Below are 112,340 nucleotides of genomic sequence, written 5' to 3'. Positions count from 1 at the left end.
AATCTATAGTAGAGTAATCTAAACCCTAGACAAATAGGATTACAAGACTTGCTAGGATTTTTTCTGCTTGCACATTAATTAGGATTATAGTTGAGTTTGACTAAGATTGGAGCTTGTTATCTTGTGTGGCATACTTTGATAACATGATAATTATCAATTGTTCCAAATATATAAGATATTTGGAAAGAATGAACCCCAAGGGTTGGTCTAGTAGTTCCCAAAGCCTTATGAGGTTTGGGTTCAAAACCCCTAGGCATTATCTTGGGTTACACTCAAGGGATTCATCCCTATGATTACTTGATATATATGGAATAGGAGAATTACATACACCCAAGAGAATAATTAGATGTTCAAAAAATTCTAGACACCCACATTTAGTCAAAAAGAAGTATTAAGAAATAGAGAATTGAATCATTTATAATAGTACTAAAAGGTTAAATCAAGTTTTTGAAAATAAGGTGAAGGTGGGACTCACTCTCAACCAATTAGGCGACAGGTATTTCTGTGGGTGTGAGGGGAAAACAAAGATTCTGGTAACACAAAGTTTTTGTCACAATTGTTTATGTGACAAACTGTGAGTAGTTGAGAAAATGTTGTGGATTTATGTGAATTTGATAGACAACTAATTATAGTTTGCCATGTATGATATTTATGGAAAAAATTATTACTTTTTATGTGGTATTAGAATTACTTAGAGAACAAAGAAAAGAAAAATAGAATTAGAGCAAACATTGCCTCTAATTTAGTGTTCAAGGTCTCTCTAGTGAAGTAATTAGCAGCCACCATGATGACGTCTGATTATTGAGGAATTTTGATTCTTTCACCCATGATTCATGATTCATGATTCATGATTCATGATTCATGATTCATGATTCATGAATTCAAAATTTCCAAATATTTTTGAGTCCTTAACCAATTTCAACATCACTATGTGCATGCTGTCGGTACCAAATCAAAACGCACTATCTAAACTATTTAACAGCACATAATTTACTCCACCACCTTTTTCCAAGGTATCTGAATTTTACATTCATATGCATACTGCATATATACGAGTACTAAGTTACTAAGGTCTATGTTCATAAAAAAAAAGCTACTAAGTCTATAGAAATTTTTAGGAGAAAAGAGACACGTTTATATTTTTGGTATAAAAACCATATTAAGAAAATAAAATTAATAATAAGATTTTTCTAATAATCTAATTTATAAATTAGGTTAAGTTGAATTTTTTTTTTTTGGCAATAATTCATGGTTACATGCAATGGAAGAGAGAGGATTTAAAACTGGAATCTCTTGAAAACAACAAAAGGTACAAATCAATTGAACTTGACATCTCCTAACCAAGTTCAAATACTTTAGTATGTAAAGCACATCGTTTTCAAAACATAGCGCGTTTAAAAATTTGACTTCAAACTCACCTCTTACGGTGATATTCATTTACTTTTCTTTAAAACAATCCGAGATCTTTAAACTAAAAAAAAAAATAAAAATAATGCCATTCCCCTTACAATTAGGGTTAGGTCGAGTTGAAAATCCCATTAAATCTAACCCACTTTAATCCGGTTTGTGTTTGGATTTGGAAATTAGCTAGCTTATTTTTTAAGTCACTTTTTTTCTCATAAATTAGCTAAGAATTTTTTTTTTTTTTTTTTAATAGAGCAAATAAGTTCCTAGCCCACCTTGAAATATAAGAGTAAAATATTTTATGTATGCTTTTTTTTTTCCCCTTTTCTTCTTTAGCTTTAAGTACACATTAGAACCTTTAATAGTACTATCTATTCCCACCACCACACACCTTTGGCGCGATGGTCACTCCACAAGTATAAGTGGTCGTGGGGTGTGAGGGGTAAAGGCTAGGATTCAAATCTTCGTGAGGGAGTTTCACACACATATACACTTAGATTAAACTAGAGTAGAATTTTTATCTAATATAAAAAAAGTACCATGTGTCCCCATAAAAAAAATTATATCTATTAATTGTTTAACACATAGACATCATGGATCCACCTCTTACCATATAAATCAAATTAATTATTAAATAATGTCAAAGTTGTTAGCAAATGGATCTATAATTATTTAAATTTTATAATATGTTAGCAAATGGATCTATAATTATTTAAATTTTATAATATATATATATATATATATATATAATTGTTTGACTTTTAGCAGACATTCTAATATTTTTCCACACCATCTATTTAGATCTCACAATTTTACATGTCATTATTTTTATATCCCTTTTTAATTTATTATAAATTATATTATATATTTAAACCCTCTATTAAAATCTTGTCACTACTTTTTTATTTTATTTAAATGGTATAATAAATAATTTCATATACAAACATAGTCATAGTAAATGTAAGGACGCGATTCGTGACGGACCGTAACAGTGTCGGGTTCGCACGTGAAAAGGCCCCTAACAATATCATTTGTAGAGCGTGGGTTTGGAAGGCTAGGCCTAAAACTTTTTCCTACACCCCTGGAGTCTTTCTCCTGGAGGTGGGCTGGGAGGCCCTGGTTTCTGGCCATTTCCAACCCCCTCTATAGATTACTTACTCTTCCTTTTATACTAGCTCGCGTCCACTGTCCTTCGTCCAAGTGAAACTTGTCCCAAAAATCATATTATGTCTAAATTTTTCAGTGCATCCTGAACGGGTTATTAACTAATGATAATACACTTTCATAAAATAAAAAACTAATAATTATTAAATTTCATGTAAAAAAAAAAAATGAAAGTGAAAAAAAATCATATTATGTTAAATTTTTCAGTGATTGAACGGGTTTTAAACTTTTGTTGGCTTCTTCTTATATTGCCACATAATCTTTGAAAACCCATATTTCTCATTGAGCTTGAAATTGAATTCTATATATATCTCCAAAAAAGGTTTTTATCAAATTGTCTTTCTTTGTCTTTACAGCAGCCTTATAATGTAAAGCGCCTCAACAACTACCTTCACAGAGTTATTTGTTTTCTAAGAAGAAAAAATAGATTTGAATTCTTTGACATATAGCCAATATTTTGAAGTTTTAGATTTTCAACTACCAAACCAGTCAAAACCTTTTAAGTCTTCTATATGTTTTCTAGCTAGATATATACTCTCGTGTATGCATATGTGTCCATATAAGAATTGGTTATTTTCGATAGCTTATGTGTATGATATAAAATAAAAAGCTAAAAATTAGCAAATTTTTTAAAATTGAAATATAAATTATTTAAAATAAAACTGAAAGGTAGTATGAGATTCATAAACAGTATATAAAATAAGCAAAAAAAAAAAAAAAAAAAAAAAAAAAAAAAAAAAAAAAAAAACTAACTTATAATCACCTTCCAAAGTCACGTAATTTGCTTTCTTAGATAAAGTTATGGAATATTGTAGCACTCTATATATCATATGAGATCTTTGTTGCCTCTGAGCTGCGCAGAATTTGTACAGTACCGTCAACAATTAGAGTATCTGTTTCTGTGTTCTACACTTCTACATACCGAGTTGAATTTTTTTTCCCCTATGTTCGGTTGCTGAGAAAATATAGGAAAGAAAGTACAGTCAAATATTTGCGTCTCATTTGTTTCATTTTCCTCTTTTGTTTGTTGAGAAACTAATAAGGATACGAAAATGATTTTATGTGCTGTTTTCTGAATTTTGGCATGTTTTCAACCAACTTTGTACATTTTTGAATCTGATGGTTATTTATTAGAGAAATGTTATGTCTATAATGTTTTCACAATATTTTTCACAACAAATTCTAAGTAGTGGATTGTTATTGATGAGGCAAAAAAAAGTAATTTTAATGATTGATTCAAATTATAACCAATAATAACAAATCATTTATGATTTGTTGTAAAAATGTTGTGAACGTAACACTTTTTAATTTATTATGCTAATCTATCTGTAATATTTCGGATTATGCTTGTCAACTATATCAAGCCTACCATGCACCCAGGTTCGACTGGACTCATCTACACCTCTCAAACATTGGTTGCACGGTATTCCACACACCTTATGGGTCTGTCTACACTCTACACCCTTATGCATTGATTCCTCATTGGATTGTTTACTAGTTTCATTTTCAATTTTTTCTTGAATGGGTTCAGAATAGCCTCACTTAAGAGCACTTGGTATATAAAAATATAAAAACAGACAAGTATAGATTTCATACCAAAGAGTAGGGCTGTCCAGCTAAGACCCTCACCAGAAGGTACCATCTGAATCAAAGGAAACCGAACCGAAATTTGTCCGATCTAATCACTAGGTCAAATGACTGCAAGTCTCATCTTCTAGAATCCAATTTTTTGGTATACACGTGTGAGTGAATTCCCAAATTGAATAATGATGAGAATAATGAGTAGTTAATAGAACATAATTGAGCACATACCTATTAAATTTAAGCCTTTTGGGTTAAGGTGTGACGAAGTGTTCATGGTCCCTACCTAGCTAGCGGAGACAGAGCAACTCTAAACGGTCCACACATAAAGATCCTGATGAAAAAAAAACCCAACAAAGAAATGTTGCTAATGGTGCTAAAAAAACAGTGTGGTGCAACGTGGTTCCCATAGATGATGTGTTGACGAAGAAAAAAGCCCATAGGCAAGAGAGAGTGAGTAGGACTTGTTCATGACCCACGAAGAAGTCTTGGAGCCCACAAAGAGGAAGAGACTCACACGTGAGTGAGAGATTGTTGTGTACATACATGTGAGTGAAGTCCCACATTGAATAATGATGAGAAAAATGAGTGGTTAATATAATATAATTGAGCACATACTTATTAGGTTTAAGCCTTTTAGGTCAAAGTGTGTCTCTATATGTTATATTAATTTTGGATTAAATTGTGTTTCTATATGTTATATTATTCAAGGAAACTTCACAGGGTGTTTATCTCTCCAATATAATATTGGGTTGAGTGACAAGTCTCCTCTTTCAAAATCAACTATGATTGACTATAATGGATCCAACAGAAAGCTATCATTCTCCACCTTCAAAACCATCATTCTTCAATGTGTGTAATTGTTCTCTGCAAATTTGGCAAGAACTATGCTAGATCTAGAAAGATCATTGCCAAATTTGGGAACATCACAGCTAGATCTAGAGAGTCTCCACTAGATATAGTAACTCTACCACCATGTGTTTTTACCACCAAACCTGAGGCAATTTTGATCAATCGGACCACCAGAACAAAGGAGCCTTGGAGGTCGATAACTCGTATTTTCACGGTCGGCAACAGGGTATGTAATTTCAAACTTGTCGTCATCAGGTCAGTTGTTGGTTTGATCTCAAAATCAACTTCAACCGACCTATGCACAGCCCTACCAAAAACAATGTAAAACTTATTTGCATTAATTTTATTCAATCAAAACAACAATTAGCGAGCATTTTCACTCAATCTTTGCTAAAGTACATTAGCGATTACCACCCATCTACATCACACCCCCTTAAATTAATTCTAATGAAGTGATAAATTTGTTTATCTATTTGGGGATCTTTTCTCAATGCTTCTCTTTGGATATTTAGGCTTAGGATGAAAGTTACTCTTCATATGAACCCTTAGATTTAGTTGGGTATAGGTTCGACCTGGTCATCTTCATGTTTTTTTATAGTAAGTATAGTGTAAAGAAAACTGTTCTATGATCACAACAATATCTCACAATATTTTCACAAAAGTTGAGGTGTTAACCCGTCATAAGTCAAAAATAAAATAAATTATATGTGGGCTCACCACAGCTCAAAATAAGATTTTTGTTAAAATGTGGTGAGATTTTGTCTTGCCCACACACTTTCTCTTTTTAAAAATAAATAAATAAAAGCCTTCAAGTCTTCACCAAAACCCAAAGTTACAAGGATTTTCATTTTTCCATTGATAGCATCATCCGTTTTTTTAGATGCACTTTTTAGTGACCCCCCTTTGATCACAACCAAAGTGTATCTCATCAGAAGTTTAAGAATCACAAATGGAGAAATTTGAGGATTGCTAATCTTATAAGATTTGATTGTGTAAAGACTCTAAACTTTAAATATTAGCCTCTCTCTCTCTCTCTCTCTCTCTCTCTCTCTCTCTCTCTCTCTCTCTCTCTCTCTCTCTCTCTCTCTCTGAGACACAAGGAACACTACAAAAGATGCTATTACCGTTAGGCTATCACTTGAATCTTGAATCTAATTTTTAAAAAAGTAGTATTTAAATTGGAAAAATCACAGTTCATCGTGTTGTATTAAATTTTGCATTTTATTTTCAAATTTAATTAATTAGCTCAATTGGTAAACTCTCTGATGATTGAATAAGAAATTTGGAGTTCAATCCCTGGCTACACTAAAAAGCCAAGTGATATCTTAGTTTAATGATAAAGAGTTATCATTATAAGCAGACGTCATAAATTTGTCCTATAAACATTTCATTTGTTACAATCTGACCCATAAAATTTAGAATAAAATGAAATCTTTAATGAGTTGTTGGATTGAATCCTAACACTTTCACTTTAGTCTAAATCTTATAGTTTCAAATGAAACACTAAAAAGTTTGTGGAATTGAACTTAATAAAACCGAAACAATAGAGGCTATTTTTGCATATTGCAAATTACCCGTTTAAATTTTTGAAGCTTCTTTGCAGGGATAAAAAGATTCTTCGATAATGTTCCCTAAGTACTGCTTTGTTGGCATATGATATATCGACAAGTACATAATGTTATTTTCTGGCGTTATGGTACCGTGCTCTACTGCTCTCACAATGTCTGGGTGCATTTAGCAAATATAAAAGAAAATGCCTGGAGTGCGTGAATAAACAGCCGCTGCAAAATATGTCACTATCACTTCTAAGCTGTAAATTGGGCTAATTGCACCAGCAAATATGATTTATTTATCGTTATTTGAAAAGTAATATTTTAAGCTGCATAGAAAAATTATATATTTACGATCAATTCTTACATAGTCCACGAGCACTACTCCAAGCTCTCATAAAGGGGATGAGCCCCATGTAGATCCCATGTGTGGATATATTGGGAGGTTCAACTATCTAAATTTTTTATGTCTACATAGAAGAGAGAATCATCAATTGAGAGGTTCAACGGTGGCTTTATAAATTCTTTGTAGAGTAGTTGTTAAGAAATTTAAATTATAGGAAAATCTAAAAAGTTAGAATTTGAATATATTAGCATTACAAAAAAATAAAACACGCTAATACCTTAAGTTTTACAATTCTCTTTCACTAACAAAATGAAAAACAAAAAACAAAAAAACAAAAAAACAAAAAAACAAAACAAAAATGATTGATGAAAGAAAAAGTGAGAACTAAGAATGCTAAGATGGGGTAATAAAGTGAGAGAATGTTTGAAATGATGAGAGAGAGAGAGAGAGCGCAACGAATGATACTTGTTGCGACTGCGAGCTTGACTGTTAAGGAGAGCACTACTTGTGCCATCAAGGAGAACTCATGATCTCAATATATCTTTTTGCTCCGTTTTTTAGGAAAAATGAAATTATGGATTATTTTTATAAAATGAGTTGAATGAGTTACAAATATGAATGATTATGATTTTTCATTATTTTTTGTTTTTGAATGGACTTTTTGTTGAATATTTTGGTCATTTATTGTTATTTGAACTATCTTTACTATTTGTAAGGACTCAATTCGTGACGGCCCCAAAATAGTATTGGGTTCGCACATTGAGGACCCAAACAATATAATTTGTAGAACGTGGGCTTGAAAAGCTAGGCTTTGGTCACCGGACAGTAGTTAATCAGGGTTTCCATGGCGATTTGCACAAGGATGAACCTGATATGTATAACAATAATCTATTCCGGTACATTATGAGTGGTTCCGGTCCTTAAACCTTGTCCAAAGAGCTTCATGTCCTTATTATTCTCCCATTTTTAGGACTCCCTCGTCTGGAAGCCCCCCTTTTTGGCGCACAAGTCTTTACATTATATAGCCCTTCTCGGTTGATCCTAACCCTCCACCTGTTTATCCGACAGGTTCCTATTCGAATACCTGTCCCATCAGCCGCCTCCCCCTACTTTTTGTTAGTTGCACTAACCGAAACCACACTGTTCAGGCGTCTTTTCTCATTAATATGGCTAGAACGTTTGTGGACGCATTCAATGCGGGGGTGACGTATTTACCTTGAACCACCCCCACTCCGTACCCCCATGTGGGTCCCATTCTACTCGCCTCTTCTTCTGGGGGCATTTCGGAGGCAGCCTTCGACGAGATGTCGCTCTTCCCTTTGAAGTCTTGGGATGCCGAGGACAGGGTCATCCTCGGCTGCGTCTCTAGGCTATTTGGTCTTTCACCATTTGTCCTCGGCAAATACTCTCCTCGGCACGGGCCCTAGGCCCTAGTGGAAAGTGGGCCGGGTCATAAGTTCTCTGGCCCCACACTATTATTTGGGATTTTATTTATCTATTTATTATTTGAGAGATTAAGGATTATGTTTGAGGGGTCAAAATTATTTTTGTTTAATCCAAATTCATGGAATTGTCAAGTCAAGGTGTTTAATTTTTTTTTTAAAGGTAGACAAAACGCGTTAGTTAATATATATATATATATATATATATATATATATATATATATTTCATATGAATACCCTAGGGCCTAAGCTCAATGTAGTGACGTTCAGCCACCTAAGGACAACACTTTACCCAAAAACTGAAGGAGTTTGAGCACAGTTATATTATATTAATCACTAATTCCTATTATCATTTATCAGGATACTTACTCATATGAATGTTCCAACAATTAATATAAAACAGTAATAGATGATTTCGGGAGGTGGAATAGACTCAGTAAAGTCGACAGAGGGATAATGTTATAGCTTACGAAACTCACGAACACTACAATGTCTCACTCACATAAGTCATAACCTGCTTAGAATAATAGAATGATAATTGATAAATCACACCGTGAGTTGGAAGGGCTTAATTATGGATTTCCATTTCTCCCTTCATCAAAGTTTTATGAAGATGATCTAAAAAACAAACAAAAAAAAATTATCAAGATGCTTAGATGCACCTTGAAATATTTAATTGGGGTCAAGAGGATCTTAGAGTTCATCTTTTATTGGGATAAGATCCCCCTCTATTTTTTTAACAAATATGAAATAAGTTGTAACTTGTATTTATTAAATTTTGTAAAGTTTATATGAGTTTTTTAAAAAACTATTGCATTTCTTAAATCTTATATATCTTATATCTGAATTAAAATTATAAGGGACTGGAGGATTTAAATAGGAGTGAATCATTTCCCATATTTTTTTTAAGTCACCACACATTCTTAAAGATAAGATAATCAAATAAGAGAAGTAGAATTTATATGAAGAATTTGATAAGATGTGGAATGAAATGACTTATTGTACTTAAATGGTGGCTAAAAATGTACTTAGAGAATCGAACGAATATAGGTAACCAACTAAGAGCATTCTCATCAGCTTTCTTATAAAAAATGTCATTTTGACACATCAAAAACTTACTTTATTATTTTAACACACCATTTTACAATTCACCATTTATCACATCTTCTGTTCTTTGATTCTAAACATTAAATTAATATATACAAATATTAAAATAATATATTTGTAACACAAAACTCTGCCAATATACCAAACACAAACAGTGGCAGTGGCCACCACCCAACAACCAACAACGACTGCCACAACCAATAGCCACCAACCAACAACCACCGCATCCTTTACAACCCAAAACACAACTCAAAACAAACCAAATAAATTCCAACCAAATACCCACAACAAATCCACAACCATAACCACCACAAATCAAATTAAAAACAAAAACAAATAGGTAAGAAAGGTAGAGAGATCCGACAGTGGTGGCTTTCTTTGTCGGCGGTAGTGGCTAAGATCGGCTTCACACCGTGGCTGAGATGCGCATCAGACAAGCGATGTTGCAGCTTCAAGCCGTGGATAAGATGGGTTCAGATTAAGGCGGCATGGCAGCTTCAAACCGAGGTGGCAATGGAGGCTTTAGACCGGGGACGATGGCGTCTTCAAATTGGCTGCAATGGAGTCTTCAAACGAGAAGCGATGGCGGTGGCTTGATCCACAATCCACAATGCCACCGTATCGTTGATTTGAGGGTGAGGGAATCTGATCTGAAGAAGAAAGAGAGAGAGAACATGGGTTGGAGAGAGACAAATAAGTGAGAAGAGAGAGGAAACATTGAATAAAATATTGAGAGGAGAGTAAAAAGGTTGAATAAAAAATTAGTTGTTTGGTTTGACATTTGTGTCTATACCGTCTCACATTTGAGACGGTAGCGGTCTGCTAAAATTTTTGGCATTTGAAACACCTCATGAGGCTCATATTTTGGTGTTTGATGTGTCAAATGCCAAATATTTGGCATTTGACACACCTGATGAGAATGCTCTAAGGAGACTTAATGGTAGAATAAGGAGGTCCAAGCAACAATTAGTTAAAGAGAAAGCCATAGAAACTTACCTAAATGTAAAGACAATGTTGCTTATGAAAATTATAAAGTATCAAAGAGGAATGCAAAAATATAAATATAAATATAATTGACCAATACGCTAAATGTAAGGCTTATGATAAATTATGTAGCAAATTGGAGACAAGAAATGAAATTAAGAAACTTAAATGGTGTCCAATGCATTAAAGATGAAGATGAAAGAGTGTTAGTAAAAGAGATATGGAAAATTTATTTTTATAAACTTTTTAATGGAAGTGATACAAAATATTGGAGCGAATTGAGTAATCTGGTGGAGGATAGAAAGTGTAGGTTTATTTGAAGAATTAGGTTGACTGAGGTAAAAGATGCATTGAAGAGGACCAATATGGAAAAAGTTGTGGGACCGCAAGCAATCCCATTTGATGTCTAGAAGTGCTTTGATAATGTGAGTGTATTTTGTTTGACTAACCTTATCAATAAGATCTTAAGTGGAGGAAAAGTACTTTAATATCTATTCAAAAGAATAAGGAGGATAATCAAAATTATACAAATTACTATAGAATTCAATTTATGAGTCTCACTATGAAATTTTGGGAGAAACCGAGAAAGTGATTGAATATAACTTATATAAGTTCAGACTTAGGATACAAACAAATATATATATATATATATATATATATTGGAGAATCAATTTTGTATTATGCTAGGATGATCTACCATGGAAGTCATTTTCTTATTTTGAATATATTATATTATATTTCTCTACTGATCATTTTCTTAATTAATTAAGCATTTGTTTACTTATATTAATTGATGTTTTTGAAATTAATAACCTTTTTTTAATCTTCCTCCTTAGACTAAAATCTTGACTTTACCTATTTTCAAAAAGAAATCTTGACTTCACCACTAAATTTAGAATCTCTTGCTTGACAAGGTTTCCAACCAATAGTCCTTCCAAGTGCTATTCGTCACCGTCAACACCCCAAACTCAACATCATGGTCATCTCATATTTCATCATCTCCTTGCTACCGCCATCTCTTGAGGACCATATATGGCATCGCACTTGCTATATATCATTGACAATAAACGTCTCTTTTTGCCCAAGATTCTCTCACCACCACCACTATTCTCTTCGAGCTTGACGATAATATGTTTGATCAAGTATTTTCAGACCATAGCCTAATGCACCTTCAACTTTGTTAGCTCGGTCCTCCTCACCAACATATTTGGTGGCTTGATCGCCCTCACCCCAGCTATCACTTTATGGTTGTTGTTGGTGCAAACATAATAATAATGGAAATAACACAACGAGAAACTGAATAATACTTCTGAATATTATTAATTTAAAGAGAAAAATTACACAACACCTCCACCCTTCACCTCCCCCCTACGCACGTATCTTGCCCAATATCTGAGACAATTCATATTAGCCCATTAATCACCACAATTAAAAAGAACAAAATGGTTTCTCTCATTTTCAATGTGGGATTAAACATTTTCACTAACTCCTCATCTTCCATATTAAATCCCACATCTTTACATTTATGTTGTAATATTTATTCATTTTAATTAATTAATATGAAAATGCTCCAACAATCCCCTACTCATTTTAATATATATATATATATATATATATATTTAATTATATAGAGATTACCAGGCAAAGATGGGTCACTATGCATCATGAAGGTGTGCTCTGCATTGAACTTTCACTTAGTAAAACAACAATTTTAACTCCAAAGTCATAGTGGTCTCTGACTTAAACTAGGACTACTTTAGAAAAATTAAGCGTCACTGCTTACACATAACAACCCAGGTGTTGACATGAACTTTTATAACTATCATTTTACGGCTGTGTGCTGATCTCAGTTTCATGAGTGTATTTGAGATAAAGTCCAAATCTCATAGGGAGGGGCCCCACCCCCACACTCACATAGGTGAAATTTTGTCAAAAGTGCTGCTATACTCTAACACCCCACTTATCCGAGCTACTAATTTCATTAAGAGTTTTTTACTCAACCCTTCCACATTACAGGATAAATGCACTTACATCATAGGGATGAGCAATTAAAAAATTATTTACAAAATAATTAATTAAAATAAATAAATACTGCATTTCTTACGACCATCGTATGATTCGTTTTTCCCATTGAACCCAATTCTCAGGATCTCTGGTCCTTGGGTTGGGTATTCTCATACATGGCTCATGATTCTATGGACTTTAGTCCCATCCCCCTCAATGTATTCCAGACTATCTTTTGCCAAGGCCTTGGTAAATAGATCTGTAAGATTATCATTAGATTTAATATAATCCATAGTTATGATGCCACTACTCAAATAAGATCGCACGGTATTGTGCTTTCTTCTTATAAGTTTGGATTTACCATTGTAATAACGGTTTTTAACTCTACCAATTGCGGCAGTGCTATCACAATGAATTAATATAGGTGGAATTGGCTTTTCCCAAAGTGGAATTTCATATAACAAATCTCTAAGCCAATTTGTCTCTTCACTAGCTGAAGCTAATGCAATTAATTTGGCTTCCATTGTTGAATTAACAATTATTGTTTGCTTTTTAGATTTCCAACAAATAGCACCACTACCTAAGGTAAAAATATAAGCAGTGGTACAGAGAGAATCACCTAACAAAGTATTTCAATCGGCATCACTAAAAGCTTTAATTATAGCAGGATACTTTTTATAAAATAAGCCATAACTTTTGGTACCAATTAAATATCTCATGACTCGCTCAATAGCTAGCCAATGATCTTTATTAGGCTTGCTAATAAATCTACTTAGCACTCCTACTACATATGCAATGTTAGGTCTAGTACAATTAGTAGCATAACACAAACTACAAATGATACTAGCATAATCCTTTTGATTAAAAATCCCATCATCATTATTCACAGGAAATAAATGAACACTAGAATCAAAAGGAGTAACTACATTTTTGTGAACGTGAAAATTATATTTTCTCAATATATTCTCAACATAATGTGATTGATCAAGAAATATTCCATCACATGTTTTTGTAATTTTCATGCCCAAAATAAAACTAGACTCGCCAAGATTTTTTATATCAAAATGGCTTTTAAGCATATTTTTTGTCTCATTTATAACATGCGTATTTGAGCAAAAAATTAACATATCATCCACATAAAGGCTAATAATAACATGTAAATTATTCCATGATTTATAATAAATACATTTATCATATTCATTTGATTTATAACCATTCTTAATTATGTAGGAATCAAACTTTTCATGCCACTACTTAGGTGCTTGTTTTAAGTAAGGTTTTCAGACCCGAACCGTTCATTGAACTGTAAAAGGGAGAGGTTCAAAGTTTTTGAAGTCGAACCGGGGTCGAACCGTGATAACATCATAATTAATTTAATTATTAATTAAAGCATAAATATATATATATATATATATATTAAATTTATAAAACTAGCGAAATTGACAATATATCTATATATATGTGAGGGAAATTTAATGATTTTCAAGCATATATTTAATAATTAAATATGAAAGTTAATAAAATAAAATAATAACCATGAAAATATTAAAATTTATGATTAATTTTTGAAGTAAAGTTGAATATCTTTGAAAGATTTTAATTATAATTTTTTTTATTCCTTGTAAAAGATGGATAATTTAATTAAGTAGAATAAACTTGTGTTAAATTGTTTTTATATATAAAAAATAAATAAATAAATAAAAGTGCTAAGGGATTCACAGTTCTTGCCACCGGTTTGTGTGGTCTAACTCCGGTTTTAGGGGTTCATGGAATTAACAAAAAATCCGGTTCTTTATGCTTAAAAAACCGGATTTCATCCCGATTCCCGATTTTCACGGTCCGACCTCCCGGTTCGGTTCGAGTCTGAAAATCTTGGTTTTAAGCCATATAGGGATTTAATTAGCTTACATACCTTGCTTTCTTGTCCAGGCTCTACAAAGCCTTCGGGTTGATCTATATAAATCTCTTTCTCTAGGTCCCTATTTAGAAAAGTACTTTTTACATCCATTTGATGAATTTTCAAATAAAAAATTGCAGCAATAGTAATTAACAATCTAATAGATGTAATTCTTGTTACTGGAGAAAATGTATCAAAGAAATCAAGATCAGCTTTTTGTTTAAAGCCTTTTGCAACAAGTTTAGCTTTAAACTTATCTATTGATTCACCTAATTTCAACTTTTTTCTAAGGACTCATTTACAACCTATGGTCTTACAACCCGGTGGAAGATCTACTACTTTACAAGTTCTATTAGAAATTAGAGATTCCATCTCATCATTTATAGCCTCTTTCCAAAATATAGTATCAGGTGATGTTAAAGCCTCTTTTAAATTTTGGGGATTTTCCTCAATGTTAAAAACATAATAATCAGGACCAAAATCTTTTTCAACTGTAACTCTTTTACTCCTTCTAGGTTCCATTTCAAAATTTTCTTGATTTTGTAAATGAGAGGTAGAAAAACTAGGTTGTGACAAAATATTTTCTTCACCCCCACTATTTTTCAATTTTAAAGGAAATTTTTCTTCATGAAAATTTGCGTCACCAGATTCAAAAATTATGTTCTTTTCAAGATCAAAAAATCTATAGGCTGCACTATTAATCGCATAACCAAGAAAAACACAAGTAGTAGCTCTTATACCTAATTTAGGTATTTTAGGGCCAGTAAACCTTACATAAGCAAGACAACCCCATACTCTCAGATATCCCAAATTTGGCTTATGTCCTTTCCACATCTCAAAAGGTGTGGTATGTGACTTTTTATGTGGCACCCTATTCAAAACATGACATGCAGTTAAAATATATTCACCCCAAAAATGTAAAGGTGCACCAGATTCAATTAACATGGTATTTGTTAACTCAATTAGAGTTCTATTTTTTCTTTCAGCCACACCATTAGAAGCTGGTGAATATGGTGCAGTAGTTTCCTGGATAATTTCCAACGACTGAACAAATGAGTTAAATGCACTTGATTCGTACTCATGGCCTCTATCACTTCTTATTCTTTTTATTTTTCTACCGAATTGATTTTCAACTTCTTTTAAAAAATCTTGAAATTTTTCAAAAGCATCACTTTTATTTTTCATCAAATAAACAATTGTATATTTTGAGAAATCATCAATAAAAGTGATATTATATCTATTTCCCCCATGAGTTAAAATTCCCTCAAATTCACATAAATCAAAGCGAATTAACTCCAGCAATTCGGTATGTCTTACAACACTTTTATGAGACCTTTTTGTAATCTTAGCTTGACTACAAGTTTCACATTTTTCAAAATCTTTTGATAGTCTTGGAATTAATTCTAAACTACTCATGATTCCCACATATCTACTATTTATATGACACAAACGAGCATGCCAAAAATTAATAGAAGAAAGCATATAAACTGAACTGGTAGATGTTTTATTATTCTCAACATTCAATTTAAACATTCCATCACAAGCATAACCCTTGCTCACAAATAATCTCTTTTTAGTGATTACATAGTTATCAGATTCTATAGTTTGTTTGAAGTTAGCCTTGTTAAGCAAAAAACTTGACATCAAATTTTTTCTCATGGATAGAGTGTAAAGTACATCTTTCAATGTTAGCACACATCCAGAAGTAAATTTCAATTCAACCTCACCACTTCCAAGAATCTTGGTTTTGCTAGAGTCACCAAGCATGACAATTTTTTCTTCTTCAAAAGGATTGTACAATTTGAACCAATTTTTGTCATAGTAGACATGCCTATTAGCACTAGAATTTGCCCACCACCCTTCAACATATTGCACTATATTGATGTCTGTAATTATAGCCACTAAAGACTCTTCGGTTACGTTAGCCTGTGGGACAGATTCACATTTTTGAAATTTGCAAAATCGAGAAATATGCCCACTCTTGCCACAGACAAAATATGATCTATTAAATTGATCTTGTGAAGGGTTCATTGGTTTTTATTGTAGTTTTATTCAGATTTCCCCTTCCTTGAGGTCTATTGTTATTTTTGAAGGCTCTCTTTTTAGGCTTCAATTGACTATTTCTAGGAAAATGATTTTTGGGCATATTATTATTGGCTGAAATAAGGTTTACCTTTGTGGTGGAATTACTATTGCTCTCTTGTGTCATTAGTGCATCTTGTTCTCTAATCTCCTCCTCCACACGGATGCGTGTGATCAAAATCTCCAAGGATGTTTCCTTTTGTTTGTGCCGCAAAGTCTTTTGGAACTCCCTTCAAGATAGTGGTAGTTTATCAATTATGCCAACTAACACCAAATTGTCTCCAATCTTTATGCCTTCAGATCTCAATTCTGCTACAATCATTTAGAAGTCTTGTGCTTGATCCATCACCGATTTTCCATCCACCATTTGGTAACGGAAAAATCTACTAGCAGCATACTTCTTTGCACCAGCCTCCTTGGTATCATACTTGCTTTGTAAAGCTTTCCAGACCTTTCATTTCCGCCTCTTAAAGTGGGCTCCCTTAAAGCGAAAGGGCTTGTTGAGATCTCCAACAAGCTCATTTGGTTTCTCTTGTGTAGGCTTCGTGTATTGAATCTCCTTAAAATTGTTGGTGCAAACACAATAATAAAGGAAATAACACAACGAGAAATTGAATAATACCTCTGAAAATTATTAATTTAAAGAGAAAAATTACACAATACTATTTGGACTAAGACACGACACTCGCTCTCTTTAAGGAGATTCAAGCCTTTGGTTGGCTAAACTTTGTAACCGGTGAAGAGCTTCTCTGACTTGTCTCCCCCATAATACAACAACCAAACAAGTGTCATATGGCTAGAACAACCTCTGCACAAAGTATTCAAGTCCAAAGCTCCACCAGAAAGAACACCCTTCTTTGCCAAAAACCTCTCTATTTTTTTTTTTTTTTTTTGTATGTTGCAGTAACTTGGATTGGGTTTGATTGAGTCTTTTTATAAACTCAATAGACCTCACGAAATTACTACCCAAATTAATCTAATTAATTATGTCCATTATTCTGATGTAGTGGGTGTTACATGATTACCTCCACCCTTCACCTCCCCCTTGCACACGTATCTAGCCCAATATTTGAGACAATACATATTAGTCCATTAATCATCACAATTAAAAAGAACAAAATAGTCTCTCTCCTTTTCATGTGGGATTAAACATTTTTATTAACTTCTGATCTTCCATATTCACTCTCACATCTTTACATTTATGTTATAATATTTATTCATTTTAATTAATTAATATTAAAATGCTCCAACAGTTGTGCTCAAGTCTAAGAAAGGAGAGAGATCAATGAGGGATAAAGAGGAGAGATCGGTGAAAGAGAGAAAAAAAAAAAAGGGTAGCTATCATGCATTCTTACAATTTCGGCAATAAGAGACTTTACCAGTTAAACTAACTATAACCCACTTAAAGTTGTGTAAGTTTGAGTTTACATGAAATTTGATAGAAATGAGGTTAGCAAAATTGCATTGGGGACTAAATTGACAATGATATAAAATCGTGAAACTCTTAGTTTTATAATATAAAAGTAAGGCCTAGATTGTGAACTGAAGGATAATACATGCCGACCGAAACAAACAAGTGAAACTAAGTCCTTCAAATCGTTCATTTGAAAAAGTTGAATTAACATTGAAAATAACATAACTTTGAAGGTTAAATTGACATGCGACAACAACATTTCAGTTTTTTTTTTTTTTTTTTTAAACATAGAGAGACTAAAATGTTTAGTCACAATTAAATGCTCATCTTTAAAAATTATGAAAATAATTATGAAGATTCATGCCAACATTCAGTTAAAGAATTATAATTTTAAAACGTGGCCAAAAAAAAATTATAATTTTAAAGAGGAGGAATATTACACATAGTAATACTATATACAAAAGAATAAAAATATAGCGAAATATTTACTATATAAAATACACACATTAGAAATAGAAATTTAAGAATAATGATTTGTAAGAAAAATGTTACTGTCTTTTACATAAAATTCTCATTTGTATCTATGCTGATTGGCTAGAAATAATTGGGTAATGAAAGATTGGGCGGTGAAAGGGCCTAAACTGCATGTGAGGGTCCTATAATCTCATAAAATTCTAAACATAGAATCCAAATTTCTGGAATTAGATTTGAGATTTCCGTACTCTGCATTTGATTCGAAAGTTGCATTCTTGTAAAAATCCCAAAAATGTAAACATTATTGCATTTCACTAGTCCATAGAACAAAGTTTGCTAGGCCGTGGCTACAAATATTTTATTAAATATGAATTTTGACAAATCAGTTATCAAATTACTTTTTTTATTCTTCTCAAAAAAAAAAAAAAAAAGCTAAGTTATCAATAAATCATTTAAATTTTAAGTTTTTGTAGTCTTAAATTATAGATATTAAAAAATATTAAGTTTATAGTTCAAATAGTAAATAACATCTAATCTAAAATAAATTTGACATGCATAATTAGAATAATAATAACATATAATTTAATGGTCAGATTTTTAGTATAAGTAACTATAATCATAACATTCTCACTAATTATCGTAGAGATAAGTCAAAAAATAAAAAAAGATTTCCACCAATAGTGAAGCTCTTAAGGCTAGATGTAACATTATAAGTTAATAAGAACTTTATATTCATAAATAAATAAATAAATAATTATTTTTATAGAATTTCAAACAAGAGTATCTCTTATTCAACCAACTAAAACTTTACCAATCAAGTTAAGTTATTAAGCTAACAGGAATCAATTGAATAAAAAACAATTTTATAAGAAACTTTACCAATTAAGCTAATTATAATTCATCAAATAAAAACTAACTTTGTACAAAATTGAAGCCCATAAGAATGTTACTATTGTTCACATGGAATTTAGAATTCAAACTGAGAAATCAAACATCCAAATCCCAAACAGATTCATAATGGAATCCCCTGTCGGGGGATTTCATGAAGCCCCTGAAAGGCAAAAAACTGAAAGCGAGGAGAGTCAAGTTAATGAAGACGCTACGATACGGCAATTTCACGGGCCGTTGGTTTAAATTAATGTGGGCCATATTGCTGCCTTTGGACTTTGGAGTCTGGCGTAGCATTGCCTTTTAGGTTTTAGTGCTTAAGTGAAAAAATAGAATATAGGAGGTGACATGGACCCACATGTCACGTGGACACTGGCCTAGTGGCCACGTAAGAGACAAATAAGGGCTGCTTATAAAATCTCCTCTAATCCCCTCTCCACCAATCGTCTTCCTTCTCCCACGTGGGACTTTGGACCCACCAGTTGCCCATTACATCATACACCCCTGTGCCCTTTTTTTATTATTATATAATAATCTATTTTAACCTACCATTTTGAAACCATACTCTCTTTATAAATTCAACCATTTTCCCTTCTAGATCATTAAAAAATTGCTCTCTTTCTCTCTCTCTCTTCTAGCTTCCTCTTTTCTTTGATGTCTTATCAACCTAACTTTCCAGATCGTTCTTTTTCTTCTACCTTTTAATTCTTTTGCAAGAAATCATCTAGAATTTGCTTCCATTTCTCTTGGTCTCATATATTTATAGAAGTATATCAGAGATATACCATAAGATCATGGGAGACTCAGCTTCATATATACGCATGGTAAGTTTCTATTAACCCTTTACTGTATCTCTGATTCAAAAATTAGAGCTAAGAGTCTTGTAGTTCTAATTATATTCATGGAGATTATTAATACTTTGAGTTGACGCAGGTGCACCACCTGATCGAAGAGTGTATCATATTTAACATGAGCAAGGAAGAGTGCATGGAAGCCCTCTCTAAGCATGCAAATATCAAACCAGTCATTACCTCCACAGGTCAATCACCTTTTTTATACATGTACACATATATAGTACCCCTTGCATATATATATATATATATATATATTTGTTGAAATCTAAAAAAAAATGTTTTTATCTTTTTGATTGTGTACAAAAAAGTGTGGAAGGAATTGGAGAAGGAGAACAAGGAATTCTTCGAGGCCTACACAAAGAGGAGGGAAGATAGATCAGCATCTGAAATGGAGACAAAGCAAAGGATTCAAAATATGGTTTCTGAATCTTCCAAAAGAGATACCCAAGACTAGTCGTATTATGATAGTGAGTATAGTGACAAACCAAGGTTGGGCCAGTGAAGGTGCCAGCTCGTTACTATTACCGTAATTGCATTGGCAACGTTTTTGGTATCGACTGTGGACCGAAAGCTAAATAGAATAAAGGAGAAGAAAAAAAAAATAGTAGCAATCGAAGTTGAAGAAGCAGACATCATAAACGTCGTCGTTATATGTCTTATTTGTTGTCATATATATATTTTTTTTTGAGAAGTTATTCGTTGTCATATTAGGTGTGTGTAACAGGTCAAACAGTGGGTTGGGAAGCGTGAGCACAGTGCGTGACCGGGGGTTGCTTGGAATCACTACACGTGGCCTACACGTGTCGAGGTCCCGCTGTACTATTGTTATCGTATGTGTTTGCGTGCCTCCAGCACTAAACTGTAAATCTGTCATCTTTGTTAGACTTTTTTTTTTTTTTTTTTAATATTTTGTTACCATGTTAGTAATTTTTGTTTTTGTTTTTGTCAAATAAATTTGTGTACACTGAGGATTATTTGAAGGGTCCGATGTCCCCATTATGCTCTTTTTGTTAGGTGATTTTAGATCCATTTGAGAAGGTGACACTGACACAAACGGTGTTTGTTAATTATTCCATGAGGAATGCGTGGCCTGCGTGGCATTAGGGCATGCTTATTAATTTTCCTCTTTGGTTTGATTGTTTCCTTAAAATGAGAAGAAGAAAAAAAGAAGTAAAAACAGAGGGCATGCTTATTGTTTAGCCCAAAATCATCTCAATTATGTGCATTCATTATGTGCATTCAAATCAAATACAAGAGAATGCATGCTTGTTGTTTAGCCCAAAATCATTTCAATTATTTGCATTCTTTATGTGCGTTCAAATCAAATACAGGAGAGTGTATCTGAAGCATCTGATGCATAAAGATAATTATGGAATAAAAAAAGAGATAACCCTTTATCAAAACAGACTATCTTCAATGTATCTAATTTATGAGATAATTACGGAAGGAGAAAAGAGATAACCCCACTAGAATAGGCTTTCTTCTTAAGAAAATTTGCTTTATAGTGGTATTCATCTTCCTACTAACAAATAAGCCCTCTTTATTCAATGGTCCATTCCACTATTGAAAATCTACTCTCTCTTTTTTTCCCTGTAATTAGTCAAGAGGAGGTAAAAAAAAAAAAAATATATATATATATATAGCAATAAAATATTTTAAAAAAGGGTATACTATACTCCCTAATAAACTGAATCTTAGATTTTCGAGTTAGGGAGATAAAATCTAATTTTCTCAAACTAGAATACCCTTTTAATAGATATTCCATACTACAAGTCCACAACATCCTTTTTAAGATTTTCTTTCTTTGGTCATAAACTTGAATTTAACAACTAGAAATGAAAATTAATGGGGACATGATGAAAATTTATATGCTATTAATTTCTTATAAAAGAAGGTAGGACATAAATACTTTTTAGGGTAAAATATTATTTTGGTCCCTAAACTTTATCAAAAATTTGTTTTTCATCCCTAAATTTTAAGAAGTTCATTTTTCATCCCTAAATTATTGAAAAGTTCATAGTTCTTCTCTAAACTATTGAAAATGTTTTATTTATGTTCTTAAACGTTACTAAAAGTTTGTTTTTCATTCTTAAACTATTGAAAAAGTTCTTTTTTTCATCCTTATTTTTGTCTCTATACTATTCAAAAAACTCTTTAAAAAGTGTAAGGATGAAAAAAGAACTTTTTAAAGTTTAGGGACGAAAAACAAATCTTTAATAAAGCTTAGGGACCAAAATTATATTTTACCCTACTTTTTAAAAGCTTTGGAAATATTTTTAATACTTTTAAGATAATAAATTAGTTTTTTTAACTGTTAAATGATCAAATTTTTGTTTAAATTTTTTATATTTAGATTTGAAAAAGATCATATGTTTTGAATCTTTAATTTATTAGGGGGCAAATAAAGTAAGTTAAGCCAATTAGGAATTAACCAATTATGAAACAAACAATATTCTCACCACAAGTTAATCACCACAGGCCAGCATATCACCAGACGTAAAGTAATAAATAATAAAGTAAAAAAAAGAAAGAAAAAAGATATAGTGATGAAGTGGAAACTGATGGAGAAGCTCCAAAAGGAAAAATCATTACAGGATTTCCACAATTCCAAAAGGAATTCAATAAATAAATAAAATTAAAGTTCACGATTTGAAATAGACCCTTATCCCTAATCTCTATATCTAGTAGATGACTTTCTGATACGACCACAATTAAGTGAATTAACTCCCAGCTGCTTGGACTCTTTTATTTTGAATACCTTTCAAGAACTATATCCGTGACTCCAATGATCACCTTTAAAATTTTATTTCCGCAGCAAGACACTGGGAGTTTGGGATGACTTTGCAGCTTCAACTACTATTGATCTGCACTATGACATCAACAACACCTTAGATGATAATTTTATTTACTCTATGGACTCACGAGTTGATTTTTAGGTTTAGATTTTCTCTTTTGTATTACACAAAACAAGCTCTCTAGACCTCTAATATAGTAATACATTAAAGCGTCTTATATGTATTTGCATGTATGACACACAAACCAAGGAAAAATCAACTTTTTAAAACATATTAGATTTCAAGTTTCACAATTCTTGATAAATTGAGTTGTTGTCAATGGATTATTGAGAGGCTAGCGATGACACTTGTTCGATCAATTGAAGAGCTATTGAAATCATCAATTTTTGCCTTCTTTGAGTTGCCTCTTGGAATTGATAACACATTACGTACTTAAACAAGATTAATCTTTTAAGTTAATCTATTCTTGACTATATCTTAACTATTTTTATTTATATATTTTACCAGTATAAATTGTATACCGATAGTTATCTGAGATTATATTCAGCAAAATAAAAGTAATCTGAGAGTATAGTGTAGCTGGGTTTTTTTTTTTCTTTTTAGCTATTGTTTTTGACCTCCAGGTAAAAGCCCCGCAAAAAAAATAGCAGCTTATTTGATTTTCATGTTTCACGTTTGAGCCTTTGAGGTAGTGTCTTGTCCCAAAATTTCATTAGTTGCGGGTCCCAACTCCCATGTGACCCTCCGGCCTCCATGAATAGTAGCTACTTTTTACTCTCTTTTTTCCTTTAATTTTTTATAAAGAAATTTTGGGCCTGTTTGGTACATGTGTTTAAAAACTGAAAATTGTTATTTGAAAATATTTGTGAAAATACGTGTGGGTGAAAAAATGCGTGAAATGTTGTTTAAAAACTGAAAATGGTTGTTTAAAAACACAAACCAAACACCCCCTTTATTGCTTTAACAATTGTATGAATTTTTCTTTAAAACAAAAAAAAGAAAAAAGAAAAGAAAACAACTATATGAGTAGTTTTCAATAATATATTGCTTATTACTAAAAATTAAAAATTGAAAACTGAATATACTATAGTAAAATAATTTTTAAATGTGTTAATAGTGCCGTGAAATCCAGTTTTAAAATTATTTTTGTTAAAAAAATACTTGTAGGTCTCATAAATAGTATACGGGACCCACTAAATTAGACACTGCTTATTACTAAAAATTGAAAACTGAAAATACTGTAGTAAAATAATTTTTAAATATATTAATAATGTCGTGGAATCTAGTTTTAAAATTATTTTTGCTAAAAAAATACTTGTAGGTTTTTTAAATAATGTACAGGACCCACTAAAAATAATGAACGGTGAAAACTTTTAGTTTTCAGCATTATCCAAACGTGCACTTGCTGAGTTGGTGAACACTTACAACCAAAGTACAAGAAGTAAAACACAGTAGAGACACGTATACAACATGAAAATTTTCTAATAATCATCGTACATGACAAAAAAATATTGACCAAATTAAATTCCCTTCACACCATATAATTTTGAATGATTGTCATTTTCACCCACTAAATTTAAAAATGGTCACTTTGATAATGTATCACTTTAGTTTCCATCCATTACCATAAAAAAAAATTTCCGTCAACTCTCTTAAAATGTCATTTCTATTTTCAACATTAAAAAATCATTATAAAGATTATTTGTATGCTATTATTATTATTATCAAGCAAGCTCGCCTTCCTTTTATTTTTTATATATTGTTCTTAAATTTTTATGCTTCAATATTTGATTTTTTTTTTTCTTATTTGTAAGCCATTTACCAAGTATTAAAATATAACTAAGGGTTTATTTGAATACCGCTTATTTCTAAAAACTGAAAATACTGTAGCAAAATAATTTTTAAATATGTGAATAGTATAGTGAGACCTAGTTTAAAGTTTGTTTTTTTTGCTGAATAAAGTACTTATGGGTCTCGTAAACAGTGCATAAAACCCATTGAAAAACGCCCAACACAGCTGAAAACACTTTTCTCTTCCTACACTGTAGCCGTGGTCCCACATCTGAAAATGTAAAACGCAAACGCAAAAGATTTTCATCGCAATCCAAACGGATACTAAATTATGTCTACTCATCACTTCATTTTGTCATTGAGAGGACTTTTGGTGTTTGGAAAAATAGATGTTGAATATTGAGACATATGCCAAGTTATATTGGGAATGATTTAATTTGTAGATACGACACAAATTAAATGAGATGTATGAAAATAGAAAAAGAGGTTATTACTGACACATGATTTTTTCTTCAGATAAACTTGAGATAAAAGTAATTCATAACAAAGTCATAGAATCGATATTTAGAACTAGCACATTATACATTTATACTACTTGGTTTGTTAATATTATTGTAATTACTTTCAATATCTTTTTTTTTTTTTTTGTTGGTGAATCTAGTTGATGAACCTGTTGAAATATTTATCTTCTTGATGTATGGTATAAAACAAATAGATAGCAAATTAAGTTCAAAACAAATTTTTGTTTTTTGGTGTTATTATTATTATTCAATATTGTTAGTTTCTCATTTGTAAGCCAATTTGCATATCAAAGTTTTTTTTTTGGGGGGGGGGGGGGGGGAGCTTTCAGCAAAAAAAAATATCAACTTATTTTGCTTTTCATCTATCTTTTTTTACAGAAATTTCAACAAAATATAAAACTCAGAAAGATAAATAAGCGACTCCCAAACATATATCATAAAAAAAATATTTTTTTAGTTCATAGAATGGAATTGTCCGTGGAGGAAATGTCCATGCAATTCTTTTTTTTTTTTTCTTTTTTATACAAGATAAAATTTCTACTCTAATATAATCTAAGTGTATATGAAACTCCCTTTGGAAACTTGAACTCCGGCCCTTACTTCCCACACCCCACAAGCCATTTATACTTGTGGAGCAACCAAATATCCATGCAATTTTAGTTATGGGGTAATATATAAAAAAGCTCTACTGCTTTTGTATCATCGTTACGCAATGGGCATGCAATGCTTTCAACTTTGAAAATTTCTTCCAACAGGGCTAATCTCATTGTTAGTTAGTGGACCTACATCACAGAAACGATTTTGCTAATTAATCAGTCCAGCAGTGAAAATTTGTAGAGAAGTTGCCTGAGGTTCTTATAATCTTGTTTTCTTTATGGGTTTAGGGCTTTATGGTAGGTGAATTCTGACTATTTTCTTCGTTGTCTCTTTGTTAAATCATTTGATCACTTTTTTCTCTATTACATTGAGAAAAATCCATGGTCCATATACCTAACATCTAAGCCAACCTTATCCCCCACTCTCCAACAAGGCCGTTTAATTAAAAAGTCTCTAGTATATTATTTAATATATTTCTCTCAAAAAGAATTATATTATTTTTACAATCCTTTGTGATGCGGCAAACGACAAACAAATTAGCCGGGCCAAATCGGGCTAAAATGTTGTCAACAACAGTTTTTTTTTAAGAAGATTGTCAACAATAGTTGGGTCAGGTGATGCTGGAGTATTGGACTTTTTTATTTTTTTGAGAATCTGGAGTCTTGTACTTTGTTAAAATTGGATTGGCTGAAGCAACTTTGAACCCCATCCAAAACGTCTTCTGATCAAAGCCAAAGGCCGCAATTTAGACAATATATGAAAATGTGTAATTATTTGGTACTCTGAAAGCTTCTGTTAATTAAATTAAGTAATTAATGATTCTTCTCAACAAAAAAAAAAAAAGACATTAATGATAAAGACTTACTGTATCATTTATGTGAAATGAGAGTATTGTTTCATGAATAACTTTTCTATGAAAATGACCTAATTTTAGTAGCAGTTATTTTCTAGAAATGCAACTATTTTCAAATTATTTAAGCGAGTTTCAATTAATTCCGTTAATAAAATTGGTTTACTTTGCCACCTTAGAATAACGTGATCACTTTTTAAATAAAAAGGAGGAAATTATATTTTAAAATCTATAATTATTAAACTTTATAGTTTTTGTGGAGATAAAAAATTCAAAGAAAACTAAAGCTCTAGATCAATACAATTAATTTATAAGGAAGGGTAAAAGAAATCCATAATAGGAAGATTAAACAAACAATTGAAGGACAGAGATGGAAGATTAAGACTATTTGATTTATAAGTACTGATTCCCGGGTACAATGTGTATCAAAGACAAACTACAAGCTCTTTCTCTCTCTAACTTTCCTTTTCTTATTTTCATGATCCCCATTCTTGTTGGCTATCCCCTCCTTTTATCTTCTCCTCCTTCTTCTTCTCCAGCTGTGTATCTCTTAATTGGATTTAAGGAGATACTTATCCCATCAAACACCCCTCTCGCCGTTTTTTATTATGAAGAGAAACTTTTAGGGTGTCTTTACTGTTCAAGCCAATCATTCAACATTTAATGCAGTTGACATTAAGCAAGAACACCTAATTAATGCAGATGTGATTGTTATGTTGGGTTTTGCGTCATCTTTTTCGCATTCCTCAAGAACAGGAACCGAAGTTACGTCCTTGGTGAATCCATTGATTTCTTCTTGGTTAGTTTGTCAAATCTCAGGATGAATTTGTTCCTCGGATTACCTCGGCAGTTGATCCAGATGAGTTATCTTCTCTTGGGCCTGGGCTTTTCTATGTTGGGTTCTAGGCCGAGTTCTTATTTCAGGAGTGTCTCTTTGGTCTTCTTTCTTTGGCCCTAAGTCCACAAGATGGTCACATTCCAACCCTCCATAGTTTATAAGTTACAAGTTACATATTTTTTTAATTTTTCCAAAAAAGAAAAAGAACAAAAAGGTGAAAATGCAAAAAATCAAAATACTTACAAATTTTAAGGATTTGTTTGGGAGTTTATGAAATAATGGAATGGAATGATTATAAAGGAATGAAAATAATGGAATGGAACTAAGTAGTTGTAAGGACACAATTTGTAACGACCCATAATAATGTTGGGTTCGCACGTAATAAAGGCCCAAACAATATCATTTGTAGAGCATGGGTTTGAAAGGCTAGGCCTTGGTCACCAGACGGTGGTTTGTCGTGGTGTTCATATAGAATCAAATCGTGTTCGCTCGAGGAGTCTTTCTCTTGGAGGCGGATTGGGAGGCTCTGGTTCTTGGCCTTTTTTCCCAGTCCCTTCTCCCGGATTGTTTGTTCCTCCTTTTATATTAGCCTGTATTCCTTATCCTTCGTCCACGTGTAGGATCGACTTTTCCAAAACTGATACTTGTCCCATCAGCCCATACCCAAAGTGGTTGAGAGTGGTTGTAAAAGTTGAAGAGCATGGCTCTGTCAGGTGCAGAATGCTTTATTGCAGTTCTGGCAGCCTTTTACTTGTGCTGTTCCCGCACTGTGATCACTTTTCCTTTTAGGGGCATTTATAGCATGCCGAGCAGGAGCTCGTCCTCGGCCATTTCCTAAGGCCGCCCATGACTCTCATGATGCGTACTCGGCCCTGTATCTCCTCGGCGCAGGCCTTGTGCCTTAACATGAAATGGGCTGGGGTTACCAACTCTCTGGCCCCACAGTAGTCATGTTTGAATGTTTTAAAATAAATTAATAGAAAGTAAGTAACATTGTTTGAGGATAACATAGAGGAAAATGAATGAACTCATTTTATGATAATGTTACTACATTAATAGCATTGGCTATGTTAAATGCTAACATTTTGCACACCAAACACCAAAAAGGCAAAAACCATAGCTCATCAAATGTGCCAAAACCAATTAGGCAAAAACCATAGCTCATCAAATGTGCCAAAACCAATTTTTTTTTACAACATGTTGTTGTCTCTCTCTCTCTCTCTCTCTCTCTCTCTCTCTCTCTCTCTCCCACCATGTGCAATGCTTTAGCCTCCATGGTTAGAACTGTCACAGCCACCACTCACCACCATTAGCCAACACTATCACACTGACTTCTTGAAATCGGCCTCTCTTTGAACTCCTCTACTCCTCCATGGCCAAAGCTTTATCTATTTCTTTCTCTTCTCTACTTTCCTTTTTAACTTTCTCTTTTTCTATTTGTTTTATATTTTTTTGGTGGATTTGGCTAATGGTGGTTGGGTTGATTTTGAGTGGTGATTGGCAGGAGTGAATTTGTGGATTTAGAGGGTTTCAATCTAGTGGCGGGTGGCAGGTTGCGTTGTAGCTTGTGATTTGTTGGGATTTTGTTTGCTGCTTGTGGTCTGGTTATTTATTTATTTATTTATTATTATTATTAATTTTTTCTCTGTGTGTATGCATAAAACACAGTGGTTGGCGGTCACAGTGGATTTTGGTTGTTGTCATGGAGGTGGTTGTGAATGAGTTCTAGGTTTAGATTAGAGAAAAGAGAGTCAGGTTTTGGGTTTAGAGAAATTATATAATTTTTTATTAATTGTTGTAAGGGTAGGTTTTGGCTTCTAAGCCCAAGTAGGTAAAAGGATTAAGAACCAAAGAGCCCAACACAATGAATTTGTAGAGAGTGGGCTTGAAACTAGACTTCAATGAGTTGGATAACAATCATAATGGGTTAAAGATGACAAGAAAACAAAGATAAATAATTTTGTGCATAGAAAATCTTCCTTGGCAAACTCCGAGGAAAGTAGCTCTTGTATATATTTCTCTCAGACTTGATTACAATTACAGTTCTTATTGCTACAATGTTCTTTCTACAGATTCTCAGATGATTCTCCTTGTAATGGGGTCTAATTCTTTATATTACCCTATTTTGCTTTATCTCAGTTTTCCACGTGTAGATCAAGCTGCTAGCTTTGATCCTTATCCCATCACCACCTTCTTGAAGTCTTTGGGAGTAGCTATAAGACTGAATATTACTATTCAAGTATCACCTCCACATTAATGTGGCCAGGGAGTTAGTTGCAGAGTATTTAATGCGGTGGTAGCAACTTTCTCTTAGATATTTCTCAGCTTCCCTTTGTCTTATTCCCTCTTAATGTTTGTCTTTACCAGTAGAATCGTCCGAAGTATTGCTCTCGATGACAGATCAACCTTTCTGACCTCTACTTTGTTAAGCCTAGGAGGCATTTCTCCTTGGACTACCTTCCCAAACCCTTATGACCAAAATCCTTCCATAATTCACTAATTTGTACTTCTTCGCTAACGTCTACTTGTCCTCGGACAAGGCCCATGGCACAATATACACTCTTGGGCCTTTCATCACTATAATTGTTTATATTATTTTAATATGTTATTATGTTAAAATAGAACATTTGATAATAGTGTGTTGTCAAATGCTATATTAAATTAGCAAAAGTACAACTGATGGTAAAATAGAACATTTTTTGTGTTATAACTTATATTAGAGCATTCTCATTATGTGTGCCAAATGCCAAAACTATTCAAGTTTCATGAGGTGTTCTAAATGTTCTATAATTTTAGAACATGCTACAGTACCGTCTCAAATATGAGACGGTACGGACACAAATGCCATTTCAGAATACTAATTTTTTATTCAACTTTTTCTCTCTCCTCTCAATATTTAATTCAACGTTTTCTCTCTCTTGTCACTAATTTCTCTCTCCAACCCATGTTCTCTCTCTCTTTCTTCTTCAGATCACCCTCCCTCACCCTCAAATCAATGGTACGACGGCCTCACCGATCAAGCCACCGACCTCACCGATCAAGCCGCCGCCATTGCTTCTCGTTTGAAGACTCCATCGCCGCTAATTTGAAGACACCATCGTTCTACGTCTCTATATGGCATTCTCATTGCCCTCTCGCCACGCCGATTTCGCAATCGTCGATCTCGCCACGCTGATCTCGGGTTTGTGGGTTTGTGCCGGTGGTGGGTTTAGAATGTGGGTTTGTTTGGTTTGGTGGATGTGGGTTTGTGTCGATCTCTCTGGTTGTGTTTTTTTTTTTTTTTTTTTTTTTTTTTGAGGTGGCGTTGGTGGATGTGGGTTTGTGCCGGTGGTAGCTGTCGGTGTTGTTGCGGCAGTGGTTGTTAGTGGCCATTGTTGCGGCAATGGTGGTTATGCCATTGTTGTTGTTGTTGTTGTTGACGATGAGGATGAGGATGACAGGGAGTAATTAATATATTATTTTAATGTGTAGTAAATATTATTTTAATGTATAGAATGAAGTATAGAACATCTGATAAATGGTATGTTGTAAAATGATGTGCTAAAATGATAAAGTAGGTTTTTTGTGTGTCAAAATAACATTTTTTATGAGAGAGCTGACGAGAATGCTCTTAGCATTTGGCATAGCACAATGGTTGATGCTAGTGCTCTTTGACCCTTATTTTAAAACAAAAGATTGTATATATAAGGGTTTTTTTTTTTTTTTTGGAGTTTTAGTAAAAAATTCATTAAATCTAATTCTATTTCCTCCAATTCTTCTTAGATTTGGAAAAATGAAAATTTAAAATTTTAAGAAAATTGAGTAAAATGAGTGTCCCTTATTACCTATTTCATTCACTCTCATTTTAAATTTTAAACTCTAAGAGCATTCACATCAGCAATGTGTAAAATACACATTTGGACCATTTTTACACATTTTGAAGCAAAAAATGCACTGCATCAGTCTTTGTAAAATCAGCTAAACTCGTGTATAATTTTGGACGAGCTACAGTACCCGTGTAAATTTACACGGGCACTGTAGCTCGTTTATAACTTAAAATAATATTTTATGTACAGTATTATATGTACAGAAACTCATTTTTGCTCTTTTTTTCTCTCTCATCTCACTGAGCACACCAACGCCTCTCTCACTCTCAGCTTCCCTCTCCCTCTTGAGTTCTTCCTCTCATATTCTTTTGCTCATTCTCATCACCGAATTCTTTTGCTCATTCTCATCACCATGGGAAATAAAATGTGATCGGTTGAGGAGTTTTACAGTTCCGGTGAGGAGGGTGGATCATTGGGTTGACGGAATCTTCTCTATTGACAGACGTTGGGGCTGATTTCTCTAAAAAAGGTATGGGTTTTTCTCATTGAGATTTTAGAGTTTTTTGGTTTCAATCAAGATTCTTGGGAGTTTCTCTAAACTAATTTTTTTGGGGGTTTCTTGTTTCAAATTTTTTCTGGTTTGGGGTTTTTTTCTATGGATTCTTCGGAGCACACCCGAAGTTATTTTTGAGAGTTGGTGTGCTGTTTTAGTACCTCCATGGGATAGTTCTACATAAACGAGTTTTAATTTATGAACTTTGTTCTTGATAGGTCAAAAACGTTTCAATCTATGTTTTAATTTATGAACTTTGCTCTGTTTGATGTTCATAGTTACAGAGTTCTAGCTGATTTACTATGTGGATATTTGGTTGTTAGCTTTATTGCCGTGATTACCTTGTATTTGGTTAGTTAGCTGCTGAGATTTTGTGCCTGGTCAGTGTGTATGTATAATTGGACTTGGCTGTGTAGTTTAGCTGGTTTTGTCAAGTTGTTGTTTGGGGTAGCTTGCCCTGTATTGTAGCCTTTGGCTGGTTTGAGAATAGAAAGAGATGAGGGCTTCTTTGTCCAAGTTCTTTAGTAGTTTTTCTTTTACTACGTTTTCAGATTATGTATATATCACATGCTTATAGTCATAAATAGAGATAATTCCAAGACATGCCAGTTCTCGTTGGTTTAGGTGGTAGTGGAACTTTAATTGAGATATGCAACAAAAAGTCTCTGGTTGTTCTTCTTGAATGAACACTCTGATGACTTGAGAGACTTTCAAAAAAAGACAAGTGAATACTAAACAGTGATTGTTAACTGATTTATTAATTTTGGGACCCCCTTTGTGGGGTGGTTATGGTGATAGATTGAATGAAATTCTCAACCCCTAAAGTTTGAAATAATCAAATCTTTAAGTTAGGTAACTGAATTTGAAAGCTCTTTCAAAAGGGTCAACCTCAACCTCAACTGCAAAAGTCTTAGTAACAACTACTTCCATGCCAGTAAACATTTGTCTCTCTCAAAATTCCTAGAACTGCAGATCATAAGGAATTTAGTACATAAGGTAGTCTAGAGATGTCTGCTGTGTTAAGCTATATGATATTAATTTCAATTTACAAATATTGGAGACACATTATTTATTCCCTTGGTGATTTTTTCTGTTTATTACTGTTCTCCATTTATAAGGATCAATGTTCTCTGTGGATTACTGGTTCAAAACCTAGGCCTAAGGCACGGAAAAATGAAATTCAGACAAATGAAATTCCTAGATGGCATAAGCAAAATGGCTTAGCAAGGCTAAGCTAAAGCACAGAGAAAGACAGCAACTTAGATAGACAGAGCTGCCCCTTTCTCTTTCTCTTCATTTCTCAAACTTTGTCTTCTCTTCTTCTTCTTCTATATTTCTATCTCTCCACTTCACAAAAGCTCCCACCAACAATTAGTCAACTTTTCAACCTCCCAAAAGGTAACGATCTCTCTTACTCTCTCAAACTTTTGTTTCAAGTTTGAAGCTTTTTTTTTGATCTGATGATTATGTTCAATTTCAAGCCCAAGTAACACATGCACATGCATCTACTTCTTACTCTTATGAGTTTTATTTTGCTAAAAAACTGTGATTTGTTTTCAACAATGTGTACATAACCTTAATGTTGGTGTTGGTACTGTTTGTTCACAGAAGTTGCAGCTTTTAGGCTCAGACTTCTATGCTAATATGAAATAGAGAGTTGGGTGTTCTTTAGATTTTGGAGAAGTGGGGGGTATTTACTATTTTTGTGAGGGTATATAGTGTTGTTTGGTTAAAAGGGGTTGTAATGGAAGGGGTTGTAATGGAATCAGTATTAGCACTAAGTAGCTGCAGCTAGAAGCACCCACCAACACGGAGATGGTGATTACGAGCTCCCTACAGTGTCCAATCTTCAATTGATTTAACCAAAAATAGATCACTGGAAGTATTTTTTAATTTTTTAATTTTATAGTAAATAGTTGTTTCTCTAATTGGTTGCTTGTATGGAAAATAAAAGGAATTTAAGTTTGGAAGAGAAGAAAGTTTGGAATAAAAAGAAAAATATTCATAAAGAAAAGATGTAATATGTACATTTCAATATAGGAAGGAATTTAGCATTTTTGTCTGTGAATTTAGCATTTGATATAAACATTTTAGTACCATGCGTTCTTTATTGTATTATATTAAATTTCATTCTTACACATGGATTTTGCTAAAATTTATTTGCAATATGGCGGCTGCCCAAGTACTTATTAAAAAAAAAAAAAAATGATGCCTAGCAAGTTAGAATTCCATGTGGGTTTTATCTTGTGTTTGAGGTTTGAGGTTTGAGGTTGAATACTTATTATTTCTATGGTTGAATTCCATGCTCTCAATTCTGTTGCTTTGAGGTTTGATTTTCTTGTGTTTGTACATGAATTGGTCAATGAATTAGACCATAAGGGTGCTTGGTTATGAATTAGACCATAAGGGTGCTTCATCTATGCTTGGTTGTGATTGCTTGGTTGTGGTTGAATTCCATGCTCTCAATGCCTTTTCTTTTTTGTTTTCAATTTTGTTGCTTATTAGTGCTGCTTCTAAATTACTTTGGTGTTTGTTAGGTGATGGACTCACAAAATCAAAATCCCTTCTTCCTTGACATTTTACAAGACAATGAACAAGGTTTTGAGTCTTTTGACAGTAGTAATTTGATGTCCACTCCGCATTCAGACGTCAATGTCCATCAATCTCCACCCGAAGTTGAAATGGGACAATCTATACCCCCTATTGCAAAAAAATCAACTACTAAGAGAGGTCAACGGAGAATCAACTTCACCATAGATGAAGACATTAAGCTAGTGTCGGCGTGGCTTAATGTTAGCTTAGACGACATTTTGGGAGAGAATTTGGTCTACCTTCCACAATGACAAGAAATTTAACCGCACTAAGGATTCTTTAAATAGTCGGTGGTCAACAATTCAAAGGGAGACCAACAAGTTCTGTGGATGCTTGGCTCAAATTGAGAACCGGAATGAAAGCGGTAAAACTGAGCATGACAAAGTATTTAAACTCAACATTTAATATGTATTGTACATCAAAACACTTTTAGTTTTATGATTCTTATGTTTTTTTAATTTTTTACTTTTGTAGATTGAAGATGCAAAAACTATATATCAAGTTAATTGCAAAAATGCATTTCAATTGGAGCATTGTTGGAGAATTTTGAGGAACGAAGCTAAGTGGTTGGTTCTAAGAGATAGTTTGAAGGCCCGCACAAGACAACCAGCCACACGACCAGCCACACAACCAGCCACACAACCAGCCACACAATCCTTTGCAAGCTCAATAAATGTAGATGAAGATAATAAAGAGATGAACTCCAGCGAAACCTTGGAGAGACCTATAGGCAAGAAAGCTGAAAAGGAGAAATTAAAGAAAAGAAAGAATTATGATGACGTGATCCCAACACTTTCCTCCCAATTGGACGAAATCAAGGAAGAAAAGAGAAGAATGCATGAGGAGAAAAAGGAAAGTATGCGCATTGCATTAGAAGAACGAAGAGAGGCAATGCGCATTGCATCCGAAGAACGAAGAGAGTTGATTCGTATCAAGGAAGAGAAGAATGAAGTAAAAAAGAGGAAAATGGAAGATGAACTTATGATGAAAGATACAAGAACTATGGATCCTGAGCAAAAAGAATACATTCGTCTACGTCGTTTGGAAATCTTGGAGAGATTAAGGTCTAAAAATGTATCATAATGGAATATTATTATTGACAACCAATTTTTTGTATATTGCAAAGATACTAGCACATAATTTTTTGTAGTCTTTACTTGTGCAAGGAAATAGATGCAATGTTGTAAATTTTGTATTGTGCTTATTGTACTTGCTGATTTTATTGGTTGTAAATGTTATTTGAATGTAAATATGCTATTTTATTGGTTGCTGATTTTATTAGTTGTATATGCTATTTTTCTGCACTTTCTCAACAGGTGTACTTGCATTGTGTTATTTTTCTGCTGTGTATATACTTATTGGTTCTGCTGTGTTATTTTTCTGCATACTATCATTTTTCTGCATAATGTGATTTTTCTGCATAATTATTTTTCTGCATAGTGTTATTTTTTTGCATAGTGTCATTTTTCTGCATACTGTGATTTTTCTACATAATGTGATTTTTCTGCATAATTATTTTTCTGCATAGTGTTATTTTTCTGCATACTATGATTTTTCTGCATAATGTGATTTTTCTGCATAGTGTCATTTTTCTGCATAGTGTTATTGTTCTGCTGTGTTATTTTTCTGCATACTATCATTTTTCTGCATAATGTGATTTTTCTGCATAATGTGATTTTTCTGCATAGTGTTATTTTTCTGCATAGTGTCATTTTTTTGCATAATATGATTTTCTGCATAATGTGATTTTTCTGCATAATTATTTTTCTGCATAGTGTTATTTTTCTGCATAGTGTCATTTTTCTGCATAATGTGATTTTTCTACATAATTATTTTTCTGCATAGTGTTATTTTCTGCATAGTGTCATTTTTCTGCATACTGTGATTTTTCTGCATAATGTGATTTTCTGCATAATGTGATTTTTCTGCATAATTATTTTTCTGCATAGTGTTATTTTTCTGCATACTGTGATTTTTCTGCATAATGTGATTTTTCTGCATAGTGTTATTGTTCTGCTGTGTTATTTTTCTGCATTCTATCATTTTTCTGCATAATGTGATTTTTCTGCATAATTATTTTTCTGCATAGTGTCATTTTTCTGCATACTGTGATTTTTCTGCATAATGTGATTTTTCTGCATAATTATTTTTCTGCATAGTATCATTGTTCTGCATACTGTTATTTTTCTGCATAATGTGATTTTTCTGCATAGTGTTATTTTTCTGCATAGTGTTATTGTTCTGCAATGTTATTTTTCTGCATAATGTGATTTTTCTGCATAATTATTTTTCTGCATAGTGTTATTTTTCTGCAGTGTTAAAAATGACCAATGAGCAGGATAGTATCTAGTGTAAGTTTACAACTAAACTTGAGTTGACAAACTTACCTAAGGGTTTGTCAACTTATATAGGGCTTTTTGTTGTCTCAATTTTTTGGAAACTTAGTAATATTAAACTTAGAAAATTTCAAATTCCAACAAAGGTTCGCATTAAATAAAAGTAGTAATGCTTAGAAATTTAGAATTACAAATTCCTACGACTGGCCTTGTAGTTGCCATAGATGCTCAACGAGATCTACTTGAAGTTGAGAATGAATTCCTCTATCTCTAATAGAATTATGACGTTCAATGAACTGCATAAGATTACAAGTGGGATTATGTGACACCGGTTAGGGTCCATTATCGTTGATTTGATCATAATCAAAGTCATTTGCTCCAAGGTAAGTATGTCGTTCATCTTCAACGATCATATTATGCAATATTATACATGCCATCATAATGTCCTTAAGCATTTCAAGATGGAAAAAACGTGCAGGCCCACGCACAATTGCAAATCACGCTTGAAGTACTCCAAATGCACATTCGACATCCTTCCTGACCGCCTCTTGTGCGGAAGCAAAATGTTGTCTTTTACGGTCTTATGGTGCTGGAATTGTTTTGACAAATGTTGCCCATGATGGATATATACCATCTGCAAGATAGTACCCCATCGAATAGTTATTACCATTTATCGAGTAATTAACCGCAGGAGCACGCCCTTCAGCAAGCTCAGAAAATACAGAAGACCGCTCTAGGACATTGATATCATTGTGAGACCCCGGTAACCCAAAAAATGCATGCCATATCCAAAGGTCATACGACGCCACGATTTCCAAAATTATCGTTGGATCACGTGTATGACCAATATATTGACCTTTCCACTTACTTGGACAATTCTTCCATTTCCAATGCATGCAGTTGATGCTCCCTAGCATTCTTGGAAATCCATGATGTTGGCCAACTCCTTACAACTTTGCAATGTCATTGTTGTTTGGTGACCTCAAGTACTCTTCAGAAAAGATTGAAACTACCGCTTTAACAAATTTTTTTAAGCTTTTTATTGCAGTGGTTTCTCCAATCCTTATGTATTCATCCATGAAATCAGCCGACACTCCATAAGCAAGCATTCTGATTGCAGCGGTCATCTTTTGAAGGGAAGACAACCCGAGTGTGTTAGCCGCATTTCTTTTTTGAACAAAGTATGGTTCAGTAGCTTCAACTCTTGAATGGATACGTAGAAAAAGAGAACAACTCATTCGAAACCTCCTTCGAAATACATTAGGAGGATACACTGGTGTTTCAGCAAAATAATCATGGAAAAGCCTATCATGACCTTGCAAAGGATTACGCCAGATAAACCTGCGAGGTTGAACCGAACGACGACGTGATGTTGATGCTCCTTCATTCTTTAATTCTTCTATGGCAATGGCTAGAGTAAGTTCCGTCTCATCATCATCAGAAGATGAGTCAAATGGAGGCTCATCATTTGGAAAAATAAAATCAATGTCATAATGGAAATCCATTAAGAGAGAACAAAAACCGAATGGAATAGATAATTTTGTAGAAGTGGGTGGAAATTAAAGAGAAAATGAATTTATAGAGCAAGAATGTGACTTGAGTTTGAATTTCAAAAATTTGACCTTTAGGTTTGAATTTACCATTGGGTTTAAAGTTAAAAAATATGACATTTAGGTTTGAATTTACAATTGGGTTTTAAAGTTAAAAAAAATATGACCTTTAGGTTTGAATATATCATTTGGTTTAAAGTTAAAAAAAAAAATGACCTTTAGGTTTGAATATATCATTGGGTTTAAAGTTAAAAAAATAAAATATGATCTTTAGATTTGAATTTATCATTGGGTTTAAAGTTAAAAAATATGACTTTTAGGTTTGAATTTACCATTGGGTTTAAAGTTAAAAAATATGACCTTTAGCTTTGAATTTACAATTTGGTTTAAAGTTAAAAAAAATATGACCTTTAGGTTTGAATATATCATTTGGTTTAAAGTTAAAAAAAAAAAAAAATGACCTTTAGGTTTGAATATATCATTGGGTTTAAAGTTAAAAAAAAAAAATATGATCTTTAGGTTTGAATTTACCATTGGATTTAAAATTAAAAAAATATGACATTTATGTTTGAATTTACCATTGGGTTTAAAGTTAGGTTTGAATTTACCGTTTGAATTTCAAAATTATGACCGATGGATATAACAATAAAAATTATGACCGTTGGGTCAAAAAAAAAAATGACCGTTGATCGGAGACATTGATTCAACAGCATCAATTCGGTCACCGATTCTAGTAATACGGTGGTCGGAGACATCGATTCGGCGGTGGTCGTCAGAGACATCAATTCGGCGGCGGTCGTCGGAGACATCGATTCGGCGACGGTCGTCGTAGACATCGATTCGGCGGCGGTCATCGGAGACATCGATTTGACAGCGGTCATCGGAGACATCGATTCGACGGCATCAATTCGGTCACCGATTCTAGTAATACGGTGGTCGGAGACATCGATTCGGCGGCGGTCGTCGGAGACATCAATTCGGCGGCGGTCGTCAGAGACATTGATTCGGCGACGGTCGTCGTAGACATCTATTTGGTGGCAGTCGTCGGAGACATCGATTCGACAGCGGTCATCAGAGACATCGATTCGACGACGGTCGTCGGAGACACTATTACAACAATCGGCCCACCGGTGATGGCGGTACAATGGTCGAAGACACCAATTCGGTGGGCCATCGGACCTCCACCACAAGCGGCTCTATTGGCCAAGCCACCGGTGTTGGTAGTTTACTTAAAATATAAGTTTAAATTAAAAAAATATAACCATTAGGGAAAATAATAAAAAATTGATGAATAATGAATATTTTATTGAATAGTCTTGTAAAATAGATAAACTGATGTGGGTGTTTTGTAAAAGTAATGGTGTAAAATAAAAAAAAGTAGGTTTTTTTTGTATAAAATAGATGAAATCTTTTTCACGAACTGATGTGAATGCTCTAAATAAAGAAATGTTCTAATTTAGTACTAAACTCTCAGAGAATAAATATTTTAAAATTATTTTTTCATTTATTTTCATTTGATTTCTCTCCCTCTTCCCAACAAGTTAAAAAACGACCCGTCGTCGGTAGGTTGGAATCAAAGAAACCCAGATATTGCAGCGAAGTACAAACTCAGGGTTTTGAACTTTTCTCATACCCACTCATACCCAAATTCCCTCACAGTATCAGGGTTTTATACACTCTCCCAAGTCCCACTACTCTCTCTCAAAAATGGAGTCTCTCTCTAAACTGAACTACCGTCACCAACCCATTCACCTCTCAGTCAATCACCACCGTCCATCATTCCAAAGGCCCATTTCTTCCCTCTCTTTCAGGACCCCACCATCATCATCATCATCATCATCTCAATCTTCACCGTTCAAATCATTCTCTATCAAAGCCTCATCCTCCTCCTCCTCCTCCGCTTTTCCCCAAAACCCTAAACCCCAGCTCTCCAAAACCCTAGCCCCTCTCCTCAAAACCACATGCGTCACCGTCGCCGCCGCCGCCGCATTATTCTTTATTCGGTTCCAACACAAACCCGCCTTCGCCGCCACCGCCACAGCGCCACCGCCCACGGTGGAGGAGTCGATTAACACCGAAGAAACGGAGCGCAGCATTGAAGACCGGTTGAGCCAAGACCCAGAAGACGTCGAAGCTCTAAAGTCCCTCATGGAGGTCAGAATCAAAGCTCGGAAGTTGAAAGAAGCTATCCAAGTCATTGACCGTCTCATCGAGCTCGAACCAGAAGAGTTCGAGTGGCCATTGTTGAAAGCAAACATTTTTAGCTACATGGGGGAGCAAGAATTGGCCAAAAGTAAGTTCGAGGAGATCTTAGAGAAAGACCCATTACGCGTCGAGGCCTATCATGGCCTTGTTATGGTTTCTTCTGAACTATCTGATGAGAATATGTTGAAGGAACTTGCGAAAAGGGTTGAGGAGGCAACGGAGAAGTGCGATAAGCTTGGAAAGAAGTCAGACGCGAGGGATTTCAAGCTCTTGGTGGCGCAGATTAATGTTGTGAAAGGGCTCTATAACGAGGCATTGAGGATTTATGAGCAGCTTGCGAAAGAGGAACCGAGAGATTTTAGGCCTTATTTGTGTCAGGGAATTTTGTATACTCTGCTGAGTAAGAAAGATGAGGCTGAGAAACAGTTTGACAAGTTTCGAAGGCTTGTGCCCAAGAATCACCCTTACAAGGAGTATTTTGATGATAATATGTTTGCAACAAAGATTTTTGCTCAGAGAGTAGAAAGGGAGAGAAAGAGTTCGAGGCGTTGAGAGAATGGCTGATTGGCAATGGGAATAATTCATAGGCGATGACTGCCTTGTTTTACAGTGAGTTTTTCTTTTATTTTATTTATTTTTGGTCTTTTCTTTTAGAAGGTTGGGGGAGGCTAAATGGCTGATGCTTTGGGTAGTGGTTTTGTTTGGATAGTAGGAAGGTAGGGTGATATTATGAAAATTAATGAAAGGTTCGGTGGGGTTTAAAGTTTAGTTGAATTGTTATTTGTGTCTAAACTTTTGGTAGATAGTGAGGAGTTTAACATAGTAATGATTCTGATGCGGAAATTGTTGTTGTTTCATTATGGTTTTCTTCTTATGGCATTATGTTATTGGTATGGTTTAATGTAGCAGCTAATTGGAGCATTTTGGATGTTCCATGGAATATGAATTTGGCACTATTGTCTTATTATTTAGCTATTTTGCGTGAGTGATGCATGAATCATTTTTTACTTCCGATGCTTTTGTTGTAGAACATGGCTGTGATAGTCACAATGATAGTGATTTTTGTACTTAAAATTGGTCTTATATCATCATTTCTTTGATACTTTACATTTTTTTTTCAAGCATTGGAGGCCTCCTTTATTGGTATTGACAAACAATAATTGAATAAAGGAGCCATGGTTAGTTAGCTTTGCACATAGATTGTGTAAATTCACTTAACAAACTGGAAACCCCTGTTGGGTTGACCATTACTAAGAGCCTTTTGAAGATATATTGGATATGTTGAATGACCTGAGAAAAGTCTCTGCTTGGAACATTTTTTGATTGGTGAATGGTAAGCTAAACAGCTCCCTGTGGGTCTTGAACCCATGGCGTTATCCTCCATCCTATTATTGAGGGAGGAGGAAGTACCATTTGAGCTAGAGTGTATTAGCTGGTTTTTGCATCGAATATGGTTTTTTAGTAAATGGCAAAGATGGGAACTATATTACTGCAGCTAAAGAATGACAGTCAGAGGAACTTTTATAATTTGTGTATATTTCAGGATTTTGACAGGAATTTGTATGATCAAGAGCTTGCAGCTGAGGGTTTTCTGCTATAGGGATGGAAATGATGTAGTAGAGATGGATTAGTTCTTTGGTCACCTGTATTCTGAATAGTTTTATGGTAGCATGCTTTACACTATTTTCAAAAAAAAAAAAGAATGCTTTCACTTGAGGATTTCTACATAGGTCTGGGAGATACAATTCTACTTTCTTCTTCCGTTTATTTGTTTTTAAAAATTAGATAAGCAGTGTAATATTCAGGCATGGTAAGGATAGGTCTAGTGTCTCTTGTTGGCAGATATTATTATTTTTCCTATAAAATTGCTTTTTTTTTTTGGGTGTAGTGAAGGATACAAGTTGGAGCTAATATTGTAGCTGCTTGCACTGTTACTTAAATACCACATTATTCTATCAAATTTATGAACAGAAAGCAGCAAACAGAATTCATGATTTGGAACTTATCATCCGGTCTGTAGGAAAGGGTTTAAATTATTGCTTAAAAATTGAATCAAGCAAACCATAAGAAAGTAGAGTTATAGTCTTATAGGTGTTTGCAGTTGTTCTACCAATGAGCGCTCCTCCCCTTAAGTCCTAGATGAGGGGTTATTGCCATGAAATATGGGGAGGGGAAAAGGGGGTGGAGCACTAGAGTTTGTAGGAGGCTTCATGGGTGTGGATTATGGCGAAGTATTAGTGAAGGGTGGGAGAGCTTTTCTAAGCATTTCACTTTTGTGGTGAGAGATGGTTCTCCTATTCTTTTTTGGCAGTGGATTGGGGATAACTCTTTAAGAACTCTTTATCCTCAATTATTTTTGTGTTCAGCCAATAAGGAAGTTTTTATTTCTGATGTTTTGAGTCCTCCAATGGGTGGAAATGACAGAGTGTGGAACTTAAACATTTTATAGGGAATTCAATGACTAGGAGTTAGTAGCTTCTTTCTCCTTTCTTCACTTGATCCAATCTTAGGTTCCTAGGGGTGGTGGAAGTGACAGTCTTTGTTGGAGCCTCAATGGAAGTGGGAAGTTTGACACTCGGTCTTTTTATCATAAGATTCAAGATGTTATTCCTAATTTCCCTTGGAAAGGCATTAGGAAAGTAAAGGTTCCTAAAAGGGTGGCATTTTTTATGTGGATAGCAGCTCATGGCCAAATTCTCACTTTGGATACTTTTATGCTTCCTGGTTGCCCCTTCGCAAATCGTTGTTGAATGTGCTGTTGTAATGAGAAATCTGTGGATCACCTTCTTATTTTTTGTTCGTTAGCTCATTCAATGTGGATGCATATGCTTTTGCTGTATGTGATTGATTTGGTCATGCCAAATTTGGTTTCAAAACTATACTATGCTCTGCGACGTTGGCACCATTGGCTTGGGAAATATAATTCCGATATTTGGAATTTGGTATCAGGATGTTTGATGTGGACTATTTTGACTGAACATAATCGGCATTCTTTTGAGGATATAAAGAAATCATTGGCCCAGTAGTTAGATTTGTGCCAGCGAACTCTCGATTGGTCTCGGTGTTGGGGTCTTTCGGATTGTTTTACTATTAGTGATTTTCTTTTGTCTCTTAGAATAGGTTTTTTATTCCTTTATTTCTTTTCATTTTCTATGTTGTTCTTTGTTCACTATCTTGAACTCTGTGCATCTTTTCTTCTTTTCTATTAATAATATCACTTTCTTACCCATAAAAAAAAATGTGTCCTAGGTGAGAGTGAGGTTGTGTAACTTAGAAATAAAAAGTTGTTTACGATAGTTCTGGTGCATGATGAGTTGCTGTAACCAGTCTTGCTCTAGACATAGTAACTAGTCCTGTTGCTGGAAATCCTTTTACTCTCCTCATCCTCGGTGGGATACCAAGAGGAACCATTACTTAAATATTTTGTTATTAAATTTGTAACTTTTGGGATCATGTCAAAATCATTGGTCCATCAACTGATATTTAGTCTTTGTCATACTTTTCTCACTATCCACAATGCATCATTGTTTTATTAAGGACGTTGAAGGCACATGAGGGTTTAGTATGTTCATGTTGCACTGAAAATCAAATGTAGTAGCTTTAGTCATGATTCATCTACACCCATAAGTTTTCTGTTGCAAGATATGAAATCACCAGAACCTTAGTAAAAATCAATTAGATTAGATTGCTAAAGTTATTTTTAGTTTAAAGATTTACGGGATGAGAGTGAATTCTCCTCTGGTCTGATGTTTCAGATTGGCTAAAGCATAAGTTTTTATCGATTCCATATCTTAATTTGTTTGTGTGCTACAAAGGTCTGTGCATGTGTATGTTTGTAAGATGATGATGGCATTGATTTAAATATGTTGTTGCGGTTAATAAAGAATTGATTTTTTTTTGGTAAAGGGCATATCTATTATAACATGCAAAGACATGTGTGCGTGGGTGTGACAGATACCTGCACAGATACATTTGGACTAAGGACAAACACAAGCAAAAACTAGGGGTCGCCGATGTCCCTTATACAGTTGAAAAGTTCCTTATTTCTACATACAAGCAAAGGCTAGAGGGCACCATCTGCCCCTTGTTGACTTTGCTAATGCAGCAATGCTCCTTGGGTCCATGACTAAAGGACCTTTAGTTTGATGCTAAAATTTTCTGATGGTAAGTAGTCTCTGCTGTTTGCAATGTCTGTTTTGGTAGCAATCATGGCATGGGTGGAGAAATATGCTCAAAATCTTTTTCTTGGTTTAAATGGTTCCATTGGCAGTTATCACTTATCAGCTCTGTAAATTTTATATAATATGTACATTCATAATTATCACTAAGTTTTTCAATAATTTATGCCGGGCTTTTGAGTAAACCAAGGTATTGTAGAAATGGCCCGTTGAGGGTTCTTACTTTGTTCTGGATTACCACTTAAGCTGTCTGACTGGCCAGCTCTTTCTGGTTCCTAAGTAGTCCTGCAAGAATTTAATATTTAAATATGTGCATACACATATTTAACATATGATTATGCAGATAGATGTGTAAAACTCTATTGATGTAGATTTGTGATATCTATTCCTACATATATGCATATAGACTGGACGCGTTTTGGACATTTTCAAAATTTTCTTTTATGGTAGCTTTGTTCTTCCTTTTTTCATTCTTATCCTTGCTGTATGAGGCTGTTTGGTTAAAAATAGTTTATTTCTTTAGTTCCATTGTGATGCTCACACTATGGGTCTGCTGTATTACAACCCTAATTTGACTGGATATATGTGGTTATTTCATTATGTTTTTGCGCCCCCCCCCCCCCCCCCTTTTTTTTTTCTTGTATTCTTATGGGAAAAGTTTAGTGGTGTTTCTTAGGCAAAGAAAGCTGGTGAAGCTCGTGGGACGAGTTCAAACCAAGTCCTTCGTATTATATAATGTTTGAACCTTACCACCTGAATGGTGGCATGTTAAGATAGTTTTTCTCCTTATACTCAATATCATTCGATCATCACCTTTTTCCATTATTGTATAATATATTGGCTTGAAGCTCAGAATTCCTTACAAGAAGAGCAACGCTAGCACTCGTTAACATGTTATAAAGTTTATCATGTGTATATCTCTCTTTTACATGTTATCATTTTTTTTTAAAAGCATTTGATCTTGTTTCATGTTTCAAAATCTACATATTTTGTATACTGGATCTCTATAAAGTTGAAAAGAAAGCAAAAATCTTAATATGGCCCAACCAGGGCTTGAGCATTTTGCAATGAGATAGTGTCAGCACCAAAGTTGGAACTTTTTTGGGGGTTTTTAATTGTTTCTAGGCTCTGCTTTGTGTATTACTGCGGCTGTGGGTATTTTTGGGTGCTTAAATTTGCTACGATTTTTGTTATTGTCAATGTTGATACATAATTCACAGGTTCAGTTCTCATGAGATAGTGATTCATATCCATGTGTGCGCCTCTTAAGGAATGATATTACTAATGCAAATTTCTTCTGATTGATGTTTTTCTTGGAAAATTTTTAGTTAGGGTTTGTTTAGATACTGCTTATTTTGCTGAAACTGAAAACTTATTACTGAAAGTACTATAGATAAAGGTAAAAGTTAATTGAAATAGTATAATGGTATTCATGAATAGTATCAAAAAGTGTAGTAGGGTCTATGAATAATAGCAAAAATAAGTTGAATAGTGAAATAATTTATAATTTTAATTGCAATCCAAATGCATGCTTAGCACCAGTTACCATATAGTAGGCCAAATGGCACCTACCCCCCCCCCCCCCCCCCCCCCCCAATCAAAGATTCCAATGTAGTGTGTTCGACTTACCTCTCCTCTCCCCTCATTATGGGTATTTGTATTGGAAGATTGGTTGAACTTGTGACATAGGAACTGGGGGAAGTAGGGTGTTGATTGGACTTGAAACCTGTTGGCCTGGGTGAACAGTCAAAGTAATTGCTTTTTGGGGTATGCTTGGATGGAGGGTCCCTCTACTCTCCCTCCATCCAAATGTAGGGTTATTGAACTTTGATAGAGGTTATCTCTTAACAGACTGTTTGCATGGGATCCATGGAAGAGATGGGAGAGGATAGGAAACAAGAGAGAAGTGAAGGGTCTCTTTCTCTAACATTAGCCCTTTATTACAAAGATAAGATGACAAGACACTAGGGGTGTTTGGTTTGAGCATAACTCATAACTTAGTTTCTATATCTTATATCTCATATCTCATACCTCTAAGTAAGTTCTCATAACTCGTATCTCTATTTCTACTTTTTTCTTCACTCCAACAGATTTTTGTTTGGTTTCATGTTGTGGGTGCATATCTCAGTTCTTAAACTCAAATTTGTGTATAAAGTGGTGGAGCTAGCACACTGTGCTAGGATAGAACAGTAACACCTTACTTGCGTGTGACATTCTCTCTCTTCCTTCACTTTCATTTCATTTGTCTAGCCTTTTTCACTTCCTTTGAAACAAGCCAATTCTCTTCCTATACTCGGCCTCTCCCTCCTCTTGAGTTGGATTGTCTAATTAGGTGAGAGAGCGGTTTGATCTTCGATGTCTCTAGGCATAGAGATGGAACCATGGACATATGAGAGAGAGAGAGAGAGAGAGAGAGAGAGAGAGAGAGAGAGAGAGAGAGAGATGGTGGTCACCTAGGCTAAGATCTCCAAAACTGAAGCAGGTGAGTGACAGACCAAAAGATCAATTGGGTTTTAGAACTATTTCTTTGTGAAACTTGGGCTTTAGCTGGGCTTCTGATCTTCAATTAGGCTGGAGGTGTTCTTCGGATGCACAAAATATTTCAAAGGAAAAAGGAAAGGAGGAAGGAGATAAGGTTTAGGAAAAGAGAAGACATTTATGAAATGAGAAGATGGGTGGGTGTGCTGTATTAAGGTTGGAGTGAATTTGTAAATGAGGAGTAAAGAGAAAAAGAGCAACGGTCATACATTGAAATGAGGTGACAACTCATTGACGTGGGCCCCACTAGGATGTATTTATTTACAATACTACTACTGAAACTCTAAACTTAAAACTTGGAAACATTTAAAACTTGTTCTCAAATTCCGTAACTAAACCAAACAACCATGTTTTAGGTGTGACCTGTGATTTTTGAGTTTTGGGTGACGGAAATTGAGCTTTGAGTTACAAAACTCAGCAAACCAAACACTATTTAGTTGTTGTTGTTGTTGTTATTGTTATTTTTTATTTATTTATTTTTAAATAAGAGATTATTAGGAAGGTTGTTAAATTTGCATTGATTGATTTTAGGCTTACATATGCTTGTTTTTCTCTTAATTTTTGGGTTTTACTTTTGTTCTCGACCATGTTTTTGGTACCCATTTAGTCGTTACTACTTTTAAACGCATGTCTATGCCACACTATAGGCTCTAATTTTTATAGAAAGAAAAACAAAAAAGGCATTAATAAGCCAATTTGAAAAACAAATCAACATTTTTCATTAGCATTCATGTCATCTAAAACATTCACACAAATTGTACCTCTTCTCTTTTCCTTCACTTTCTTGGTAATATCTTATCCTCCATATTTACTAAGTTTATGGGCCTTTACAAATCATTATTATTTTCCCCTCTTTTCTATCACCTATCATATTTTTTCTCCAACTTTCAAACATATGCCTAAGAATTTTGTAGTAGTTACATTGCCAGGGCTTTTTTCAGCTATGCCATTGGTCCATGAGTCTAACCCAACTCATGGACGACCCAAAGTCTTCAATTCTGTTCGTAAGGCTAAGGCCATGCATGTTCAGGAGGCAACTTGTCCAATTTAAAAACTCCATTCTAGGTGCAAGTGCAACCTATGATTCAAGCTCAAAGAAATATATAATTTTGTAGCAGGGGAGAAGCGATTTGGCAAGTAGAGAGTAAGATTTGGAGTGGTTGGCATGAATTAAGTCTTTGGATACTTGTCTTTGGATACCCTGCTAGGGATGGAAAAATTATTGACTTCATAGACCTCTCATGGTAGTGGTATTAATTATGGCAGTTCACAGCAATCCCTCATCCTTTGTTTGTTTTTTATTTATTTATTAAAATCTGGGATAAAATTTTATTATAGTATATTCTAAGTATATATGTGTGTGAAACTTTTTTCTGGAGATTTATTTTGATTCTTACTCCTCTTATCTCATAAGAACTTGTATTTGTGGAGTGACCATCGCGTCAAGGATACATTGTGATACTTAACCTTTGTTAGTAGTTAAGAATATTCACTATATTTATTCTTAATTTAAAAGTATTTATTTTACATATATTGATAGGTTTAAAACAGAGCATCTCATTTATTAACAAATATGCCTTGAAGAGGAGGGTGTTTCATTGGGTTGTCCTTTTCTTGTCTCATTTGTTTGAACAATTGTATATTGGTTTCTGACTTTTGTTAACAAGCATCAAAGCATACCTATTAAAGAGGAATTAAACGAGTCTTATTATATTGAAAAATAACAAAAGTTAATAAATAAAGAGTCTTGTTAATTAGTGCTTTTAGGTTATATATTAACTGACCATTTTAGGAAAATTTTAATACCACTTTAATAAGAAATTTAAAAAATTGTTAAAAAAGTTATTTATTTTTTTTCCATAAAAAATTTTATAAAAATATTTCCTAAAATAATACTTTTAGGGCATTTATTAATTTTCTCCATAAATAAATACCCCTTTAATTGCATGTTGGGATGGACTCTAGTTTACCAATTATAATTAGAAAAAAAAACTCAATCTATAATCAATATACACTACACATTAATTAAGTCTTTTATATATATATATATATATATATATATATTTATTTATTTATTTTTAGATAGTTTCAACCTATAACATCTGCTTTTGATGATAGTTATTTATCATTACCAATTGGTTTTTAGTATAAGCAAAAATTGAATTCCAAATTTCTTATTCAATTGTTAAAGATTTTACTAGTTAAGTGAAGTGTAACACACAACTTTTTGTTCTTTACCTAATAAAATGTATCCCTTCATTATAATTGGAATAAAAAAAAGCGCTCTCCTCATGCCACAGATATAAAACAAGATCATCAAATGGAGTCACGGATAAGGAATCATGAATTCAAATATTATAGCACCATGTCTCCTACTTTGATAGCATAGTCCGCAATACTGGTTGTTTTTACCTTCGCTTTTTTACATAGATTCTTTTTTCTTGGGCTCTGGAACTAAAAAGTCTAAAATGAGTCACCCCCACCCCCCCGCGCTCTTGACGGAGATTCTCAGACCATTAGATTTTTTTCTTTTTTTTACCCAGACAGAAGACCATTAAAATTTATTAGAACCAGGAAACTTCGGTCGGAAAAAACAGTTGAAGATTTGGATTGTCCTGGTTAACTGGTTAGGTCCACTAGGTCTCTAGAGACCACGTAGGTCGTATAATTTTTGTGTGTGTGTGTTTTTTTCCCGGGAAAATATTCCATTGAAACTTGAAACTTCCAAGAATCAAGATATACAAAAGGGTTTCCTTTACCTTGGGATGAACTTACAGATATATAAACAAGTAAATTTTATTAAAGAAATTATAAACTGTACAATGCAAAGACAAGCTGCTAAAAATAAAAATGCTGCAAATACTTCAACTTTTAGTGCACCTAAACAAGCAGCCTATGCACTTTATTAATAATTAAACTACTAGCATCATCCTTATAATATGGGTGGCAATAGATGATACAAACCCATTAATTAACATGTCCTAATCCAAAAATATGAACCCAGAAATGATATACTTACTACCCCTTTAGTATTTTGAATTGATTTTGTTCTTTTAATATATTTTTTTTCACCAAATAATTCAATCCGAGAACATGTAGATTTTCGCTAAAACTGTGGAAATTACGGAGTAAAAAGAAACTTGGCGTCCATGATGAGACAAGCTAATTCACCTTCAAATCGGTACTCGTCAATCTGTGTTCAATGAACCTGCCAGATTCCAGCCATATTAAAAATTGAATTCCCAGTTGCACTTGCATCTGATGTTTAGGGAGGTTAATGTAATTGCTCTTTTAAGCATGTAGAGTGTAGACTCTATATTTTCCTTAGTCCTACATGCAGTACTCATCATCTTTTAATATTATGGTACGTAAAATTTTAAAAATTAAAAATTAAAAATTGATAAACTTGTGTCTGTAGTGAAAAGATGAAGTGAACAACAATTGCTGCCTTTCAAATTCAAATGCTCAAGCCTACATATAGGTTATTTTTTGGTATAATATGCCACAGCTGCTGAATTTTTAACTCCAAAGTTTCAAAAAGCAATGCATGCTATAGGATAGCAGAGAAAAGCAGGTCATGAAAGTCGTCTAAACATATACCAAAGCATATGCTATTTTATAACTCTAATTTGAGTAATGTCATATCTGACTGTACTGGGTTTGACTAGTTGATCCAAGTGTTCTTCTTGTGCCATCGGTTGACGGGTTTTTAAAGTACTGCCTTTCAATGGGGTTGGGTTACTTTCCAATCTCAAAGGAGATTTATATCTTTACTTTTTCCTTATTATACTAAAAGCATGTAAATTTGTATTGTAACGATTGCTCAGAAATTACACGTATTAATTAAGAATCTTATAACAGTTAAAGCCTAGAGTTCTCCTGAGTGGACTTTTAGCAAACCATTCTATAATTTATTTCTAGCATGGCCAATTTTTAAATGTTTTTTTTGGATGAGAGAAAATGATGGTTAACAGAACCTAAATCTTAATCAGTGGTTTCTTCTAATTTTGTCTGTTCTAAATGTCTTTGAGTTAGCCAGTCAAAATTATGGTGTTTAACCAGAGCCAATATCTGTCAAAAGTTCACATATAAAAAATTTCGGCCATTCCAAAGCCATGATTGTTGATTTCGACCTACACTACATAGAACACTTTATTTAAGGCAATTCGCTTTAGCTTTTTCTTTAATCATGGATCTTTTTTCTCGAATTCTCTCCAGCATCTCCATCCCCAGATGTAGTAGGAGCATCTTTTTTCATTATGTTTTAAAAATATTCTTGTAAGTAAAACATCTATGACACAATTGGTTCACATTCATGCACATAATCTAGTCCTATAACTATTCTGTCCTCTCCAAACCTATATCTTACAAAATTATTGGTGCTGGTTTGTAAAAGAAAACCTATGAATTTCACTGACATGATCAAGTGAAATTTGTTCATATCTCTGAGGATAATTAGGCTCTAGAGAGTCCTTGCTTGTACCTTTTTTGAAGGATGGATTGATTTTGCAACCAAACTCTAGCTCACTAGCTCAACTTTTAAGTTTTGAAGTTCTAAATAATTAGACAACATGCTTATATATTCACTCATGTTGTAGAAAGTGCTCAAAAACCAAACAAAAGAAAGAAAGTTATAGAAATTGCCGAAAGATGCAAATATTGTGATGAACACAGACAAATTTATTTCAAATTATTGACATAAGACAACGTACATAATAAGGTTTAGAAAGGAAAAAACGTCATTTCTATCAGGTTTTATGTGATAAAATGGGTGACCAGACATGATTATTCATGAACATACTGCATTATATGGGTGGTGGGGCTCTCAGACCTCTTACTTTCACATGCTTCTATGAACAGTCGGTCCCTCTATGAAAAAGTAAAAAGAAACAAAACATACATAGAAGCGCCTGCATCATTGTGATGAATTGGAAGAACGAACTAGCTAGCTTTATCTTAGAGATTGGAGACAACAATGATCTCATTGTTATGATGCTTTTTTGCTTTGATTCCATGTCACGGAAACAAAGGTGCCAGGCTAAAATCATTCACAATATGTGAAGAGAAAAATTAGAAGGTGGGTGTAAGTCATATCATGTTTGTTTTTGTTTGTTTCAATAGAAAGTATTATTAGCAAAAAAGAAAAAGAAAAAAAAAAGGTGGCATTATAACATATTTCATTCATTCTGCACACTAACAAAACTAGCTAATTATATATGAGGCAGATGGTAAAACCCGAAAGAAAATAAATGAACATGCAGATATAATACACAATGTTTTTTGTTTGACCTCTTTAACCTTTTATTTTGGGTCAGGTAAGTTTTTCATTTTTTTTTTTTTTTTGGGTGGATGATTAAGGCAAGGTTGACCTCTTTTCTTGATTGTTGCTTGTAAAATTGAAATAATCTAAGCTGAAAGTAAGGGAATAACTATGCAAACGAAAGGAAAGGTAACCTATCCAATTTCATTATGCATGTTAGATGGCATGTCTGTCAACATCATTTGCCCAATTATGAATATAGAGCTTGCTTCTATCACAAATTTCAACGTAATTAAGTGCAAAATCAATTTGTGGTTGCGCATGTTAGAAGGTTTTCCTTCAATACAGAAATCTTGGGATCAGCTATCTCATTTGTTTTGTACACTGTAACCATATGCAACTTGAACATAATGCAAAGTTAGCTTTACTCAGCCCAAAAAAAAAAAAAACAAGGTTAGCTTTAACTTGAAGTAAAAAAAACCTTCCTGATAGACTGTCCTCACATTTACACACGAACCAATAAAATGAACAATGGTCTTGGTTCGAGGCAGGAGACTTTGTAGCTTAGTGTTACCAAAATCATATATGGCTTTCTAAAATGAACAATGGTCTTGGTTCGAGGCAGGTGACTTTTCGTAGCCAAGTGTTACCAAAATCATATATGGCTTTCTTTACACGAATTAATTTATCCATGTCTCAAGGAATCCCAGGTAAATTTGACCCATTTTCATGCCCTAACCATGATATACTAGCGTACGTTATAGACACAAATCCCTATAGAGTAGCAGTTGTATATTTGTATCATTCAGGGAAAAACATGGTTGTATATATATTTGATTATTTTGTATCTTCCTTCTCCCCAGAAGCCCAGTACAAAACAAAAGAGTTAGTCAACCTCACAAACAAAACAAATTGCAAAACACAGAAGAATTTAACAACACGTACGTACTCTTTTGGCTAACTGGGCTCCTTTAGTTGATTCATTTCAAAATTAGATTCGTTACTTTGTTTGGTCTGTGTCATTGTCTGATCTTACTGATGGGGGATGGTAGTTTTAGACACATCAATCCAAAAGTCTTACACTAAAATCTATACAATATATGTTGTTCACTTTTGTTTTTTTAGAAAGATGTTGTCCACTATGTAAAATTTTTTAATCCCATGTATGGCAATTAATAATACAGTGATTATTGTTGCACACAACACAACTAGTTGCACACAGCCTTTAAAATTGTGTTTTGAAAACATGATTTCAATAATAACCGTGAAGTGGTTTCATAATTAGAACTAAAAAAATATGCACAACATTTTTACAATACTTGCACAACAAATTTTAAATGATAAGTTATAATCAACAGTTACTGATGGTAAAAAAAAAAAAAAACAAAAATTAATAGTAAGTTTAAATTAGAACTAGTAATAACTTCTTACTTAGAATTTGTTGTGAAAATGTTGTAGATGTGATATTTCTTCAACTAAAATTGTGTTTTGAAAACATGATTTTAGGTGTGTATCTCGTCCACATAGTGTGTAATTATCACTACTCTTAATTATATATAATAATGTTGATTATAACCCTAATAGTCCAAATTAATTCAATAAATAAAAAATGAACTGATGTGTCAGCACCTAAGACGCAACCTTTCGCAATACCGCGAAAATTAATCCTATCCTTTGACATACACATCAAGTAAATAAAGGTTTTAGATTAAGTCATTAATCGTGTTGACAGATTAGGAATATATTTGTATAATATTGTGTGTGTTAGGGAATGAATTGATAATTAGAAATGCCAGTGTCAAATTGTCAATCACCTCAATAATCAGTTGCATGTTTCGGGGCTCTATAATTGTGGACCATCTTAGATATTTAGGCAGAGAAAAAAAAAATAAAAGAGTAAAAAAAAATCAAGAGTGATGTTCATGATTTTACAAACATGTATCTTAATATTTAAATGTAAAAAAATAATAATCAAGAAATTTATTAATACTAATTACGTTGTTTTTTTTTTTTTTTGGTTGAGGAAAGAGGTATCCAGATTTCTTTGAGTATTTGACTATTTTCTTGAATATATATAGTTTCTTTGTCCTATATATAATGGATTGTTATAGGAAAGAATCCCTTGAGGGTGGCTCTAAGATACTTGCAAGAGGTTTTGAATCTAAAATCTCATGAATATCATAAAATCTTAAGAACTACTAAGCCAGATTCTTTCATATTTATATTCATAATGTTAGTTTGTGAAAATTTTGTACAAAAATTCATTTTAGCATTTTTTTTTTAATAAAAACAATGAATCATGAACCAATTCATTGGACAATAATCATGAATGTGTGTTGCCCAACTAATGACCTAGTAGCCCCATTCGAATTTGCCTATGCACCTATTTGGTAACACTTTATATAGACTTTCCTTACGTTCTGGCTTGAAAGAGACGTTGGGATGAGTCACTGCATGTGAACCAAACATTTGTACTAAATTTGGGATAATTAATGGAAAAATTTAAGGTGAACTTAATGAAATTCTAGAATAGGGAAGATGTTAATTAGCTAGATTCTCTAATATAATCTTTTAAATTTGATTACTTTCTTGGCTTGAAAGAGACGTTAAGGAAGGTGTAATAATCTAACACTTGTACCAAATTTGAGATAATTTAGTAGGAAAAAAAAAACTAATGTGGATTCAATGAACTTCTAGACTAGGGAAGAAGCTAGCTAATTAACTTGTTTAGTGTAACCTATTAATATTTTAATAAACAAAATTGATGCTACTTTATCCCCAACCCAAGAGTTGTAGTAGAATTATCAGCTCCTTTCAACTTTCTTAGTTGGCTTCTCATTTTTTTTCTTATTGGGCATGGGGTGAGAATTTCGTATTCACCACCAACCAAATCCATACGCCGAGCAGGGGGGAAACGCAAAGCAACTCAATAATTTTCATAAGAACAAAACTTATTAGTGTTTGTGTTAAGTAGCCACGTTGCTCAATTTTAGAAAGAGAACGTAAGATACAGGACATAAAATATTGTGTTTAAGTTTTCCTCTCTTCACAGTGTCGCCAGAGTTAAATGGTAAGTTTTTACAAGGTAAGAAAATATATTACAAAGTCGTTAATTTAAACACCATATATGCCATGTTCATAATTTAACACATAATGTCCACATTTTTTAAGCATGTTCAAATTTAACAAATAAAATAGGTGATAAGTACAAATAATGTACATTAACATTTTTTATGGTTGAATAAGAAATTTGGAATTGAATCTATGTCTACACCAAAAATCAATTGGTATCTTTGTTTGATGATAAAAATCATAATTATCATAAATGAATGTCATAAGTTGAAACTCTATAAATAAATAATACAAAAACAAGTGGGGCAAAAAAAAAAAAAAAATCAATATATATATTGATAAACACAATATTTTTTACAACAATTAAGTTGATAAGCTTTTATGATTTTTCACAATATCATAAGTTGAAACTCTATTTTTTTTTTAATTACTATTAATAATCTAACGCATTAGCAACCGGATATGAATCTAAAAGGGTTGGCTTGGTGGTTCCTAAAGTCTCATAATATTCATGAGATTCGGATTCAAAATCTTTTGCCAGAATCTTGAAGCCACCCCTATTAAATTTTTCTCTATAATAACTTGGTGCGTGTAGGACTGCATATACTTAAGAAAATAATCAAATACTCCAAGAATTCTGGACATTCTCATTTATTAAAAAAAACCAATAGATATGAAATTTTTTTTGCAAATATAGGACCCGTTTGGTAATGTTATTCTAATAATACTGTTTGTATTTTTTAAAAATACATATAAATGAAAAAAATATATAAAAATACATATAAGTTTATTTATATACTAAAAACAGTTGTTTAAATAACAGTAACAAATGCTTATCCACTTTTTCATGCTAGCTTTCGGTAATCAATACATTCCAATAAAAATTAGACACGTTGAAAAAAAAGCAAAGAAACCCTACGTGGCATTGTAATAACAGGACACGTTGAGTGGGGATGGCACGGTCACATGAGAATAGAAATAGAGATAGCAGTAAACAGTAACACAGGCCACTTGCCCGCCCAGAGACTCCAGGTCCCTCTGTCACTCTATCGGTATTTGAAAGTTCAAAAACGTAACTTACTAGACCCACTCACTCTCTCTCTCTCTCTCTCTCACTCTCCTCACCCACCCCGCTCTTCATCCACGGTTTCTAACGGACCCCTCATTAATACTCGCCGTCCTCTCTCTCTCTCTAGTTTCCCTCGCGACTATGCAAACCTAATTTGACTCTCTTTCTCTCTCTCTATCTCTCTCTCTCTCTCTCGCTCTATAAGATCTGGATTTTGGCTTTTATAGCTGTTTTTTGAATGAATATGAGCTAGAACTAATGAAAAGCTCTTTCTTAGGGTTTTGAATTCTTTCTACTTTTTCTCAATTCCTTTTTGTCTCCTTTGCTTTCTCGCGAGCTTCTTTCCGTGATTTCGGATCTAGATTACTGTGTGCTTGGTTTTTTCTCCTTAGTCTGATAGGAAATGTGCTTTCGATGAGTGTGGAGAATGGAGAAATTTCGGCAAAAGAGGTCCAAGATTACTAGCATTGCTGATCGGAGCTCCTCCGATAGGTTTTTCTTCACGGAACGAGCTCATCGGGAAGGTCAGATTGTCTTTTTGTTTTGTTCTGTTTTTTTTTTACTTTCACTTCTTATGTTTTTCACTCTGTTTGGTTACCGAGAAATCCAAAAAACATATTTTGAAAATGAAAAATTTTATATTCATTTTCTGTTTGAAAGCAGAGCCGTACATTTAAAAAGTAGGCTCAGATGATTAAAAAAAATGTATGATTTTTTAATTTTTTTTTTAAATCAATGTGTTATTATTTTGTATTTTTTGCATTTTCTTAGCTACCAGTTTGAGCCTGTCCAGCCGTTTGGTCGCTGAGAAAAAACTCAAGAAAATTAGGGAAAAAAGAAGAAGGAAATCGAAATTCTCCGTGTTTTATATTCCTTTAGCTTTCCGAAAATGCGATAATTAAAATTAAATAAAACAGCTGAAATTGGTAAAGATGTGAAATTTTAATTTCTGATTGAATTTTTTTCTTAAAAAAGCTCATTTTCTTTTTGATTTGATAGTACCATTTGTGCAACGTAGAGATCATGAGCTAGGTTTATTTTAGTCTTGGCTATGCTCGCGCTTTTGATAAAGCAATTTTCCGAGTAGCAAGTGTGACTTTTTTCTGTAGTGGAATCAGCATGATTTTGTTTTTGCTTCCATAATGAAAATTCTAGAGATATGATGAGATATCATTGCATCGCCAGCTTGACTACTGAGTGCTCTTCAAAAGCATTCTCTTTCATATAATTATTATTATTTTTTAAAGTTGTGAATAAGAACCTTCCCCACTTTTACTACTCTTGGATGGTCTTGCTAATATTATATGGATTCATTTTCAGGAAGCAGGCAAGTTCTGATGCAGAGAAACTTTCCAAAATTGGCTTCCGATTCTAGCTCTTGCAGTAGTGGTTTTACTGACGAAGATTCGGTGCGCACCTTTTCTTGTTTGTGTTCATTGTGCTTTATGAGTTGAGTTTTTTTTGGTCATATTAGTAGAGAAACAAACTTATCAAAGATATAAAGAAAGTGGAGAAGCAAGCTTGCTGAGTTAATCATTAGGAAAAGACAAAGTCTCCTGAGCCTCTGAAATGAAAAAAGTAATTTAGTATCAAATGATATGACGTTAGCTGTATCAAAATCCAACAATTGAAAAACATGTATGCAAAATAACCACATCAGCATTTCACTACTACTCTCAGGGGTGGTTGTGGGTAGTTATTTTTTACGCACGTGTCTCTCATTTAATTGGATTTTTATACGGTTGATGATACCAAATACTTTCTCCTTGGAAAGGGCTATGGGGTAGTAACATACCATGTATGCTGGCTTTCTTTGTATCAACAGCAGCCTACTTACCTTAAATAAACCTTATTAAAAGGAATGTGATGGTTGTTAATAGATGTATAATGTAGTAGTTCCATTGTTGATTTTTTGGATCAGGAGTCTCCGTTTGTAAATCTTTGAAGACGCTCCTTTTTTGAGCGATTCTCAATTTTCCTCTTTAATATCTTCTCTGTTTTTCTTTTTAATTATGTATTGAATAATAAAATACTGACCTGACAGTTATGTTCAAACACATTTGACCTTTGCAGTTTACGTTTGAATTGGGGAGGAGATCTTCAAAACAAGCTGTTGTAACTCCTATGAAAAAGTTATTGGCAGAAGAGATGTCGAGAGAAACCGAATCCAAAAGAAGGTCTCCAAGTGTTATTGCGAAATTGATGGGTCTAGATGGGTTGCCACCTCAGCAGCTTGATCATAAACAACAAAAAATGTCCTCAGATATCTCTATAAAAAGAGCAACATCAGTAGAGAAAGCTCCAAAGAGTGGAACATTTTATGACTGTCAATCGTCTAGGAGTAACTCAAAGGAGCAGCAAGAATTTAAGGATGTATTTGAGGTTTTGGAAACATCAAATATAACGAGTAGTGGTTGCTTATCGCAAGGGATGACGAACTCGAATCTTACTGATGCTGAGATGGCATTTATTCAGCAGAAGTTCATGGATGCTAAACGCCTTTCAACTGATCAGAAGTTACAGGATTCAAAGGAGTTCCATGATGCACTTGAGGTGCTAGACTCCAACAAGGATCTTCTGCTGAAATTTTTTCATCAACCGGATTCGTTGTTCACAAAGCATTTGCATGATATGCAGGGCGCTCCTCCCCAAACCCATTGTGGTCGCATATCTGCTATGAAGTCAGATGCTCAGCATTATGAAAGCAGTGACCTTGGGAAATCAGATAGACAGACTCCATGGAAGAATTACAGTAGATCTCAGAAGCATCGTGATGGTCAACTCAGCCACTCTAACAGCAGGCATGCTACTTGTTCTTCTCCCAATTCATCAAAAATTCGATTTGAAGGCAATGATGAGTTGGCCACTCTACCTACCAGGATAGTTGTTCTAAAACCAAACCTTGGGAAGGCCCAGAATTGTGCAAAATCTGCTTCATCACCTAGGTCTTCACATGCTTATCTTTCAGATTGTAGGGTGCACTTGGAATTTCCGAATATTAAAAATAGGGAGGGAGACACACATGGAACGAAGAAATTTTCTGATAATGTTGGGCTTTCAAGGCATAACTCCAGAGAATCTAGAGAAATTGCTAGAGAAATAACTAGGCAAATGAGAAATAGCTTTTGCAGTGGTTCTATGAATTTTTCATCTGCTGGGCTTAGAGGATATGCTGGGGATGAGAGTTCATGTGACATGTCTGGAAATGAATCAGAGGTGATTATGGTGACCTCCAGGAATTCTTTTGACTTGAGTAACCAATACAAGCCTTCATCTTCCCGTTCGACTGAATCCTCCGTCAGTAGAGAGGCCAAGAAGAGACTCTCAGAGAGGTGGAAAATGACTCACAGGTCTCAAGAGTTGGGAGAGCTTGGTAGGGGCAGCACACTGGCTGAAATGCTTTCTATCCCCGAAAAGGAATTGATACCAGCAAATTTGGATGGCATGATTGGTGAGGATGGAAACAGTGGAAAATTTTCTAGTGATGATGGGTCTACTAGGTGGGTTGAACCCTTGGGAATTAGCAGCAGGGATGGATGGAAGAATGGGTGTGTCAGAAAGTTATCAAGATCAAGGTCTCTTCCTGCTTCTTCTACTGCCTTTGGAAGTCCTAAGAGAAGCATGCGCCGTGAAACTCTTTGTGATGACAGGTATCTAATGCCAAAAGAGGCTTTGAAGAAAGAAAGGAGCAGGAGAATAAAGGGTAATTCTGATTGGAGAGATATGTCAGTTCCTAGAAACTCAAAATCCAGTACTAAGAAATCTCATTCTTCTAGCTGCATGGTTAGGGACAGCAATGCGTTTCCAGCAGAGATTCATACAAATCAGAATCAAATGAAGAGCACCCTTGAAAAGAAGGATCCATATGAAGGAGATGCGTTGATCTTTGAGACATTAGTTAGTAATGTCAATGATATGAGTCCAGTTCCTGAAAATGTGGTCAATGTGGGATGTGACAATATGACCATGGCTTCTAAATCTCCTGAGGGGTTGCTATCAAACGTATCAGCTGGTGTTGTTAAAGATATATCTACTGGTGGCCAAGATATCTTAATTCCACAGGTTTGGTTTATAACATTTTCCTGCTGGTGTTTAGATTCTTCACTGCATATCACTAATGCAATAATGACAGTAAAATTTTTTTGCAATAAATTCCTTCCAATATATCATAGCTAATGATAGCTGAATCAGCCCATTAAATCACTTCTTCTTTTTCCCTTTTGTAATTACCTCTTTTTTCAGAAAATTAAACAGTTGCATATGGGTTGTTGCTAATCTGTGATAAGCCTTTAGCTGTGTGTTTGTCTCTTTGTGTTCAACTGGACTTTAGTATCACTTTAATGGATGTTAAATAGTTTTGTACGTTAAGTTTGACTCTCTTTTTTTCCTCTTTCAATTAAATTTTCAATCTCTATGCTGGTTATACTTTCCTTTTGCTTTGATTCTTCTTTCAGAGCTGTTATGTATGATTTGATCTACCCAGAACTTCAATTTGTAAAATGCTGTTATGGAGCACATATATTTCAAGTTAGATTGATTTAATATTAAAGAATTCAAATATATGTATATATATGGGTGTGTGTGTGTGTGATCCAAATGCCTAGATAATCTGATTAACATAGCCCTTTAAAAAAAAAAAATCCACATCATTACCTATGAGGTCAGGGACGTTTTATGCATTGCAGTAGTCTTTTGGTATACATGGAGCATTTTTTTGAAAACTGTGTCTACATGTGTTGGGCATATATACTAGTCATTCATGTGAGATAAGGATTCAAAATTTGTACTTTTGATTTTAAAGTTGCAATCTTTAACTACTGTATTGTGTGATTTTAGAATAATAAGCATTCCATGAGGACCATGACAACTTATATCCTAGTCTAGGATAGATTCAAGGAATACCAATAATCATGCCACCATGGATAGAGGCCTCTGGTCTGCACACTTGTGTTATCTTCAAAACTCTTCATACCCTAAAAATAATTACTAAGTAATACTAGAATCATACTGTTCTATGTAAAAGTGGTTTCTGTAATAGAAAATTATAATGAATTAGTGAATGATTTACAGCTTAACTGGAGATCTCATTTGCATTAGCTATACATGTATGTAGATGCATGTTAGATATTCCCTCCAAATTTTGTGTTGTGTTTTATTTCTGCCGATGAGTTTTAGTTCAAATGCCATATCCTTCCTTCATAATAACATGATTGAGAGTGAGGTCATGGGTCTACCCTTGTGGTGATGCATTACTTATTAATAAAAAAATAAAAAGTATGTGTTACTTATGCACCTTCAATTTTGCATCAAGGATATTAAGGTTTCTCAATATTTCATGATATTTCAGGAACCACCCATTGGGCCATCCGAGGAAGGTTCAGTCCCCTTGCTCCACCCTTCCCCTGGACTAGAATCTCCAGTAAGCTCTAAGGAAGCTGATCAGCCCAGTCCAGTTTCAGTCTTGGAAGCTCCTTTTACAGATGATCTTTCATCATGTTCTGAATGCTTTGAGAGTCTCAATGCTGATCTCCATGGTAACTTCAAATACCATTTATTTTCGAATTCTTAGTTTGTGTTTAGATCCCTCTAGTAATCAACATAATGGCATTCCATTTTTCATAGAATATCTATGTGCTCATTTTTCATTTAGAATGCCGTGAAAGCAAGTATTTTGCATAAAATTGAGTAAAATATTGTATTTAAAATTCTAAAATTTCAAAGATGATACAAAATTTGAAGTTAATTAGTCGTTTTATATAGTGTGATGCACAAGGGGACAAAAATTGTTATTTTCTGCTGCTTGTTGTGGCCTCACTGCTGAGTGAATTATACAGTTCTGATCATAAGTGTGGGTCATGTGCAATTCAAAGTTAGTGCAAATGCTGCTAAACCTTAACTAAAAGACCTAGCTCATCTATTATGGATCACATATGCAAGTTCCTTTTCACTGTTTTGCTCTATGAGCCTATTTTCATTTAAACTCTCTCCACTTTTGAGCTTAGACTGGTTCTTGTAGCACCTGCAAATTACATTATCTCGCTCCTGTTGCACCTCACAACTGCAGTCAAGAGTGCATTTGGGATCCTCTTTTTTTAGCCTGCTTATTTACTTAATTCACTTTTTGTCTCACCTATCGTCAAATAAGCAAATAAATTAGCCTTTTTTTTTAAAAAAAAAAAAAAGCCAACTTATTTGTCTCATCTATCAACAAATAAGCTAGGGGAAAATACAGGATGCCACAGCCAGATGACCTTAGCTGATTTGCACTAAATTTTGTCTCAAGGGGTGCTGTCCTCATCTCCTCCCCCCCACCCGCCCTGGCGGTTTAAATGATAATCTCAAGAGGTGTTGTCTTCTACTCATATTTACTATAATTACTGGATTCGTCCCCTAAATTCTGTAATTATAACTCTTAATAGAATAACAGGCTTTTAGTGCAATTACAAGTCTCTAATGGGATTTGGATACAACTTAACAACTTGTTGCCAAGATTGAAACAATGGTTATGTACTTTTTTTTGCCACTTTCACTTTTGTTTTTTAAATGTCATCCTTTCATAAATGTTCATTTTACTAGCTCAGTTGAATTGCTTTGTTGTTCAAAAATGAATAACTCATTATTGTTTGGAGCGTACTATCGGCATATGTTTGCAAGTTCTTTCTTGTAAGTCTCACCCACTCAAGCTCCATTGCCTCGTCTGTTTCTAGGGCTTCGGATGCAACTTCATCTACTCAAGTTGGAGTCAGAAGCATATGCAGAGGGACCCATGCATGTCTCAAGTGATGAAGAAGTTGGGGAAGGATCCATTGGGCATCCGAATGAGAAGGGACTTGGTGAAACTGAAGAGAGCTGGGAGCGTTCCTACATTGCTGATGTCTTAATTGCCTCTGGTTTTAACGATGCTGAACCTGATGTTGTCATGGCAACATGGCACTCTCCAGAATGCCCTGTGGATCCCGTCATTTTTGAAAAAATTGAGAAGTACAATAGTCAAGCTTCTCGTCCAAGGTCTGAACGAAGGTTACTGTTTGACCGAATAAATTCAGCACTACTGGAGATCTTCCAGCAATTCATGGATCCACACCCGTGGGTGAGGCCCGCAACAACAGTCAGTTCTAAGGATGGGCTCCAAGATCGCCTCAATGTGATGTTGGGATGCCAAGAGAAGAAATCTAATAAAGACACTCTGGGGAAGGTGCTGACAAGGGAGTCACAGTGGTTGGATTTGGGAGACGAGATTGATGTAATAGGTAGGGAAATTGAGAAATTAATTATAGATGAGCTAGTAGCAGAGGTAGTAGCCATGTAGCGTAGAGATTTGGAACCAAAGGCTATATTTGGTCTAGGAAGTTACATGTACGTAAATGAAGTGATGAAATGATCATTTCATGAGAATCATTAGAAGGATCAAAATCTTTATACAAAAACGAAGAATCAGATTCTAGATCAAATGTAAATAAGTGGGAAGGAAGTCAAAGGAAGGTGAGAAAGAGGCCTATATTAGCTCTCCTTGTTCATCCAAAAGAAATATTATTCTTCCAAACAACATATTGTCCTGTAAAATTGATTTCTTTGAGCATGGCTCCCTCCCCGCTCTATATTAGTTGTCTTGTTCATCCGAAAGAATAATATTGTTCTTCCAAGCAAGATACAGTTGTCATCAAAAATAGATTATTTTGGTTTGTATTTGATCAATTAATCCGGGCATACTTTGCTTAGGCAAAGCTACAAACTTCTCTGAAAACTAACAAACTAGTCCCTTTGCAAGAATCGGTGTTGGAGGCTGTTGGAAAGGCCAATTGGACATTTAGACCTCAATGCCTTTTTCATATCCATCTCTACCGCTTGAACCTTTGTAAGAATCGGTGCCGGATTCTGGAGTGTAGTTCCCAAAGACTTCGAGCTTATACAAGCGACATTGGATTCAAGGGTGGCCTTGAATGTTCTTGGGGTTTTGAATATGAGTACAACTCATTCTTCCTATAAGCTTGAGATGTGGCTAATTTGATTTCTTAATTTGAATCAGGTCTTAGATTGGATGTAGGATGGGGAGATACCTCCTTCGGTGGATCTATGGCTTTTCCTTGGTTTGGATTTTAGATGGGCGGTTTTTCCTTAAATTGACTTGGCATGACAGCACCTCTTTTCTTCGAGGTTTCTTCAACAGAGAAATTATTAGGTCTATCAAGAGAGCTGTTGAAGTGATCTCTTAGTACTTTCAACCAATAGAACGCTGTCAGTTATACAAGTATGACATCACTTTTTTTTTTTTTTTTTGGCTGAGTAAGAAGCTGACTCACCTATAGCATTTCACTAAATAAGAGAACCATTTCAACTGTACTCCAGTGGACTTAAATAATTTTTCCAGTTTTCGTGCTCTTCAAACTTTTCGAAGATTTTGGTAGAATAACAGTACATATTCAAATTTTCTTAGAATTCTTCAAAGAGAGTAACATCCAAAGGGCTTCCTTTAAGTGGCTTATTACTGAGGAAGCTTTGAATTGACAAAAATAATCAGCAATTACCTTAGTGTCTTTGAGAAATGGGGTTTCAAGTTTCAAAGTTTTCAGAAAGAGTAGCGGGACAAGAAAAGGAATGGAGATTTTGGGTGTGGCTTGATATGGGTCTTTGATGATTTTGTTAGGTTTAAGAAAATGGGGGCTTTGGGATTTATGAATTTGTATTTCAGCTAAATTTTTTGGGTTTTTGTGTGTGTGTGTGTGTTGTGTGTGTGTGTGTGTTTGTTTCTAAAGAAAATATAGGTTTATGGGTTGGTTGGAGATTGGTTTGTTTACTGGGTTTATGAGTTTGATTTGCTGGAGAATTCGGTGTTGTATGGCTGATTAGTTATTAAATTATGGATTTTGTGAAAATCATGTGGATTAGTTATTTGTTGGAGAATTTGGTGTTTAATTTTTTTTTTTTTTTTTTTTTTTTTTTTTTTTTTTTTTAATTTTTGGGTTTGTGTTCTTGTTCAAGACACACTTAGATCTCAATTCATGTGATTTTTTATTTTTTTTATTTAGTTAAAATTAATAAATTAATTTTTTTTTTAATTTAGATGCTGACGTGACATTTTTTAATGTAAAAATAAAATTTTTTATTATTATTTTAATAGTTACTTCTACCATTAGGACTTTGCTGTTAGGGCACTGACGAAAATGACTAAAATGGATTGCGTTTTTCTAAATAGAGACTAAAAACGGTAAAAATAAAATCTATGAATCAAAGTGGGAATCGCTTGAAAATGTAAGGACGAAAATGTGATTTTCGCCTTAAGGATTTTTTTTTTAAAATATAAAAAATAAATAACAACTCCATGCCACTTAAAAAAAGAAAAAAGAGAGGGAATTTTTAAAGCACCCAAAAATCTCTGTTTATTTTAGTGGCACTTTTGCGGTCTCTCACACCACCACCATCGAGCATCCTAATCACACCACCCACCACCAAAGCCACATATTCAAACCCAATACCCAATACACATACATAACCAGTACAAACCTCAAACCCACGGCCAAACCAAAACATACAGACACCACCACAATCATACCCACACCACCACAATCATACCCACTTCTCAAATCTCAAACCAAATACCAATCCCAAGGACAAAAAAAAAAAAGGAGGGATCTTTGAGCAGAAAAATAGAAGAAAATAAGGCGGCTATGGTGGTTAGATTGGGTCTAAGGGTGGAAGAGGGGGAGCTCAAGGTGTTCTATACTTCAATTCTATACATTAAAATAATATTTCTACACATTAAAATAATATATTAATTACTCTCTATCATCCTCATCCTCAACAACAACAGCACAACCACCACTGCCGCAACAACACCGACAACCACCACCGGCACAAACCCACATCCACCAACGACACCTCAATTAAAAAAAAAAAAAAAAAAACACACAACCAAAGAGATTGACACGGCAAAAAACACAACCAAATCAAACAAACCCAAAGGCAAAACCCACCACTGCAGGCTGATTAAGAGAAATCTGATGGTGGGAGGTTCCGATGACGTGGTGGATGGCACGACAAGCTCGGCGGCGTGGCGTGGCGTGCTGATCAGGCCATGGGTTGTTGTGGATGTGGTGGATCGGGTTTGTGTGGCTGTGTTGGTGGACGGCGATCTGAGAGTGTAGATCGGGTTTGTGTGGCTGTGTTGGTGGATAGCGATCTGAGAGTGTAGATCGGGTTCGTGTGGCGTGGCGTGGCGTGGCTTGATGCTCCGGCTTGAGTTTCGTCGGGTTGTGTGGCTGTGTTGGTGGACGGCGATCTGAGAGTGTAGATCGGGTTCATGTGACGTGGCGTGGCGTGGCTTGATGCTCCGGCTTGAGTTTCGTCTGAGAGGGAGGCAGTGACGTGGAGTAGAGAGAGAGAGAGAGAGAGAGAGAGTAAAGAAATGAAGTGAGAGAGAGAGCTGATACATTTCGGTGAAGGAGATGAGGAGACAGAGGCAGTGGGTCCAACAAGAATAAAAAAGTAATATAAATTATAGTAAATGTGAACAGTACGCTCTCAAATTTGAGAGTGTACTGTAGCATGTTCCAAAAAAATGGCATATATAAAACACCTGATGAAGCTCATATTTTGGAGTTTGATGTGCCAAATGCCAAATATTATAGCATTTAGCACATTTAGCACACCTGATGAGAGTGCTTTTATAAACACCAATTGACCATTCACAGTTGCCAACATTTTTTAGAAATACCAACTTGAATGAAGTGTCATTTTGGCTTATCAATAATGAGGATGTAAAATAGCAATTGGGAGGGCAACCCCCAATGCTAGTGCTCTCAAAACCAATCCAACAAGGTCGCCTTCCCTTCAATTTTACCTTTTCTTTTGTTGTCTTTTTGCATGTGATGTCAAAATTAAACTTGTGTTGCTTTTAAAGGAGTGAGGTAAGCCCATTTAAAATTATAGTACACAATGTCTTCTTTTTTTTCCAATAAATATGTGGTTAAAGTATGTATACTTGTGCCTTTAAGTGACCATTTATATAAGACTTTTTAGAGTCCAATTGCCAGAAAAAAACTTGAGTTACTTTTCAAATGGTAGAAATTAGGAATAAATTTAACCCAATGCACTATCTTACGAAAGTGGTGTGAGATACCTAACACATTCCCTACATGTAACCAAATTTCTAAGTCCATGTTTTTTATTCAATACATTTCCCTTCATTTTTAGTTTAGGAACCCTTAGGAAATCCTTTAGTTAATTAAGAGATAAAATGGATTCGACATAAGTGAGTAATCACACCAAGAAAATCCATGGTTAGTGGCAACTCTTAAAAATTGAAAAGATAAGTAAAAGTGACTCACTAATGCACACATATGACCCCAAGTGTCTACACAAGTCACACACTTTACACATGTTTCAAGAGTGGGGGTCGAGTGACAAAATCCGATGTTGATAGCTTGTATAGATTTATTTCTTACTTTATTTGAAAATTAACTTTATGAAATTTCATTATTGTGAAACTTGTGTACAACAATATGTGAGCGACCGCAACTCTGACCCGCTGATTTTTTCTCAAACTGGGCCTAACCTACGCGAACGGGTGAGATCGTGATGCTCAAAATGTTGAATTCACTGTAAAATGTACTCCCCCTAGATCGAGGGTCTTACATGGAGTCACCACTTATTTAATTTAAATGGAAAAATAAGAAAACCTTCTCTATAAAAAAATGCTTCTTTTGTATTATTATATATGAAAATTTACATCAATTTTGTAACAAAAATTTACAATACTTTTTTAGTCCTAGATACAATCTAAGAAAGTAAATTACATTGCTTTGTTTCATAGTTACATTCTAAAAAATGTAAAATTGCATATACAAAAGCCTAGTCTAGAACTCTTAGGGTACGTTTGGTAGAGTGTAATAGAAATTGTAATGTAATAACTATTCCTATGATTTAGTTTTACAGTTGTTTGGTTATGTTTTTATTACCTGTAATAATCATTCCATATGAATCTCCATTCCTTAAAACAAGGAATAGACATTCCTTATTAAAAGTGCTGAATCCCTATTCCCTTCCTAAACGTAATACGCTCTGCTTGAATATAATTCCCAAAATTCCCAAAATCCCCCTCTACCCGCCTTCTCCAAAAATTTCTTTCTTCTTGCTCTGAACAAAAATCCCAAAATCCCTCACTACCTGTATTTTCTCCAAAACTTCTCCTTGCTCTGTTAACAAAATTTCCAAAATCCCTGCATCTTCTCCAAAATTTCATCTCCTTCCTAAATTTTCCATCTCCCTCCTCTCTAAAATTTTATTTTCCCGCTGCTAGAGATCTATTTATATGGGTATTGTCTTTCTTTCACCCTCAGTTGCTGCTCTCTCTTCTCAAGGAAATTTTTTTTTCCTTCTTCCCTTAGGTCTGCGATTTCCACAGGTATTGCACCCTCTCTCTCTTCTTTTCTCATCTATTTGTATGGGTATTTCCTTTTACTCACCCTCAGTTGCTGCTCTCTCTTGTCAGGATTTTTTTTCTGCCCATAGATCTGCAATTTCTACAGGTACTGCTCTCTGTTTCTGCTATCCATATCAAAATTTTTTTTTTTTTGACATTATATCAAATTTGCCATAATTGATATTTGTATAGCTGTGAGGTTCTGTGAAGCAAAGATTAGAAACACTGACCGTGATCAGCCAGCAAGTCTAAAGTAAATCAATATATATATATATATATATATATATCACAGTCAGCCAGCCAATCTAAAGCAAATCAATATAATATATAAATATATATATCATATATATATATATTTATATCAAAAGATTTTTATTTTAGCTGTGTAGTTTGGCATGATTTTTATTTCAGCTGTGTAGTTTGGCATCATATATACTCCTAATATATATATATATATATATATATTAACAAAAGATTTTTATTAGCTATGTAGTTTGGCATGATTTTTATTTCAGCTGTGTAGTTTGGCATCATATATATAATATATATATATATATATATATATATATTAACGTGTCTAATATATACTATATGTAATATGTGGGGATGATTTTAAATAATCAAAATTCAGAATTTCAAAATCAATTAATTAACATTAGGAGGCAGGGAATTGAAAGTTATCTATTGAAGTGTGGGTCTGTGTCAAAGTTATCTATCAAGTGTGAAAGTTATCTATTGAAGTGTGAACATTAGTCTCAAGGAATTTGGTGGTGGGTTACCCATGCACTTGGTATTGTGGTTATTCATATTTAATATATTATTTTAATTATCATCTTGTTCAATTATTTAAATTGTGTACAAATTTTATTAATAGTATTGTGAATTTGTTCAATGCTATTGTTTGCAGTTATGGCCCGTTTGAGTTTAGCCACAAGGAATAGGATAAAGAAAAGGAAGTTGGTTTTGGTTGTGATGTTTTGGTTGGATATGTTGCAAATTGTTAGTATGTTTTTTCAGTTATTATGCTTTATAGTAGAGGACTGTGTTCGAAAAAGATCATTGAAAGCAACATATGGTCATGATTTTCATTCAAGGAGAGGGGAAATTCACCGTTTATGCTATGAGAGTGATGAAACTTGCATTAACCAACTTAGGATGAATAGAAATGCATTTACTAGGTTATGTAATATGCTTGAAACAATAGGTGGCTTAAAAGATACAAAACACATGTTAGTAGATGAACAAGTTGCTATGTTCCTACATACACTAGCTCATCATGCAAAAAATCGAGTCATAAAACACCATTTTAGGCGCTCAGGAGAGACAGTAAGTAGATATTTCAATGATGTGTTACATGCTATCATACGTTTACAAGGAGAGCTATTTAAGAAACCAGAGCCAGTTCCAGAAAATTCTTCAGATGAGAGATGGAAATGGTTTAAGGTATCCAACAACGTGAATTTTCTTTTCAAGTTATGAAGTAGAAATATCGAATAAAGTGCTGATTGCATTTTTTTGTTGTTGTCGTAACTACAGAATTGTTTAGGTGCATTAGATGGAACATATATTAGCGTGAGAGTGCCTTTAGAAGACAAACCTAGGTACCGAAATCGTAAGGGAGAGATTGCCACTAATGTACTAGGAGTTTGCTCACAAGACATGCAATTTATTTATGTTTTGCCTGGTTGGGAAGGCTCTGCTGCTGATGGTAGAGTGCTTCGAAATGCAATAAGTAGGAGGAATGGATTGAGAGTTCCCCATGGTAAGAGAAATAGGTTGCCTACTAATTATATTATTATTTTTTAAATTTTTATACACCCATTATACTAAAGACATTACAATATATAGGGTATTACTATCTTGTTGATGCTGGCTATACAAATGGTAAGGGATTTCTTGCCCCATATAGAGAACAACGATATCACTTGAATGATTGGAGAGATGGACAACAACCAAGAACCGCAGAAGAGTTCTTTAATATGAAACATTCTTCAGCTAGGAATGTTATAGAGAGATGTTTTGGACTGCTTAAAATACGATGGGCTATTCTTAGGAGTCCTTCATTCTTCCCAATCAAGACACAAAATCGCATTATTATGGCGTGTTGCCTTCTTCATAACTTTATAAGGAGAGTGATGCCTGTAGACCCAGTAGAAGAGGAATTGGACAATGATGAGCAGTTGGCAGAAGGAATTAATGGTGACCCAATAACACATATTGAGACTTCAAATGAATGGAGTGCATGGAGAACCACTTTGGCAAATGAAATGTTTAATACGTGGAGAAATAGGAGAGAAATATAGTTTAATAATATAATACTTTGATTTGTGACTTTTTCATGTATTTTTTACTTGAGTTAATAAATTTTTTTATTGCATTGGTGTTAAATTGTTTATTATGTATGTCTAAACTTTTGCATATTAATTTATTATCTTGCCATTTTATTGTTAGTATTTGGAGAGAAATGGAAACGACTGTACTTGATTCTCAAGATCCTTCTAAACGAAAGTGGACTCCTGCTGAAGATATAAAGTTAGTGGAGGCTTTGGTAGAATATCACCATGAAAGAGAAGGTAGCCCTGAAAATAAGTTTAAACCCGGATATTTGAAAATCTTGGAAGGAAAGATTTCTACCAAATTACCTAATGCTGGCTTAAGAGCAAAACCACATATTGAGTCAAGATTGAGGACTTTGAAAAGAGAATTTCAAGTTATTCATGAAATGTTGACTGGGCCTAACACAAGTGGGTTTGGATGGGACACTGTGAAGAAGTGTGTTACTGCTGAAAATGATGTATGGGATGCATATGTGCAGGTAAAAGTTCACTATCTTATAGATCCATGTATTTTATCTCTTTTGGTTTAACATAATTTATTTAATTTTATCTTGCCATTTTCATATTTTTGTCAATTGTTTTGTAGAGTCATAAGGGGGCAATCGCTTGTAGAAACAAGTCATTTCCACACTATGAAGACCTTTGCATTGTGTATGCAAAAGACCATGCTACTGGTAAAGATGCTCAAGCACCTGCAGATGTTGTTGAAGAACTAGAAGCAGAGAAAAATGATGACAAATTAGATGATATTCCTGAAGACGTGGACTGCACACAAATTCCCACCCCTGGCAGTAACGGGGAAGAACAGAATGCTCGAAAAAAGAAAAGAAAAATTCAAAGTGGTGAAGATAATATGGTAGAAGCGATGAAAGAAGTTACAATTATTCTTGCTGCCCAGTTAAAGGATGCATCAGATAACCTTAGCAAGGCAGTCATTGGAGTAGTAGCAGCTGAAAGTAGGTCCAAAATCAATGATGAATTACTAAAACTACCTGGCCTTACAACGAAGGAGCGTCACAAGGCAACTAAATTGATTGCTTGTCAACATGAACTAATAGATGTTTTCTTGAGCATGCTGGATGCTGAGAAGGAAGAATGGGTGAAAGGCCTTATTAATGGTGACTTTTGAGTGGCTTACAAAGGTTGGAAAATTCAATTTGCATTTATGCTTCTTTTTTATCCCACTTGAACACGGGGCTCCTAAGAATTTTGGATGATTGTGATGTTTTTTTTTTTTTTAAATAAATGGGATGTTATGTTATTGAAATTTTATATAATTTGGGCATTTTGAGACTGTTTGTTGGGCAAATTTTATAGGTGTGAGACAACATTGAGAATAAAGAAAAAATAGACAACTTAATTTTAATGGAATGAAGTGAAAGTAATCCCCCCAAAAAAAAAAGGGGATTGGGTTTATTAAACCAAAAATAAAAAAATAAAAAATTCATTAGAGGTCTCCATTTTAGATTGGGATTATTAAAGTAATCCTTATAAAAAATGCATTTATTATAATAAGGGCATTTTAGGCAATTTGATTTAAAAAGCTTTCATTACATTGTTTTAGGATGTTGTACCAAACATGTGGAATACATATTCAGGGTTCTATTACTATAGGGTTACCAAACAACTGAATAGGAATAATTATTACATTACAACATCTTCCATTCCTTGTAATAGCTATTCCTATTCCTATGTAATTATCATTACAGTCTACCAAACGTGCCCTTAATCTTGGTTCAGAAGCTAATTTACGAGATGGGAAGGGATTAAGCACCCATCTCACACGGTAAAATCGGTCTTTTAGGTTAAGGTGGCCAATATCATGTCATGTCCAACAAATACAAACAATATAACATATAAACATGTTAATTTGCAAGAATTGTAGACAAATATGTGTTGGAGAATTTAACATAAAGAGCAACAAAAAGTGAAATTTGTTAGATAACAATGTAAATGAAAAGATAGCATGAAAGTAATGGCATGTTCATCCAAGAAATTAATGTAAACAAGGAATTCCTAGCCTAGACATGTTCATATAAGCATGTGAAGGAAAACAAAATCGTCATGTTATTTGTCATCAACATAATTGCAAAGAGAAAAACAAAACATTTAAGCATACTTGATCATCCAAGCAGTTATGAAAAAAAAAAAAAGTAAAGAGAAATCCCTTAGACATGTTCATCTAGAGAAAATCAAAATACTTAGACATGTTCGTTTAAGCATTTAAAAAAAGTAAAACAACTACCTAGACATGTTCATCTAAGCATTCAAGAGAAAGTTGTGCATTAGCCTAGAAGTGTTTATCTAAGCATTCAAGAAAAAGTTGTGTATTAGCCTAGAAGTGTTCATCTAAGCGTGTAAAAGGATGTTTATCCAAGCATATCATGAAAGAAACAAATAATGACTTGGAAGCATTTATTCAAGCATGTATAGAAACTTAAAGAACACAATTAACTACTTACCAGCGTAGAGCATAAATTAAAAGGGGAAGTGATCACTTAAAGGGCTAGGGAGAAAGGAAGGAAGTACTTAACTACAACCAAAGTAAGAACAATGGTTACACTGCGGCTTTTCTTTTCTGCTTTCTCACTAGCTCTCCAAAGAGAATGGGATCCAGAAAATAGAAGAGGTATTCTGTATTTATAGGGGAAGGGATGGCTTAGCTTTAAAGCTAAGTTATTAGCTTTCTTCTGAAGCTAAGGGAGGAGATACACCTGTTTAAATAATCTGGAATGGATTTGGTGTTGATCCCTATTTGACTTTTGAAAGGAAGTTGAAGATGATACTGAACTTGTGTTATCTATCTTCTGCACCTGTTTCATATTTTGTCTCTAACTTTTTGTTCAAAATTCCAATTGATTTGGGATTGGTTTTTTTTGAAATGAAATTCAATTCTCTACAGCTTTTCCAGAAATAGAGAAAACCAAATTTCAAATTTTTCCAGGCCAAAAATGCGATTTAAGTTGCTGCTGGAAATAGTAACGTTTTTTGAGCATTTTTCTGTTTTTTGAAAATTTTCATAGAATGTATTTGTTTCTCTATCAAACTTATTTTTCAAAAGCTTTCTTCTGAAACTAAGGGAAGGGATAAGCCTATTAGATAAGCTTGAACATATTTGATGTTGATCCCCATTTGAAATTTTGAAAGAAAATTGAAGATGATGTTGAATTTGTGTTATCTTCTGCACCTGTTTCGTATTTTAGCTATAACTTTCTGCTCAAAATTCCAATTGGTTCGGGATTAATGAAATTCAATTTTCTACAACTTTTCCAGAAATAGAGAAAACCAAATTTCAATGTTTTCCCGGCCAAAAATGCGATTCAAGTTGCTGTTGAGAATAATAATGTTTTTTTTTATAAATTTTTTTAATAGCATTTTCATTTTTCTTTTTTGAATTTTTTCATGGATCATATCTTTTTCTCTGTCCCTTTAAAAAAAAAAAAAAAAAAAAGAGTAGATAAGATGCCATAAAGGAAAACATTTTTTTTTCTTAAAAAAAAAATGAAGTAAAATGAAATCCAATAAAAAATCACACTTAATTAATTTTAAATTAATTCTTGTAAGAACCAATCAAAATTAAGTGTTTTAAATAGGACATGATCAGGCCCATCGTGTAGGTGAGCCATGATCGTTGAAAATAGTTTGCATGATAACTTTTGATCAAGTGATCCGATCAAAGCCCATGGCATACCATTATGATCATTAAAGTATCAAGATTTGTTTTGTATCACAAATCTGAAGATCTACCTATTGGTTAAATGCAAGTTGTAAAATGGGGTGTTTACACAATAATGATTTATTAGCTTGGATTCAAACATCCCATATTCCAACTCAAGACAAAGGACTCTAATTCACCATGATTTCAATTGCTTTGAGTTACACAGTTTGAGGAGGGGGTGATATCTCATGACTGGGTTGACTTGTAGAGAATCCAGATGGCAGTGTCCCAACATTATCATTCTTTGATGGCAATTGTGCATGATGAGGGGGATTATTAGGTGACCATGTAGAAGGCCCAGATGGTAGCCTCCCAAAATTATCAGTCATCCCGAAATTATCAGTCTTTGATAGCAATTGTGGATGATGAGGGGGATTAGTGGGTGACCACGTAGAGGGCCCAGATGGTAGCATCCCGAAATTATCAGTCTTTGATAGCAATTGTGGATGATGAGAGGGATGATTGGGTGACCACGTAGAGGGCCCAGATGGTAGCATCCCGAAATTATTAGTCTTTGATAGCAATTGTGGATGATAAGGGGGATTAGTGGGTGACCACGTAGAGGGCCCAGATGGTAGTATCCCGAAATTATCAGTCTTTGCTAGCAATTGTGCATGATGAGGGGGATGATTGGGTGACCACGTAGAGGGCCCAGATGGTAGCATCCCGAAATTATTAGTCTTTGATAGCAATTGTGGATGATGAGGGGGATGATTGGGTGACCACGTAGAGGGCCCAGATGGTAGCATCCCGAAATTATTAGTCTTTGATAGCAATTGTGGATGATGAGGGGGATTAGTGGGTGACCACGTAGAGGGCCCAGATGGTAGTATCCCGAAATTATCAGTCTTTGCTAGCAATTGTGCATGATGAGGGGGATGATTGGGTGACCAGGTAGAAGGCCCAGATGGTAGCATTCCAAAATTATTTGCCTTTGATGGCAATTTTGCCGGATGAGGGGGATTATTTGGTGACCATGTAGAGGGCCCAGATGGTAGCATTCCGAAATTATCAATCTTTGATGGCAATTGTGCATGATGAAGGGGATTACCAAGTGACCATGTAGAGGGCCCAGACGGTAGCATTTCTTCAAATTTTGTTAATCTTCTAGCCTTTGCTGGGTAGGAGGACAAGCCCAAAACTATTACAAGCATAAAGACTATCCTAAACAATTTTTGACTAGTTGCTACCATGTTGTTTGTGCTTCTCTCCATATGATTTTAACAATATCTTCTTTTATTTCTCTACAAATAACTTGTTGTCCCTTAAATAGGAAATGATTATCTTCTCTCATTCATATTCTTATAACACTTGTCATATTTATGTAACACTTGTTATGTTCTTGTAACAACATATTGCATGCTCTTGTAGCACTTGTCATTTCATGTAACACTTGTCTTATAACACTTGTCTTGTAACACTTGTCATATTCATGTAACACTTGTCACATTCAAAATCTCTTCATATTGTGTACTAATTACTATTAATTACTAGCTATACTTAACTCGGTGATGAATTGAATTTTCATTAATATTAACACTGACTGGGGAAATCAAATTGATATCCCCTCATCTTACCATTTCCATTTACTAGCCCTCTTTTCATATTCTATCTTTGTTCGAATTTCGTAATAATTACTAGTAATAACAAGCTAATCTTAATTTGGGAAAAATGGATGGTAATTAAGATGAACATTGATTGGAGGTAGTCCAATTAATATCCTCTCATCCTTATCAATTATTTTTCACAAAATTGTGACCTTAACAATTATATCTTTAGTTATGCTCACTTTTACAAGCTTTTGTTAGATGATAAAACAAAATTAACTCACAAAGAATAACTTTAGTAAAATATGTGATATGAGTGGTGGTGGAGTTTGTATTTTATATAGAGCGCATTAAAGGACTAAAAAAAATGTTTCATTTGTAATTAAAATAAAACAAACATCAACAAATAAAATAATTGAGAGAATATTTGAACATGTGATACTAGAGCACACACACTCATGATGCATGGTTTTGTGTGGTGTTGTAGTGGCATATATGAAATAGTAGGATAACCTGGATGTTTATTCTTAGGAGATCTATTATTTTGAATGATTATTGTAAATTTTTAGTAAAAAATGTCTACTTATATATGTTAAGCTTACGCTTAACTGTACAAAATTCTTGAAAAAAAAATTACATATGAAGGAATTTGCATTATAGCATCCAAATGGGAAATGTTCACTTAAACCTGCTTGTGCATTTCAACAATTTCAATGTTTAGAATTGTTTTGTGAAGGGGGATTGACCTTTGGGGAGAAGGAGCATGGATAGGGCGCCTCTCAATCTCACTAGACTTAGACTAAAAGAACTCATCACCTCTTTTTATTTTGTGAGATTCATCTTGTTTATAGTCATTAGAAATATTATTTTCAATAATTTTCCACTTACAAAAAATAGTTACAAACTTAACATGACCCACTTTATTCTTAAAGGAACCACAATCACCTACACTAAATTGACTTTAGGGATTAGGTTGTGATTGAACTAAAAACTTACCATTTTCTATTATGCTCAAGGATGTGGTTAATTTAATGAGGGTGCTCCTAATTTCCTTTTATGGCCTAACAGTGTTAATTTTTAACAGTGGCTTGAGTTTGCATGAATTGTTGCAACGTGTACTCAAGACTCTTCTTTCGAGAGGATTGTAAGGAACAAAATTAGGAGAACCTTGAGTAAGAAGTGCAACCACACTATCATTTCTCAAACTAAAATTTGTTAGATTCCTCCACCCTTGACTATATTTCTCCGAATAGGGGGAAGGATATGGCTTTTTTCACCATGTTTATAACATTTACTTGATCATATAACATTTTTTTAAAGGTTGGAGTTGTAGGATATTCATTTGTAGGGTGTTCCTTGTTCTTACAAATTCTACAAACCTAATAAAGTTTAGGCACAACAAGGGTAGAGCAAAGTTATAACAATCTAAGAAAAAGTATTAGCCACATTTACATTATACCCCATAAGGACTAATCTAGTCACAATTAGTGCTCCTTGTGGTTGTTAATAAAGTCCATAATAACTTAGTTTATGTCTGATGCGAGACTCGACACACAACCACACAAAACACACTCAATCTATATTTAATCAATCTAGGGTATCACAAAAGTCACCAAGACTAAGCCAATAAAGGTCAAGTCAATGAGGAAGCCCAATAGATAGGGCGGAGAATGCATGCACTAGTCGATGAAGAAAAACTGCAAATGGCCTACGGAGGAATTTAAGTGCACATTAGAAAAAGAGGTTTGCAATCGTCACTATCGTGCTTTGATAAAAATAACCCTACTGATAAGTAACAAGATCCTCTCTCAATTTTGATCATTTCACGATAAAGATTTTATTTTATGTTATTTAATAATATACATATTGTCACGGCATTAAAATAATTTTAAATGAAATAACAGTACCTATACTTTTAAATTTATAAAATTAATCTTAACTATGAAATGAAATGAATACATTTCAAATGAACGATAGCCATTTTCCCACTAACTAGAATAGACCGGTAGTGGTAGAGTGAGTGATGAGTTGTTTTATGACTATTTATGGTACATTTTAACCGTTGCTATTTTGCTCAAGATAATGATGTGCTCTTTGAAGATGCAAGTATGAAGTTCCGACATAGTTGGCTGGGCTCCAAAGCTAGATTGGAGTGGTCAAGACGATTCACCTGACACAACCAATAATTCTTGGCCCATTGGGTCATACACCATAACTTAACTATGGCCTTTGTACTTGTCATCTTACCAATACCATGACCAGCCATATATGCTTTAGTTTGTGCCATGTGCAACCTCTTTAATGCCTCACTATCGACAACTTGGGACCAAAAAATGCTTTACCGCTGGGACACGAAGAACAAATTCATACAGAGAAAGAAGAAAAAAAAAATTGTGGCAAAGCTTAATACTTGTTTTAGTAGATTGTTGGCTCCTTTTTACCACCAACTCACCTATTCTCCCTTTCCTTTCATTTAATTTTTTTTGGGGAGATGAAAGGCTCATCTTTAGTGTGATTTTGCCTCAGAAAAATGAGAACAAAATTTAATTACAGTTCCTGAGAGCAACAAATTAGGTAATAAACTTATATACAACACTTTAGATGTAGTATGTTAAATATTAGCATAGAGATGCATTATACCATGTTATGTATGCTAGAGTGGATGCGGAAGAGAAAGCATAGAGGGGGAACACTGAGAACACGAGGGTTACGTGGTTCAGCCTTACGGCCTACATCCACGGAGGAATCCCTTAAGGGCTACATCTTTATTATATGAGAGTGTAGTACAATAACTTCCTATGTTACAATGAACCCTAACATGAGTATATATAGGCGACTAAACCCTAGACTACTAGTACAAGCAGGACTGGGCTTGGGCCTATTACATTGGGCTAATATATGTTTAATATATATCTCTAACACCCTCCCTCAAACTCAAGGCGGAAGCTCGATGAAGACTTGAGGTTGGATAAGCATGAGAAGATCACTTGGAGATGCCTTGAAGAATGCCTTTGAAGAAACCACAATGAAGAATGTGCCAATTGTCCAATTTCGGAGCTTCAAATGAAGAAACAGAGGCCAAAATCGGAATCTACGCGAAAAACTGAGCAAGATAGGCCCTTTTGGAAATTTTTGACTTTTGGTCAAAAGTCAACGCAAAAAGTCAAAGTCAACTGGTCCAGAGTCAAAGTCAACAGTCAAAGTGCTCACGGGTCAGATCCGGGTGGTCCGGGTCGGGTCGGTCCGGTCAACGGTCAGCTAGGTGACGTGGTGCTGACGAGACGACACTGCTGATGTGTCTGATGACGTGTCGCTGACGTGGACTAGGGCTGACGTGGACGTGCTTGCGTGGCTGCTGACGTGGATTAATGACGTCATCATATGACGTCAGATGACATAAGCAGCATTGTCGGCGCGTGGCAGGAGCGTGCACGGTTCACCGGCGCGTGGCAGGAGCAACCAGAAACCCAGGTGGCGCGTGGTGGCGCGTGCAACGTCGTATGACCACTAGATTCTCAGGCCAAATATATCGGTGGACGAGGAGGCCTTCATGGTGGCGCGTGTACCAAGAAGACGATCTGAAGTGATGAATCTAAGACAGCGCATGGGAATTTTCTGGAGGCTTCTGCAGCGCGTGGAGGCGCGTGGCAAGGCTTTGGGTGACCGGATTTCTGGGTTTTGGTCGCGAGATATCTTGGAACACGTATGTGGTGTTGGTTTCATTAGGCGAGGCTTGGATTTGCACAGATCTGATAGGGAGAGACACTGATTGCTTGGGTTTGAAGATCTGGACACAGCAGTGAGAGCCATAGCGGCTGCGAGATGCCGTGAAGTCTAGATCCAGCCGACAAACATATGACTTTTGATAGTGGTGTGCACGTGAGAATCTTCTTTGCTTGCTAGAGATGTTTATTTGATGCCAAGAACGAAATTTTGCTCTGATACCATGTTAAATATTAGCATAGAGATGCATTATACCATGTTATGTATGCTAGAGTGGATGCGGAAGAGAAAGCATAGAGGGGGAACACTGAGAACACGAGGGTTACGTGGTTCAGCCTTGACGGCCTACATCCACGGAGGAATCCCTTAAGGGCTACATCTTTATTGTAAGAGAGTGTAGTACAATAACTTCCTATGTTACAATGAACCCTAACATGAGTATATATAGGCGACTAAACCCTAGACTACTAGTACAAGCAGGACTGGGCTTGGGCCTATTACATTGGGCTAATATATGTTTAATATATATCTCTAACATAGTATAATAAGTTTTTCAATTGTATTCAAACACTTGGTTGTTTTGAATTTAACCGAGAAATCTAATGTAATAAACTTAAAGTTACTTTATCTAAGTCTTATCCTCTAACAAAGGGCATTAAAAAGAGTTGGATAAGAAAGCAGCCTGGCAGCTTATTTATTTATTTATCAAACTCACCTAAATTTTGTCTGAAATATGATATGCTTTGGCGAATAAGCCAACTTTTTTTTCATTTTGGCTAAAAAGCAACAAAATGGGGCGGCCCAAAAGTAAGCATAGGGATTTGACTTTTGACTTTTGACTTTTGAGAGGAAACCAAATGCTGCCATGGGGTTTCCATTGAACAAAATAAAGAGAATTTTTACGGTATTCAAAGATAAACTTTTCTTCATTCAGTGCTCAGTACCTTTACATAAAAGGCCAGTCTTTTTCGTTCTTACATAAAAGCAAATGACAAATATGTAACTTTACAGTCATTATTTTCTAAACGGGACATTTTTTTTTTTTGGGTAGAAAGGAAATGACATTAAACACTAAACAGAAACAACACGTTCATAGGCCACCCCGACAGAATCGAAACTCTATATACGGGACTTAGATCATTACTTGAATATGTTTTCAAAAAGAAGAAGATCATTACTTGTATATAAATTTTACATACGTGAAATGATGTTGTATGTACTTGTTATATATAAGATTATTGTTAAAGATACATTCTCCCGTATAGACTAAAACTCAATCTTACTTTGTATGCAAGTTAAGTGTCTTATATTACAATAAACTTAATATGTGTATATATATAATAGGTTAAACCCTAGATTAACTTTATGCTAATTATAATTAATAGATTTGTAGTATTAAGTATGAGACTTGGCTTGCACACAAAATAAGATTAGGCTTGAGTCTATACTAATAAGCTAATATATTTCTAACAAATATCGTTTCAAACACTACTATCCTAAAAAATCTCATCTCTTTTTCTTTTTTCCTTTTTGGGTTTTTTAAAGGCAAAGGCCTTGGTGGTCAGTCTAATCTGACCTGCTTTCAAATTGAAGTTCAGATGTAAAAAATATATGGTTTTTGCCGGGATGCATTGCCTCTATATAATTGATTAATTTCAAACCATAACAAGAAGCAAGAATACATGGTCCTTTGAGTTAATAAACAACTTTACTCTTCCCCAAACACCCTACCAGAGAATAAATATGGTAGAGACGAAAAAATAAGTTGTTGGGAAGCACAAAGGCATGGTAGTATTATAGCAAAACCATGGTCCATGGGGAACATGGGATGGGAAAAAGCTATAGCTAAGCATATTTCTGCTTTGGTTAGAATACCTTAAAAGAAGAAGAAAAAAAAAAAAAGTTCCCACTCTTTTCTTACAAATAGAAGCAAATGTTACAAATTCTTCTAGCATAATAACTGGCATTTACACTAAATTAAGTATTTGTTTCTCACATAACCCATAGCAGAATTTCCTGATTTTCTCGCTAGCTAACTCTTTCTTTACTTCTTGGTTTCAACATTACTAGACCCACCAGCTGGGGCAGAAGTTGCAGAAATTGAAGAGGGCCAAAACTGAGCATTCTTCACCTTTGACACACTTGCCAGAACGCTTACTGGGGTCACATCTCCAATAATTGTTACCTTTTTTGCTGCAAAGTCTATGTTGAATGATGTCACTCCTGTTCACATAATTAACTTCCATAATTTTTTGTTTTGGTTATAAAAACTGATACATATATTACACATTTAAAAAAAAAACTAAAATCAAGTTAAAAACATGATTTCGGTTCAAAAAATAGGTGTGTAATAAGGTGTCTACGTAATAAACACTGTCAGTTTATTTTGGTAAAAGATATTAATAATTTGTTTTGGCAAAAGATTTCACAACATCTGAAACTTGTAAGATAACCTCGAAATTAGTACCCGTAAAAACCTGAAAAAAAAGGACGAAAAATCTGACCTACCTAAGTACAACTGGTCTATTGCAGATAAGAAAGATGGAGTAGTTTTGACAAAAAGAGTGGCAGGCTAGTAAAATTTCTCAAATTGATGGCTTGACAAAACCTAAAAAGTAACGGATAGAAAGTCATATTCATATGCATACCTTCCATTCTAGAGAGATGTTTCCTAACTTTTCCTTCACAGCCTTTGCAGTGTAGTGATACCCTCAACACCACAACCTGCGAACAATATCATTAATTTCATCAACCCGTCACTGTAAACTGTATCAATATTAATGTTAAAATGTGATTTAGTAAATTTGCTTGTACTTTCAACCATACCAACTCAATTTCAAGAATGTAAGACTCAGTAAATCATTTCATTATCTGAAGTAGATTTAAAAAGTAAGATCACTCCAAAACTTATCTAATAGCAATTGGGTTTTCTTTTTTCTTTTTCCTAGAACTAGAAGAAGCCAACTAGCCAAGCTCAACCTCAAAGGATGGGTGGCTCAAATCCGAACTCATCCCTTTGTGGGGAGCTGGAGAGACCATTAAAAAAGGCCTAAAGTGACTTTAGTAACATTAAAATATCAATCCCACAAGCTGAACTTTCTAGTTTTTCCTTTTCCTTTCCTCTTTTGAACTGACACAGGGAGAAGCTTCAATTTATTATAAAAAAATAAAATAAAAAATCTTTTGCAACAACCTCTCGTATCCATCCATTTAAGCTTGCATCTTTAAGGCAGTAAGATTAATTTGAGATGCAAACTTCAATTCTCATTTCTTGAGCAATAGTATATGAAAATGAAAACTTCAAGAATATTGATAGATCATATTGCACTTGATGTTTAAATAAATAAAATTTCCTCTCTTTTCTCCCAAAAAAAAATAATAATAATAATAATACTAATTAATTAAACAGAAGCAAGATGCAAACTTTAGATTTATATTGTTAAAAAAAAAAAAAAAAAAAAAAAAACTGTACTTTGCAACAAGCTGTTGCATCCATTCAATTTAAGCTTGTTCCTTTAAAACGACAAGAGTTGAAACACCATGAATGCAAATCTCAATTCTCATTTTTTTGAGCAATAGTATATATATATGCAAGACAATAAATTCAATAATGTTACTAGATCATACTAATTAATTAAATAGCCTGGCTATCATGCCTGCCAATTGTCTTTCATGCATAAAGAATGAAAAGGAGATTGAGAACAAACCTGATCAGGCGAAGAGGTTTTTGAGCTAGACGACGAAGAGGAAGAGGGTTTTGAAGCATTGGATTCATCTTGATTTACAGCTTGAGTTATCTTCTTTTCTTCAACCGGAACCAATGCCAAAACTGGGTCGCTATCCGATAAGGCCGTATCGCTCAACAAGTATCTAGACGAACCAGGAGGTGTGATTAAATCACCAACTGGTTTAGTCCAACGCTTGGTTATAATATCAGTTGGCTGAGAAGAGTTCTTGTTGATAATATGATGATCAGTTAGCTTAGCCACACTTTTCTTCTTTTCATCAATTGGCTTGGTGGAACTTTTCTTCTTGTTATGGTCAGCTGGCTTTGAAGAAGAAGAAGAGCTTTTCTTGGTCTTTTGGAGTTGACGGTAAGGTTTTGGATTGATAGGTGGCTGAGAAGAGCAAGGAGCGGAGAGAGTTCTAGAGCTTCTATTTGCATCTCTGATTATTGGGTTGTGGCGGTCGATGGCTCGGCCGCCGAGTTGAATTGTGGATGAAGAGGAACATGATGCTTCTTCCATGCTCATACATATGGCCGTTGAGGCTTGGGATGTGCACAGCATTTTTATGCCCTTTAATCTTTGGATAATGCTAACAGATGGAACTAGTGGATTAGAGAATCTGCATATGATTGAGAGAGAGAGAGAGAGAGCTAGAGTATACAATTACAAATTTGGTGGCTCTGTGTTCTTGTAAAAAAAGTTGGTTCTTTTGCTTTTAAACCTGAACTAGAGAGAGAGAGAGAGAGAGAGAGAGAGTTTTGAAAGTTTACACATTAGACTTCTGTGTGGAGTAATAATTCATTGTGCCTATAATCCTTTATTATGCCAGTGATGTTTGTCGAGGGTGATAACGGTTTACAAACTTGACCGTGTAAATGTTTTGGTAATTATTGGAGATGGTGATGACATAATGGTTATTGGATTTTCTTCTTCTTCTTTCATCTTCTAAAGAAACGGATATAACATGGGACTCCATGTATTTCTCTCCCATCTTAATGCCTACTTTTTGTCCATAGATAAAATTCTGATGGGTAATTATTAAGCACTTTCGAAGTATTATAAATGCATATTTTTTTCTCTCACATAATTGTGGGCCTCACTAATTAAATTTATAGTAGAACCCACAAATTCATGTGAGAGGAGTGAATACGCATTTATGGTATGACAAAATTTATGTACAGCATCTTAGGTGCTGTTCCTTAAATTTCCTTTTTAAAATTTTGTCATGCGGCTACTTAACTTAAAAAATACACTTCCATCCAATTAAAAAAAAAAAACCCATGGCAGAATCTTAAGAGAGGAACCTAAGGAACAGCACATAAGTACTGTATCTAAGTCTTGCTTTTTATGGTACTCTTAAAGTATTCAATAATTTTTCAATTTTGATACAATACATTTAGTTCCCTAATTAAATTTAAACACATAGTTATATTAAATTTAATTATTTTTGAAAAAAAAAAAATTTGTGCAATGTGATAGCTTTGATTATGAGAACACTCTTTTTAGTTTTTCCCTAGCAACTATTCTAGACGAGGACTTCTAATTTTAATAATACAACCTAAACTAAATAGGCATTTTTACTTGCAAGAGACTATACATTCAACAAGTTATAATTCAAAGTTTACATAGGGGTTTTATAAATAGTCTTTGGCATTTTATAAAATCATAGGGGTTTTTATTTTTTCCTGAATTAAAAACTCCTAATGCTTTTTCTGCTAAACAATTAGCCTAATTGACAATAGAAGTACAAGAGAAATTAGAGGAAATGAAGGTCACTTGAGGACAGAAAAAAAACAGCGTTCTTTATGAGATTCAACCAACATTTCCGTAGTTTTAATGAATGAAAATGATGTACTATCTATGATTGCTTTATCTATGATTGCCATATTTTTACGGTGTATGAGTTTTTGGTAGTACTTCTCCCACTTAAAAAAAGAAAAGAAAACAAAGAAGAAGGGTTGTTGGGAGTATACTTGATCTTGACATTTCAACTGTGATGTATTAAGCTTGAGACTTGCCAAAATATCATTTTTGAGAAAGTAGGAGCTCCATGGAATTGAGCAGGGTGGTTGTGTTCACGTGTCAAGTTCGGGTCGTATTGACTTTTGAGTATTCGACTATATTGGTTAACACTAACCCGACATATTTATTAAACGGGTCAAGATTTCTTAACTCTAACACGACCTATTTATTAAACGGGTTAACCGTGTTAACCCGTTTATAAGAATTTATCAAAGCACAAAAAAATATATATAAATTTTTGTATTAACCAAATTGATATGAACTATGAAAAACCAAACAAATAGATTTTTTCAAATATAAAATTCAGAACTAACGAGTAATTGCATTACAATAAGCAATTACAATATATCAAATAATCACAACAATTAATAAGTTTATATACTTAGGATTTGGAGGGTATATTGTTAAAATGTTATTTAATTAAACGGGCCAGACAAATTCCATGGGTTGGAAACAAGCAAGACACGTTTATTAAACAAATCAATCGTATCAACTCAAATATGACACGAACCTGTTAAGTTTCAACTCATAATCTACTAATTTAGTGTTTAGTCGTGTCGAATTTTGCCACTTCTAGAATTGAGTCACTTTATCATAAGGCTCTATTACATTTGCCTGCCAATTCTTTTAAAAAAAATCCTTGCATTCAAGAAGTCTACAGAGGTGGTTATATGTACCTGAGCCTCAATCATAAGGGGAGAAAGGAATTCATTCTCTTTAGTCTTAATATGTAACTCATACAAGCAATTAATTCAGCTATTGATTATAGCATAAATGCACTTTAATGCTCTGATTGATACTTGATACTACTCTCTTCTTTTTTCATTTTCTTAATTCTCTTTGTATTCTTTAGTTAATGCTGGTGTTAGTCATATTTAATTAATTGAAGAGCGTGTTGGAGCTCCATATTCAAAACTAAAGACATGTATTTATGAAGTTCTTTTCAAGCGTGCCTTCGTTTTGCAATTTCCTTTTCCAAGATAGGGTTTACATAAGGTGATCGGAACCAGAAAGCACAAATGTGCAAAACCAGGGCAAATATATGTTTAATAATGACAATATAATTTAAGTTTCTTGGTTTGAATGTGCGTGGACTTCCCGTGAAACTTTCATGTGGTGATTCAGATTTACAAACTTTACAGAATAAAATTCACTGTTTCTGATGAAGAAACATGACTGAATACTGTCAGTTAATGCGTGCCTGTTGGCCTGTGGGTATGGCCTACAAATTAATATTTTACTTATTGAACACTTCGCAAGAAGTTTGTCCAGAAATTTTAATATTTGAACAGAAACATAAGGGTCAGATGAGACAGAGCAACGGCTAAATAACCAGCAACAGCTTCATGTGCTAAGCTTATTGAATTTGTACTAGACTTGAGCATGGTTTTTGCATTAAAATTTTCAAGTTCTTTGTTTTTTTCCTGACTAGAAAACGATAGTTCAAGTTCTTAAATATTTTATAGTAAGTAGACGTGTCAAAACGGGCAAATCGGGTCGGGTTTAGGTCGAGTCAATCGGGTTTCGAATCAAGTTAACCTGTATTTTTCAAACAAGTTTATTTTTTTATTTATTATTATTTTTTTCAATTACAAAAACAAATCATTGACAACCTGTTTAGATAAAATGAACAAAACCAATTAAGCAAATGAACTACACTTAATGTCATTTGTTAATATCCTTCCAATTCTAACAGTTTTGAGCATAACAAAAATTATTTATAGCCATAAATTCATGATGGTAAAAGTCTTTAATATTAATAGTTCACTGTCAAAATGCATATAATTACAAGTTTACGTCTTCAAAAAGAGATAAATTTTAAAACAAACAAAATAAGTAAGCCAGCAAAGTAGCAAGTCATCAGTCTTCTTAAGTGTACATGTTCCTGTTGCATTTAAAATAATAGTAAAGTTGGATTATTTAGAAAGATAAACTAAACAAAAAAATATTTAAAAATAAACATAACAGGTTAAGTAAAAAAAAAAAAAAGTAAATATTTTATAAGAATTACACTTCAATTTCAATCTACTCAACATTGGTAGCAGATTTAGCACTACAAATATTCATACTTGCAAATTGTAGTTCAAGTTGGCCAATTTCGTCAGCATCTTCATCTACAATACAATATTTTAATATAACTTAATGTACTATGAAAGCAAATCAATAAAGAAATGAAATTGTATAATTATGACTATAAAAAAATTAAATTACCTTCAAATCCATATAGCTAACTTTTAGTACATAACGTAACTTCCACATTCTCAGGTAAAAGACGTGATTGATACGGAGTAAGAATTTTTTTCCCAGTGCTAAAACTTGATTTAGAAGCAACAATGGTTATCGGAATGCTCATGAGATCTCGTGCCAATAAAGAGAGCTTTGGAAACCAATTATAATGCTCTTTTCACCAAGAGAGAACTTCCAACTTTGAAGTCTAAGCTCTTCTAAATACAAGTCTAACTGAGATTTTTTTTTTTTTTTTTGGCACCACGACGACTTTCATAATGATCAAATTCCTAATCATTAAAAAAAATTGCAATGAAAAATAAGGCACAGACGCGCAAGAGACAAGAGTAGAGGAACTGAATTGAGAAAGCTTTGGGGCCCTTTGTGGTTTGGTTTGTCACGTTTCAACTTTCATGTTTGTGCATTGTGCCTTTGGCTTAAGACTATAGCTAGTATTGAATGAAATATATATATATATATATATATATATTTTTTTTTTATTTAATGGTTGTCTTGAAAGTCTTGTGTTGTCTTGTCTCATTCTCTCGTGTCATGTTTGTGAAGCTTAGCTCTTATTGGTTGTGATGAAGCTCAAATATCATTCTCTCATGTCATGTCTTGTTTGTTGTTTTACTTGTTTATATCTATAATATATTGACTATTGGTTTTGGTATTTTGTGCTTTATGCACCTAGTATCAGAACGTAGTCTAAATATTTTTTTAGTGAATTTTTTTTAACGGGTCGGGTCACGGGTTATCTGGGTCAAGTCAGGTTGACCTACAAAAAAGGATCGGATCATGAGTCAACCCGTTTTTGCTTCGGATAAAAAAAAAAAAAAAAAAAAAAAGGGTTGAGGTCGGGTCGGAAAATTCTAACCCGTATTGCCATGTCTAATAGTAAGTATCTCTTGTAAGGAAGAAACTCAAAAAGGAAAAAGAAAGTCCTAATAAGACTATTCATTTACCAACTCTATTAAAGGCACACCTAGCATAGAACACCAAAATGAATTTAAGGTCTTCGGGGTTTAAAGCAATTCTTCCTTTGAAGAAGAATATATACCAAAGTATATAGAATAAGGGATGGCCAGCAACAAAAAGTTGTGAAAATATTGATGCTGTCAAACTCAGATCTAAGTTGGTCATAATTGGGGTTATATGTGATAGTTTACTTGTAATGATACTTTTTATAATGTCAAATTTCTATAATTCAACCATCTTCTCTTTCTCCTTCACAATATACTTATCAAAGAAATAAAGTTAGACGTAATAAATAAAAAATAAAAAATTTTGTTCTTGTCCAATTTCATTCCCATTAAATTCTCTCTAGTCTACCATGTAGTAAAGTCTCTCTCCTATGATATTGATTCCCATGGTAGTTGAAATGGATTAAAATTAGGTGGTCCAACTATGTCATTGCATTTACATGTCTCCATGGTTGGAAAATTTTATTTTTATTTCAAAAAAATAGTCGTTTCCACGTGAAAGGGTGCCGACTGTAACAAAGATGTAAAGAAAGGCTTCTACAGGGAAATCTTTGGTGCAACATTATTTCAATTCTAATGGAACAAATGCTGCCAGATAGTAAGGAATATATCTTTCATGTGGAAAGATGAGACACAAAGCAACTTTGTTTTCTCCACCCATCAATTCATATTCTCCCTCGCAAGCTTATGGAATCAGATGCTTCAATGGCTTTCTTCTCTTCTTTTTCGCTCTCTTTGTATCTCTCTAGCTGCCTAACCTTGCCTAGTTGAGAATCCCAACTTCAGACGATTCCTTATTTGTCCCTACGCTTTCATTGACCACAATCTCTCGCACAAGCCATCTAGTTAGATATCTTTATGCATATACATATAATTCTATAGTTACAATAATAAGGAAACAAGTGTGTTTAATCCCTAGTTCTCTTTGTAAAGTAAAGAAAGTAATGGCGCTAAAAAAAAGATGTATGGTGTTTCCATTTCATACAGCATCACACTCACATTGTGTGGGACAGTTGGGTGTTACCCACACATTGTGAATATGATGTACTATGGAATGGAAATATAATATACTTTTACGACATAGAATTATTTGTGATGTAGGAGTATACGGCATGACACAAGGGATTGACATGTTAAAAGGCCAGGAAAGCCTAACAATGTGTTTGGAAGGTTAGAGGGAGAGAAGCATAGAGGGTGAAAAGGAGAGGAGAGTGGAAGAGTATTGATATAATAATTGATAAGTGTGACCCCTTTTTTGCTACTTTTAAAGATTTAAATACTCACTGGAGGAAATTTGACAATTTAATTTTTTTTTTTCTTTTAAATGTAAATGGAACTCAAATATTACATGTTGCAAGTATTACTTGTCTGGCATCATTTGGCAACTACTTTGTTACTTACAATGTATTTAAAAGAGCTAGACTTTTTCTAGTGGAAGATTAAGTGGGTCCAGATTCCAGTTAGCATTCGAAGTCCAAAATTTTTCTCCCTTATTCTTTGTTCCATATTCTTCTTTTGCTCCCTTCCTATGCATCTTCCTTTAATACTTTTTTTTTCCACTGATAAAATTGTCTCAGCATTTTAATAAATAAATTGTGCCAAAATGCTAATTATGCTTAGGTTTAAAAAAAAAGAAAAAAAAAGAATATACTCACTGGTTTTTAATCAATCTCACAAAATTTATTTATTTAGAAAAATTATTAGCTATTTTTAGAGTGCAATTACATGGAATCTATTCCTCTCATGTGAATAATAAATCCCACCATAAATTTAATAAAGGAGAACAACTTTTATGTGAGAATAAAGAGTTCCAAAACACTGTACTCCACTACTCCTAGATAATTACAACTCTTTTTAATTCTTTGGTGACTTAGCCTTCGCTAAAAAAAACAAAATACAAAATTCTACATAGGAACACGTGGCCGTTCAATAAATGGAAATCATGGATGTGCTGTAGAAAAGAGTTGCCAAGAGACAGATGGCTTTAGAACTTTTTCTTTCTATTTAAACCATGGTCCAAAACTTGAAAGTAACTAACTTATTCTCAAAAAAAGAAAAAGAAAAAAAAAGGCACATGATCTTAGCCGGAAGGCCCAAAAAAAAAAAAAAATGAAAAAACATCTTGCTCAAAGCTACGAGGATTCGAAACTGGAATGAAGTGGATTGGTTTTGGACTAAATGAGCCCACAGAAGCCCATACTAGGCTCAAATGGTTTACTCCACCAAACTGACCCACAATAAACACATACTTCTACTTCTTGGACTTTTTAAGACTAAAATTACTATACTAGTTGCAGTCCTCACTAAGTCCAAGCCCAACTTAGTCTGTGTATAAACGGGCCCAAGTGAGTTTGGTCTTGTACCAAGTACCAATGTAGTTTTACTTCGGTTTTCTACACTTGAAGACCAAACCCCGGTTTTCTAACAAGTCATTCCAAGAAACTCAACTAGTGCGCGTGAATAGAAATTGTAAAACTGCAGCTTATGAGTTGGCCCAAAGAGCCTCACAGACAGAGGCTGTAATAGTATGGAGAGGGGATTCCTGAGTTTTTGCAGAACCTTGTGACAGCTAATATGAATCAATATCTAAATAAAACTGCATTATTTTATACCAAATAAAAAGGAAAAAACGAACAAAAACAAAAATACAGTTTCACCATCAACAGTTCAGTGCCAGAGGAGTGGTATTAAAAAATGTTACTAAAACCTAACAAAAATGAAGTTGTTTTGCTGATCAAGCACACAATGTAGAAAAACAACTGGTACCGTATACCTTCCTACAACAGTGGAATGTTGCTAGAATTTCCAGGTAACTTGAACTAAGAATGATAATAATTAAATGAATGGACAACATACAGAAGTGCACTTCACACTATACATGCTGGTTTGCTGTCATTTTTTTATTTATACCCCTTTTCCTTCATCTTCATTCAAAATGCGGTTCTGGAAATCACTCACCATAAGAGGCAGCCCCTCTCTAAGTGAGACTTTTGGCTCCCAGTTCAGCAGTTCCTTTGCCTTGCTAATATCTGGTTTCCTCATGTGCGGATCATCAGCAGTGTTTGGTTTGAATTCTATTGTTGCACTTGAATCTATAGTTTCTTTGACGACCTGAATATTTTGGAGAAAAGATAATTTCACTGTCTCAGTACTGTCAATGTAAACTATGAATCTCTCTCTCACTGTGAGAACTACGAACACTTTTGAAGAAAAACCACATGTATCTATCGGATCCCAATATGAACACTTTTAAAGAAAAACCACATGCATCTGTTGGATCCCAGAAAGGGAAAAAAATAGAAATAACCCGCATAATATTGAATGGTGCCCAATCAATCAGACTATTCCTATCCAACCTGATCTTCTCAGGATGGTTTCAACAGCATGCTCAGTCAGTGTAAGGTTGTGGAGCTTCAAGCCCGACCCTGACAGCAAAATAATGGGTCTAGGCACCTATCATCTGCCTAACTTGAACCTCCCATATATCCCCAACCTCTCTCTCACCGATGGCCCCTCTCTCCCATTTCAATCAGCATTCCTGGCATGGCAACCATTGATCCAGCACCAGCGACCCCAAACTCTGTTCTTTTCCTCCAGCTAACCCCCTTCCTACCCCAAATTCACCAATCCAATCTAAAACAAAGTCCGGTTGGACAGCTCAATTGTGTTGGCCAGTGGCCGTTTTTGTTCTTCCCAACCCATGCTCAGGTTGACTGACAGAATGACCCTAAACCCAAGTCCAACCAACCCATGAGCACCTCCAAATAGAGGATACTTCTGAAAGTCCACATCTAAGCATTTTCAAAGATATAAGCATTATTTATAAATAGTATGAAATTTTAAAGGAAGACAAACCTCTGCAAGCTCTAGCATAGTGAATTCCCCTGGGTTACCCAGGTTGAAAGGCCCCACATGCTCACTTTCCATCAGCGCATACAGTCCGTCAACCTGTCATTTAAAAAGGTTTTAAGTTCCTCTCTCACATCATTCCAGAATTTCAATCTGCAGCTTCTTATACAATGTTTTCTTAGTTTAGCTTCCCAACCAAGCTATTTTTAGTCATTTCATAGTGTCTTTGCTAAAGCCATATGAACTCATGCCTGGAACTTTTTAAAAAAAAAAAAAATTAAGAATCCATGAATAGTGACCAGAATAGCATTTTGACCCAAAAGATTCATAAAAATGGCATGAAAGACAAGCTTTTTATTTGGCAGCTTAGGTTCAATTTCTTGGTAATATCAAACACTAATACAACTTCTCATGCAAAATTTGCTATTATTTTTTAATTTGGTTCATGATCAACAGCATTTTTGTGCCAGCATAGAACAAAAACTGCTGCATCCATGAGCCCAATACAGCACTTTAAAGTCCAGACTCCTTTCCAGAAGAATGTGGCAAGCACAAAAATACGTAATTGATAGTGGACTAGTGAAGTCCTAAAAAAGAGTAAGGAAATGCCATGGTAAAAGTATGTAAGATATAAAGCTGCCATACCAAATCAGAGACATATTGGAAGCTTCGTGTCTGTTTTCCATCACCGTATACTGTCAATGGCTGTTTGCGGATGGCCTGCAATGTATAGCTATGTTAGTCAGAAACCTCATTAATGACAACTTCTTCAGGAATAGTTCATTTTCTAGAAGTCATCAAATAAACATGTTAGAACAACAAAAGATATCAGTTGAGAGATTATAACCTGTGCAACAAAATTGCTGACAACACGCCCATCATCTAAACACATACGAGGTCCATATGTGTTAAAAATGCGAGCTATACGAACCTGTAAACAGTAAGCCCCATCAGTAGTACCACATGTCAATTATCTATATACAAGTGTGGTGAATGGCAGAAGCGACAATCAGATATAGAGAGAGTTCACAAATAAATCATCTCTCATTAAGTGAGAGGACTTTCAGTTACATAATTTACAAATTCGCCTAATATAGAGGATCTGCAAAGCATTCAGATTCTACAGCACATCCAACTTCTTGCCTGGACACATAACGGCAAGTCAATCACATAATTTAGAATTTAGCAAAAATTGGAAGAACTGGCAACTTTCAAGTTTTGAAAGTGTGCTCTTTTGTTTGTGAAGATTAAAACTAAGTTCTGGTGGATTGGTTTCGGGCTTACTGACAAATCCTCTAAAACCAGACAGAGTTTCAAGGAAGTTTTCCTGATTTGTTTTAGTAGCCATAGGAAAAAGAAATATGAGAAATCATTGCAAATGTGATATGTTCTACAATAAAGACTGCTGTTGGGGGGATTAATTATGGATGGAAAGAAAAGGAATAGAGAAGGAGCCGTAATGGTACAGCCCTATACTTTTCCTTCCTTATCTCTCTTTTAATTAAGCTGAATATATGAGTCTATTGACCATGACTAAATATATTGGCTATGAAACTTTTTGACCAAAAAATCTGATAAATTACCAATTACCTCAAAAATATAAAAAAAAAAAAATGTTGAATTTAATCTTTAACCAATATTCTAACAATATCAATAGAAAAAGGAATATCATAAATATTAAAACTCAATTACCACCGCACCATTTGGGGGAGTTGATACCTCCCCAGGCACTTGGTGTGGGTTCGAGCTATGGGGCAGCATATTTAGTATGCTAAGTATTTCTAATTATCTCATAAATGGTAAACTCAATGATGCCAGACAAGGATGGCAAGCTCCAAAACTCTCTTGAGTTAATACTGATGATAATAAAGCATATCTAGATTAACATACTAATTAATACCATTGAAAATACTAAAATATAACAATGTACCAAGTGAAATCTCGGAATGAATTACCTCAACACCAGCACCTCGGTGATAATCCATTGCTAAGGTTTCCGCTGTCCGCTTTCCTTCATCATAGCAACTCCTCTCACCTAAACCATTTTCAAATCACATAAACATAACCAACCAACACCAATTCATCACAATTAAACAACATTAACTTAACTACCAAACTCACCAATTGGGTTCACATTTCCCCAATAAGTCTCTTTTTGAGGATGCTCAAGTGGGTCTCCATAAACCTCACTGGTACTCGTAAGCAAAAACCTCGCTCCAATTCTCTTTGCCAGACCCAACATATTTAATGTACCCATCACATTGGTCTTGTAATCACACTCACACAGTCAAGGACCTCAAAACACTTCACATTCAATATTTAATAATAATAATAATAAATAAATAAAACAACAAAATCATAGGCAAATAGTTAAATAAAACAATGACCCATTTACGAATTATAACGATAAAGGATATAATGGTCTTGACAGGATTGTACTTGTAATGAACAGGAGAGGCAGGGCAAGCCAAGTGGTAGATCTGATCGACTTCGAGAAGTATAGGCTCGACCACATCGTGACGAATGAGCTCGAACCTTGGGTTCCCAAAATGGTGGACCAAGTTCTCTTTCCTCCCGGTGAAGAAATTGTCAATCACAATCACATCATCACCTCTCTTGATAAGCTTGTCGACAAGGTGACTACCAACAAACCCGGCCCCACCGGTGACCACGATCCTCGATCTCCGCCTCGAGATCCCAGCCGGGACCCGCCCAAGCTTGGCCGGAATGGCGGGAAATCGAGTCGAGACCCGATCGATAGTCGAGATTGTGCGCGGGATTGAGGAAGTGGGCTCGGATGGGCCGAGTCGAGAGAGCGTGGGCTGGAGAATGAAAAATGTCGAGCCAATGAGAATGCCGACTAGAATGAAAAGAAGCCTCTGTTCTTTGAAGAGGTAGTTGATGGATCGAGGGAGAGATCGAGTTGGCTTGAAGGCTTTTGGTGAGTACGGCGCGTTTTGCCCCACGCCCATTGGGATCTCGTCATCTCTTCTGTGGTTCGCGTTCGATTGCTTGTGCAATTGTTTCATCATTGTGAACTCTTTTTCTTTTTTAGCAACAAGCAAAACAATAGGATCGATATTGAGTGAAGGTGCAACTGCCCTGCGGTGGTTTTGTGATTGAGAGTGAGAGATGGTATGTTTTTTTTTTTAGTTTTCTTCGGGGTTTGTTGGAAGACAGTTGATGGAGAAAATAGAAAGGGAAAGAGATTTTTGGGAAGGTTGAATTTTCGACTGGCTAATGCTACCATGAACAACCAGACAGTGGAGAGAATATTGGTACTGTGTGTGGATGTACCCGTTCGTGATATTAGCATTTCTTGGTCGGTAAAAAGTGGGACCTGCGGTTGTTGCTGAAATCAAGGTTCAACAGTGTAGCTAAATAATTTTATGATACATATCCTCTATCATTTTTATAATATTTTAAAAATAATTTATAAGTGGTTAGTTGTTATTGGTTCAAATTTAAATTTAATATCGAAATTATTTTTTAACACAATAATAATAATCAATAACAATCTATTACTTATAATTTATTATAAAAATATTATAAAAAATTTTACCTGCATTTCATTTCTCTTTTTGTATCTGAGGTTAATGTAGTTTGTTGTTTTTGAAACTAGAAGATTTAATTTAGCTCGTACCAGTTGGCATTTTCATGTCATCTTTATAGAAATTTTTTCAAGTTTACAAAATCTAAGAGGTACTCATAATTCTTTTTTGCTAAAGAAGCATAAATGATTCTTCTAAGCTTATCTTTTTTTTTTTTTTTTTTTTTTTACCTTAAGAGGTATTCATAATGAATAGTATTACATGTATTACAAGTTTTACTATATTAAATTTACAAATTGATGTGTTACTAATCATAATAATATAATTTAAATATTCATTTATGATGTAGTTGAAACTCACTAATCATATTTATTAATAAAATTTATTGTATCTTTAATATTTTTCTTATTTAATTATATTATTGTTTTTACAAAAAAGTTATGTGCGTATATCGATACATGGATAATTTGGTCTTTGACACATAAAATAACTTGGTACATATGTACAGGACAAAGATAAATAATCACAAGGAATAAAAAAAAAAAAAAGCATAGAAATCATTGGTCCAAGCAGAAAAACAATGGACAGACTTGTTTTATATTTGACAAGGGCCACAACCAACTAACTGTATCTTATACTACAACAACTTCATATTCTATTTTAGTAAAGCCAATAATATTTGCTACATCATTATTGAAAGGTTGCTTAGTTTGCAAACTTTTATTTTATACTTCGGTGGCATTAGTTACGCAGTGTTCCAACTACAATTTGTTAACAGCTAAATTTTAAAATACTTTGAACACATATAAATAAAAATAGCATGTAACTCACTTTTTTAGCAATATGTTTTTAAAACTACTATATTTTTTATATATGGGTTAAAGTTATCTAGAAGGTCAGAACTCATTTTAAAATGAACTTAGTTAGGACTTGATGATGTCCAAAATCATCAGTATGTTGTTCGTTCAACGGAGCCAACGTCTTCTATATGTGTCTACAAAATAAAAGAGAGATTTTGGTGGAGAAAACACTAGTGGGGTGTTTCCTTAAAAACTCTCAGATGATAAAGTCAGAAAGATAGCGGATAATTGAATAATTAGAGCTTCTTTTGGGTTTTTTAAGTATATTTTGTGCGTACCTTGCCTTTCTTTGTCTCATTCCATCTATGGTAGCTAAGCCTTTTATGATCTGCTTTATTACGTCATTGATTGGGTTTTATTGCCTCTACAACGTATCAGGTGATTGAATCGGCCATCTTTAATAATCATTGGCTACAAAACCAGCTGGAGGTTTTGTCAGTTACTGGTGTACTTAAGTTCGTGTTAATGTCCATTTATTATTATTTGGACGAATTATTTTCTGATTCATCAGGACTCATGCATGTAAAACCTTCATCTACTCATTTTTCACACTTAAAAACAAAATAAACAAATAAATTTACAAATTATATCCTATAACTTTGATTCGTTTTCAAACTTTTTTTTTTAAAAAAAGAAGAGAATTGCTTTCAATTGAATCCTTGAAATTACATCCTTTAACTTTTTTTATATTATTTTTTTAGTGTAGTTATGTTGTCTTAGTTTCATCAAATCTCACTGTTAGTATTGGACTACATTGGAAACAAATGAAAGTTAATGAACTGACATCAATTAAAAATAACTTAAAAGACTGCATTGAAACCATATCAAATTAGAATGTATAATTCATAATTTAACCTTTAAAAAAAAAAAAAAAATATTGAAAGGCAAGCTATGGGTTGGCCCATTCAGTCAGTCGAGGCCCAAACAGTTCTATTTTAGCAGCCCAATCAATGAATTTTGTTGATGGCCACTGAAGGCCGAACCCAGTTAACACTTTTTGTCCCGAGTCCAATTAACTTAAATTGAATAAAGCCCAGTAGCTAGAACAAGGCCCACAAAGTCATTACACAAGGCTTAAAGCACTATAAGCTCTCTCTGCCTCTCTGTCTCCTTTCATTTCAGATTTCTAGGGTTTTTCATTCAGAGAGCAACGAGGAACCGAAGCCGCCGCGTTATTTCACAATGGGTAAGAGACACACAGAGAAAAGACAAAAAAAAAGAAAAAAAGAAAAAGATCCTTAAAACTATTTGATGTTTTATTATTAATCCTTAGTATTTGTTAATGTATGTTTTGTTTCGTGGTTCGATTTTGATCTGAATTTACCTGATTGATTGAAAATGTTGTTGTTGTTGTTATTTTAGCGAGGATCAAAGTACACGAGTTGAGGAACAAGACAAAGGCAGAGCTGCTGGCTCAGTTGAAGGACCTCAAAGCTGAGCTCGCTCTTCTCCGTGTCGCTAAGGTCACTGGTGGTGCACCCAACAAGCTCTCCAAGATGTACAAACTCTCTCTCTCTCTCTCTTGTGTATACAAAATACTTATAGTTTTGTGATTGTGTGTGTGTGTGTGTGCAGAAAGGTAGTGAGGCTTGGAATAGCGCAAGTGTTGACAGTGATATCGCAGAAGCAGAAATCAGCTCTTAGGGAGGTCTACAAGAACAAGAAATACATCCCTCTCGATCTTCGTCCCAAGAAAACCCGTGCTATCCGCAGACGCCTCACCAAGAAACAGGTCTTTATTTGTAATCTATGCCTTTTTATATTTATATAATTGTTGATATAACTTTTCTTTGAATTTAGTTTGGTGCTTTTTTGGTGGTTAGTTCAATTAATATAAGGTTGATGTTGTTGAATGTTGGGATGGACTAATGGAAAAAATGGAAAATGATGGTTTTGTGAATATTATTGTGAATTTAGTATATCAATAGATGAGATATAGTAATTGGTTGCAATGGCTTTTGAGGTGATACTAGGATAAAAAGAAATGAGGGATTTTAGTGAGTGGAACCGTGTTCATGTTTAATTTAATGGAAACTTCACCCTATGTAAAAGCAATGGTAACGAAGCATGTTAGGAACAAGCGTTGTTCACCTACTTTTCTAATGTTGTTATGTTTTCACCCAATCCATTTGTTTGAAATTTTATTTGCTTCTTGGATTTGGAGTTATCTAACCATATGTCCTCTCCATTTGAAGTGAAATTGACAGAGTCCATTTCACAGTTAAGACTTCAATTTTATATCTGTCACCTCATCTTTTTTATTTAAAATGATTCAACCTTAGACTTGTAATACTTAATCTCAAGCATAAAATGGATTCATTTCAAAATGAAGAGAGAATGTACAGAAAAGGATGGATTTGTAAAATTGGTTAATGTATATGGGAAACTTCTACAATGATAGAAATACTTGATTGTTATCTTGCTGTACCTGATAGATTGATGGTAAAATCTTGGTTCTTATCCTAATGTTGAATTTTAAATGAAGTGTCATGAACTTTTAAGTAACAAGCTTATTTAAAAGAAATCTGTAGCTATTGGTAATTTAAGAACCTAAAAAATTTCTATGCATTTCCAGTACCATGATTTCATATAACCATAAAATCCAATCTATTGGAAAGCCTTTTCCTGTTTGCTTGGTGATAGATGTTCTAGATCTTATATTGTATTCCTTTTTCCTTGTATTCATGCAGGCATCTTTGAAGACAGAACGTGAGAAGAAGAAGGAGATGTACTTTCCATTGAGGAAGTATGCTATCAAAGTGTAGGCTAGGCCTCTAGGGTCAACTTTTCCTAATTTTCATTATGGACATGTTACTTTTTTTTTTCTTCTGAATTTGCCATTAGTTGCAGCCATGCAGGCAGCATTTTTGTTTATCTTGTATCGGGTTTGAACCATCTAGCTTGAAGTTTTAAACATGAGATTATTTTTCACTTATCTTTCTGTAATTTTATCTTTGATTTGTCCTGTATGATGTCTGTCCTAGGCTTATGCTTTGGTTTGATGAGAGGGTAGATAGGGGGCAAACCCTCAACCCCTTTTCTTGGAAACCCCTAGTTCGTCACCCCATCATACATTCCTTGCCTTAGGTGAAATGTTCAATTGTTCCTGTCGTGTTATTTTATGGCAAGATTTGATGTCAATTTGCTGCTTAGAATTCAGCTTGTTTGCTGCCTTTGAATTTGGTATGCTGGAAAATTGCTTGCTGTACATGTTACTAAGCTGCTAGGTAGTATAACGGAAGATGCTCAATTTTGATTATTTTCCTTTCCTTAATACTATTAAACACAAATTTGATCCAGGATTTTTCAAATTAGAATAGAAAATGTTCCTAGCAGGTAAACAAAAGAATACTTCATCTAGGCCTTTCCCAAAGTGTGATGGGAATTGAATCTATAATTCCCAGAACATGTGAGAAGCAAAAATAGAGAACACGCAAAGAATAACCACGACACATTTACATGGTTCAACACTAGGGCTATGTTCAGAGTGTTGCAATGATTTTCTCTACGTAAGAGAGGACAATACAAACTACATAGGTGGTTTATAATCATCAAGCCCTAGCCCTAGTTCAGAAGCGACAATATATAAAGTTTCAAAAACGGGTCAAAAAATTTCTGTCAAAAGTAAATGTGTTAAATTGGTAGTTAAAAAAAACAAAAAAAACAAAAACAAAACAAGAAGGTAAGGTACTACAGCACAAAAGTCAACTCAATGTAATGTAGCCTATATGTTTCTTTTTTCTTTTCTTTTTCTTTTTTTGGGAGAAAACATTTATACATGCTTTAAATCAATGAGAATTTTTATTATTATTTATAAATATACAAATTGTATATATAATCTTGGAATGGTAGGTAGGACTTAGGAGTAGGAATACACCAATACTAAAATATTTTGTTTTGATTGCTAAAAAATAGGGTAGTGCCCCTTCCTAGGTTCTAATAAACTTAATGTAGACGCAGCTCTGGCCAAAGAGTTCACCTCCTTAGTTGTGATTGTCCAAAATGAACATTGTGCTATTTTCAAAGTATGGGTTAGGAGTCCTTTATACTATGATTTACAATTTGCAAAGGCCATTGCTATAGTATGGGCTCTCTAATTGACAAAGGGGAAAATTTCCTGAATATTATGGAGGAAGGTGATGCAAAAGTTTGTCTTGGCGCAATCAACAATGCTGATATAGTCTGTTTCTACTCTGCTTGGCAATGCACTAGACTCGAGAAATTATCCTAGTTGTGTTTTTAATTAGATTAAAAGGGAGGCCGATGGTGTGGCTCATACCCTTGCTAAATGTGCAAGTTCTGGCAATTTCCTTTTGCGTTGTAAGAGCATTAGAACTGGTGATGTTTGAAAATCCATATTGCTATTTTTAGCACCATTAATACTAAAAAGCATACTACAATGATGGAGGGAAACCCAAAAAATTTGGCTCAAACAAAGATGGCTGTACACTGTAGCTAAGATGGTAATATATATATATATATATATATATATATATATTAAAAGTTATATTATTTTATTGTGTTGGTGGTGGTTACTGTTTATTGTAGTAGATATATTATTTTATCGTATTGTTTATATTATTTTATTGTATTGAATGCTAAAATAAAATCACTGATGTTGAGTGTTTTGTAAAGTAAGGTGGTAAAATAGATAAAGTTGCTTTTTGTAGTGTAAATTCGGTTTAGAGTATTGAGTTCGTGTCGTGTCGAGGTAGGGGTATTCGACTAAATGTCTTAACCCGAACCCGACCCATTTAATAATCATGTCATGGCTTTCAACCCTAACCCGACTTGTTAATGAAGGGGGTTAACACGACCCAACCTGACCCATTTGACACGCTTAATAAACAGGTCATGTTAGATTGATACGAATGCAACATGACCCATTTTAACCTACTTAATATTAAATATAACATCCATATAGAAATAAGTTCTTTACATCCTAAAAGTAATGCATATACTTCAAGTCTTCAACCCACATTCAAAATAACATAGTTCAACGAAAATATAACATCTATCTAGAAATAAGTTCTTTACCCTTCAAAATAAGTGCATACACTTTAACACAAATTCAAAATGACATAGTTCAACAAAAATATAACATTCACAAATTAAACTCGCCAAATGTTAAGTATCAATATTGAAAGAATTGGTGCAAAAAGTAGACTGATCATGACTAGTGTTTATAAAGTTTCAATTTACAATTATGTCACTTGTAAGTATTTGTAATTACTTTTCTTTTTAAGTTTAAAGTATAGGTTGGATATAAAAGGTATTTGACAAATCTAAAATAAAATGAATATTTATTTGTTATGTGAGTTAAATGGGTCGTGTTAAATAGGTTATTTCGGATTGACACAAATAAATTAGCATGTCAAATGTGTCTATTGTGAGTTTGTGGGTTGATCTGCTTATGATACGTTTCTTATCGTGTCGTTTTTGGGTTAACCCGTTTATGATGGATGTGTCCTTTTCCACCTATCGATTTATTACCAAGGAATTTTAAATTTTGGTTAAGTTAGTGATGGACAGGTGACTATATCTATGTAAACTTCACAAAATTGTTGATGCAGTAGGTAAAACTGGGCTTCCAAATTGACAAAAGAAATTGGTAATAGGGGACCTCCTTGTTCTGTTATTAGCATAAGGTGATTTTATTTTGATTAATATTGTCTAAGGACAAAGTATTTCTTTAAAAAGGCCTCACACTTGTTTCTATATCGAATAGGATTGTTAACGAGCCAAGCCAAGACAAATATTAACACAAGAGACAGAATTTGAACCAAGATTTTTCATGAAACGAGTCTGCTATGTCATATAGAGCTTTGTGCATTTACAACCCTAACATAAGAGAATCAAAAGAAGTCTTTTTTATGGATGTGAGTTTTTCATTCAAGTAATATATTGATTTTGGGCTAGAGCCTAGAGGGATTTACTAAACTTTAGCTGACTTGTGGAGGACCAGGACACCAAGACTTGAGCACTGGCCCATATCAAAATAGAGACATCAGGCATGGCCTCTCCAAAGAATTGAAAACGAAATGTCAAAAAATGAAAAATTGAAGAAACAGTTTAAGTAACTCCTTAGGCACGGATCGACCACAGTGGGAGTCGAACCCACGACCTTTTGATCCGAAGTCAAACGCGCTAATCCACTGCGCTATGCGGTCGTTTGTGAACGAGCTGTGCTTCTTATATATAAATCTCAATTGCAGTGACAAGGAATTCTTGCGCTTAATTTTTACATGCCTACCAATAATAATTTTGTATATTTGATTTCTTTTTTAAACATCGGGATTGCATTAAAGGTTCAAGACAAACCATTTTAGTACATACCATTAAAATTAGAGTTTAGAATATCTCAAGTGTCAACACACAACTATCATTCAATTATTCAAATGTATATATCAAAAATAAAAGGCTGTCCCAACCTTGCATATTTGATATGTACGTTTGTTTTTACACGTTGTCAAAAGAATGATATATATATATATATATATATATATTTGATATGTACGTTTGTTTTTACACGTTGTCAAAAGAATGATATATATATATATATATATATATATATATAAATTTGGTAATTTAATAGTAGGAAGGGAGGAGATATCAACTTTGATTCTTCTAATAAAGAACAGACCATATTACAGAGTTAAAAAAAAAAAATTCTAAACAAATATTATCAAATGAGCAAAATACATTTGAAGTCTAGGCTTTCCAAAGTCCCATTTAATTTTTCTTTTACAAATATTTTTTGTTAGGAGGTTGGCAAAAATTGGAATTAACTTAACTATAATTTATTTTTTTAGATAACTTAAATTCACTTTATTTTCATAGTGAATTTATCTACAGTTTTGAAGGCCTTATTTTTTTAAAGTATAATGATACTTTTATCTAACTTATTTTTTAAGTAAACTATTTAAGATAAGTATGAATTATTTTATTTTTTAAATTCATGGAAAATTAATGGCAAAAAAAAAAAATTCTCTACAACTTTTATTTTGCTTGCAACCATTTTAACCTTTTGTATTCCGACAATTAGATTTTCTTTTATGAATTTTGCAGTTCAAATTTGTGATCTCTTTTAACATCATAACCTTTTTAACAATTGCTAAATCGTCACCAATAATTATATTTCTTTGAATTTCTAGTGGTAGCAAATGATTTTTTTGCTGGGAAAATGTTTGGTTCCAAACTGGTTTAGAATTATCTTTTTTCAATCCTTTATATGGTGATTGAAGAGACCACTCACGTATAATTTTAATCACATTAATTTTTTATAAGTCATATGACTTATTTAAATAATACACATGAATAAATTTATAAATCACCACGTAATAGGTTGAAAAAGATAGCTCCAAACCAATTTGGAGCAAAATTTGGTTTTTTTCATGTCTCCTAAAAATGTCAATTTCATCAAGTCTAGCCCCTATGTGATTGTAAAATTATTCAATCCTACAATAGTAGTTCTTATTCTCAAATGAGTGTGGATCCAACCATGAGTCCCACACAAGAGCATACACTTGTTGTGAAAGGAGAGAGAGCTCTTACATTAGAACTGAACAATTTCTCCTATGTGAGGTCACTTTCATGACATGTGCAAGGTTGAAATTCTCTCAAGCATCTATGCAATGCTAGTCTATTCCTCTCCCCTTGATTGACCTTTACCTACCCTCAAATATTTTGTTATAGAGTTCATCTAACTTGTGCACAAATCAATTCGTATAACGACCCAAATAAGCCATGGTGAGTTGAACTCAATTCTCTCAATACTTAATTTAGGCTCTTTTCAATGACCTAAGATTTTGTATTGGCTTTAGACTAGGAAACTGTCCCAAAAAAATCCCACAACAATATACCTCAAATTTAACTAATAAAAATACAATTAACCTTTATAAATGAATAAAATAATTTAAAATAAATATTTCTATACACTCATCAATTACCAATACCATATAAAGGGTAAAAAAACGAATTCTTGCTATTTGATATTAAAAAAAGAAAAAGAAAAAAGAAATGAGTGTCTTTTCCACCTTGTCCACCTCCATGATATCACAATCCTTTTGAACTAGACATTGGTCCCAATCTCTACTTCCATTCCAGCTAGCCAAATGTGGCACATAACTATTGGACGTCTCGTCGCCATTAGAAATGAGCAACTTCAACGTGGGACGAGTTGCTATGAGCTTTTAATGGCAATTAACTTGCCAATAGCTCCTTTGATTGTCGTGGAACTCGAACTTCTGCTATGAATTAAAATGTTGAATTTGCAAATTTAAAGCTGTAAAAGGTCTTTGTCTTTCAGCCTTTTTCATTAGGACCGCCAAAAGGAAATAACAAGTTATACATTAATTTGGTTGGTGCTGAAGGTTCATTGTCTTGAATTACTTGTACAAGCTTCTTAAATTTGATTAAATTTAAATCACCATCAGTTTTGAAATATGCGTCACAGAAAACAATACATGTACGGACCAATTTTGATTTTACGTGTACGAATTCACGACAGGTTTGCATCCTTATGAAAATCATGAAGGTCCTCGAAATTCAGAAAGCGAAATTGCATGAGTAGAAAATGTTACATCCATAGTTTCGCTTTCATACATAAATGTTTGAGCTATATAGTTCATAGATTTATTTGTTAGGTATATAAAGTCATACATTGGATATTAATGGAAAGAGTGAAAGATTAATATAATATGGTTGAGGTCATACTCTTAGGCTTTGATTTTTTTTAGTTAAATGTGTTTCCAGTTAACTCAACTAGTAAAGTTTCTAATGATTGTATAAGAGATCTGGGTTCAATCTCCGCTTATACCAAAAATTGATTGGTGTCTTGGTTTGATGATAAAAAACTATCAGAAGTGGACGCTATACGTTAAAACTCTCTCTAAAAAAAAAAAAAAAACTATTCAAGGAGTCTCTCCAAGTTATTCTCTCCAAAAGTGGAAAGGTTATCAAGATTTCTTTTGTAGTTGGAGTGAGGATGAGATACATATACTTAGAACCCTTTCACAAATGGAATGATGTGCAGCAAAGGTGGCAAGGTTATCAAAAATCAAAATCCCTTTTGTAGCTGGAGTGGGGATCGACTAGGTACGTATATGTGTATGTATACTTGGAGCTTTTTCACAGATGGAGTGAACATGATATATCGCACAAGATAAGCCCATAAAACCTATACAAACGATTCTGGAAAAAATAAATGTTCAACAAAGGAGTATTGTCAATAGTGCTAGACAATAGTTAGGTGCAAGGTTTCCATGGAGCAAGTAGGACTTGTTCATAGCCCACATAGAGGTCTTAAAGCCCAGTAAGAGGCAGAGACTCACATGTAAGAAGGATATTGTTGACTATACACGTGTGAGTAAAATTTCACGTTGGATACTAATGAGAAAATTGAGTGATTAAAATAATATAGTTTAGTTCATATCCAATGGACTTAAGCCTTTTGGGTTAAATGTGTTTTTATATATTATATTAACTACTCAAGAAGTTTCTTTAAGGTGTTCTATTTATAAAACTTTTTGTTGCTAATTACTTATTTGCTGAAAGTTTATAAAAGTATCAATTAAATCTAGAAAAATAAAATAAAGCTTTTAAAAATTATAAATATGCAAATAAACTAAAAGCATAAAAGTAAAAGTAGTTGATGTCAAAAGAGGCACTAATCGATCACGGATGATAAATGCCATTGCAACTTGCATGCATATTATAATAGTTAGTAATAATTACTATTTGAATTTCGAAAAGTCGCTGTGAATCTCTCCTTCTTCACGCTGTCCAGTTATTCTATACTTCCATATGAAGTTATGATCCGAATTCAGCTATATGTCGTTGGCAATGTATACCTTTTTTTTCTTTTCTCTTTTTCTGTGGTGTTTAAGCCCTGAAGAGTGAATTAGGACCTTTCAAATTTCAATAGACTGACCTACCTAATTAAGAAATAATAAAACTCCCACTTTTTTTTTTCCTTTCTTTTGATGAGTTTCAGCCACTACCACAATTTCTTTTTTCCTGGTTTTTGATTAATAGTGAACAATAAAGCCCTAGCACGTTTTCGAATGAACTTGGCTTTATTCATGACTGGATTATTATGTAGATATGTTTAACCAAAAACTTAGGCAACTTTCTTTTGCCAGTTGGTTATTCGGTTGACAATTTAACTAACCTCATATATTTTTTGTTCTGGTCTTGAAAATGACAGTTTTGCTTCACATGCATATTGTTTGGTAATGTGTTGCTATCCTTTGAGAAAGAAAATAACTTTTGAAGAATTGTGAGTCCGTGACTCTTGTCGACATCAACTCGATACAATTTGAGGTCTAAGACCATACCTTTAAGTTAGGTATTTTTTATATTTAAATATGTATAAAATGATGTTTATTTAACTAGCTATATTATAATTTTTTTTAATATGCAAGGTTATATATTAATTAAAATTTTGTGTTTAGATTATAAATTTCAAATTATCAATGTGGGTCACGAACAATCTCTGCCTCACGTGTGAGTTTTTGTGTCATATATACCTAACCATCTCTGTCTCACATGTGAGTCACGAACAAGTCTTACTAATTTCCCTTTTCCTTATGAGTTTTTTTCTTCACTAACACTCGCATGTGAGTCTTTGTCTCATATATACCCAATAATCTTTGCCTCACATGTGAGTCTCTACCTCTTTGTGGGTCATGAACAAGTCCTATTAATTTCCCTTTGCCTTCTGAGTTTTTTCCTTCACTAATGCATAATCCATGGGCTTCTTATACGCCATTCATAAGAATCCCGTGTCAACGTAGCTAGCACGCTCATCCATGGGAATCCGATCCACACTTCCATTTTCTCGTGCTACACCGTGATATAGCACTATTGACAATACTAATTTGTTGGGTCTTTTGCCAAGATTGTTTGGGTGAGCCTTTTAGGCTTGCTTTGTCTTTGCTCCAACTTAGAAATTTACGTTGAGCTCCTCACCACCTTGCCACACCACTTGTTAGGGAGTTAAGTCAATTAACACATTGGAGGAGATTCCAATTGAAATGTTAACATAACATCTAAAGACACCACTTAATCCAAAAGATTAAATTTATGAGTTTGGGCTCTTAAATTAACCACTTCTTTCTGTCATTTTTATTCAATCTAAGATTTCACTCACACGTGTATTTCCAACAATATGAGATATAATATATATATATATATATATAAAATAAATCATGTTAAAAGATATGCTTTAAGTGGCCAACGTATCAAATTGTAAAATAAATAAATAAATAAAAGCTTCTAAAAAAATCTAATAGACTTTATATTAAGAACAAATTTTTTTTGGGGGGCGAATGGACTGAAAGTAATGTTATCATTATGGGATTGAACATCAATGTTGTCATTACCATTTTTTTTTTTAAATGTTATCATTATGGGATTCAACAAATGGCCAAAAGGAATAAATCTCTCTCTCTCTCTAAGAAGCAAAGGACTTGGTTTAGGTCCAGTACATTTAGTTTACTAGACCCGGTTAGATAGTGACACATATTTAAAAGTGGACACATGTCATCATCTCAACAGCTCTAATACTATTGGACACTCGACCTAAGCCTGACCTAGAAGCAAACACATATTAGATAATTTATTTATATTTGTACATCCCATTTATTTGAACTAGTTTGTAACCCCATGCATATGTATGGATACACTTAAAGATATACAATAAGATGCATAATATAATTCATATATATATAATTTAAATACTATTGATAGTCATTTTTATATTTTGTTAACTTTTTACATTTTTTTTAAGGATATTATTGGATATAAAATGTAAATTGTCCATTTTTTTAATTATTGTGAAACACTTTTTTTTTTTTTTTTTTTTTTTTTTACGATTCATTTATTCTAGAGTCTTTGATTTTTTTTTTTACGAATATTTATGATGTGGTCTCCACATTTGATTTTAAAATTAAATAAAACTCTTTAAGAATAAATAATTTAGGATACATGGTATAAAATTGGAATTTTAATTTGAGTTTTTCTCAGTTTCACCTATTATTATATATATAGATGAATATTTATAATGTGGTCCCACGTTTAATTCTAAAATTAAATAAAACTCATTAAGAATAAATAATTTAGGGCATATAGTACAAAATTGGAACTCTAATTTGGAATTTTAATTTAATTTTTTCTCAACTTTATCTATTATTATATATATAGATTCCTAAAAGAACTAGTATTATGAATTTGACAGTGGAGCTCAGTTCATTAATTATTATCTAAATAGGACAATACTATCAATAAAATTAAAAAAGACAATGATATGTATGAATGTGGAAGTACTAATTGGTCTAAACGCATCTGGAAAATAATCACCAACCAGACTATTATGTATACCTAGCTAGCCAGTTGGTTCATCGTAGTAAATAATTTTCCATGGCAGAAGAACTCATGAGTCACGTACACATATATAAGCCGTCAAATAGGACTGTGAAAGTTTCCAGAGATAAATAAACGAGAAATGACTGCAATGCATTTAATTAATAGAAGACTCAAAAAGTCCATTTATCTGATATCGCACAACTTCTAAGGGTTCACATCAAAAATGGGATAGAAGCAAATTGAGGCAATCTCAATGAGTCAAACACGAGCATCGTAATAAGTCATTGTGGTTGATGGTCCAGGAAGCCAACACAACGCACACAGAAGATAAAGTCCATTAATTGGGTGACTAAAAGTTTTACTTTCCATTGTGAGGTCCACGCATTGGTATACGTACTTTATTTACATGGTCATACCCATACGTGGAATGACAGGGTTGAATTGGAAATGGTCCTGCATGGTTTATAAAACCGAGTAGTTTTTGTCTTGCTTGGGTTTTACTTTTAGGTATGTTTAGATACCTTTTATTATTGAAAATTAAAAATATTATAGTAAAATTATTTTTAAATATATAAATAGTACTATAGGACCTAGTTTAAATTTTTTTTTTTTTGCTAAATAAAATACTTATAGGTTCTGTGAACAATACATGGGACCCACTATTTTTCAGCAAAACGCAGGAACGCATGAACGCACACTAATTGTTATACTCAGCCTCTGTTTGGGAAGCACATTTTACACGTTTCCTAGCAGAAACATTTTTTCCTATAGGTTCCGTGCACTGTTTACAGATCCACAATTACCTTTATTCAACAACTTTAAAAAAAAAAAACTGGATTAACTAAAAGTAAAAGAAAACCGAATAAACTGCATTTTAGACTTATCTTGGTACTACAAGACTCGTCACACGAGTAACCAAATGATATTTTGCTACCAAAATGTTATGTCTGATTTGCATGGAAGGACATGTTGTGTCTATACAGATTCTTAGTTACAAACTTATATGCTTACAAGGTCAAATAGTTAACTGGTAGATTAGCGGACTAAAAATTCCCATTTCAGTAGTTCAACAAATCTGACTAATTCCAATTTTTATAATAAAAAATAAAAACAATCTGATTCCACCTTGTCAAAATAAATAAATAAATAAAAATATGATTCCTGACACATGTATGATTAATTTGTATGATTTTTTTTTTGGGTAAACCAACGCTGAAATAGATTAAACACTAATAAGTCTATTACAAAAAAGCTCGGTCTTGTCAAAAGCCAGCAAGTCCTCCACCACAGGTGATGGATTAACAAAATTAACATAATCCGAAGAAAAGGTGGCTCCAAACTTAGCCAATGCATCAGCATATTGGTTTGCCTCCCTAAAAATGTGGTGGACAGTTGAACTATGAAATTTCTTCAATAGGGTCCTGCAATCATCAAGCAAAGGCTCTAACATGAGATTATTTATTGAGTAATTAGTAAGAAGTAAAACAATAAGCTCAGCATCAAGCTCTACACATATGTTAGAAATTCTAAGTTGAGAAGCTAGCGTGAGACCATCCTTTAGAGCCCATAACTCAGCCATGACTCCATAAGTTATGATTAGTAATTCAGTATCTATTTTATAAATGGGTGCTATTAACGGGTGCTGTACAACACCCGTTAATGTGATAAAATTTAAACTAAACCATTCACCTTTTTTTTAGGGATATGGAAAAAACTGAATATGTATTAAATGTGTGTTAGTTTAGATGATGTATTGAAAAAACCAAAGTACACGTCTAATATAAACCACAGTTGAAAAGTAAAATTTTGCCAATTTCCTATGCAGGTGGGATTTGTGATAGATCATAAATGAACCACAGCTGGTTCATTAACAGGTGTTGGCTAGCACCTGTTATCAAAGTCCTTTATAAATTAATTGACATGGGCTAATATTAATATGCAATTATGAATTAATAATATATATCATGATGCATAATTATTTATGTAGACAGTGATGGAATTAGGATTTTGATTTAGGGGACAAGATTAAGATAAAATTAATTTTAAAAAAATTCTAAATATAAAAAATTAAGTTATTTAAAAAATACTCGATTAACATAGTTAACAAATGAGAGGTTGTTCGAGGAGGAATTCCTCCTCAGATATGATGAATATAGTTCACAATATGTACTCCATCTGTTAGCGTAAACCTCCAAGAAGCTCCAATGAGAGAGGCATGCTTCATGAACATACGAGAAGGAAGGAAACCTAAAAATATCTAAGGGAAAGCTGCCACCATCGCATTAAATGCACTGCAGCTACTTTTCTGTCTGTATTTATGTGGAGAAGACTTCTGAACAGTACTACCTTGACTACCACAACTCATAGAAAACCAGAGAGGGTGTCTGATGGGACAGGTACTCAAGTAAGGGTTCAGATG

General features: G+C 33.9%; 10 protein-coding genes and 1 non-coding gene across 15 annotated transcripts; 6 read left to right on the top strand and 5 right to left on the bottom strand.

The window, feature by feature from the left end:
- The first annotated feature begins 19,774 nt into the window (after window positions 1–19,774).
- Window positions 19,775–20,645, top strand: LOC115953885. Its single transcript, XM_031071707.1, has 3 exons — window positions 19,775–20,013; window positions 20,123–20,228; window positions 20,352–20,645. Exons 1-3 carry the CDS (start codon window positions 19,984–19,986, stop codon window positions 20,495–20,497), a joined length of 282 nt encoding a protein of 93 aa, XP_030927567.1. The 5' UTR covers window positions 19,775–19,983; the 3' UTR covers window positions 20,498–20,645.
- An 8,008-nt stretch (window positions 20,646–28,653) lies between these two features.
- On the top strand, window positions 28,654–41,382 carry LOC115953691 (protein SLOW GREEN 1, chloroplastic-like). The gene is made up of 2 exons (XM_031071448.1): window positions 28,654–28,683; window positions 39,968–41,382. Exon 2 carries the CDS (start codon window positions 39,980–39,982, stop codon window positions 41,027–41,029), a length of 1,050 nt encoding a protein of 349 aa, XP_030927308.1. The 5' UTR covers window positions 28,654–28,683; window positions 39,968–39,979; the 3' UTR covers window positions 41,030–41,382.
- LOC115952129 (glutathione S-transferase T2-like) lies at window positions 30,550–35,469 on the top strand. The gene is made up of 4 exons (XM_031069207.1): window positions 30,550–30,650; window positions 32,073–32,145; window positions 34,332–34,586; window positions 34,861–35,469. Exons 1-4 carry the CDS (start codon window positions 30,550–30,552, stop codon window positions 35,467–35,469), a joined length of 1,038 nt encoding a protein of 345 aa, XP_030925067.1.
- Window positions 37,304–37,639, bottom strand: LOC115952128. The gene has a single exon (XM_031069206.1). The coding sequence runs from the start codon at window positions 37,637–37,639 to the stop codon at window positions 37,304–37,306; it is 336 nt and encodes a 111-aa protein (XP_030925066.1).
- LOC115952127 lies at window positions 37,670–38,227 on the bottom strand. The gene has a single exon (XM_031069205.1). It carries the CDS (start codon window positions 38,225–38,227, stop codon window positions 37,670–37,672), a length of 558 nt encoding a protein of 185 aa, XP_030925065.1.
- A 15,163-nt stretch (window positions 41,383–56,545) lies between the features above and the next one.
- Window positions 56,546–64,210, top strand: LOC115952796. Its single transcript, XM_031070071.1, has 5 exons — window positions 56,546–57,118; window positions 57,915–58,003; window positions 58,668–60,656; window positions 61,942–62,128; window positions 63,302–64,210. The coding sequence occupies exons 1-5, from the start codon at window positions 57,022–57,024 to the stop codon at window positions 63,901–63,903; spliced, it is 2,964 nt and encodes a 987-aa protein (XP_030925931.1). The 5' UTR covers window positions 56,546–57,021; the 3' UTR covers window positions 63,904–64,210.
- A 4,445-nt stretch (window positions 64,211–68,655) lies between these two features.
- LOC115952680 (uncharacterized protein At2g29880-like) lies at window positions 68,656–72,625 on the top strand. Of its 5 annotated transcripts, none has more exons than XM_031069881.1 (4): window positions 68,656–68,994; window positions 69,082–69,118; window positions 71,464–71,827; window positions 71,935–72,625. In XM_031069881.1, the coding sequence occupies exons 3-4, from the start codon at window positions 71,477–71,479 to the stop codon at window positions 72,475–72,477; spliced, it is 894 nt and encodes a 297-aa protein (XP_030925741.1). In that variant the 5' UTR covers window positions 68,656–68,994; window positions 69,082–69,118; window positions 71,464–71,476; the 3' UTR covers window positions 72,478–72,625. The 5 variants fall into 5 exon arrangements, 4 of the variants coding, with proteins under 4 accessions (XP_030925741.1, XP_030925740.1, XP_030925742.1 ...); XR_004083512.1 differs by lacking the exons at window positions 68,656–68,994; window positions 69,082–69,118 and adding exons at window positions 69,609–70,455; window positions 70,549–70,774; XM_031069880.1 differs by having other exon boundaries at window positions 68,656–69,118.
- Window positions 72,626–82,101: 9,476 nt separating this feature from the next.
- Window positions 82,102–84,876, bottom strand: LOC115954192 (protein SODIUM POTASSIUM ROOT DEFECTIVE 3). The gene is made up of 3 exons (XM_031072103.1): window positions 84,044–84,876; window positions 82,985–83,060; window positions 82,102–82,559 (listed from the first exon to the last, which is right to left on the bottom strand). The coding sequence occupies exons 1-3, from the start codon at window positions 84,623–84,625 to the stop codon at window positions 82,381–82,383; spliced, it is 837 nt and encodes a 278-aa protein (XP_030927963.1). The 5' UTR covers window positions 84,626–84,876; the 3' UTR covers window positions 82,102–82,380.
- Window positions 84,877–91,882: 7,006 nt separating this feature from the next.
- On the bottom strand, window positions 91,883–96,459 carry LOC115953059 (UDP-glucuronic acid decarboxylase 1). Its single transcript, XM_031070536.1, has 7 exons — window positions 95,562–96,459; window positions 95,266–95,413; window positions 95,100–95,179; window positions 93,992–94,075; window positions 93,790–93,864; window positions 93,151–93,243; window positions 91,883–92,406 (listed from the first exon to the last, which is right to left on the bottom strand). Exons 1-7 carry the CDS (start codon window positions 96,174–96,176, stop codon window positions 92,200–92,202), a joined length of 1,302 nt encoding a protein of 433 aa, XP_030926396.1. The 5' UTR covers window positions 96,177–96,459; the 3' UTR covers window positions 91,883–92,199.
- A 2,195-nt stretch (window positions 96,460–98,654) lies between these two features.
- Window positions 98,655–100,677, top strand: LOC115954229 (60S ribosomal protein L35-like). Its single transcript, XM_031072140.1, has 4 exons — window positions 98,655–98,741; window positions 98,918–99,053; window positions 99,131–99,287; window positions 100,246–100,677. Exons 1-4 carry the CDS (start codon window positions 98,738–98,740, stop codon window positions 100,318–100,320), a joined length of 372 nt encoding a protein of 123 aa, XP_030928000.1. The 5' UTR covers window positions 98,655–98,737; the 3' UTR covers window positions 100,321–100,677.
- Window positions 100,678–103,651: 2,974 nt separating this feature from the next.
- On the bottom strand, window positions 103,652–103,725 carry TRNAR-UCG. Its single transcript has one exon. It is a non-coding gene; the product is annotated as a tRNA-Arg (tRNA).
- Window positions 103,726–112,340: the final 8,615 nt, after the last annotated feature.

The sequence above is a fragment of the Quercus lobata genome, chromosome 7 (assembly GCF_001633185.2).
Source record: "Quercus lobata isolate SW786 chromosome 7, ValleyOak3.0 Primary Assembly, whole genome shotgun sequence".
NCBI classification, from domain to species: domain Eukaryota; kingdom Viridiplantae; phylum Streptophyta; class Magnoliopsida; order Fagales; family Fagaceae; genus Quercus; species Quercus lobata.
Note: the sequence above shows the minus strand (reverse complement) of the source record. Positions and strands in the feature narration are given on the sequence as shown.

What these genes read in the sequence shown, in the direction of transcription:
- LOC115953885 (XM_031071707.1), top strand. Translation starts at nt 19,984, where the DNA reads ATGGGAGACTCAGCTTCATATATACGCATG. An exon ending in CAGCTTCATATATACGCATG is followed by an intron (nt 20,014 to 20,122) that starts GTAAGTTTCTAT and finishes GAGTTGACGCAG; the next exon opens with GTGCACCACCTGATCGAAGA. An exon ending in ACCAGTCATTACCTCCACAG is followed by an intron (nt 20,229 to 20,351) that starts GTCAATCACCTT and finishes TGTACAAAAAAG; the next exon opens with TGTGGAAGGAATTGGAGAAG.
- LOC115952129 (XM_031069207.1), top strand. Translation starts at nt 30,550, where the DNA reads ATGGCATTCTCATTGCCCTCTCGCCACGCCGATTTCGCAATCGTCGAT. An exon ending in GCCGGTGGTGGGTTTAGAAT is followed by an intron (nt 30,651 to 32,072) that starts GTGGGTTTGTTT and finishes TGATGTTCATAG; the next exon opens with TTACAGAGTTCTAGCTGATT. An exon ending in TAGTGTCGGCGTGGCTTAAT is followed by an intron (nt 34,587 to 34,860) that starts GTTAGCTTAGAC and finishes TTACTTTTGTAG; the next exon opens with ATTGAAGATGCAAAAACTAT.
- LOC115952128 (XM_031069206.1), bottom strand. Translation starts at nt 37,639, where the DNA reads ATGCTAGGGAGCATCAACTGCATGCATTGGAAATGGAAGAATTGTCCA.
- LOC115952127 (XM_031069205.1), bottom strand. Translation starts at nt 38,227, where the DNA reads ATGGATTTCCATTATGACATTGATTTTATTTTTCCAAATGATGAGCCT.
- LOC115953691 (XM_031071448.1), top strand. Translation starts at nt 39,980, where the DNA reads ATGGAGTCTCTCTCTAAACTGAACTACCGTCACCAACCCATTCACCTC.
- LOC115952796 (XM_031070071.1), top strand. Translation starts at nt 57,022, where the DNA reads ATGGAGAAATTTCGGCAAAAGAGGTCCAAGATTACTAGCATTGCTGAT. An exon ending in GTTTTACTGACGAAGATTCG is followed by an intron (nt 58,004 to 58,667) that starts GTGCGCACCTTT and finishes TGACCTTTGCAG; the next exon opens with TTTACGTTTGAATTGGGGAG. An exon ending in TCTCAATGCTGATCTCCATG is followed by an intron (nt 62,129 to 63,301) that starts GTAACTTCAAAT and finishes GTCTGTTTCTAG; the next exon opens with GGCTTCGGATGCAACTTCAT.
- LOC115952680 (XM_031069879.1), top strand. Translation starts at nt 69,904, where the DNA reads ATGCTATTGTTTGCAGTTATGGCCCGTTTGAGTTTAGCCACAAGGAAT. An exon ending in AGAGATGGAAATGGTTTAAG is followed by an intron (nt 70,456 to 70,548) that starts GTATCCAACAAC and finishes TCGTAACTACAG; the next exon opens with AATTGTTTAGGTGCATTAGA. An exon ending in TGGATTGAGAGTTCCCCATG is followed by an intron (nt 70,775 to 70,860) that starts GTAAGAGAAATA and finishes TACAATATATAG; the next exon opens with GGTATTACTATCTTGTTGAT.
- LOC115954192 (XM_031072103.1), bottom strand. Translation starts at nt 84,625, where the DNA reads ATGCTGTGCACATCCCAAGCCTCAACGGCCATATGTATGAGCATGGAA. An exon ending in AAACCTCTTCGCCTGATCAG is followed by an intron (nt 83,061 to 84,043) that starts GTTTGTTCTCAA and finishes TATTGTTCGCAG; the next exon opens with GTTGTGGTGTTGAGGGTATC. An exon ending in ACATCTCTCTAGAATGGAAG is followed by an intron (nt 82,560 to 82,984) that starts GTATGCATATGA and finishes TTATGTGAACAG; the next exon opens with GAGTGACATCATTCAACATA.
- LOC115953059 (XM_031070536.1), bottom strand. Translation starts at nt 96,176, where the DNA reads ATGATGAAACAATTGCACAAGCAATCGAACGCGAACCACAGAAGAGAT. An exon ending in TCAGCAATTTTGTTGCACAG is followed by an intron (nt 93,865 to 93,991) that starts GTTATAATCTCT and finishes TATACATTGCAG; the next exon opens with GCCATCCGCAAACAGCCATT. An exon ending in TCCAATATGTCTCTGATTTG is followed by an intron (nt 93,244 to 93,789) that starts GTATGGCAGCTT and finishes TTTAAATGACAG; the next exon opens with GTTGACGGACTGTATGCGCT.
- LOC115954229 (XM_031072140.1), top strand. An exon ending in CCCAACAAGCTCTCCAAGAT is followed by an intron (nt 99,054 to 99,130) that starts GTACAAACTCTC and finishes GTGTGTGTGCAG; the next exon opens with AAAGGTAGTGAGGCTTGGAA. An exon ending in GACGCCTCACCAAGAAACAG is followed by an intron (nt 99,288 to 100,245) that starts GTCTTTATTTGT and finishes GTATTCATGCAG; the next exon opens with GCATCTTTGAAGACAGAACG.